We start from the raw sequence: 130,304 nt of genomic DNA, 5'->3' as shown, positions 1-130,304 counted from the left end.
AATAAAACTTAAAAATATACATTTATTATGCATTCTAGTCACTTTAAAGCAGACTTAGAGCCCTTCTTGAAAAAAAATCATATAAAATATGATCTTAATGAGGTTAAATACTAGTGATATCCAAACAACTAACTAGCAGGCTTGCAAAATGAATATATGTTATGACGGCTTGCCATATTATAGGATGTAGTACGTTATGTTGCCCTAAAATACTACAAGGTGGAGGACAAACTGCAAACAGAACATACTGGACTCTACCATAAATAGTTTAATGTACAAAGTTTTTATTACGAAAATACATTTGGAGTAGATGGACACAGTTATCTTTATGTAGCAGTTTCTCGTAAAGAATCATGTTTAGTAATAAAATGTTGAAATAAAATGTGGATTTGGAAGGTCGACCATTGCTAAAATAATGGAATAAAACATTGCTTTGTGTCATACATTGAAATTGTAGGAGGATTTAAAGAGTTTGCTTAAACATAATGCAACTGTTAAGACATTAAACTCATTTTTTGCTTTTAAAAAAAGTCAGCTTTTGGATGCAGTTCTATCTTTTTGGAGTGCGCATAAAAAAATAAACACTTAGATTTTGTTAAAATAAAACATTTTTAATGTTTGATTCCTTCAATAACAATTTGTCTCAGCACTTAAACGCCTGCTTCTGTTGAAGGATGAAAAAGTTGCATTCGATGATTCTTTACAATCATAACGCTCAGATTCACTCATCACAGTTAAAGTCTGTGATCCTCAGAACAGACTGTGGCACAATGTGAAGTTAATGCAGCCAAAACTGCAACAGGGGCCAAAATAAATATTCAACACCAAAGGCACAGGTTTTTACATAATGGAGTCACAAATTCCTCACAATTTATGCTTAATACTGTCAGATAAAAATTATATAACCTTGAAATAGTCCTAGTTTCAGTCTCTTGGAGGGTCTCATGAATGTTTTTGATTTTTCCTCCATTTTTCTGTCAGCAGGATGCATTTCCAGCTTCACCAGCGGTTCCCAAAAGACGACTCCCTTGATCCAAAGTTTCTGTTTTTCAAGTAGCGCCTGACCTCCTCCAGCTCGTACGGCCCGAGGCTCTGGTCGACCCCCGGCGTGGGCTGGTAGCTCAGAGGTGAGACGATGTAGCCGTTACGGTAGAGGCACATCTGCTTGCACATCTCGCAGCAGGTGAACAGAAGACCAAAATAAGGAACAATCTGTGAGGAAACAACAGAGTTTTGATCTGATTAGTGTTAAAATGACAGGAAATTTAACCTAAATTACCTCAAATGTGCACTTTTAAGTCTTAATGATGGTTTCTCTAGAACTAAAAGTGGTCTTGTTTTAAATTAGATCATCATGTGTGAAACAATGTTCAGCTCTGATGATATTTGCAGCTGAAATTGGAGACTGGAGCATGCTGTTCCACCTTGTTCTCCTGCAGTGGACACTCTGCGTCACTCCTGCCTTTGCATAGATCACGCGTTACAAATCTTTCCTTTGGCACATGGGAGCTATTTGTTACACAGAAATCAGTTTTCTAAGCAAATGAATCTATGACACAATCAAGCATGGAGGCACCTTTATCATGTTGGCCGTTAGTCCGTTCCACAGTGACAGAACGCCTTTGTTTCTAATAACCTGCATGAAGCAGTCCATCGTTCCACTGAAGTGGACATCAACGCCACCAAAATGGGGAAGACGAGAACTCTGTGCCTGGGAAAATAATGAAAAAGAAATTAAAAAAAATGAGTGAGTCAGCAGAAAAATGTAACATTCCAAAAAGTTAAAACGTCAAGATTGTTTTTTAAACATCTCTGTTGTCATTTTCAAGTGTGAAATGTAAACATGTTTGGAAGAATATGTAGAAAACATATTTATTTCTGCAGTTTATATGTGTCTTTACACCTCAAAGTGGAATTTTATGAACAGGATATGTTGCAAAAACATTTTAGATTGAACATACAGGACATTCCCCAAAGTGTATTGGTTGGAAAAGTTTTGTTTTTTTGTATTCATAATTGTATGTATTGATTTTAGTTTTTTACATAGAAAGGTTTCTACAGCTTTTTATTTTTGTTTGTCTAATAACATTATTGTAAAATATTTAATCAGATGTTTTATTCAGTTACTCTGTAATGAAGTAGCTTTCTACAATTTTTTTTACTCTTAGTTGAGTTATTTCCTGTTTGCTTTTACTTAAATAAATAATACGTTGAAGTGAAACAACTTATACTTAAGTATTTATTTAGGATGCTCTTTCTACCTTTTCCATTGTAATTAGCATAAACCTGGAAACCTGAATCAGGTTAATCACACATACATAACCTAAAAAGAAGTGGGCCAAGTACAGAGCCTTGTGGTGCTGTATTCATTTTTTGTTTTCCACTTTACTGTGCATGATGATTTAAGAAAATTATCCCCAGATCTAGTCTTATTTTTTATACATTTTCAGGTATCTTAAACATTTTAATTATTGTGGCTGAGTAGATTTTTTTTCTTTAATGAATTTTTGTCTCTCAGGGTTTGGGTCACTTTGTTCAAAGCCTGTTTTCCTTCAGTTCCTGTTCTGAAGGAGTAACTAAGAGAAACAGGCTCATGTGTTTATACCCCAGGAAAACAAAAAGTCAAAATTAAAATTTAATTTTAAAAAGGCTACAGTTACTTTTATTTAGCTGAAAAATTGTTGCCACAAAACTTTAGTTGTTTTCTGTTTGATTAACCACAGACTGAACCTCAAATGTATCCTTTAAAGTTTTAAACCTCTAGAGCAAATTTGTAAGGAGAAAAAGTTTAAAAACTCTCCAGAGAAAGCTCCACTATCGCCTTTTCTATGCTGCAGACGTCATTTCACCTTCAACAGACTTTCTCCCCTCTGACTTTGCTGGACTCCCAGATATTTAACCTCCTGAGCCGCCATTAGCACCCTCAGCGTCTCTGAGTTCACGTAGGTTCTGTCGTACATCCAGCCAGCGGCCATCATGCGTTACGGCTGCTGAGGTCACATGTGGGCGTCTTGAAATTAGCAGCTGACACTTAAACTCGTCAAGAAGACAAAGTTAAACTGTACAGCGCTCATCTTAAATCATTACCCTGTCCATCTGGAAGCATCTTTTTAATCTTTTCTCAGTGGGTTAACTTTTAACCGTACAATTCTCATTAAATGGAAGCATTTCAATAAAAATGGTATAATAAAGTGCCATAGGTTGTATTATCTGGGAATGCACAGTCCTCAGAGCTGCTGCTATCCGACAGTCTATCTTTAGAGAACTTATCTATAGCCTGATGGACCTGGGGCACATTCACATTCCCAGCTGCTGTTAAACCTTGTGGCAGCCAATAATAGGCAGACGAAACCCGGATGAAATGCCCAGTCCTTTGCAGAACCATTGTTCCCTGTGTGTCCTTCCTAATAAACCCAGAAAGGTCAGAAATGCAAATTAAAGATGATTAAACACGCAGAACCAATTCCACATAATATACCTTTACTAATACTTCTGTTATAGGCATGTTTTTAAACAGATATTTATTTTTCTGTCTGGTAAAGATCCTCTGTGGCCTCTCTAAGGCGTTACGGTCAGTGAATAAGTTGGACACGTCATTACTGCCCCCTTCTGGTGAAACTATGGCAGGAAAGCCTCTTCTCAGGATCTTGTGCAACAAGTTGGAGCAGGATAGATGATCTAATCTAACTATGTATTTTTCTGTGCAGCTGAACGCACTTTTAAATTAAGCCTAAAATGTTAGTTACATTGTTCAAACCGGATCACCATTTATCCGGTTTGTAGGATGGCATATATTATATCCAGTAAATAAACATTTTTTTAAAAAAGTGTATTGCCTTCTTGCTTTAGAGCAGTCAGACATTTTCAGAGGATTTTAGAGCAAGAATAAAAAAAGAAATGGATAAATTTGTTGGTATCCTTCTACTATAAATGTAAACAAAACAAAACAACAAAGAGTGAAATAACGTGATAAACTAACAAATGTTTAAGTGAATCTCTTACTTATTTCAGATTTAACAAAAGTCACACTTTTCTTTTGAATATTTTTTGATTTAGTTGAAAATTGTATGTAATTAAACAAAGAAAAACAGCATGAAGAGAAACAAGGTAATTTATAAAACTTTGTGGCAACAACTTTTGCTTCAAATGAAGAATTTCTGTTCCTCTTTTATGTGTGAATTTATGCAACTTTTTTTCTTTAACCCATTGAAGACACAGTTTTCTTAGAAACTATTAATCCTGTTGGCAGGGTTCATTTTGCGAATTTGTCATTTATATTGTTTATGAACAAATGTATAAAAATAACACAAAATGGAGGAAAAATACACAAAATTAAATTAGTTTAGCTGCTCATTACCCACCTGCATTTTCCGTTTAACAGTTTCAAAGGGGTATGAGAGCGTTTGAGCCACTCCCGCCGCAATGCAGCCGTTAATGAAGTTCTGCAGAGGAGTGAAACGAAACGATGGCTCCTGCCACAGCTTGTCCAAATTCATGTAAACCGCATAGCATCCGACTGAAAAGGGAACCGCACCTGCAGGCGGAGAAGATGGAGGAAGTAGGAAATGATTCAGAATCGCTATCAGACGCATGTGTTGAATAAATGCGTGCGTACCCAGAACGGTGAGGGAGAATCCTCTGTAGAGAGCAGGCAGGCCTTCGTTCCTGTAGATCTTTGAGATGGTGTGAGCTACACCGATGTAGGTCCGCTGTCTGCAGTTCTGGACGATCAGTCGGGTCTCCGCCACCTCCAGAGGATACGTGAGCAGGGCGGCAGCGACGCCAGCCAGTCCGCCGGCTACTATGGCTCTCCACTGGGAGATAAAGCCCAGCTCATCCATGTGAAGGTGGACGATCCTGCACACAAACAAGAGTCAGTAATGAGCAGTGATGAATCATCTTTGAAATAATCTAGTAATTCGATTAACTGGAGTATGGAGACTCAAAAATGGTAATTTGCTGAAAAAGCAATTTATTCAGCGCAGTAGTTAAACAAAAACTGTTAAAAAATATTACATTTTGCACTTTTTATTCATTTGCATTTGTCTTTTTGTGATGTATGTAACATATATCTCTTGTAAAAGAGACAATAAGTCTCAACAGATTGTTCCTGAATAAATAAAAAATTATAAAACACCTTTGTCTGTAAATATGTTTTACTCAAAACTCCTCAAGTGGCAGTTTTTGCGTCACATTTATTTTATTGTATTTTGGTAATGTTTACGTCTTATTCAAAAAAAAATGTTATCTGTTTATTTGTATCTTTTAATACATTTCCAATGCTATATGAAAAAGGCTTAAGTGTTTTAGTTAAAATGTTGTAAAATGTTCCAGTTCTTTTGTTTGAAGAATCAATTAATTCTCAGAAAAACCGATGGCATGATTGATTATTAAAATAAATCAATAACAGTTTTAAAATCTCTTATTTATTTGTCTACGACGTGTTGTGGCTCTTGTTTAATATATTAAACACTTTCTATATTGGTGCAAAAACTACAACTGCTTAAATGTAAAACAAAATGAATTCTGTGGACGTTTATGCTCAGTATTTTACTTTTCAAGCTGATAACCTGAAACCTTCAGCAGGAAATATGATTTAAGTTAAAAAAAAAAAAAAAAAAAAAAAAAAAAAAAAAAAAAAACGAGCTAAAAGAGGAAGGGTTTCTTTTGAGTGCTGAACAGTTGCTGTTGTATCTTCTGGACAGGAAAAGGTGAGCAGTGAATGACTTATGTTTATAAAACCAGGAATTCCAAAAACACGTGTTATAAAGCATGACCAGCCGGATTTATTGCTCCTTGCTGGATTACTGCTCAGCTTAATGCTTTTTTCCCCCTGTATCCATGCTGTCAGAGATCAGCAGTTTGTTTTGCCCTCTGGTAACCCAGCACATGTGATTTCAATCTGTTTGCCCTCAGTTCAGTCTCACAGGCAGGAATTCCCCTTTTAGCAGGTTTTAGAAACCATAAACTATTTAAACATGAAACATCGTTTCTTTATTGCAGCTGAATAATTTTGTGATTAATATTTATTTTGTAAAATGTTTAGAAAATCACAGTAATAATAATTAGCTCCTGTTCATGTTGCAGAAAAACACTAATTTCACAGTATTTAATTATGCAATTTAAGTAAGAAAGAACATTTTCAACATAAAATGTAACAAATTAATAATAAAATTTAAACATATTAAACTATTCTTTTTTAAATTGTGTATCTATAGAATGACAATTTCTAATCGATTTCAAATATTTTATGGTAGTAATATAGATTTTACTTCACCATTGAACAGTTTCAACCATTATTTTTAACTTATGTTACTTTTTTCAACAGATAATTTACAAGTTGTGTAATAGTTAGCTTATTAATCTACGTATTCCTGATGAAAGTTTGAGTCCTAACGTAAACGATTTGTTAAACTCACTGCATTAACTTTATTCAATTCGTAGAAGCTGGTGAAGTTCACTGGCAAAAATATTTTATATATATATATATATATATATATATATATATATATATATATATATATATATGTACTGTATTTCTGCTTCTGGTGAATATATTTTATATAAAATACCGATTAAACCTCTCATAACCTGCCAGACAAAACATCGGGCAAACGAAACAACTTGCTGTTTAAAAATCGACTGAGCAAATGGAGCCTTCTGATTGGCTGGAAACAAGAGGCTGCGTCTCGCACGGTCAAAACAGGAAGTATTTCCGCATATGTAAAATAAACGACAAAACAATAACAAAACAGCCTTTTTTTAATTTTAAGACATCACACGAGTTAAAATGCTTCATCCATATTGACAATAGCGCCAATTTGCAAAGTCAGCGTGTGCTAAAAGTGAAGTAATAAATTAATAATTACACAAGCAGTTATGAAATAAGGTGTAATTTACGATACTTAATCCCATGGTTACATATTTCCCTGCTAAACTTACTTCTTGTATGTGGTGAGGTGAACTGCTGTATATGGAAACAGCCGGAGACAGGAGACCATATTCCCTTTCCAAAACCCTCGAAGTCCTTCATTCTGGTAGATGACGATAAAAGTTTGCAGGAATCCGCCTTTGCCGTGAAAAGTTCCCACCTGACGTTTAATCTTCACAACTTCCAGAGGAGACGTGACGGTTTTGCTGAAGAAACCAGCGAAACCAGAGCAGAGGAAGCTCTGGGTACTGGTCAGCCGGGTGTCGTTCTTCACCGAGACCACCATTTCTCTGGTTGCTGAGCCTGAACTCTGAACTCGACCCTCCGGCCGGGTTTCGCTGTTCTTCAACCAGCGACCTGCGTGGATGGGTCACGCACATCTAATATTAAACACCGGGAAGGTGTGTGTGTGTGTGTGTGTGCGTGTGTGTGCGTGTGTCCTGCGCGGGCCTGTGGTGTTATGTGACAAAAATATTCACGTCACTTTAATTTGATCATGTGGGAGAGCTCAGTTAAACACTAGAGGGCGCTCCTTGACCTACTTTTAAATGAATGGACAGTTTTAAGGATAAATGCAGGCAAATAAATATGGCGGTTCAAAACGCAAATGTTCAAAACTGGGAGGAAAAAATTATTTAGGCTATTTAATAATTACATACACAAACTACAGTTCATGTATAAAAACGCATGTATAAAGGAAAAAGGAAATAAGAAGTTTATATATGTTGATGAAAACACATTTGTAAGGAAAATAAAAAATACATGCATTTTTCATGAAAACACATGGATATGGAAAAGGAAACACAAAATACATATATTTCTGCTTTTATTTTAATTATGTCGGCTTTGATCATCAAAAGGTTTTACATTTTACCATCCATAGGACACGTGTTAGTAGCATTTATTTATTATTAAACTGTTCTGTGTTGCTGGCAGCCTTACCTATAGAAGTTAAAGGTGGGGCTTAAACTGCTTTGATCAATTTAATTGATCTGAAGTGAACCTTTTGCAGCGGTCAACTGATCAAATGTTGGGGTTTGAAGAATCACAGTGACAGCTTGAAATAGTCCGCTTCAACCCTGGGACTTGGAAATAGTTTAAATAAACATTGAATCTATTGTTTGTAATTTTATCATAGGGAATTTATATGAAATGTAAACATTTATACATGCACAACACACATGAAAATAATTATAAATACATTTAATTATGAAATTTTTATGATAACTAGACATCTTGTAGGATACGTGGGTATAAAGAGTAAATGACATAATTTACTTTATTTTATTCTTCAGTTATATCAATAAATGTTCAGCAAATTTTTTTAAACTAATTTTAACTCTACATTTTAATTTTCTTTAGTCATAGTTCTGACTGAAACATATTTTAATTTTAGTCCTAATTTGAAAATTGTTTTGTAGCTGAAGTCCAGTATTGACCAAAATGTAGATGCTACATTTTGGTCAATAAAATGTCACATGCCATCATGAAAGAATGCATTTTAGCTTTATTTCTTTAAAATTGTTTAGATTTGTTTTTTTTCATAACCAACGCCTTGATATTTGTTCTAAGACTTTCTGTGTAAGTTAGTGCTGTAAAAAATGTTTCCTACTGCATGAAACATTTAGTCATTTAGTCACGCTACAACCTTAAAGTTTGATTCTGCAGTTTCAAACAACTCAATTTTAAACTTAAACTCTTTAAAATATGTGGTTCTTTGCAGCTCCTTCAGAGTTTCTGTGGGTTTGACCTGTCAGTGGAGGTTAGATGGGAAGATCAATGGGACTACAAATAATTGCCTTTGATGTTTTTGTATTTCGTGGAAAAACACATTAATTTTATGAGGAATTAATTCACAGAAACTTTGTATTTTCTTTTTCATACAATATGAGAACATCAGTGCAAACAGATGATAATCTAAAACGAAACCTTTTGAATTTCTATCAGAAGTTTAATTTGTTGAGCTGATTTCATCTCTGAATTTTGATTGTTTCTATGCTGATAGTTTTATTTTCAGGTTATTATGCCCTCTGGGTTGAGAGAGGTAACTTATTAGATAACTTTTATCTTTATTACAGCAGCTACCGTATATGACTAACATCCAAAAACCTTGAACTTTGTCACATTTCTCTCTAACTTCTATTTTTTTATGAGATTTTATGTGATGTACTAACTGAAAACACCACAATTGTGAAGTAGAAGCCAACTTTTCAAAACATTTTACAAATTAAAAATCTACAAAGTGTGTTGTGCATTTATATGTAGCCTCTCTGAGTCAACATTTGGTTAATCTGTCTTTTGCTGAAGCATCTTAACTGAAATGTTTACAACATAACTCGTGGAAATGTTCAGTTCCTTCTACTAGCTATTAAATTTAGTTAAGTCTGGACTTTGACTAGGCCTTTATAACATCTGGATACATTTTGATCAAAAGTTCAAGATGATTTTTATGGGAGTATCAATAAAAATGGGCGTCTGCAGAAATGCACGGCACACTTTTCAGGTTATTTTCTGTAGAAAACAATGTTTCATTCTCTTTCCACTTAACAACTATGTGTCGCGTGTTTTGGTCTGTCATTTAAAACATCAATAAAACACAGAAGTTTTTGGTTGTAGTGTGGCGAAAGGAGTTTCAATTTTAAATACTCTCATTTCCTCTTTCTTTCAAGATCTGTAGTCACGCTGCCATCATAAGTCTGCACCAGACAGATTTGTCATCATTTAGATTGTTTTCTTTACTGTACCGTAAATCACCTCTGGTTTGCTGTGAAGTGTATTCGCCACCAGGGACAGGATTTCGCCGTCTTGTTTCATCCCCGTGTTTGTTTTTCTCTGCGTCTCAGCCTGCCGGGGGCACAACCCGACCTCCTCACCAGATCCTCATGAGGAGCCCACCTACTGTCCCTGTTAGGGCCACTTGGCTCCTTCTCATTCTTTCTAAACAGAGTTGAGGAGGAAATGACAGCCTGATCACAAGACGCCCCCTCACTCTAGCTTCTCGGGCTGCCTTGAAAAACCACAAAGCCTACCAACTATTTCTGGTCCAGTTTCTAGTGGAAATACATTAATGCACTTTAAATAAGACAAAGCTAACTTACAATGTGACTTGTAGTCCAGTTTCATGTTTCTCGTCACGTTGCATTTTTTGACTGATGCGACTTATACTCTGGAAAGCACAAGATGATCCTCCCCTGCACCCTAAAAAACAGATCCCACACTCTTAAAATAAAATAAAACATGCATTTTTGATGTAAACTAGAAATAGCAGAATGAATCTGGCTTTTTTAAAAGATACAGCCAAGAACACATACACTGCAAAAGCGCAAAATATTACCTTTGATCTTATTTCTAGTGTAAATATATGAGCACACTTTAAATAAGACAAAACTAACTTACAAGTAACTTTTCAACAAAATATTGGAGCTTTTTTTTTAAGGTAAATAATAACTTAATTTCAATAAAGTACAAGCTCCACAGGAAGATTATTTCACCTATATCTGGTGTACAATGGCTACTGGACAAGACAAGTGTTTTGATGTTGACTTGCCATCCAGAAAACACTTCCTGCATTTTTGTTGGTTGTACAGAAGGCTCCACTTCTGCTTTTTAAAGATGTACAGTTTCATAACTGTGCATTTATTTGCAGCCATTTTCACATGCGAGTGTAAATGTTTATTTGTTTGGCCGTGGCCAGCAGCTGCTTATTTGGATTTAGATTGAGAAGACTCCCTAAAACAAAATAAGCAGAACTGACCAGACTAAAATCTCATTATCTAAAAATTATTTTGTGCAAAAGAAATGTTACAGACGTGTTTCGTTTTGACCACAGATCAATCCTAGCCAGTTCAAAGAAGCGTAATAGCTCATCTTTAAAGATAAGTGATGAATCTTATCAATTAATGCTTCAGTAATCAAACAGGACACCTCAGACAATCTGTTGCCAGCCTGTCTCCTCTGCTGTCCTTCCACTTAACCTCATGTAGCCTCTGCCCACCACAGTCGCTGCACTGCCTCCTTCCTGTATTTTAACCCCCCCGCCTCCTGCTCCTCCATGAGGCGGACCAGTGCGGGAGCTGCCTGCATGCCTTTGTGTCTCTGCAGCAAGCACCTTGCAGCAGTCGTAGGCTGGCTGTGGTATTGTCATTCTCTGGATGTCATGCGCAAGTCGGCCCTTGATCTCCCACTTTGAAGTGCAGGAACCCGAGAGAACGCGGTCAGCAGAGGGCGCCCAACACTAGGGAACCTGTGGCGGCGGGTCACAATGGAGGTCTGGTGCCAGCCTCACAGACTGCTGCAATAAAATTCTCGCCTTTTTTTTTATCTAAGACTGTCACATCACAGACTTGTGTTGGCAGGGGAGGGGAAAGGGAAGAAAGGGCGGGGGATGGGGAGTCTGCCTGTGTGTGTTGGTCTTTTTTTGTTTTAATGGAGGAGGGGGAGTGTTGGTGAGAAAAGAAAAAAATCAGGGATGAGTACAATTCACTGTCGTGTCACATTCACACCTCTAAATGTGAGGCTCAGGCCAAACTGGTCCTGGCTCACTTAACAGGACTGAGAGACTTGTTATGCGAAGAGGCCTAATTCAAATTTTGCGATTTATCCGATGATGCAAACTGTGAAAGGCCATCAGGATTTGTTAGGAATAATAAATGGGACTTAGCACCTCATTAATGGGAAGCATCTTTATCACGACAGACCTGTAAATACTTTACGAATGCTTTCTGGGGGCACTGTTAAAGTATTTTTTTGCATTTTGTCGCTATGCAAACACAAACTTCCACTTATTTAAATGGGATTTTATGTGACAGAGCAACACAAAGTAGTGCATAAATGTGAAGGAGAAGGGAAATTATACATGGTTTGAATTGTTTTTAGCAAATAAAAATCTGCTTTTGGATCCAACCTTTTTCAAAAAACTAGTAAGAAAGAATGCATTGTGTAATTTAATCTGTAATTAATCCGTGAAGGTGAAGAAAGCATTATCAATACCAAGTAAGGGAGAGTTGTGAAGAAATTTAGAGCAAAAATGTCTTCAGAAAGAAAAAACAAACCCTATGAGTTGATTTGAAAATCTGAGTTGAGACTGAAAACACAACCAGCCAGAATTAGATCAAAGCATATTCATGTGTTATGATGGCCTAGTTAAAGTCCAGCAGCTCAATCATTTGTAAAACTGCCCCCCCTGGACAACACACTGCTGGTCTCACAGCATCACAGTCCGTGAAAAGTTTAGTTTGTCATTCAAAAGTGTTGAATCCATAACTCTTATCTATGATTGACTATAATTTCCCCAAAACTCTGCATGTGTTCGTAGTAAACTCCAAAGTTTATTGCTTCAACGCCTGAATGAGACGTCAACGTCTCCTCTGATGGCTGATGATGCGGCTGAACTGTGAATCTCATGTGTTTACATTTACATGACGTTTTACTAGAACAAACTTACTGAAGTGTGAATTTAGTTGCATTTCTTATTTAACAGAAACACAGCAGTTGTGAAATTGTGTGTTTTGGACTTTGGCAAAAGAGAAGCGGATCTAAACTCAAGATGGTAGTGGGACGTATGTCGAAAGAATCACAGCTGGAGTTCTGGTTCTGGAAATTCTGGAAATACAAAAACATGCCACACTTTTTAGACTTTAATTCGCAAACATGCCTAAAAACCATTTATTCTCTCTTTTCTACCTTGTGTGTATACACTGCTTATCGCTACTCAGTTTATGCTCTGCAAAACACAAGTATTTTTGGTCTAATTTCTTGTTAAATATTTTAGTACACTTAAAATAAGAAAAACCTAAGTTTCAAGTAACTCTTCATCAAGACATAGGGGTTTATTTTAGATAAACAATGAATCAATGTAGATTTAAAAAAAGTAATAGTTCCACTGGCAGATTATTTAATGTTTAACAAAACCTTTTTTTCATGTTAAAAATGAAATAAACAATCATTTTTAGGATTTTTTGGCTTAAAACAAGCTCCTATTTCTTGCTGAAAAGTTACTTGAAAATCACTTTTGTCTTATTTCAAGTTTACTGATATATTTGTTGTAGAAACTAGATCTAAAGTACTTGGTAAGACTTAGAGTTTTTGCAGTATGTCCTGTTGGTTACATGCTTTTAAGGAATATTTGCAGGAATTTTGAGCATTCCTAAATTGAAAACAATAATGATTTGGATTATTTTTAAAGAGTTGCTGGTAAGGGAGAAGTCAGGCATGTCAGAAACTTGGATAAAAATACTTGGTAAGATTTTGGGTGAAAAAGAACATTTAAAAGCACTTAAAACACTTCCAAATAAGATAAAAAATAAAGAGACTTCTGCTTTCAGAAACAATCGTGTTTTGTTTTTCTTGTTGAAATAAAATGCAAGCAAATAACCTTTTTATTTCTATTATTTCAGCAATTAAGCATTACCTCTTCAGTCAGTACAGATGAGCAGCAGGTCAATTGTGTTTGAGGAGGCAGAGGAAAACCTCTGGCAGCTGCACCCCTCTTATCTTCCTCTGTACAGTCAATAAATCAATACCAAATCTAAGGAACAGGAAGCCAGATGGCCTCCCTGCAACCTCTCCAGACCAGGCCGCTCTCAGGCCCTCCTCGGCTACTGTAGCGCCGCTGCATGCACCGCTCCTTTGAAGGCATACACATGCAACAAGCGGCTCAATGAATGACTAAAGGGAACAAATAAGCTGTTACGACTCCGCTCAAATCAGTGTTTGTGTTTCCATCCATATCAAAGGCCGGGCCCCGTTTGATATGCGGCCCCCACACCTTGATCCGAGCCGCGTACAGGTAGAGAGGAGGAGCAACCCGCGGAGGGCAGCGAGGGTCATGCGGCCGCCCCTCTCTCTGCCCTGGCTGGAGGGGATCTGACCCAGACGGAGGGTCTGGTCGCGGTCCCGTTCCCCAGGGAGCTGTTCGTCTTACAGTCACATTATTAATAGGCTGCACTTCAAAAACACAGAATCTTGCCAAGTATTTTTGGTCTTTACATAACGCGAATGTCTTAGTACACTTATAATACAAAACTAACTCAGAAGTAGCTTTGCAGCTAAATATAGGAGATTGTTTTCAGAAAATAATCACTTAATATTGATGAAAAAGTTCTGGCTCCACTTGCAGGTAAAAAGTCTTCTTAAGTATAGAATAACTGATCAAATTATCAATAATGCTCAGTGGAAATTTGGGTATTTAAAGAACAAAGTGACAATAATTCATATAAATGACATAAAATAACAAATTTAAGCAAAATATATATATTTTTCCCAAATTACTTCCTTTCAATAAAAAAACTTGAGAAACTTTAACAAAAACTGCAGCTGTGTGTCTGTGACTGGTGAATTTTTGGTTAAAACATCTTTTCCTTATTAAAAGTGAAATAATCTGCCAATGCTACTTATTTATTTAAAAAGCTCATATTCTTTGATGAAAAATCAGCCTTGTTTAAATTCCAGAGTGCTAACATAGAAACTAGACCAGAACTTGGTAACATTTTGTGTTTTTGCAGTGTGGCTTTTTGATTACACACTTTTTAAGGAATATTCACAGGAATCTGAAGCGTTCCTGACTTATTTTGGATTATACTGGTGAGAGAGAAGCCAGGCAGGTCAGATATCTAAACCCAGCCGTCAGACTCAGGTTAAACAGTGCTGCGAGTGAATGGCTGTTCACAGAGCGGTGTGAAATGCCAGCTCTATTGCCATGTGGGAGCGGGTAGGAGGGCGTTTCTTTGGCCTTTGTTTGGCCTGAGAGCACACAGCCATTGTTCGAGGCCAAACCAGCCAGCCCCTCAGACTGTCCTGTGCCCTGCTTTGTCTCGAGCAGCGTGAGCATTTCCTTCGCTCAGGTCAGGGCAGGGTCGTGGCTTTGGACACCCGTCTGCCTGCCTGAACGCAGCCGAGGCACGTGGGGTTTCAACACGGCCAAAGCTTTGGGTTTGTCCTGATTAAAGCTTGAAAATGAAGCAACCATGTCTATGATTGCTGTGGTTATGTTCCACTGAGTCTGTGTTTTATTGGTATTGTGAACATAAAGTAGTGCCTCCCTCTTTACTCTGATCCCCTCAAATACAAACCAATTAAATGAATTGATCTTACGTAATCAGGAAATGCATGTCTGTGTTTTAGTTTCAGTTTGCGACAGATGTTATGTGAAAAACTCAATAAATTTTTTAGAGAACAAACAGCTTAATAAAAACCAAAGAGAAGACTTTGTTGTAACTGAAACAATTAATAAGGTTAATCCTGACAAAATAGATTAGTTGTAGAAGAAACGAAAATGATTTGGAAAAATGTTTATTTGGCTTGATTCTTTTATTTTGTAAGGATGTTATTTATCTGAATCATTTTCATCTATAAAATTCCAAAATTTCCATGGAGGTTTATATTCTCGTCTTGATGATGTAACTTTTAAATCTTAAATAATTGACGTTTTGATCAGCTGCTCAGTACTTGAGGAAACTTTTTAATGAAATACTTTTTTATTTGTACTTGAGCAACTTCTTGGTTATTTTTACTGCAGCAAACATACGTTGAAGAATCACTACTTTTACTTGAGTGCAACTTTACTCACCTGTTCTTGTAAGTTAGTTTTGTCTTATTTGTCTTATTTATGACTAAGACATTTCCACTAGACCAAAAATGATAAGACTTTGTGTTGTTGCAGTGTAATAACTAATAAAAACTAATTCAAACTAACTGAATTAGACAGACAAAAACAAAATAAAACGAGAGTACAATAAAAAAAACAAAAAAAGCTATTATAAACGTGGTTGATCTGTCAATTTGGCACAACACAAAACCAAAACTTAGATCATGGTTGCCTTAAAGTTATGCAGCTGTGGAAGAGCGGACGGCTCCCTCCCTGTGTCCTCAGGCTCGCCTTATCACGGCTCGGCCATTGCGCTGATAAGAGGAGGAAAGGCCAAAGGGGCCGTAAGGAACAGCCGGGCTGATCCAGGTCAACAGAGAGGAGACTGGACTCAAAGGGGAGGGAAGGCGGACAAGAATATTATCTGATAAGAGGCGCAGCAACCTTTTGAAGTGAGAGGAGCTACAGGGTGTCCTGCCAAGGGGACGAGCAGAATCACACAGCAGGTACAAACAAGCAAGTCCTTGGAGATCGTCCTGGGCGTATTTACACAGGCAGGATGTTTGACTCACAAACAGCAAGCGTTTTCAGTTCTTACTGCATCTTTATAATGTTTAGCCATGATCTGTGTAGTTGTTTTTTATTTTTTTGTAAGTTCACAACCATTTACAGGTTGTGAACTTACAAAAAAAGTTCACAAGCTGTGAAGCATAAAAGTCCCCTTTTATGCTTCCTTGAACATGTTAGGTGTTGGTTTATTGTTCCATACAAAACATGTTCATTATATTTTTTGCACAAAATAATTATTAGATAAATAAAATTTCAGTCTGGTCAGCTCTGCCTACTTCGAGCTTTAGGGCCTCTTGTAACTTTAAATCCGAATAAGCTATGTCCCCCAACTCAACGTTTACACTCGCTCAAGGAAATGTGTCCAAACAAATGTGCAATTGTACAACTGTACATCTTTGAAAAGCAGAAGTTGAACCTCCTGCACAACTAAGAAGAACACAAGTCAACAACAAAACACTTGTTCGTTGTAGGAAAAAAACAGCTGATCAAATGTGCTGGAGCTCAGGTTCGGTTGCTAAGCGACAGGTTGGGCTTCACTGCGGTTGCTAGGTAGCGCCGCGGCTCATTGCACCGGCTACTTTTAGTTAAAACGTTGGTAAAGAGTGAATATAGGAGCGATGTTGTGATGACATCCTGAAGGTGGTGTGTTGGAAAAAGCAAGACACTTTTAAAGAGACAGAGGCCAAATTTAAAGGTGTTAAATCACAAAGTTGGTTTTATTTTAAGCCATGTCTTACTTGATTGTGCTGTAAAATGATTCCATGTGGCTGAAAAACCCACAATAATTTATTCTCAAATAAGTGCCTTTTAAAAACAGAACAAAAACACGCAAAATGTGAACTTTTCATAGTGGTTCCCCTTTGAGGCAGTTTACGACGCAACCAAACGCTGAGTTTAAGTGACTCGACATGCTCCCACAGAAGAGGAGCTTGAGTGTCACAGTTTAGTCTGTGGCTTTTGAGCCATAAGTCACTGATCAAAAGCTTTGTCTTTTCGGGCCAGACAGGACCTGGGGGCTGCAGTGCAGGCTGCGGCCTGAACCAAATGCCTCGCTGTTTCACCCAGGGCAAGAAGCAGAGGGAGGAGGAAGCAAGCTCCTGCAAATATAGAGTCCTTAATGATCTATCTGCTGCAGAATGGTTCTGTAGAGTTAAAATCAGATCTTTAATCTCTGAAATAAAGCAAAAAATACTGTCTTACACTAAATCAGAATAATTATTTCTATATATGAATACCAAAGTATCGAGAGCAATAAGCCTTTAGATTTCAATGCCTGTAAATGACTTGATGACATCATGGCATTGCAAGCTTTTGATTGGGCCTTCATCGTATTGTGACATTTCTTATGATTGCATTTTGATGTATTGTTGTCACAATAAATTCAAATGAATTATGTTTAAATACATCTAAAGCTGTTCTAATTGTCAGGTTTGTTATTTTTGCTGTTTGTTCAGTGAGAGTATGAATACACTGCAAAAAACCAAAATCTCACCAAGTGTTTTTGACTAGTTTCTTCTGCAAATATTTTAGTAAACTTGAAATAAGACAAAACTAATTTAGAAGTAACTAGAAGGAGCTTATTTTAAGTCAATCATTTCTTAATATTAATGAAATATTTATGAAAAAGTTGTAGTTTCTGAGGCTGAATATTTTACTTATAATATGGGGAAAGTTAATTATTATAACTAAAATAATCTACCATCAATATTAAGGACATATTGACTCCTATATCTGACTCAAAAGTTACTTGTGAGTTAATTTTGTCTTATTTCAAGTGTACGAATATATTTGCACCAGAAACCATTTTGCAGTATAAATATCCATAAATTTGAAAATATGATTAAATGCAGTCATCGTAAGTGACTTTTTACTTTTACTAGAGTAAAATATGATGAAGTAGTGCCACTTTTATTCATGTAATATTTGGAGACATGTCCTATTTGGCCGTAACAAACATTCTTACATTTAGACGGAAAACAAAATCCTGAAGCAACCAAAGTACGGTAGCGGCAGCATCATGTTGTGGGTATGTTTCACTGGAAGAGGCATCAGTGGATGTCTCAATTCTTTCTCTTGTTATAAGTGAAATAATCAGCCAGTGGAACTAGAGCTTTTTCATCAGTAGTAAATAATTATTAACTTAAAACAAGCTCCTATTTCTTTCTGAAAAGTTATTGATAAGTTAGTTTGTCTTATTTCACGTAAACAAAGATATTTGTACTAGAAATTAGATCCAAAATGCTTGGAAAGAGTTTGTGTTTTTGCAGTTTGTGTTCTTTGTAGGAATGGGCCAAAACTATTGTGAGAAGCTTGTGGAAAGAAATCCAAAACATTTTGGTGCAGATCATAAAGCTCCACAGACAAATGTATGAAATATACAGAAACTTTTGAAATGGAAGAACATGTAAAACAAATTATTTGTCTAGTTATTCAGGTATGCAGAAAAAAAGCAACTTAAAACTTGACTTTCCTTTTTAATATTTTGGGTAGCTACAAATAAATGTTTTCTTTCCCACTTTTCCCAATTTGATTTTAAGTATCTCGCTTATAGAAATAGAGTAGGACATAATAAAACTGTAAATGTGATTTTGGAGCCACCTGTAGATAAATAATTTTAATTTCCCTTAAAGGTTTCTGTGCAGGCCATGTTAGACAACGGCTGCCGAGTATCAGGAGCCTGTTACATCCACACTCCACCAAAGTCGGAGCTGTAAGGAGCCTCCATTATCAGCTCTCTGAAGCACTTCAAAGGCTGTGGCCGAGTGAGAGTCCAGCCGCCCCGACGGTGTGAGTTTCCCTCTTCCCACAGCAGAGGACCCCGTTTGTGTCGACCCTGTTTACGGATCCCGGGGAAGGCAAACGGCCCGTTTCTGTTGGGAGGAACTCAAACACGGCAGGGAAGGAGCAAGGATTTTGTTTTGTTTTGTTTTGTTTGGTCAGTTTCTGCTGACAGAATTTAGTACTTTTATAACAAACATAACAGAAATGCACTTTTATGCACACAGTCACTCGTTTTCTTGTTTCATTAACTGGTCTTACCTTTACTCAACACAAGATGTCGCTCTTTTTCACCAAACCCATCAGCTGCTGCTGCAGGATCTCCCAACTTTTCACCTTTACTTCATTTCATGATGTCAACTTGATCAATAATACAATCTGTAAAACAGAAACATGCTACAATACGACAAAAACTCCTCATTTATCAGCTTTAATTTTAAATTGAGTGCGCTACCAGCTCAGTTTGACCAGAATTATTGCTCATTGAATGTAATTAAGAATTTCAAATCTTATGAAGTCATTTTTGTGTAGTTTCTAATGCAAACATCTTGGTATACTTTAAATAAAACAAAACGTAAGTAACTTCAGGAAGATGAAGACGCTTGTTTTAATTCAACAATCCCTTAATTTTGATTAAAAAAAGTTCTTGTTCTATTTGCAGATTATTTCTGTTATAACAAGATATATTTCCATGTTATAAGTGAAATAATCTGCCAGTGGGACTAGAACCTTTTCCTCAATATTAAGGAATTATTGACTTAAAAAAGCTCCAATATCTTTCTGAAAGGTTACTTCTAAGTTAGTTTTGTCTTATTTTATGCATCATACAAACTAGGCCAAAAACAGTTCGTAAAACTTTGTTTTTATATTGTAGCTGCTTGGCAGGTCATTTATTCAGGTGTTTCTAAGTTGATGAGATGGCTGAAATCCTTTCCTGCATCATGAAATTATTGATATTTACAATTTTTGACTGAAAATTTAGAATAGAATAGAATTCAACTTTATTGTCATTGCACTGTCACATGTACAAAGCAACGAAATGTAGTTGCTTTATTCTTGATTTTAAAAAATCTGAATTATCTTTGTTGGCTATGTTTTTATGCAAAAAAACAAAACAAAACTAAAAAACAACTATAAATTCTGATCTAATTTAGCATCCTACAACCTAAATATCAGATTATAATCTATTGGAGTCTGTTGTTCTGGACTCACATCTGCGCTCATTTGCATCTATCAATATTTCAAGCTAAATTTAAAAACTAAGACCTATAGATGTTGTATTTTACTTGTGTGAAATGGTTAAATAAGAAGAGTCAGAATGACTTTTGTTATGCTAGTTTAATAAACAAATCTCTGCCCAGCTCTCGTATTAAATTATGACAAGCTGACATCGAGCTGTCTCCACGTAGCGTCTCGGCTTGTTTAAGCAAATGTTGGCTGAATTGAAGGTTTCCTTCCAGAGCTGTAAATCCTGAGAGGAACAGACTTTCACAGGGTATTTATGGTGCAGACTTCCCTTCCTTTCTGCAGGGGGGGCAGGGTGCTTGACACCATTCATGTGTCTCTGCCCTTTTAACTGCAGCCATTTCTACCCAATCTGCACCCTAACACTTAATGTCACTTCATTAGTACATTTTTGCCATTTAGAGTTAATTTTTTAGCTGGAAAATACCTCAAATGTCATAATTAAAAAGGTTATATATAAATTTAGCAAACAAAAAAGTCTTAATCCTGAGTAAAAGTGAGGATTACCTTTACAAATATTTAGTTGCATGATCCAAAATTAAAATAAAGAGATAAATATTTGAATCAGCAATGAAAAGCAGATGTATGTTTTGTTTTGAGAAGGAAACCCCATAAATTAAGGTTATTTTGTAATAAAATCAGCCAATAAAGTGAAATTTTAAAGCAATTTTATGTTTTACAACCAGCCTGGATTACTGGTGGAATTAGAAATTAACTACTGATTTCATAGCCAGAATTCAGATATTTAACTGCAGAAGCATTTGAGTCTCTGCCTGTAATTTTACATCAGTTTTGAAGGTAAAATCCACACAGAATGATGCTGCCATGACCGTGTTTGACTGCAGGCACGGTATCAATAACTCTCAACACACATTGTTGGAAACTAAAGTCAAAGAGTTTAAAGTTTGACTAATCACCACAGATAATTTACCCTAAAACACCCACAAAATATTACCAAGTACCTTGGAAGCACTTGAAGTAAGACAAAAACTTACAAGTAATCCCTAAATATTTATTAATTCATTATAAGCATAACCTTTTCATCAATATTAAGACATTATTGGCTTTAAACAAGCTTCGTATCTCACTGAAAAGTGACTTCGAAGTTAGATGTTTTCCTTATTTTAAGTGCACTAAGATATTTTCACTAAAAATTAGACCAAACTACTTGGCAAGATTTTGTGTTTTTGCAGTGCAACTTCTGGGAAAATCAAACATGTTGACATTTTGTAACTTGAAGTGAGAAATATCTTCCAGCTGAGCTCCAGTTTTCAAGGACAAGAGTAAAATAAGGATCAAGAGAAAATCAGTTACCGACATCTTTAAACAAAAACAAATCAAACAAAAAAAAACTTCTATAAATATGTTTCTTAATAAGCTGCTTTTCTGATAATTCTGGTTGGTTATTTGTCCAGTCTGTTGGTTCGGATGTTAAAACTCAGGGCAGAAGCTGAATGTTACACAGCTTCCTCTATTCCACAACCAGCCTGATGAGAATTTACTGCATCCAAATTTCAACCATCTGTTACCCTGAAATGAAAGGAATTAGCTTTCTGAACAGTGTTGATAATCAATAAAAGATTATCAAAATGCCAACAATTCTGTTACAAAAAATGTAACAACATTGTTTATTTTGTTGGAAGTTGCTTTTGGTGCAGCCTATAAAAAAGAAAAAAAAAAAGAATCCACTAAGTGTAAATTGTTATTATTATTTTTTTTACAGGAGAAGCAAAATCTTCTTTTTATGTTTGTAGATGAACTGAGATGAAAGCTGTTGCAGAGGAAAAGGTTGACACAATGTTCACTTTGCGACTAAAAATAGAGTTAAAGCTGAGTTTCTTTTTTTTTCCAGTGATGAACAACCAGACTGAGTTTTTCTCTCAGTTGTGTTTTAACAATGTTCTCTGTTTAATGTACACTTATCTTTCTAACTTTGTGTTCATGTGAAAGTTTCTCAGGGAAAATAAATGTGTAGCTAAAATCAAATTCTTTCTTTTATCTATTTTGTCTGAGGATAACCTATGATGCTACAACATTTCAGTCATTTTCTGTCCAGTACTTGTGCTGTACCTGACTGTGAGGTCGGATTAAGTTTTTAAAAATTATAGGACAGGTGGAGGTTGAAATAAGTGTCCAGGAACTTAATAATAATTCACAAGTTGTTTGCTTTAAAGCAAGTTTTAGATAATAGCTGTTTGGGAATCACTCTGTTAGCCCTGAAATATGTTATTTCACAGAAACAGAAACAGAAACAGTTTGTTTCTTTCTTTGTAAAATGTGATAACAATGTTCTCAAAGATCCAAAGATAAAATCATTTGCTGAGTTGCTGCTGCAGTCTTGTGAAAGAATGTGTACAAGCTACAACGGTGTTTTTGTAACATATTCAGAGACATGGATATCAATTGTGAAATGTAATGTTCAAAAAATGGAGGAAAATATAAAGATGATGATCAGCGTCTCTGTTTTTAAGGAAATAGTCCAAAAGTGGAAAATATAAAAAAACTGAAATGCAAATTTTCACTCTGAAAGCAGACTGCAAGATGCTAAATGAAGTCTCAAAACCCATAAAATGTCATTATTGGACCTAAAAGAATGCTTTAGATGTATTAATAACAATATTTAGTTTTTCTTTGGAATCAATAAAGTATCTTGAATTTGATATCAACTGCATATATTAGTATGAAAATAGCAAAACGTGAACTTTTTAAGACAAATACACACCCTGAAGCTTGCCAGTATTTGTGTAATAATAACGTTTTTTTTTTTTTTTTTTTTTAAGTGAAGTTGTTGTAAAACTGAATTTGACTTAAAGCAGCTACAACAATCCAGGAAGAAAACCTCATACTGTGAAGCAGAGCCGGAAGCATCATGGTCTGGAGACGTTTTGCTGCCAGAAGTGAACCTGCAAGATGAAAATGACCCAAAATATATCAGTACATCCTCCAAGGTCTTTGGCCTAGTCAAAGCCCAGATCTGGGTCTATTTTAGATGCCGAGGACTGACTTGAATACCTTTTTTTTTGTCAGGAAACTCATCCAACATTTCATCCTATGATGTAATTTTTGTTTGTGTCTTGATCAGTCGATTTTTTTCTTACCAAATACTTTTTACTCCTACTTGAGTAATTTCTTAGATGGATACTTTTTACTTTTACTTTGGTAAAATTAAGTATTGAATTGGTACTTCTCTTACAAGCTTAAAATTATTTGTCTACCTGATCCAGAGTTGGGTAGTACTTAGTTACATTTACTCAGCTACATTTACATGAGTAACTCCTAAAAGTATTGGATAATAATATTTTTACGTTAGTCTCAGAATTCTGAGATTAAAGTCAGAATTATTTTTTTCCCGGTGGTCCCAATCCTATTCCTTATATTTTCCCTTCGGTTTTTAAAATGCCTAAAATTTCCCACATATTTTGTTGATCAGTTATTTTTTTCTTCCACCAAATCTCACTTGAGTAATTTCTCGGGCAGCTACTTTTCACTTTTACCCGAGTAAAACTTTATCTATTGTTACTTATTTCCATTTCTGGTCGATCCTTCACCCACCTCTGGATATAAGTGCATGTTTTCAGCCCTCTGCCGCAGCGCCGCGTCGCACCTGGACGGACTTCCTGCTGAGCTCCAGGTATATTTACCCGAAACTGGGAAAGTCGCCCAGACGTCGCCTGCAGGTTGAGCTCCGCCTGGGACGGGCGGGCGGCAGATAAAAATGAGACTGGACAAAAACCTTCAGGATTACTGAGCTGAGGAAACATTTACCTGGTTTCTACTTTATCTTTTTTAATTCTTCCACTTCACCGGCAGCTGGTTTGTGCCAGCTAGCGAGCGACACGTTAGCTACTTCCGGAAAACAACCTTCACACACAGGTAAGACGAGTTTCGGCGTCGAACCGACATATGAACTGCTTTTGTGGCTTTAAGCAGACGGATATAGAGCATTTTGTGGCTGGAAACCGGGGTGTGGGTGAGTTTATCGTGTGTTTGTGTTGTAAAACGCGACCTTTCGGTGGCAGAGAAGTGAGTTTCTGGGCTCAAGGTGTGTAGCAGTTAGCGCGAGCCGAGCTGAAGGTGAAGCCGTTGCTGTAGCTGCCCAGTGAGACCAGTAAGGTCCCGGGTTTATTGCCTCCTCCGTCACTGGGATCTGTCAGTGGAGAGGAGATTAGGAGCACATGGGTGACAGTGAGTTATTTATGGGACAATCCCGACAGGATGGGACGCGCTTGTTATTGTTGCCGAGTTCAGTCACAATCATAAACATCAACATTATGTCAATTATTGGTTCTTTTGTTTTTTTTAAACCGTTCCCACTGACTCGCAGTGGTTCTCATTTATAATCTGAAGATGAATTTCTAATTACTTATCGAATGAAAGTGCTATTTCACAGCTTTCAGGGCAGGGTGTTCAAACTGCGGCTCGCGGGCCATCTGTGGCCTTTGGATTATTCTTGGGTGGTCCACAACTGAAGTTTGAAAATGGTATAAATGTGGTTCTAAAACATCTGGAGCAGATGAATGTTTTTTGTAGGTTTACAAGCAATGGCTGAAGTGTTTGTGCGTTAATTCTTTTAATTTTGTTATGTGTATTCTTATTTGTTTTCATTGTAGAAACCTGTTTAGCCATCTGTCTGGCTATCCTTCTGTCTGTCTTAAATGTGAAATGATGGGGACTACAGTGAATGGTTTTTCTTTCGTTAACCATGATTTTTAGTAAGTAAGGCCGGAGAAATCCAGTGATGATTTATTTATTATTTCTGTTTTACATCCACTTATTAATTTTGGCGAAATAAAAGAAGGGTTTCCTATGGAAAGCGGGTGTTTTGGAATAGTACAACTTTTATCAGTGATGACCCCTTGAACCTTTAGGAGTTTGATTATTGATCTTAATTTAAATGTATACTCTGAAGAAATAACATGTAAATGTTGTTTATTGGGTGCCTTTTATAGAAAATTGCCTTACAGTGACATAATCTCTTGTTTTTCCACTTTGGTTTTTAATAGACAAAAATGGACAGACTGCTTTTGTATTTGTGAATACAATGTTTAATCTGTTGCAGACGTCTGAACAAAGTGTATTTAGTTTTATAAGTAAATGAAATATGAAGAAATAGACTTTAGGATTGTCCTATTCGTTGGTTTTACTTGTTCCCTGCATGTGCAAAACAAACAGCTGATTGAATGCAAAGCAGAAGAATTTGCCTATTGTTCCTGCAGCCTGGTGGAAAAAAAATGGAATCACATTATGATCATAATGGGACTTGTACATGTACTTTAAATTGAGGAATTATGAGAACAGATGTCAAATAAACAAGTGGGAGATTTAAACTGCTGAGTACAACAAGAAAAAACAAAGTAGGAAGAAGCTATGTGGGGAAAATGTTAAGAGAAACAAGTTTCACCAGCAAACCTCAGAGTAATCGGTCAAACTTCGGGCATGTAGGTACGGCTTAAAATTGCTCTTTAAAACTCTCTTTCCTGAGGAGAAATATGGCGTTTTTGTTCATTACGTCAAGCATCTGAAATGTCTGAAGTTTCCTATGGTGATTTTCCCAGACGCTGATGATTCACAGATACCAACAGCTGTGTTTGTATTTAATTAAATTTCATGTTGCTGCTGGGAATACTAGACGTTGGCGCAACATACAGTGACATGTAGATCTGGAAAAACCGCAGTCGAACTCTGCCTCACCTGCGTTCGCAGAGGGTGGGGCTGCAGCACATGTGATTGACTCACATTGGCCATTGGAGCGGGGCATTCGACCTGCTTTGAAGAAACGCCGCCGCCGGTAATCCTGAAAGCAGCTGGAGGACGCTGAAGGGCTGCAGACGTTTCCCCTGGAAGCTAACGCTCTCACATGATTAGAAGGCTGTTCTGATGGACGAAGTGTTGCCTTTGTTGAGCTTTACAAACAACATGCGACAGGCGACTCGACTACAAGCAGGAAGCGTGAATCTGTCACAATAAGCAATAAATCAATTAATTGTATGATAAATTAAAATAAGCTCAATAATTTACATTTACTTGATTTATAGTTTTTCTCTTTTCTCTCTTTCCATCAAAAAATGGGGGACAAAAATCTGGTGCATTGGTCTCAACTAACCCTTTTTTTGAAGGACAGATTTGTTTACAGAGACTTAATAATTCACTTTATTTGTTTTTTTAAATTTTTTTTTTTAATTTGGATATTTAAAACGCAGTTCCAGTTAAATGTTCATAAAATTTTATTTTTGACAGTGCATTCTAACGCTACCATACCATTACCATACCACTTGAAAATGATCTCAAAACAACAATATTGTCGTTTATCGCGATCATTTGAGACGATGTATTACAAAAATACATATTTTGTGCAGCAAAATATGTATTTGTTATTTTGACAGGACTATTTGTGTGAGCTAAATTTGGACACATTTTAAGTTTTTAAAAGCAATTGTATGTTGTGAATTGAGAGTTTTTTATTGTAACAGCAGAGATCAATAATATTTTATTAGCTAGACTTTTTTTTTTTTTGACAAAAGCCACGATCAGAACCGGCGTTATCAAGGTTTTAAGTTTTTCTTTATAGTTTAGTTTATTTCATTTTGACTTTTGTATAATTCAATTCGCTTTAGTTATTAGTATTTATTGATTAAGTATTGCTTAGCTTTCATTTTTATGTGGTTTGGTTTAGGTGTACCGATTTGATTCCAGTTTTCTGGCCGATCCTTTAAAAACCGACCTGCTGATCTCAATTTGGGTCGATACCAGTTCGAGGATAGACGGTGAATCTGTCAGCTGTTTAAATAGCGGCTCCGCTTTGGAGCTTTAATTTGCAGATTGACTCTCCTGACACTCAGTGTCCATGTGTGACACGGCTGGTAATTCTATATGTTATTATGGTGACTGCAGCTGATAATTGCCTGTAACGGCTGCAAACTCAACTGATAACGACTAAATGATGGCTTTACTGTTTCCAGTTAAAGATTTTAAAAAAGCAAAACTCTAGAACATAAAAGAAATGTCTGTGTAGCAGTGTTCTTTGGCATTTTCTTTCCCTTTTAAGTCAATTTGTTTTCTAATTGAGGGTGAAAAACTGTAGTATGCTTAAGTTTTACAATATCTGTGATCAATGTATTCACAGAAATGAAGAAGCATATATTTTCCAGTTAACATAAGATCCAAAGTGCAGGTTGATCAGAAGACCTCACTGTGTTTTTAACTTGAATATTTAAAGTTGGAGGGAAAATTTTCTCTAAATTTTAGATGTGAATCTAAACTGAAACTCTCAAAACACTTTAGTGAAGTTGACCCCTCATCTCCTTCAAATGAAAGAAAATTAGTGCCAAAAATGTGCATAAAGAATTCTTGTTTGTGCAGCTACCATGCAGGATGGACCTTTGAGCTCTGGAAACGTTTTTATCAATATCTTTAAAACAATAGCAGCACAAACATAGCACAAACATGTGGCACCAGTTTGGTTTAAGCTTTCATTAATATCTTCAAAATAAATTCACCAGAGTTGATGGGCAGAATTTTGTTTGTTTGAACTTTCATAACTTCTGGAAACATTTTTATTGATATTTTTAAAACATCAGCGGCACAAACGAACATTTTTGGTTGCACAGATGATTGTGACGGTTGGCAACATTACAAAACCACTAATCCTGCTTTGTGGTACAATTCTTTGGTCCTTAAGATCCTTGACTGCATTTTTTAGATATTTGTCTGCTTCATTACACCAGATTAAAACGGTTTGGTGATTAATGGGCTGCTAGTGAAACTGGAGGTTTTACAAGAATCACTCTCAGGTATTTATGAGCAGGTGGGTCAGCAGGTGGTCAGGATTGAGAAATTCTACCTTAAAACTGAAGGACATTTTGTCTTTTTTGTTTTTAACCAGCTTCTAAGCAGAATAAAAATATTTTTTTCTTTTTTTTTTTGCATGTAATTTTTATTTCTTGCACAAAGTGAAATTGGTTTAGTTTTTCCAGTTTTGATACCATGTGACCCGTTACAGGTGTAAATGTTCCCTGCGGCTAGGAAAGGCAAAGAAAGGGAGCGGACTTGTTTGCATATGGGAAAAGAACAAAAACACTTGCACAAACAAATTTCTTACTTGGCTACGATGTCGGCGCTCTGAGCTCACCCTGATACATGAACACACCTGAAGAATGGCCCCGACGTCAGAGGCTGAACATTTTTCCCTTTCCTATCATGCTTCTGAGTTACCCCAGCCCACCCCTCCCTTCGTACCCTTTGCATTCCTGGTACCGGTGCAGTTGGAGAGCGTGCACATCCAGAGCGCTGCACACACACAGCCATATTCTGATGGTCTGGGAGGCTGAGCTCTGGTTTCATTCAGGCTTCGGGCGACTGCTAGAGTCTCGAGTTTGCGTGCAGTAGCAGAAGATATAATCTCCTGCGAGTCGCTCCAGTAACACAGAAAAGAGCGTACCCTCTTTTTATTTATTTTTTTTTGGTTTAGAGTCTGAAATCTGGACTAGGATCACAAAGACATGGAATATGAAGGTAGTGACAACATTTTTTTTAACCCTTTTCACACAGCAACACTTTCCTCCTCTTTATTCATTTCAGTCTTTTGTTGTTAAGGTGGATGATTGTAGTAGCATGATGGTTTCTAATTGTAGCTTGCATTTTATAAATTATCTCCTCATATTAAATGGATGTTCTTCAACTCTTTTAGAAAATTCACTTTAATGATGGCTTCTCTTGTTTTTTTTTCCACATCTGGACACAAGTGTTAAACACGATGTGTTTTCTGGGTCAAAAAGTCACAAAAATGTTCCATCATACCATTCCTGTGGTTTAATGTTTGGTCTCTTGAATCTCCTCAGGCAAAGTTTTTTTTAAAAATATTTTTAGAATGTAGCACAAAGTAAGGCATTGGTGTCCCTCCCCCTCGTGTTGCTGTGTCCTCCTGGTCAGCTGGATCCTGAAATTTAGGTGGTTTTGGAAATGCTTCAGCCATAGTTTGGAATCTAAAGGAGCAGCGCAGATCGATTTTATTAACATTATTTAAAACAAGCTACAAAAAAGGATTATTGCCAAAAATAGCCAGAGTAAACACTATCGCTGCAAGTATTTAACATTTGGGTAAATTCTGACTTCACTTCAATAACAATATTGGAAAATTTCTTCATGCCAATCTCGCAGCATCCAAGAAAGCAGTTGCTTTAAAGGATAGAGAGCAAAGACAAAATGTTAGTGGATTTTGACGTTTATTAGCAATTAGCACAGTTAGCGCTGCTAGCATTACTGAAAAGAGGTTCACACAGTAGTCAATTTGACTGCCTATATCTGACTCTGTCATGGATGTCTGAACAGCCCAGTTTCAGTCATTTCACCCCCAAAAATGTGAATCGTTCCACTTCCCTGTGCAGTACTAAATCAGAAATGTAGCTGATCATTTTCAAAGTATTTGCAGCCTCAACGTTCACATTTTATCAGACTTTTATGTTGTTGAAGTGAAACTTGGATCATCATTCTGCACCAGAAGAAACCAAATGCAGTAAATCCAGATGTAAATAATCTCAAAACTTCTGGTTCAACTTTGCATCCAAACAGATTTTGCTTCAAAGCTTGTAGTCAATGTAAAAGGCTGTTGCTATTAGTTGTGCTTTCTTTTCATTGGCTTCCTTTGTGTTTTGATGATGATGATGTGATTAAACTTTAAAACTGACCAATGGTACTTCTGGACTGAGCATAAAGATCTGCTGTGTGTGTGTAGCTGGAGAATACATTTCTTTCAGTCTGAAATAGTCAAAATCCTGGCAGCATTCCTAAAAGAAGCCAAAGTTGAAAGTTCAAGTTTGCCTTAATGTGTTTAGCCTTCCTGATACAAGTCTGTCCTCAGGCCTGAATGGACTACAAGGATTATTTAATCTTACTGTCTAACTTTATTTTCAATATGTCTCTTGTATTCAGATGGCTAAATTCGAGTCGTCACTCAGCAACAACATTCACACTGAAGAGTGGTTGTGTCAGTGCAGTACATATGTGCTTGGCTAAACAGAAGTGGAAATATCATATTTTTCTGTTCCTGATCAGGGTAATTGTGCTGAAAATCGTCTGGTTTCAGGGAGCAGATTTGTTTTTAATTGGTGCATCTCTATTTATTAGCAAGTGTTTTTAATAGATATTATAGCTGCAAAAGGGAAAGTAAACAGAAAACAAGTATGTTTTCTATTTTAGATTAAAAATAATACATTGTAGAAATAACATGATAGTGTGAGATTTTTACTTAATGATTTCATTTCTTTAAAGTTTCTTCCAGTTTTTCGGGAATCAAAAAGGAGATTAAGAGTTGCATAAAGTCACAGTGACTGCTGGTGTTGGTACTGAATGGATCATTAGTGAAGGCGAATTGCATTTCTGGCCAATTAATTTAAACCTTTTACACTACTGAGGTACCATGTGGTTCTCCCATAAGCAGGTTTGACTTCAGTCCATTTCTTTTCTGCCTCATTTCACAGAGTTTAGCGATTTCTGTGAGAAGCAGCGTGACTTTTAGCTGACTTCTAGTGAAATTCCCTCTGTCCCTCAGGAAACTCGCAGAGAGGAAGCAGCTGCAGCTCTCTGCCATATTGCTGCTGCTTTCTGGATTTGTGATTTCCTGTGCTGGTGGCCAGTGCGAGTTGAAGTGCCGCCATGGACCTCAATCCGTTTTGCTCTCTCCACAGAAAGTCAGGATGAAGACCAGGAGATAACACTGTGACGGTGGATCTATTCAGCTTCGAAAATGAAGATGTAAACATCTGAAACCCATCAGCGTGAGCCGACAGCGGACTGAACTTCCTGAAACAATGGCAGCAACAGAAACCAAAACCGCCACCGTCCTTGTTGCCAGCAGCGGGTCTGCGGGTCTCTCCTGGGCTCGTGTTTGTAAAGAATGCGGCCAGCAGCACGAGACTCAGGACACTCACCTGTACGAGTATCAGAACGAGGTGGACGATGAGTTGGTTTGTCACATTTGCCTGCAGCCACTCCTCAGACCCATGGACACTCCGTGTGGACACACTTACTGCTTCCACTGTCTCAGCAACTTCCTGAAGGAACAGGACTTTTGCCCCGTGGATCGGCAGCGTCTGCAGCTGCACCAGTGCCGACCCTCCAGCCTGCTGGTGAGGAACCTGCTGGACAAACTGGTGGTGACCTGTCCCCACTATGCAGAGTGCCAGCAGAAGATGCAGCGCTGCGAGCTGCAGCCTCACCTGCACAACAGGTAGGATTCTGGCTGAGATCCACATGATTCATCACAACATATATTATGCGGGGTGCACCGATTTATCGGCCAGTTTTCTTAATATTGGGAGATTGGTGATCGGCTGATACTTAAATATGAAGCAGATATGATCAACCTCAGCAAGAAATAAAAATCTTCTTCTGATCTGCTGTGAGGTTTGGCGGACGTACCGGCCCACCTGGTCATGTTTGCACGTTTCCAGTTAACAAGAGTCAGCCCACTCTTGCCAAATCAGCGACTTTCTTGCTATATTTAGATGATATCGGTCAGAAACAGCAGGTCAGGCTTTTTAAAGATTGTAATATTTAGTCAATTTGAAGAAATATTTAAGATGATGTTGTAGTTTGGGAAATCTCTTTGTTTGCTATACGCTACTTAGAAATAATGTTTAAGATTAAACGGAGTTGTATGAAAAGAAAAACAAAAGAACAGTTGTAATGTATATTTACATGCTCAAAGGAGTGGGTAGAAGAATTAACTTATTTTTACAGCCACTCCTCTTACAGTAATTACTAATCAATTATAATTCATGTTATCTTGGTATATGTTTGGATATAGCTTAATTTTCCTGCTTAAGTTTGACCCCATGTACTGATATACATAATAATCTTCTTGCGGTTGTGAATTTTAGATTTTTGAATTCACTTTTTTCCATTTTATTTAATAAGCTACAAATTCAAATTGCAGTCAGAAGGCTGATATTGCAGAAAGCTGTCTGGATGCAATTTGTTGTAGATTATGTATTTGCTCTCTGTATTTATGTCATCAAGTTAATTTGCAAGCTGGGTGGTCTCTCTTGCTGCTAAATGTTCTACACTTCATGCATAGCTTTAGTAACTGAGATGTTGATGTTGCTTAAGGAAAATGTGGTTTAATCTATACTATGGCTTCAGCTAATGACCATCGATTATTCTCATGATTAATGGAGCAAGCAGATTTTAAAAATGGCACAATTCTGCAGGTTTTTCATTTAATCTCTTAAACCTTTTTATGATAAATAAATAAATCACTTGCTTTTTAACAATAAATTAAAAAATCATTTTATTACAATGTTCCTTTAATGAAAACTCAATCATTTGTAGCAAAGGATTCTAAAAACTAAAAACTTCAACCATGTGAAAAGCTGCTGCCTTTCTGTTTGACTTAACATCAGTGCAGGACTGATCTATTGATAATTTTGTATTTACAAAATTAATAATTGGATTGCAAAAGATGCTTAATTTTTCTTTGAATTGTTGTACCAAGGCATTTTTCCACTTGACATTTTGCATAAGTGGGAAATGTTTTACTGCCATGTTATTTCACTTATAACCAGCACTTTTTCAAAGCAAAACAAGCTCCTATGTTTTGTTGAAAAGATACTTGGAAGTTAGTTTTGCCTCATTTCAAGTGTAATGAGATATTTGCCCTAAAAACTAGGCTGAAAATACTTGGTAATATTTTGTTTGCAGTGCAATTGCTACAGATAAAACTCGGAACACTCTGCTTTTTAATCAGAGTCCCAGACAAGGTGCAGGTCGTTCTGTTTTGCACAGCGTGGTGCTTATCGCCCTTGTCACACATTACTCAGTTACTTATGAGAGCCAGGCTGCCCTCCTGCTGCCTTTGTGCAAATAACAGGGATACAAAGTTCAGGAGCAGCAGGCGCAGATCTCTGAGTAAATTAAGCAAAACCACATTGGAAACCTCTGCTCTGCTTTTCTTGGCACCCCTTGTTATCCAAACCTGTGTAAACATCCATTTCTACAGCTCCATGTATTATGACCCAATTAGCGCTGTCTCTTTCTGTTTATTTATAGCCTCATACTCCTGTTTCTAAGAATAAAACCTCTTATGTGATGTCTGTGTTTTCCCAGATGTCCTGTTTTTAAGAGGCTACGAGAGGAAGCAGAGAAGAGGAAGAGGCCCTCCTGGAACGAAATAAAAGGACGCAAGTGTGACGGCGAGTCGTCTGGAGACGCGAAACATTCAGCAACTGTGTCCCGAAACCACACGCGGAATCAGTCCGAGCCGGGCTTAATTAATCCTGCTTACGAGGAAATTGACGACGGTAGGGCGTCATTTTATCACCTGCTCCTGTTTTCTGTCACAACATGTTTAATATGACCACATCCTCCTCTGACTGTTTACATAACCTGCGTCTTTGCAACAGTCTTTGCAACTGGCAGCTAATTGTGCTTTTAGAGGCTTCTCGGAAAAAAGTAAAATCAACTTTTTTTGAGCTTTACATCATGTAATAATGTTATTCACTCATTAAAACAGACCCGGAATCTTTCTTTCACACATCTTAGAAATTCTTTAATCTCCATGGTAATGCCTGGTTGGTCCTAGCTCCGCCCCCAAACCGCAGCTCCACCCCACTCAGCTCCTTCAAACTAGCCAGCAGCAATTAGTAAAGACCTGGTGGAACTGTGTATCAACTAAGACCATTTTACAAGCTACTTTGAGATAAGTTTATTTATTTTTTGGTCATTTTTTTTACTTTTACATACACAAGTCAAATAATAAAGAAAAAAACACAAGACCAAACTAGTGTAGAAATAGATAAACAATGTTTAAGTTGCTGTCAATGGCAAAAACAAAAAGTGGACCCAAAAAAAAGAAATAAAGTGCGGCCATCAGTTTGTTACACAGAAGTCAAAATCAAAGCAACAACATATTTAATGTGTATTTTTCATGTCTAAGTAAGTAGACAAGCTCTTACAAGAAAACAATCAAGCCCTGTTAAATTTGTTTAGCAAATTATTGTATACATATTTTTCTTATTTTAAAAGGGGAAAACAGAGTTTTAACTCCTCACAACAATTATTTTGCGCCTGAATCTCTCTAACTGAAGTGCAATTGTTTTCATTCTCGGTAAAACAATAGTTAAAAATGTTGTTTTAATAGAGGAGCCATGTTTTTATGACTTCCTGAAGGCAGGAAAGAGCAGGAGCTTCTTAAAGAGACAGAGGTATGTACATAGTTAGTTAGTATGTACATACCACAACATACTAAATATGTTGTGGAGGTTGTGCTGTAAAATGGCACAATGTGGCTGAAAACACTTAAAAAGTGGATTAACTGCTGCAGTCGTTGTGAGAAGGACGGAGCCGCTGCGGTTTTCAGGTTTAAATGATTCTCTTGATCGCAGGTGAATCATCAGCCTAGCTGCAGGAACATGTACCATCTCACAGATGCTTTAACCACACAGTTTCCTCATCGGAAAAACCCTTAAAGCAACAGCAGACCTGCATCACAAATCAACATCTGCCAACACACCTGAGCTGATTAATGTCCCTCAGGTTTCTGTTCGCTCTCAGCCGTGAAGAGCCAAGAAAAAAAAGAAGAAGAGCAACACGAAGATGCCATATCAGCTCGCTGACAACAGCTTTGAAGGTTAAATTTGTGTTTAATTCACTGACCCGGTTTTCACTCCTGCGCTGAGGAAGCTTCTGGAGTTTACACACACAAAGCGATAACGCTTCATTAGATCCGGCGTCATACGGGACTTGTGGAAAAACGTTGAGGTGGAAAATGTCTCTGCCGACATCACTGGATAATTATTGCTTTGCTTCTAAAGGTTAACACAGTTCTTCCAGGTAAAGATCGCCAGCTTTGAATTGAGAAAATAAATACAGTGGAGGCCAGATATTTAAACTGTTTTATAATAAGCAAAAATAAATACAAATCTATTTCAAATATACATTTTTAAAATATCAAAAATATTTAAAAAATTATTTCCTCCTGTCTTAAGTTAGTTAGGATGATACAAAATTATTTTTGTCTCCTCCAAGCACTTTTTAAAATAAAACTCTTCAATTTCTGAACTTTCTGTATATTTTCTCTCATGTGGTGTCGAGTTTTAAAACTGCTAAAATCACAAAATGTGATTTAAAATAATTTAAATAAAATGCCAGAGCAAATGTTGGAGTTACTGGTGTTTTCTCCAGCTATATGAAGCAGAAAGTAAGTCAGCGCTGCCCCTGCTATACCTTGTCCTGTGCACTGCTGGTCAGGAGGCTGAAAGAAAGCTAAAGCTCCGGAAAAAACTAAGAGCCTACTGCGCTGAACCCCGTAGAAAACATCCTGGTCATTCCACCAAATACTGGCTTCTTAACTCTTCCAGTGTTAAAACATGAGTATCGTTGTTTCTAAATGAATATGAATTATTTTTCTTTACATTGTTTGATGTCTGGAAGCACTGAATCCTTTTTGTTATGACTATTTCTCATTTTCTGCAAATAAACACAAACTTTTTGCTTTGAATTTCAGACATGTCAGTAAAAGAAACATTTTCATTTTACTCAAACATAAACCTACAAAAAGTAAAATAAGAGAAAATGATAATTTATTGCGGTCTCTAATTTTTTTCCAAGCTGTAATGAGTTTTTCTCATGGTTACAGAAAATAATTTAGTTTGAATCTATGGCAAACTGTTTTAAATATAATCTACATCTTTGACTTAAACTTCTTTAAATAAAGTGACTTCGTGTTAGTTTTAATCAAATTGGAGTCTCATACTGGACCATATTTCTAATGTTTCCTAAACATTTCAGGCCATTTGCCATAAACATGCAGCTTTGTGTTATGAGGTCAGGTGATTGATTAGGAAGGAAAAGTTAATTTTTTACTGCATTATGCAACCATTTTGGGTTGAAGTCAAACGAAGGTGAATTGGGCTTTTAATGAATTTTGTGCCAGAACCAAAGGTCGTCACACGCATGTTAAACATTACATAACTATCAGCTGCTACCTCACCTGCTGTCCTATCACAATAAATCACTTTGAGGTCGACCTTTGATCGTCAAGGTTCATTTATTTTCTCATGTAAAACTCAGTTGTAAAAACTACCAAGAATTTCTTAATAATTGAACCCAAAATATTATTTCCTCTGCCGTATTCAACCTTAATTATTAGCTTCATCAGCAGGTGACTCAAGTCCAAGTGTGTCAGGCTGTAGTTTACCATTTATATGAACGATATCTCCTCATCGTCATCATTTTAAAATGATGTTGGCTCTTCTGGTGCCTGAACTCCCCCTGCCTTCGTTGCCCCGGTGCTCCACAAACACACTGGATACCAGCTGCACCTAAACACCCATCCTGATCCTATCTGACCAAAGAATGATCCCAGGCTTCTCCTGCTTCTGGAAGCACGGCATTTTATTTTGAAAGCCACCCATGCACTGTAAAAATACAAAATCCTACCAAGTATTTTTGGTTTAGCTTCTAGTGCAAATATCTTGGGGCACTTAAAATAAGACAAAACTAATTACAAGTAAATGTTGAGCGAGACATAGGAGCGAGTTTTGTGTTAATTCCTTGACAAAAATTTACCAGTCTCATTGGTAGATTGTTTGACTTTTAAAAGGAAAAAAATTCTTGTAGATTTTCATAAATGTAAAAAAATTAACCTAAAATAAGCTTCTATTTGTTGCTGAACATGTTGATGAACGCAGCTTTGTTTCTTCCTCTTTGGTTTTGCAGACAACACGCCGCTGCGGTCCAGTCTGGTGGCCGAGGCCAACGTGGTGGAGCTGTTCAGAGACGAACCCGAGGAGGAGCTGGGCCTGCGCATCGTGGGAGGAAAAGACACTCCCCTGGGAAACATCGTGATCCAGGAGATTATCCGGGACTCGGTCGCCTCGCGCGATGGCAGACTGGCTCCAGGCGACCACATCCTGGAGGTGGGCCAAGCACTTCACATGATTTCATGTCGTTTATAGTTCATTGAGACGGGTCCAGTACTCTGGGTCCAGAGTACTGAACCTTGGGTTCTTGGTCCAACACCTTTAGCTTATTCTTGGGATTCAGTTCGAGGCATTTTTTGAAATTGATTAAACTTAAATCCAGAAGTACAGAAAAACTGTACTCAAGTAAGAGTAGCGATACTTCAATAGATTCTCAATCAAGTAAAAGTAAAACGTAGTCATCTAATAAATGACTAAAGTAAAAGAAGTATTTGGTGAAGAGTCTACTCAAAATATTAATAATTTAATATTTAAAAATTACATCATCAGACGGACCAAAATACAAATAATTAAGCGGAAATTTTGGTAATTTTAGTGAACAAAGTGGTTCCTATGAATAACATAATTACAACAAAACAAAAGTAAGCAAACATTTTTCTAAATCAATTTCATTCAATATAAAACTAATGAAGCTTTAATAAAAACTGCAGGTCTGTGTCTGGTGAATTTTTGGTTAAAACATGTTTGTTTTTTCATTCAGTGGGCAAAAAAATCCAGAAATTTTACTCAAGTAAGAGTAGAAATACTTCATAATGAAATTACTCCAGTAAAAGTAAAAAGTACAGTGCAGTAAAAATACTACTGAAAGTACAGTATTTTCCAAAAGGTTGCTCAAGTAAATGTAACTTGTTACCACCCAACTTTGATTCAATCTCAATACTTATTGTTTTGGTGACTTTTGGGAATTTTTCTCAGCTGCACTAATAGCAAACCTGTTATTAGATAAAAGGTTTGCTATAAGTGTTTAGTGTTCAGAGCTCTAAAGGATCTTTTTGCACTTTTTTTTGTTTCTAGGGTGCAGCAGCCCAGAAGTAAAGTTTATCTAACATTTCAGTTTTACAAATTAATTTTTATTTCTTGCTTGAACACTGAGCAGACATGTAATTTTGACTCGATATTGTAGGAAATATAAATTCTTACTGAGAAAAATGTCTCCAGATAAAATGAATTAAATTATTTATTTCAAACAGGTGAAATGTCAGAAAAAAATAACAAAATATACATCACAGTGAAACAAAACTTTCATTTCCAGTTTGAAAAGGACAAAGTTTATTAAATCCTAACCCCAATTCTCTCATCCGAATATGTGCCACATTATACATATCTACACATCTACTGAAAATAATGAGATAAAAGGAAATCTAAAACAACTGTAAATGTTTTAAGGGCTCAAACTGAACATTTCATTACTTTTAAGCCATTTATTTAAAGAGTTATTGTTCCAGACTTGGTGGGAAGTTTATCTTTTGCAGGAAGCAACATTAAGTAGATTATCATCTCGTTTGGTGACGGGTTTGCTCCTGCCTTATGTGGTTTTTCAGCGCTTCAATTGAAACGGATCCGAACTGGGGTGGAGGAGGATCATTAGTGTTGCATTTACATCCGCGGTTTTAGTTTGGCTTCAGGCAAAGCATGAGAACGAAGGTGGAGCTAAAACACAGCTGGAGCAAACCTGACAGAGACAAACATGACAAATCACTTGCTGTTCATAGGCCCGTCACAATAATCAATAAATTAATACATTTTATAATAATTGAAACTCAAGCGCAATAATGTCTATTTTCATTGTTTGTTTTTTCTCTTTATCTAAAAAAATGGATGATTAAAGACTTCAGTCTCAACTAGCTCTTTGTTTAAATGACCATTTTGTTTAAAGATTCACTTTGTGTTTTTTATTTATTTTGGATACTTAAAACACAGTTCCAGTTAGACTTTCAGAAGTATTTAAAGTTTAATCATCTTTGGGAATGTGTTCTTACATTATCAAGCCATTACCATTATAACACCTGAAAATGGCCTTAAAAAAACCCCAATATTATCATTTATGGTAATAATTTCTTTATCGTCCAGCAAAACTTGTTTTTGTGACAGGCCTACTGCTTACTTCAGAAAAAAATCTGATCTGGATTTCTGAGTATGAAAGTTTACAAAACTTTTCTAAAATCGTAAGTTTTCCAGGCTGTCTGAATTCCTTTTATCCGATTACAGGCCAGTCATGGTCCATTCACTCCTTACAGTAGGACCATCATGAGAAGAATCAATTTCTCATGATGGTGGAGCTTCTGATTTATTTAACAGCAACTTAAAAATAAAGAAAATACATAAAAATGCTCCACAGTTCGGTGGATAACAGAAAAAGTGCACTAAAAGTGAAAGTAAGAAAGCAGATAGTTTCCAGAGGAAAGCATGAACTGCAGAGATCTCGGGTTGAGATCTCTCTGCAGCAGCAGGAAGGACGGTGTTGCTACATGTTCGGAAACGCTGTAATCCTCTCTTTGCTTACATGATCCATGTATTTAGCAGAGAAGAGACTGATGTAACATGACTGCATTTAAGGAGAAAAGGGGGGTTAATAGATGATCTCCAAGATAAAAGATTCCTTATTTTGGGCAGTGATTAATTCCTAAATAAATATTCCAACATGTCTGACTGCTGGAAATGTGTGGGAAACGCTGCATAGCGTGACACCGCTCGCCCCAGCCTGGCTTTCAAAGAACAACTTCAAACTGTACTCTCAGGATAATGCGAACGCTGTTTTCTTTTTAAGTGACGCAGTGGGGGACAGTAGATATTCGAGATTAACGAGTTTCATCGCCGTGGTAACGGGGCGTGTTTACACCAGACACAAACGCGTCATTTCAGAGAGAAAAGCCTCACCTGCCTGGAGCAAGCTGCTGGTTTGATTTCCAAAGAAACGAACATATTTATTTTTCTCTACTGGACGTTTGTTTTTATGACAGGACATGTGAAGTTTTTGTTTTATTTTTTTCTTTGTTGTAGCTCCAGATTTATGTAAATATAAAATAATTGGAAGTTTTAACCAGAAATGTTAAGTATTCCTGATTTCTACCCTCATTTACATACAGTTGAGGTGAAGTTTGTGACGATCACATTTCAGCAACAACACAGTTCAGTTATTTATACGACACAGTCATCAAATATGAAACCATCAACAAACTACATTTTGTCAGAATCATCGGAAAAAATTATAAGATATATTAATCAAAGTCTAAACAAGTTTTGTCCTTCATTTAATTAAACTGCGTTTCGGCATCTTTGCAGTTTTCTGGAAGTTTGTGATTCATTAAAATTATATATTTCCAATTAACTCAAACTTCAATATTAATTTATTAAATATTATCATATTTAAAATATCCAAAAATAAATAACAAACAACAAAGAAAACAAATTATGAAGTCTCTGTTTTTGTTCAGTTTTTGGTAAAAAGAGAAAAATGACAAATCGTGCAAAGGGAAATGATTGAGTTTGTTATAATTAATCATGTGATTAATTGATGCATTGCTTATTGTGACGGCCTGCCTCTACCTGAAGTTTTAAGCTCTTTATTCAGTGGGATCACAGTTTTGGGTTGTGTCGTTTCATCCTGTGTCTCGTTTCCAGGTGAATGACGTCAACTTGGCTTCGGTTCCCCACACTCGGGCCATTACGGTTCTGCAGCGCTCCCCGCTCCTCCGGCTCACCGTCATGCAAGAGAAAGGCTTCAAAATAAGAGATCAACGCTCGGATCATCACCCCTCCGCCGTCGCCGCCTCCCAGCCCCCTCTTGGTTCCCACGGCAACGGTCCATCCGACCCGCACAACCCTGGGAAGGTTCTGCACGTCATGCTAACGAAGACGCACCGCACCGAGCCGCTCGGCATCAAACTCATCCGGAAGTCCGACGAAAGCGGCGTTTTCATCCTCGACCTTCTGCCCGGCGGCTTGGCGGCCAAAGACGGAAAACTGAGGAACAACGATAAAGTTCTGGCCATCAACGGACACGACCTGATGCACGGCACGCCGGAGAGCGCCGCCATGATCATACAGGTTGGAAATCAGCTGCTTTTTTTCTGACTGACATGTTTGGACCTGCAGCTTTTTGGGTTTGGACTGTGACTCACTGAGCTGCTCAGGAATTGCAGATGGAGACCAGCTGAAGTCTGAGGCTACTTTTATTTACATTTATTGAAAATTGTCCTTAAACTTATAAGCTAAACCTTCCTTCATCCATTTATTCCTTCCTTCTTTCCTCCTTCTCTTAGCTCTTTGCTGCTTTGTTGCTCGTTCTTCCTTCCTTTCCCCTCTTTGCCTTGTGTCCTTCCTTCCTTTTTCTTTACATTTTCCCTCCTTCATACTTTCTTTTATTAATTTTTTAATCCTTCCTCCCTTTGTTTTATCCATCCATTCCTTCCTTTCTTACTTTTCTTCCTGCCTTCATTCATTTTTATCCTTTTTTCTGTCCTTCATTCTTTTCTACCTTGTTTGCATCCCTCCTTTTTTGGCATCCTTCCTTTTTTTTCCTTTTTAAATTCTTTCTTTCTTTAGAATCCTTCCTTCCTTTATTTACATTTTTCTTTTGCATCTTTCTTTCCTCCCCTCATTTCTTTTGTCCTACCCTTTACCCTTTACCTCTTTCTTCCTTGCATCCTTCCATCCAGTCTGAATTTTAGTTACCATAAACTCAAGAGGTTGAATAATTATTATTATTTTAAAAGAATAATGTAAAGTTCTGAGTCAGGATTAATAGGAAAATTTACCACAAAAACATGTTGGAGTCATATAAATATGTATAGTTGGAACACACTTTCATTTTAGATGAATATGACAATGAAATTGGTAACATTAAAATGGAGATGAACGTTAGTTATAATGATAGATGCACAGGCTTCAAGAAAATTACAGGCCAGAATTATAAGTAAAAGCTAAAAAACGACACCAGACAACAAAACTGCAAAGGAGATATTGATGGAAAAAGACAAACTGTGTAGTTTGGTGACTGATATTGCCACTTCTCCATGCAGAGATTTCTGCCCAGGTTTGATCAATACTAGGAATATTTATAACAATATGTTTATCAGCTCATTACTACTGGTTTGCATCAAAACAAATGTTTTTCTTTTGTTCTGTGTTTTTTAGAACAGTGAAAAGTGTGTGAACTTTGCTGTTCTGCGGCCGGCGGAGAGCCCAGAGGAAGCAGGAAGCAGCAGAGAGGGACAACACAGCAGAGGAGTGAGAAGGGCCCCGGAGCCGCAGTACTTCAGGCGGCAGACCACCTACCTGAAGGTTGGACACCACAACGTTTAGGCTTTTTGGTTTTTACTCCTTCTGTTTGACTCTGAAAACACAACCAGGTTCTGGTGTCACAAATGACGAGAGCATTTTTATAAAAAAATATGTTTATCTGCAGGTTGGGTAGTAAGTACTTACATTTTACTGGACTGGTTTCTCTATATGCATTAAGCATTTAAATTGTAAACAAGAAAAACAGTACTGGTTGGATAACTGTGACGTAAAAACAGCAGGAAGAAGGAAGATGAACTCAGTCAAGTGTGATGGGATTCCTTTGCTTCGGCTCATAAAACGGTCAGAAACTGATTTTGTTTGCAGCGAAACGTTCGCTGAGGTTCACACACTGAGGAAACCAGCAGAGGGCAAATCTGAACACCTTCAAATTATCTTTCAGCTACAAAATAAAAGTGATGTGGTAAAATATATATTATTACTCAACTAAGTGTAACTAGTTACTACCCAACTTTGGATTTTCTGCACACAGAATGGGGCAGAAAATCCAAGTCAAACATGTTTTAGCAAAAACACACCAGACACACAGTTTTTAAATTTTATACTTTTTTTATTGAAAGAAACTGGTTTGGAAACATTTTCTTTTGTCTGATTTTGTTATATATATCTTATTTATCTGAATTATTGTAGTTTTGGTCATTAAAATATAAAATTTTCCACTTGAGTATGTAATTTCTAAATACTAAATGATTAATTTAGTATTTAAATTAATTGTTTAGTATTAATTTAAATAAGTAAAAACTGAGGACTTTTACCAAACACTTTTTTACTCTTCAGTAATTGTCTTGGCTTCCTTTGACTTTTACCTGAGTATAAATATATTGCTGCTCTTACTTGAGTGCAGTTTTGGGGACTTTGGCTCCTCTGTTGGACGGTAATGGGAAAAGCGATCCCCCTCCAGTCAGGGGTGAGAAGTTTTCACCTGCGTTGGAGATGAAAGCTCTGGGCCTCCCTCTGTCCTGATCAAAAGAGTCGGGGTGCTGCTCTCTGCCGCCGTGGGGCCGCTGTCTTCTTCTTCTTGTTGTTTTTTTGGTTGTTTCTCTTGGAGGTGAGAGGATCAAAGCTGGTAACAGTTAGCTTTCGCCTGTGGAGTCAAATTTTTTCGTCTTGCGTGGGGGGGATGGGTTCCCTGCTGTGGGAAGGAAGAACCCCCGCCTCCCCCAAGCTTCCCTTCTGACAGTTTACAGACTCTGTGGAGCAGCGAGAAGGCTGCTTGAAGTTGTCATTTTCCACACATCTTTTCCACTACGAGCGGCGAGTGTTGATCCTCACACTTGTACCCTTTTACCTCTCAGCTCCGTCTCAAATGTTTCACATTTGTTTCTCCAAGTGGTCCTCTAAATGGGATCTGCTGCGTCAAACGATCCTGCTAAATTATAGCAGTTTATGAATTTGTGAATCCTGAATATTTTTGTGTTTTCTGGGTTTGTTTTACAGGATCCACCGGGCGGTTTTACTTGTCAGGAGAAGACGGTGAGCCTGAAGAAGGAACCTCGAACGTCTCTGGGCATCACCATAGCCGGGGGGAGGGACTGCCGCAGCAGGCTGCCTGTTTACATCACCAGTGTTCAGCCAGTTGGCTGTCTGCACAGAGATGGCACCATCAAAAGAGGTACAAGACCACCATCTTGGTCCGGGATTCTTGCAGTTTCACTTAATGATACTTTAAAAAAACCTGGAAAACTGATATAATATTGTAATAATCTTATCATTCCATATATGGAAACGCACAGGAACATTTTGCTTTGAGGTATCGAGTGGGTGCTTTGAGGTATCGAGTGGGTGCTTTTAGATGGGAACAAGCTGACATAAAATTGCTGTTAAAGGGGATCCATTCATCAAAAATGGCTTTTTATGTTTTGTGTACTTCATGTGAGTCTCAACTACTTCTAAAAACAACTCAACAGTGTAAAAAAAACACGTGCACACAGCCGTTTTTGTGCCTGGAAAATGAACCGATTGTAAATCCTCCCGATAGTCGAGTGACATTCTACAACCCCTCTGGGGTTGCTGTCTCCTTGCAACCCCAGAGGAGCTCCATCACATTTGGTCCACTGGTTTTACTGCTTCTGGAAAGGATGAGTTTTTTTTTTTTTGACTTGCCATCCAGAAACCACTTGCTACATTCTTGCTGGTTGTGCAGGAAGTTCCACTTCTGCTTTCAAAGATGTACGGTTGCATAATTGCACATCTGCTTGCAGCCGTTTTCACGTGTGAGAATAAACATTGAGTTGGGGGTAAGGTGTCCATCAGCAGCTTGTTTGGATCACAAGAGGCTCAAAATATACAGAATCTCATCTTCTAAGAATAATTTTATGCTAAATATGTAGTTAATGTGTTTTGTATAGACCATAAAGTGCAAGGAGACACAGTTGGTATCTTTGGGCTAATATTCAAACGTTCATCTTTTTTTTTTTTTTTCTCTGAGTATTTCAACAGCCGTGTTCCTGAGAACCAAAGAAGGTTCACTTTATTTGTAATTATTGTTTGCACCTTACAAAGTATTACCTGAATCATGACTCATCCCCTCATAATGTCACCTCACAACATTTCTTTCTGACCTGTTGCTTTGTTTTAACTCTGAGCTCATCATTTCTGACTGAACCATAGGAAAAACAACCAGAAACTCAGAGGTTTGATTCTAACTACATCAAACATGATACATTTCCCCAGAAGTTATTGTGATAAACAACAATATTGTTGTTTGGAAACCATTTTTAAGTAATCTAGTAATGCAAGTATACCCTTAAAAAGATCAGTAACTTTTAATTTCTAATCAACAGCTAAATCTGGAAGACATTTTAAACATCTAAAATGAATAAAACTATGGGGGGTTTGGAGAGACAAAAGTAAATGCATAAATATAAAGGCTCCATCTGATTTCTGTCAGAAGTCTTTGTAGTTTCCTCTGATTCTTTAATGGCGTCTGCTTCTCACTCCGGTTTTCCTTCTGATGAGTGAAGTGTTAGCAGAGTTTCGCTAGCAGTTTTCCTGGCCAGTTGTTTGGCCATCAAAACAGCAGTTTAGAGACTGGATGCTGGCTCTGGACTGGTCCTTGAACTGCTTTCAAGGACCAGTCCAGACCTATTGTGTAAAACTGACAATAGGTTGTATAGGAAAAGGGCTATTCCGTCTTTTCATCCTGCCTCCATTCAGAGGAGACACAGTGTGTGGCTCGAGAGCCGTAAACGGAGAGGATGTGAGCGAAGAGGAGCCGATTCATCAAATCAATCGGCTCAAACTTTGGGAAAATTAACATTTAGTTTAATCTGATGAACTTTAACTCCACCAGGTAATGGTTTGTATTTGGGCTGAAACTAATAATTACTTTTGTAATTGATTATTAAAATGATTAATTCCATAAGAAAAATTAAACATTTTGCAGATTTTTCATTTAATCTCATTTTCATACGATATTAGAAACACATTAAAAGATGCAAATCAACAAATTATTGCATTATTAAGAAAATAAACTTTCTATTGCCAAAAATGTATTAAAACTATCCCACTTAATTGGGTAAATCATATTTACAAAGGTTTTTATATCTTAAATTTATATGCATTTTGTATAGTTTTGCCTTAATTACTGTTCTGAATGTTTTTCCAGCTAATGGCCCTTCAGTTAATAATTAATCAATATCTGCACATTTAGCAGCGCGTACATGTGGTGGTGGACAGCGCTAAGCCCCTCATCCTGGCTCTGATTGGTTGTTTTTGGTTGCATTTCTTCAAACTGCAACAGCAGGTCAGGAAGGAGGCGCAGAGATTGGTAATTTCACAGATTATTTAAAAATTTTTTTTAAATTAAACTTACACACTGGCGCTTTAAAGTTTCCTGGAGATATTTGGGAGCGGATTACAGAGTTGGATTATTCAGACGAACAATCACTTTCTGTAATTTAGAGGAAATGTGTTGCGTTTTGTATTTCTGAAATGTTAAACTTCCTCAGGCGACGTTCTGCTGAGCATCAACGGCGTCGATCTGACGCAGCTGACCTACAACGAGGCCGTGTCCGTTCTGAAGGCCCAGACGGCTCAGGCCCAGGTGGTGCTGCGTGTCATCCAGACGCTCTCCGACAGCGCCGAGGAGGACGTGGAGACCGGCAGCAGAGACGACTTGACCACATGGACGACCAGCGAGACGAGATCCAGACCTGGACGCCGCTGTGGACGCACTGGCTGGGGTTACCGAGGTAAATCCCAACCACTAAACCCAGGAAATCTGCAAAAACACAAAAATATTACCAAGTTCTTTTGGTCCAGTTTCTAGTACAAACACATTACTGGACTGGAATTTGAGAACATTAACTTAGAAGTAACTTTCAGCAAGATACAGGAGCTTGTTTTAGGTCAATAATTTCCTTAATATTGATGAAGAGTTCTAGTTCCACTGTTGGATTATTTCCCTTGTAACCTGGTAAAAAGTCTTGTTAAAAGTGAAACCATCTGCCAGTGGAACTAGAACTTTTTCACCAATAATAATGAATTATTTTCATAATACAAGTTTAATTTTGTCTTATTTCAAGTGTACTAAGATATTTGCAGTAAACTTTGTATTTTTTGCAGTTTTCTCTGTCGTCCTATTAAATAAATTGACCATAAACATTTCATTGTTTATTATTTAAACGATGCAAATAATGAGGGGGGGAAAAACAAGAAAATGGTGTCATATTTTCTTAAATTAACATTTAGTGATGTCAGTAAAGTTTGTTTTTGAGAGATGAGGTTTAATCTAGATGGACCATTTGTAGCAAAAGGGCAAAAACAGGAGAAAAACTTTAAATGTTTTGTAGGTGACGACTACCTAATTTTGTGAAAAGATGCATTAAACGTGTCATTACAGGTGTTAGCCTTATGCAGACCCTTTCAAATAAAGTTACCATTTCTTTCTGTCAGGCAAAAGTTTTAAATCTTCATCGCGTTCGATAACTTGGGCCAGAATGTTGATTCGCTAACAGTAGTTAGCGCTTCAGGTTATTGCTAACTAGCTGCTAATAAGCATCTGTCATTAATAACTTACAATTTTATTGCCAGTTAGCTGAGCCTGTAAATTTCTGTAATGTTACAGGTCTTAAATCTCATTCATAATGGTCTGAAAAAGTCTTAAATTAGATTTTTTAAATCCATGTTTTAAGTCACAGTGGAGGAGCTACAGAGTTGAAGTTGTTCACAACTCTCCTGTTTGTTCAATTTTTTTTATTTAAAATATTTTTGTATGAAAGCATGCGCTCTAACTCTGACTTTGTCCCTCAGTCACATGCACTGGTGCAGGGACATCGTCCTGCAGAAGACCAACAGCGAGAGCTGGGGCTTCAGCATCGTAGGGGGTTACGAGGAGAGCCACGGGCAGCAGCCATTTTTCATCAAAACTATCGTGCCTGGGACGCCCGCTCACTTCGACGGCCGTCTAAAGTAAGTAAAACTCACCACACTTTGAGCCGAGTCCCTCCAGATGCAGACTTTACAGCACTATTATATATTATTGATAACAAGAACTATTTATGACATTATTTTAGGGATGACTGTTTGTCACAGCAATTATATCCCCACAAACACAAATAATGCTCTGGAAAAACATTCCATTTATGACGTGTGAAGAAGTGCAGATTGTATCACTAAGCTGTAGGTATTAATTGTATTTTCAAACGTATTGACGTTTTCATTAAAAATACTAAAACTATCCTGATATTAGGGAGAGTTTAGATTCTCATGATGCACTGCAAAAGCACAAAAATCATACCTGGTTGTTTTTGGTCTAGTTTAGTACAAAACTAACTTACAAGTGTCTTTTCAGCAAGATGTAGATTATTTTAAGTAAATAAATCCTTAAAACTGATGGAAAATTTTTAATTTTTGGGATCTCTCCCCTCTTCTGGTTTGGAGACTTTTGCACGAGAAACCAAAGTTACTTGGTAAAATTGGGTTTTGCCCATCCGTACCTCCAGATTCTGCGTTAACGGCGGCTGTTTCTCTTCAGGTGTGGCGATGAGATCGTGGCGGTGAACGGCGCTACGACGGTGGGGATGAACAACTCCTCGCTCATCCCGATGCTCAAGCTGCAGAAGAACAAAGTCACTCTGACTGTTGTGTCCTGGCCTGGAAGTTTAGTATGATTAAAAACAAACTCTGTCTTTTTTTGTGTTCATGTGTGCATCACAAGTAGCCCTGTTCAGCTGCATTCCTTTAATCTCTGATTATTTTTGTTAATTTTATGCAAAACGTTGTACATAATCCCAGTCCCGTCTGTTAAAACTGTCCTGTAGAAACTGGCTGTAACACTAAGATGTACAAATCATAAAAATTTAGTCAAAACTAAGTAGAAGGTTGAGTTTTGATGACTGATTCTAGCATCCGTTGCTGGTATAAACTTTAATGTAGGATCCTGATTGTGGACAGATGCCAAAAGAATGAACAGTTTGATTCAGTCCAAAATTAAAGCTCTATTTTATTTTACAAGCTGAATAAAATCAGAGTGTTTTAGAAGGTGGGTTGGGTATTTTGCAGTGTAAATGTAAATTTTTATTAAAAGAGGCAGGTAAAGTTATAAGCATAGAGGTGTTGATGGTGTAATAGTAAAATGTGACATGTACAGATTATACTAAATTTGGATTAGAAATCAAATGTATTCATTGTTTAGGCTTTTTTTTTTTATTTAATCCCATTCAGGAATAGCAAATAAGCTTGCAGTTCTCTTCATGAGTTACTTTTCCTAATGAAAGTGTTGCTAATTCGACATTTATTTTTTAATTTCCTTTTATTTGAGCCCTCATTTTTAGCGTTGTATTTATTTCCATAATTAATCTTGACAGACTTAAAGGAAGTTGGTGCCTTGGAGGTATTGAAGGACAAATAACTGCCTTAAACTGTCTCTGTACCAAAATGTGTTAATAAATGCAGTTTGTAGATTTAAAGTGGCCTTGTCTGCATCCTGACGGAGGCAGATGTCGAACAACAAAGTGGCTTTTTGAAATATAAACCAAGTAACGTGTAAATAATTCCCACTGTGTCAGTTTTGTTGAATAAAATCATATCAAATCATGTTTTCTTTGGTTTCATTTTGTAGAATTTAACATGTTGAAGAAATGTTTCACAGTAATAAAAATGTTTAAAATGAGGAGGTATGCGTGTGTTTGTTACCCCAGATGGGAAGTGTAATATGTATGGAAGCCCTTCTAGGTCAATTCTTGATTCAATTACATCTCTACCAGTTTTGATTTACAATTTTGTTGAAATTTCTGGTTTGAATTTCAAATTGACTCTTGGCTCTTCAAAATTTGGATAAGCAAAAAGGTGAAAAAGGTTGCAACATGAGAAAATGTATGAAACTTCATGGTGTATTGATACTTTTGGAGAGCTGTGTCTGAACTGCTCAGCCTGCCCCCTAGTGGTAAAAAGTGTGTGTATTAAATATGTAATGTTTGCATAATTTCACACACAACCTAATCTGCACTGGGAAAGATTCAGGTAATTCAGAAGATTCTTATATTTGAGTCTTCATATGTAGAGAGGTTTAAGTTGCATTTTTGGATTCTGATTTTCAAATAGCTTTTTCTTATTTATTTTTTTAAAGCATCAAAAAAAAAATTTTAAACAAGAAAAACTTTGCTTTTGTACACTGTCTGATGTATGATCCATTTGCAATTTATTTTGATTTTGGTCATGTTGTGATTTCTAACAGAACTAATTGGAATACAAGCTGGCCCACAGCATCACAGATCCTCTACTGTACAGAAGTGGGCATGAGTTTTTATGGACAGATTAACAGGGCTGCACTAAGAAAATAAATTATGAGACTGGAAGTTGAAATACTAGAATTTTGTTAGTTTATTTTTAAATTTATATTTTTTGCATTATTTACAGTTTATTTGGAGGTTAATAATTGTTGATCTTATTTATGCTTTGTTTTTTTTTTTTGTTTTTTTTTTTTGTTTGGTTTCTAAGTCAGACAGGAAGTAGGGTGGGTCCGTCCACTTTCCATAAACGTAGGGGTCTGGTAAAGGACCAGCAGGCATTTGGGTTTAGGACTTATGGTTTTTACCAGTGCAAGAGAATTAGATGGGAACAAAGGAAAGTTTGAAAGTTGTAATTACTTGCTGAAAAGGAAAGTAAAAGCAACCAAGACAGTTAACAAGTTTGGACATTAAACTTCTTTTGCCTGCGTGAAGAATCTTGACCCCAGTGCCTCAAACTGGCTGATGGAACCTTTTATTGGACGTTTGGTTTGACAAACACTACACTACAACTTTGTGTTTTTATTTTCATAAACCCGACTTCATCCTCAAAATGTGACTTTATTCTTACACAACAATATTTTTGTAATCCTGGCTTTATTCTCAAAAAAATGACTTTTTATAATTTATTCTTGTAATTTGGTTTTTATTGTTTCTTGGCATGGCCCTAACACTCGGTCGTGGTTTTTCTCGAGTTACTGCATTAAGACTAAGATTGAATGGGAAACAGAAAAAAAGGGCCATAAAATATCACCTCTTCAGTGCAAGGGGAGTTTTTTTTGTATTTAAGATACAGTAAAAACAGAGTGGAGCGAGTTTCCACCTCTCTGACCACCGGTCTGTAAAATTAGGAAGCAGCAGCAGGTTATGGTAACAGCGTTCCTTCGTTTTACAAATGTGTCAAGTAATTGCAGCCCATCTTGTTAAAGTTAACGATACAGTGCCTTGTTAAACATGACAAACTGCTGCAGCTTTGGTTGCAAAACGCCACGAATTAAGAGCAGAAACAAAAAAGGTGAAAATCAACAGTTTATTTTCTCTCTTCAGAGGAATTAGGTCGTGGTGACGAACGTTTACGTGAACTGTAACAATACCGGGAGGATTTCAGAGCCTCCGTCGCACATAAAGGAGACGGTACTATTCCAGAGGCACTAATAAAATGAAACCCGGAAAATGTTTTGACTTAAATCAGGGGTGTCCAAACCTTTTGTCACATGGGCCGATCAACAATAAACTAAGCAGTATTTAAATTGAACAGATCAAGTCGTCAGATTTGCTGCTGAAAAATTGTGTAAATGATTCTAGATCCAAAACTTAAAAACGGTTCTGCAGATTTTCCTTACTAACAATAATTATGTAAATTTTCTAGGTATGAACTGAAAGAAAAAAATGAATAAAATCTGAATTTAGGCCAATCTTTCTTTGAAAATGCTTCTGTATTTAGTTAAGTTTATTAAATAAATGAGAAGCAGGGATTTGGCTGAAACGTTTGAGTAAAAGTGAGTGGTTCTTGAAGAGAATGGAAAAAGCATGGTTATTTTTAGCAAATATTTTCTATTGTAAGATTGTTCTTGTTTGTGATCATTTTGTCATTTATCAAATTTGTATCTTTTCTGAACTGAAGTCAGCGGCCGCACAGAATCAGTCCAAGGGCTGCAATTGGCCCCCGGGCCACACTTTGGACACCTCCGACTTAAATGAAAAATAACACAATCACTCAGGATAATGACTGACATGAAGTGAAGCGCTTCCAATACGGCACAGACGGATACAAAACTACAAAAATAATGCAAAATCGAAGGATTAAAAAATATCTATAGAATCGATCATTGGCAAAAACCCACCAAAAGACAATTTGTTTGAATTCTCCTCTGGGCTCAAGTGCAATAATCTGGCATCAGATACACTGTAACTAGATATGGCTTACAAGGTAAACAGGTCCATATGAACTAGACATCTTTCATCAATCAAACCTATGGTACAGCAACATACTGGCAAAGAAAATCTAAAAGACTAAGTAAACTTTATGTAAACAATGGCATACCACTGTACAGCTTATCCTACCATGGTATTTACACGTCAAGTTCTTGTACTAGCTAATTCCCAGGTACAAAGAGTTAATATAAAGACGAAAACAACATGGAGGTGGAGACGTACGCCGGGCGCTAGGCTACCGTCTCGTCTACCTGCTAAGAACTGGATCCAGTTACATCGATTTATACTTTAATATCTAACCGTACATAAGGCAAGGATCGTCACGGAAAGGTGGAGGCATCACATTCGTCTGCGAGGAAGGGGCAACTGGTTCACCAGGCTGAAGGTTCTTTGGGGTAAATGCACTTTTCAAAAGTTTCACGTGTTTTAACACATGAAATCATATAAAATCAAAGTGCAACAACATCAACAAATGGGGAGAAAATGTGCAAAATCTGCTCTAAAGCAAAGTGACAGTGTTGCAAATTGTTTTGTACAAAGTACAGGGAGATGTACGGGACGCCAGACCCTTATTCCAACATACGGTGTGTATATATGTATATATATACATATATACACACATACATATATATATATATACATACAAGGCACTAAGGATAAGATTGAAGGGCCGTCCATCCGGTCTGATGACATTCTCCTCAGTCCGGTCGGAATATAGGATATTTAGGAAGGAATTCTATAAGAATCACCTGCAGAGAGAAGAAAATAGCTTTCAAGCAATGAGTAAAGAATGCAGCCATGTTCAATAAATTTGAATATCATCACCTTCATATAATGATGGCTGAAGTTATTTTTCACCAAAAGTGATTTTTTTTTTTTGTAAAACATCTTTTGGGAAAAAACCCCCAGCAATAAGCATATAGAAATATTCCTACATCCTGAACTGTTTGTTATTATTATTATTTCTCAAACTGTATTGTGCTTTATTGGGTTTTTGGATTTTTTTTGCAACAGCTTAACACAAAGTAGTGAATAATTGTGGAGTAGAAGGCGAATGAGACCTGGTTTAGATGTGTAAATAATTTACTGAACTAAAACTTAAGACATATTTGCACATTTAGAAAGTCAAAATAGATTCATTCGTCTTTGCAAATTAAATAAAAAAATAAAAATAAAGCCTATCCATGTTTAAAAGACAAGTCGACAGATAATTCATTCCTTTGGGGTTTCTTAAATATACATTAAACACTTAAAATCATCAATATTAAGTCTTCATTGAACTAATCTGTTCAAAAAATATAAACATTTTGTAATTAAGAATAAATTAAACACACTTTGTGAAAATGTTTGACAAAACTTTTCAAAAACTTGTTTCAAATTCTGTAATAAGAAATCTATTTAGCACCTTTATTATCCAATTATTAGTCAATTAATTAAAATTACATTGATGAGTCACACAAAAAGTATTGAGTTCTTCACAAGGTGATGTTAGAAGTATTTTTTAGCTCAGTGTTTACTAAAGGAACATTGTTATTACTTGTAGGGCAAAACGGTGACTTAGTTTGTATCTTGTATAAAAAAACCAAAAAACTCATTAATCATCAAAATAAAAGTTGCATCTATGCTGGATTGTTTGAAACGATCAGCTAATGTTTGTGGGTGAACTCACATATTCCATCATGTTGCTGCTTTCACATTTTCTCTTGCTGAGCTTCCAGTGCAGGCCAAGCTGGAGGGAGAACAGAGGAGTGAACATCTCCGTCGCTCTTCAGCAGAAACAAAGACGCACACACACACACACACACACACCCCACACACACCCACACACCCACCCACCCACCCACACACACACGCACGCACGCACGCACGCACGCACGCACACACACACACACACACACACACACACGCACACGCACACACACACACACAGAAAGGAAGGAGAATCTGTCTGAGATCTCCTCTTTAGCGTTGGGGGAATTCAGGAGCAGGACTGTCTGGTCTCGCGGAGGTCAAGCTGTGGCCAGACACCCCGAAGAGCTTTCTTTATTTCTCCGCACGGCTACTAGCTGTAATTTGTTGCTGTGAGACAAAACAAAATTAACACGGCCTTTTACTGCCGACCTCGCGGCCCTCTCAGGCCTCCGTGGCAGACCGCAGTTCCAGAACAGATTGATGATCATTATCCATCAGGATGATGCTCCGCTCGCAGACAAATCACGCTCTTCCACACAACAAGCAGATGTACAGGTTGACATGTGTCTCACCTTGTGGTATAATCGGTTATTTTCCCACTCTAACAGCTTCTGGATTGACCGTCTTGTCTTTGGAATAAAAAGAAACAAAAATGAAAAGATGCACGAGAGATGACATGAATCACAGGTCAATCAAACACTCCAACAGGTAGGAGGAAACTGCTTCCACTTTCAGGATTTATGGACTGAACTCCCCAATTTACCAGCCAGTAATTTCCACTTTGTTGTCAGTAACACAACCTTTAAATGGGAGAATCGCTAAAACATGAACATGAGCCGTTATTACATCACACTTATGCCTGGATATAAAAATGAAACCCTGAGAGAAAACACAAGTGATTAGGCCTGTCACAAAAGGCAATAAATCAATTAATAGCATGATAAATTAGGACAAACTCAATCATTTCTATATGTATAATTTATTGTTTTTCTGTTTCTTCCAAAAACTGAATAATAAAAGTATTCAGTTTAAAGTTTTGGTCTTAACTAGTCTTTTTTTATTTTAGTTTTTTAATTTGAAGGACAGTTTTGTTTATATAGACTTATTAATTGATTTGATTTGTTATTTTGGATATTTAAAATGTCTTCCAGTTCCAGTGTTAAATGTTCATCAGAATTTAAAGTTCATTGATCTTTGAGAAAGTGTTTTCATGCTGTTACTATTATATTACTTTAAAATGGTCTCAAATAGAAAATATTACTGTTTATCACAGTAACTTCTGGGACAATTTATTGTAACAGAACTTCACGTGACAGAACTAATATTAAGAATAAGAGGTTTCTTAAAGAAACTAGACCAAAGTGTAAACTTATAATAAACTTATGTCAAATGAATGACATAATTTTGATCCAGCTTCTCTCCGTGTTGTTTTGGTTGAACCAACATTTGCTGTTCTTGGTTTGGGATTGTCACTGTGCTTTCTGATTCAACGGGCCACGTTCTCACACACGCTGTGACATCGGGCCAAGATAATCCAACATGCTGAAGTTTCCGACGTTCTACTGACTGGAGCCAATCAGCCTTAAGCAGAGCTGGGAAGTAGGCATTACATTTACTTCAGTAACTTTTTGGGAAAGAAATTACTATTTTTACTACGTTGTACTTTTGAGTAATTTTATTCTTTCTTCAGTAACATTTCTAGATTTTCTGCCCAGTGAATGAAAAACAAACATGTTTTAACAAAATATTCAGCAGACACACACCTGCAGTTTTTGTAGAAGTTTTTCACTGAAGGAAACTGATTTGAAAAAATGTTCTTTAAATTTTCTTTTGCTTGATTTTGTTATTTTTTGTAACTTCTATGAATTACTGGTATTTTGGATCTTAAAATACCAAATATTCCACTTAACTTTATAGTTTGGCAGTCTGATGATGTAATTTATAAATGTTAAACGTTTGATAACTTGATCAGCTACACAGTATTTGAAGAGACTATTTACCAAATACTTTTTACTTCTTTCTACTTGAATAAAACATGTTGAAGTCATGCTACTCTTACTTCAGTATTACTTTTGAATCTTAAATGCAAGATTATTGGTTAACATTATCTTAAGTTTGACCTGAGATTGTCGGAATGAGAAAAAACTCCGGATAAAACTCCTGCCGGATGGTAGGTGAGAGCTGACGTCAGGCTGTTGGAGTCGGACTTACTCTCTTGTTGAGGCAGATGACGGGCCACAGACTGCAGCCCACCGTGCAGCAGCAGCACAAACAGCCGCAGAGAAGCCACTTCACATTCACTGGCAGGTTCTTCTTTAAGCAGGCGTTCACTCTGCCGATGCTGGTTTTGAATTCCTCTGGTGCTACCTGGTAAAAAAATAAATAATTATTATTGATGAATCTATTGGTCATTCTGACGATTGAAGAAAAAAGACATGTCCTCCAGATTTGTCATGCCCGATTTTATTTAAACATAAGAAAACGCAGAGAAACAAAAAGTTAAATAGTTTCATATGCAGAATTTGCACAATGTGAAACTAAATTATGCCACTTGGAAAAAAAGTTTCTTTAAAATCTTAAATGCAAAATGTATTTATTTTTGTACATCTTTGCTTGATGAATTACAAATTCATTTTTGTTTTTGTTTCATTTTTGTTTATTGCAAATGAGCAATAAACTAACAAAAGCATTCTGTTTTAATCAATGTTAAGTAAAGTTAATGCTTCATGTAGATCTTTTGGAAGGAAAGAATAGAAAAACTGCCTTCAGTTGTGGATATTTTTTATAGTTCACCTCATAAACAATAAATAAATATATGTTTTTAACTCACATGTTTATTTTACTTCAGCTGTGAATAGCAGCATGTAAAATGATGCTTTGCCACATTGTTTCGTCAAAAGCAGTAAAATAATTTTGGGGTTCTTCCAGCGCTCTGAACTCCACAGCGTTATAGTCGAGGGGAGCTGATTTCAGATTACTGAGACTTATTTAATTTATTTCTTACTTTTACAAGATGTTAACCCCGTAAAGAAACATCTGAAACAGATGACGTCAAAAAAGTACAGAGGCTTGTGCATTCAAAATAAATTAAAATAATGTAAATTAACATACCGCTATAAATTAGTTTACAATTATTTGAATAATTCATTAAGCTTAACCGCTACAGCACTGGAGGAGATGTGCAGCTAAAGAACAGCTGAAAGGGAGAGGGACAGAGCAAGTGTCTCTCAGTGTTGTTGACCTAAAAGGTGCTTAATTGTGCTGAGGAAGGATCAAAGAGCTGGAGAAAACCAAAAGGGTAGATGTTTGCAGATGTTGTCCAGAGATGGGATCTCTTTATTCTACACCCAGACTTGCTAACTGAGCTCCAGACTGTTCAAGGCAAAACAGGGAGTCAAAGGAGAGATAAGCTGAGAGCCTGTGGCAGCACTGGCCAAACAACTTGAATGGATGCTCATTCCTCGCCGAGTCTGTACGCCATAAAACCGGGGTCGTAATCTTTTATGACAGGATGCAAAGGTCTCTTTGCAAACAGCTAAAGAACTCAGAATAAAGCCCAGCAGGGTCTGATCTGCACCCTTCAATCATCATAATTGTGACCTCATCCATCACATGTCACCCTGGGTCACAATACCGAAGGTGCTTTTTATTGCCCTATATTTCCCTCGGCCTGCTCTTCCCCCCGCAGCCTTTTTGTGTTTCAGCGTCCGACCCAGGAAGCTCCCCTGTCTGCGGCAGAATCCTCATTTCATTATTTTATCACCTGGAGCTCGACCCTCCGGAAAAAAAAAAAAAAAAGAAACAGATGATCCCCCTGCCAGCCGAGCACCAATGGACGGCTTACTTATTTACAGAGCTAGACAGCAGCACATTCAGGCTCTTTTCTGCTGCGCTGCCTATAATGCATCTGCTCAGATGAAACCAACCCAGGAGACTTTGAATGGGCCGTTCTGGGGAAGTCAGGGCCATTAAAGGCCCAGCAGAACAAAAGATCCACTGCAGCTTTAATTGCTTAATTCATCCCAGTTGGGTTTGAACAGAAATCAACATGAAAGAGCGTAGTGTATAAAAACTTTAAAAAATAATAATAATAACAAGCCGTACCTTCCCTGTGAGAACAGAGGGAAATTCTGTGTCGAATCTGTTGCTTAATCCAAACCTGGAAAAAAGAAGAGAAAAAACATTTGACATGCGAGCTAAAATATTGAAAAGTTGGTGCAGCAATGATTATAATAGTTAATTTAATCATTTCTGCAGCTTAATAATGTTAACATCACAAAACAGGAACAACAAAAACATTAGATTAATAAGCTTGTTATTGTACTTTTCACTCATTCACTCAAATTGCAGAAAATGTTCAGTCATGTTGCAAAAGATGAACCAATACTGTTATACTGCTCTGCCAACAAGGATGATAACTTATCCCAGAAGTTAATGCGCTAAACAATATTTTGAAGCCATTTTCAAGTAATGTTATAATAATGGCAAAATAATGCAAGACCATATTCTGAAAGATCAATAAACTTTAAATTCTGATGAATATTTAACACTGGAACAGGAAGATATTTTAAATACTCAAAACAGATCAACAAAACAATGATTCAAATTAATTATAACAAAATTGTCCTTCAACAACAGGCTAGTTGAGACCAGTGCACCAAACCAAAGACTTGTACTATCCAGATTTTGTTAGAAAAAGAAAAATTAATCATGCAAACGGAAATTATAGAGCCATTAATTGATTTATTGCTTATTGCGACAGGCTTGCAGACACACACTTTATAAGAACTTCTTTACTATCATCAGTCCGCAAAACATTTTCCCCCAAAGTCTTGAGGATTATGACAATATTTTTGACAAATGTAAGCTGTATTTTTGCATTTGGTTTGTCAGCACTTTTTTTGTCCTGGAACTTCCCATGAATGCAATTTTTGCTCCATCTTTTGGTATGTAATCAGGTTTACTATGGTTTAATGTTATTTCTGTTTGTGTATTATGGTTTGGTAGCCCTTTCCAGGCAGACAGATGCCAATTAATTGATGCTTCATCTGTTCTTGGGATTTTTTTCAGCCAACGTCAAGTTATCAGACGGGTTATGTTTGAGTAAATTCTTGGTTTGGCAGTAATCAAGCCTGAGTTCGGCTAATGAAATTTAAAATTTTGAAAGAATATGGTTCATATCATTTAATCAGATTTGCTAGTTTGTGACCAGGCAGGTTTAAATCTCTCTTTACCCTTAATTTAAATAATTTTAAAGTTTTAATGGTCACATTAAAAACTGGTTGTATGATCTGACATATTTAAGTAGAACAGATATTAAAGGGGGCAAACACTGTTACCTCAGCAAGGCTTTTCTACATAAACACTAACATTCTTACTCAAGTATTTGCATGCTAAATATATCTGCATGCTAATGACTAGCTATATCTCCAAATCTCACCAGACTTGTGATTTGTTTTTGACATGTTCTGCACCCCAAACAGGACAAACACCCGCTGACAGTTTCAATAAAGTAACAGGAACTGAGGCTATGAGGTGGAGGCAGCCGGCAGTGGTGACAAGATGCTGAACTGAGATGCTTTTCCGCCTTTTTATCACTTAATTGGAGTTTTTAAAGTGCAACAGTCTCCATCAGTTGTCCAGCGGGGTGTCTACTCACAGCCTTTTACATTTAAACTCGGTAAAACGTCGGAAGAACTCGACAGAGAAGCCACTCAGCTGATAATGTCGGTCCAAAAGCATTAGATAGATGGCTGCAGCTCGGCGATGAGACGTCTAGCTAACGCTTAATAAAAACCCAACTAACTGGAATACCAGCTGCCAGTCCAGGGAACGGTTGCCGTGGCGACGGATAGCCGTTACTTTACTGCGCGCTGACTCCTCCACATTGACAGATGTCCAACTGTTTCTGCTGTGTTTTGACGTTAGCTAGTAGTAGCAGCAGGCTAGCCACGGCTAGGCAGGCGCCGTGGAAATAACAAAGCGACCCCCCTCACACGAACAAGAGAAACAAGAGGGGGAGAGAAGCACAGCGCGGCTTACACGGTGATGTGCCCGGCCCCTCGCATGACCACGGGCTCCGGGCAGTATCGCTGTAAGTGCTCCTCGCTCACTACGTGCTCATCGTCTTCGTCTTCTAACTCATAAATGGTATCAAAGTCCGCCATGTTGGGCTGTAAGACGCTCATCATCGCCCCGCTGCGTCCAGATTTACAAGAGCTGGAACTCGCTATGGCAAGACGGTTTGCCATGTAATAGGCAGACTTGGATTTTTCAAAGAAAAAGATTTTAGAAATATCCTTTATTGTCCTATTGTGTGGGAATTTGACATCAGGAAGATCATTTTAAATAATAATAAAATTAAAAAAAAAAACAATAATAGCATAGTCAGACAGACTTATTGAGTTTGTTAAAGTCCTGCAGCTGCTAGGAGAGGAAGGATCTGTGATAATGCTCCTTTGTGCACCTCGGATGCATTAGTCAATCACTGGAGAAACTCACCAGTTCAAGATTAGCTTTAAAAGAAAAGTGGGACACATTGTCAAACAGTGATGTTATTTTAGCCTTTCAGTCTCCCACCAACTGCAACATGCCAAGGCAGCATATTAGCGTAGCGGTAGCCTTTCTGATGATGATGATGATGATGATGCAAGCTGGACTCAAGGACACCTATGCACTAATACTGAGTTTTTTATGATTACATGCTTACCATGACAAACCATCGCTCATAAAATTGACCAGCTGATAGTCACAAACAAATTTACAAAACTTAAATATAATATCATCTGATAATGCTACGACCTTTTTAGTGAATATCCCCCTAATAATTCCCAATATTCAAAAACACTCATTACACACTCCCAATCAAATTTTTCGACAGTTGTGGGTGCAAAAATAAAAGACACCAATATGTGGGGTGAGAAATGAGTAGGGAATATACAATATATCTTATAATTTATATATTATTAACAATCAGAAGCTCATTAACCAAGAAACAGAACCAAAAGCATGTCAAAGGATTTCTTTACATCTATGCTTGATGAAAGTCCAGAATATTTGCTCCGTATGGAGAAGATGACTTCGTCCTGCCATCCACCCATAAGTGTTTTCATTGAATATTAAATCAGGATTACATTCAGGATCTTTGAGGGAATTTACATTTTATTTTTTTCATATGTAACAATAAATGCTCTTAGTAATGTTGTGATGTAGAAATAAAGACCATATAGTAAAATTATTTACATTTTCCTTATTTGAAATGTTAGATGTGTTTCCATGTTCTCATCTTCCAAATACAAACTGCCTGTTCAAACATCTTAGATATTTTTTAACACTGTGAAACTTGAAGAAGCAGTTGGAATTTGTGGGGTCATATTTATGAAAGAAATCTTGAAGTATGTAGTGCATTGTGTCTTCTGAAAATACTTACTTGTAAAAGCTACATTTTAGATACCTAAAATTTATTCTGCACTTCAAATATCACCAGTGCAGCTCCAGGAAAAGAGGATGTATTTGTGACTGAAAACTAATTGTATGTTATTTCTAAAAATGAAATTACTTGCTACTGGAAAAATTACATTAAAGATGCAATGCCTTCAAATGTAAATGTGAACTCTGGTAAAAGATCTGTCTGAAAAAAAAGTGTCATTTCTCCTGGTGAGAGTTTAGATTTGTTTCTCCTCCATTACTATTACCCTCTCTCTGTGAATGTTGAAAATATAAACTTTGGTCCTGGTTTAAGTTGTTTTAAACGTTATACTTTTTGCTGTAATTCAATGGATACAGACGTAATTATCTGTTTACTTGAAAGCATCTCTTGATTTATGAAGACCAACACACATCATCCTCTTTTCAATATGCTCTCTTGTCTTTCCCACATTGAGGAATGGCTAAAATAAATTGTTTTGGTTTGTTATGTTGTGTTGATGTCATATTTGTACTCCTGAAGACCACAAGCAGAAATACCAGAATCCAATATGGCTGCCATGCATTTAAAACAAGGAAAGTTACAGCGACAAACTATTTTCTTGTACACCTGAAGGATTGTATCTAACTAAAACAGCAAAAGCATACACTGTGCCTTGTTTTAGTGCATAAATTAAAAATAAATACATGCGTAGTTGGCACATTAAGATTTTCAGCTTGCTACTAGAATGCATTCAGCTCTGGTGTGACAACATTCCTTCATCCCACATCCAAAAGGCTGTCTGATATCTGCAGCACCTTATGAATGACTTAAAGAGCTCTATGTAATTCAAATAAGCCTTACCACTTCACAGAAAGACGTCTATAAGGTAAGGACATTCAAAACAGCTGCCAACATTTGGCTATCCAATCAAGTTTACCCTTAGAGCAGACCACAAGATGCTAAAAGAAGTATCCAAAAACCCTAAAATGTTATTAAAATGTGATTGTGTAAGTACATCTACAATCAGAAGCAGGTTGCTTGAGTTAACTTGTCAAAGTAAAACATGAGAACCAGACTGAGGTTTGCTAGAAAGAACAGAAACAAAACCCAGGATGTCTGGAATGTTTGTCTTTGCACAGATTAGTCTAAAATTATTAACATAAACCAAACATCCAAGGCAAAGAGCCTCATACCAACTGTGAAGCATAGAGGTGGAAGAGTCATGGTTTGGGAATGCTTTTGCTGTAGCAGGAGCTATATCTAATACATCATTACTGTGACGTATTAGAGATGAGATTAAAGCTGAAGCACATCTCGACCCCAGAGAGATTTTAGGGTAACGGTGTCCTAACCTTTTCCTTCAGTTAGAGTTTTCGTTTTTTCGTTTTGGGGGGGTTATTTTAACAATATTTTAGCTTCAGAGGTCTTTCAGACATGAACTTTAAAAAAAATATTTAAAAAATAGGCGATTAGATTTGATATGATTATATGGTAAAACGGCCTACCATAACCTCTTGCAACCAGAGCTGAAAAGTTTTATGGCCTCATCGCGCTCCGATTCACCAGAGCTGAAAGTGCTCGCCGTCCATCGTGACAGAAAAACAGCGGAACAATCTTTTAGAGAGTTGACACACGGACGTCCTCCACTCAGACGTAATAAATTAACCCATTAAATTCCCACAAGGGCAAAGGCTGTAGATCAACTTATTTCTAACATAACAAGCCGCAGTTAACATGTCAAATTGGGAAAAGTGACCTAGAATAAAACCCAGCCTGACTTCCAACACATTCAACATAGAGAGAAACATTTCTGGACTTTATAATCTTTAGAAATTGAATTTAAACCTCTACAGAACCTCAACTATGCTCATTTGTTTTCCCCATATTTAATGAAAAATCCCTGATCAGCAAAAGGTGCCTCGTTTTATGATGCTGTAGTTTATTAGAGCGGATTTGTTCCGCAGACTTTTTTCGGCCAATAGAAAACAAGAGTTCAAACATATTTTATTTTAGGTTATTTATAATGAGTGTATTATTTTAAAAAAGGAAATAAAAGGTGATAAATCTTGTACAAAAACACTTTATTTACATTTATAAAGTTGCCATTAGACGACAATATATCCGCATCATTAAAAGCTGCCCTTGTGCTAAAAACAAGTGAAAAATGATTTGTCAAGTAAACGCATCGGTTCAAACTTTACCGGAATGACTCTTTTCTTCTTAAATTTTACCAAGCACATACACTTCCTCACAAACAACGCACCATATTTATATCTTATAAACTCACAAACAATTTAAAGATTTTTTTTATTATTATTGTTTTTTTTTTTTTTTTTGCCTTTTTTTTTTTTTGAGTTGAAAAAACATTTCCCACTTCATTAGAACTATTCTATCAAAAGTAATATTTCAAGAGCCTCCAGCATGTCGTTGTAATAAAAAAACAAAACAAACAAAAAACAAAACCAAACAAAACGGGTTGAGAGTTCGGATCCTTCTGCTGCCCATCAAGTGTCCCGCATGTCAGCGTGTTGGAGTGCTCAATTTAGGAGAGATGGCGGACCGGACGGTCCACATTCGGACGGTTCTACTGAGTCACAGTCACCTGCTGGGATATTCCTGATAGACGGCAAGGTGTTCATTCCCTGAGGAGGGTACAGAGAGCCGTGGATCTCCGTGGGGCTGAGGGAGCCCGGCACCGGCAGAGGGCTCACCGAACCCCGGGTCACTGTGCACAGACCCGCTGCTGCCGTCGGACTGACCCAATTTCTTCTTTATCAGCTTCCTCTCTTTGGCTCTGCGGTTCTGAAACCATATTTTCACCTGAGAAAAGACACAAACAGTGAAATTCAGCACTAAAAAGATTATATTATATTATATTATATTATATTATATTATATTATATTATATTATATATATTATATTATATTATATTAGTATAGGCAACTCTTCTTTTGAACATCCAAAACTATATTTAACTTTATATTTTTGTAATTTAATAAAATTGTAGCTTGTTAATATACATATCTTGTTGCATTTCCTTCTGTTTCAATATAGTAAAAATAAATTGGGGTTTTGGTGTAAAACGCAAAATATATTTGTAAGATTTTCCAAGGTTTTTGATAAAGTAAAACAAACACAAAAAATTAAAAAATAAAACAATACCATGTCTATATATTTTTTAAAAAATCTCTTTTAAGTCATTTTTGTCAAAAAACAATAAACAAGATAAATCCTAATATCCAGTATATTTAAAGAAACAACACCATACTCTTTCTTTTACCATATAACCATTTGGAATAAAATAAAAACAGATGAATATTAGAAAGCATGCATTTGTCATAAAACTTGCACAGGATGTGGATGAACAAATGGAGATTCTTTGAGAGGACGTTTAGTTATATCTATTTTTTATTTCAATGAAATAATGTAAAACAATGTTAAAAACAACCTTCATATTATAAGTATTTGCTTTGAAACTGCTCAGACGGTTGAATAATAATTCCCTGAATTTTTAGAGGAAACTTTGCCAGATTTTATTAAGTCTTTAAAAAATAAAATAGCTGAATTATGCCACATCTGATGCTAATCATTTCCCAAGCCTCTTCTAGTGTCATATTTATATGTAAAATCTGTAAAATTGTTAAGTTTTCTGCTTCTCTGAAAATAAACAAAATAAAATCAGAGAAACAAAGTATAAGATTGTAAGAACACATTTTTGTGCTACGAATTGGAGAAATGCCACATTATTTTCACTACAGCCAATATTGTCCATGCTTTCCCACCTTTTCCATCAAGCTTTGGTAATAATTTATGACCAAAACTTTTACAGCTCTTCTGAATGGATCAACATTACGCATGAGAGTATTTTATGCATACCTGTCTTTCCGACAGACCCAGGTTGACAGCCAGTTCGGATTTCCTCCTGATGGTGATGTATCTGTTGAAGTGAAACTCCTTCTCCAGCTCCAGCCTCTGGTGGTCTGTGTACACAACCCTGTACTTCTCCTTCGTTCTTGTTTTACCTGAGAACAAGACAAATGCATGCGGTGAGGACAAGACGGCTTTTTTTGTTTGTTTGTTTGTTTGTTTTGATCTGGATGGTCGTGGTTCTGCAGACAGCCGGTTGGCCAGGCTTGGCCAGGCCTGTCTGAGCGCCGCATCCTTCCTCTGAAATCCACATCTTCTCCTCAGATACGCAAATTGAGCTGCTTTTGACCTGGTTCTGATGACAAAGCGAATTTCAAAGAACTAGGTCTGGCTTTTCTCTTAGTTATTACGCATAAACTGACGTTAGAAACAAATATGTGGAAATTAACTGTGAAATGTATTTCGTTTATTCGTCTTTAAATTGAGCTATAAAAGAGAAATGAAGTAAATTCAAATGTAAAACAGTTGATTTAGAAATATTTAATATTGAGACAGTTAAACAATGGGCTTATGTTATTTCTGATAAACGCTCCCAGCTGCGTGTGTTTGGAAAAAGCCGAGAAAAAGTGACTCTTTCTGGGTAAAGCAGGGAAGGAATGTGGCGCATATCAAAGTGGATATGACTGGCAGCGATGGAAGCAGCAAACAATGTAACAAGGAAGTCGAGCTCACAACTCCAGGAATAATGACATTTACATCACAACTGGGCACGACGCCGATTCCTCACACCATTTTTTTTATTTCCACCCACAAGAGCAGAGAGTATAGTTGGCAAAGCTGAAGGTTTATTACATTTATCACTTATAGATTGAGTTATTCTCGGGGATCATTTTAGAGGTTATGGGAGATGGCTTGCGTCTGCGTAAAATCCAGATTTATGGCGGAAAATGGAGGCCTACATCTGTCCAAGATGACTCTCTCACCTGTAGAAGATGCTTGTGCTGTTTTGCTCATCCACTGGTATGAATTGCGCCTTTCTCTCTCAGGAGAAAGCTGTGCAACAGTAACGTTGTCCGGCGGCGGCTGCAGCGCCGCAGCTCCGGGGGGGTGCATGTGACTGTACTCGGACGAACAGTAAGGAACTTGTCCAGGGGACGGGTTGTTCATGGGGGGAGGAAGATTGTTAGGAGGTCCAAGACTATATGCACCCCAGTCCTCTCTCGGGGCGCCATATGAGGGTCCCCAACTGGCCCCGGATTGTGCGTGCGTGTCCATGTTTGGCACATGATGGTATCCTGTAAATTCGGGGTACTGTGGAGACGAAACGAAGTTCTGTGGAGGAAGATTGATGCTTGATCTTCTTACTGGTCCTTGGTGATACATCCCGCTTTCTTTATCCAGTAAGTATCCAACGTACATGTTTTGTAAAAAAAAAAAAAAAAAAAAAAAGTTGGAAAGTTTTTCTTTTCAGCAGCAGAGGGAAAAATGCAGCGACATTTTGACCCTGCCAACTGTTAGCGTCGATCCCTGCGCTCTTTGTAGTCCAAATGGGTTCCCAGTGTGAAATGCAGTTTGTCTCCAGCTTTACATGATGCGACCAAATGACAAGAAGCTAAAGGTACACTGCGGCCTGCCTGACGTCGGCCAACTCTTCGATCCTCGCAGATTTACATCTGAATGGAAGTGACCGGTGCTGCAGGCCCGAGTGTCCCTTGCGTCTGCCCTGCAGCGCGTCATCCTGTGACAGTGGGCCTATCCCGAGCACGGGTTACCCACTCCATGAATAAATTATCACCAGGGCCTATCAGCTGCACACACGGGCAATAAAACCGGCCTGCACGTCCACACACGCAAACAAGGAGGCCTGTGCGTAATTACGCACAGATGAACTTTTACAATAAATAGCTTGTTAAAATAATTTACCTTCGTCACTTAGGATTGGTGACCATTTAAACTTTTATCACTCTGAATTAAAACGAAACCATGTTTGAAATTTTACTGTGGGAACCGTGACCACGCTTCACACGTAAACCCGGACTTATTTGTCAGGATATTCACTTGCAAACGAGGTGCAAAGTATGAGAGACTTTTTCTTGTTTCGTATTCCGTTCACACCTCAAGGTCGCACTTCACAGCTAATTCCGGTTACAAGGAAACTCCTGCAGCCCCCTCTCCTCCTCACAGAGACAAACAGAGGCCGGTGGCACCATCAGTCACTGCTGTCCGCTCAGGCTGCTTTTAATCTGGAGCTTCACTAAAAGAAAGAGAGAAAAAGAGTTCAATTATCGACTGAAACAATCAAACACATTTGAGAAAAGGTGCACATTAATCACTCATGTTATCCTTCTTTAAATCACGGTCTACTTGTTTATTGGTCACAAAAAAGTTTATGAGACAGTAAAAGTGAGACGCTGCACAATGATCTGCAGAAACATCCTGTAAAAGAGCCACGCATCATTTTTAGTTTCTTTTTGACATTTTCCCACAATTTTCTTTCATTGTTAGTTACAAAATAGCTGCACGCAAAAGCATAAATGTGTGCTTTTTAGACTTAAACTGCAGAATAAAACAACTCGAATAAGCCAATTCTAACAATATACATTTATTTTCAGTGTGTTTTCCATTCATACTCTCACTTTGATAGATTGTGTTATTTTGTAATTTTGCAGTTTTCACACTAAGTGAAGCTTTTTGGACCAAACGATGCCCCCTTGTGCTGACTCATCATTTAAGCACATTTCATAGTCTAACAGGCTCACATGAACGATGATGAAAGGTGGAAAACATGTTATTTTAACATGTTTTCCACATGTTTATTTATCTGAGAAGAACCTCAGTTTAGATTTACAAAATGTAATTTAGATTAGCAAATGTAAATTGGGGGGGTCCTTGTTAACCTTCACTGTCCACTGCCAGTCCAGTCCAACAGCTTCCAACCAAATAAATAAATAACAAATAAATAATGGATCTCTTGAATGGGCTTTGTCTCGTAATCCTCTAAACGCTTTTGCCTGGATCCTTTTTATTGCCGAAGTTTTTCCTTCCACAAAATTTTCAGTTAGTACCCTTGGATACAGCAAATGGAAAACTGGTATTCTTTTCCCAGCTCCACCCTTCCATGGTCTGTGAACTGCCCTTAATTGATATATTTATTGATCTTGTTTGTAAGAGAGACAAATACATGGGAAGGAATATATTTACATGTTATACCGTTGATACAGTTTATATTTCTTCTTATGAATTGTAAATCTTTCTCTTTTTTTGTTTTACAATCCTTTGGTTTAGTTAAAATAAGCTGTTATTTTCTGTTTGTGAAGAACCGTAAAATAGTGCAACACTGCCATCAAGTGACAGAATTAAGGTACTGAAGAATGTCTCATTTCCCACTTCAGAGCAATAATTTATTGTGAAACATCAATCAGTGGAGTGGAATAATTTTTTGAATAGTTTCATTTGCATTTCTTTTTAACTCGGATCACCATTCTCCTTATTTGGTGTATTTAAATATGAACCGTTTTGACATAACCTGAACCGAATGTGATCAGCGCCATCTTAGATGGAAAAACGTAAACAATGACTTCCAGAGCAACGAGGGAAAAAACTATTAACACTCTTCACCAATGTGCAAGAGAAATATATATATCTACAAAATGGCTGCCGTCTGAGTCGAGCCGTTTGAGACAGAGAATGACATCCCATCCTCTGGGATGTCTGAGACAGACAGGGAACAGACGGTCCGCCTTTTTGTGAAATCACTAATGTCAACAAGTGTAAAGAAGGCAAAGGCCTGTTTCTTTCCCGACCACCTGGAAGCCACGGAAGAAAGGCTTGTGGGAAATCTGGGCCAGAGTGGAGACACAGGAATTTGAGATTAAGGAGAAAGACATCAATCGCCTGTGCCAGAAAGTATTTAAGAACATCACAAAAACTTTAGGCTGCTCCTCTGGAAGTACGCTGGCCCTTATTGAGCACAACTTAGTTGACAACGTAGTTTGTCGTGTTTCGCAAAGGAACTGAAGAAGCAGCAGAAGCAAAAAAAGTTCTTTGAGAAGATTCGTTTCATGTGCCATTAAAACACTGACGCGCAGTTTTACCAAATAAGACACCTAGAGAACAAGAGGAGCTGGTTCCACTGAAAATATCAAGAGTAGAAATGATAAAGAATGCTTGAGAAGACGACCAGAGGAAAAGACGACCTGCAGAGAGGAATATGTATAGACTGGTTGAGAATTGAAAGGAAAGATATGAGCTGGAAGCCCATGTCTTGGGCTTCCAGCCCAAAGGTGAGTAAAGGCAAAGGTAGATGGGTGCCTGCAGAATAATAGTACAAGAAAACTGAGGTGACAAGCATAGCAAAGGGACAATGATGCCTTCAAGGGTTTATGGAAGGTGCATGTAGAGAGATGTCAGTAGGGCAGTGTTTCTCAATTCCAGTCCTCAGGCCCCTCGGCTCTGCATGTTGCAGGCGTTTCCCTTCTGCCACACCTGGATTGAATCTGGGTTGAATTAACAGACTTCTGCAGTACTTGACGGCTTCAGAAGAGGTCATGCAATCATTTGGATCAGCTGTTCTGGATCAGAGGCAGATCTAAAACATGCAGAGCAGGGGGCCTGAGGACTGGAATTGAGAAACACTGCAGTAGGATAGATAAGGATGCCTGCCAAGGCATCAGGAGCCATGGTAGTGTTGGTAGAGAGACGAAACTTCAAGAAGCTTCATCTCACCATCACTGAGATCCTCCTGATCAAAGCAAAGAAAGAGGAGAAGTGGATCCGAGCAGCAGGAGCTTTCCAAATGAAAAAAGAAGAGGAGGGCGGAAAGAAAAGGAAGGCCTGGGATCTCTACAAAGTGGCATCATGACCTTACGGCAGATCGTAAGGTCATGTGAGGTTGTGTAGAAATCGCTGGGCTTTATGAGGATTGTTGATTGGAGGATTGATGAGGATTGTTGATTGGAGGAGAGAGGAGATGAAGAGTTGTCTATGCCTTGGCTTCATTCAACTGAGTAAGAAATATCAATTTAATTAGAAATTGATTTCTCGAAGAATCCAAAGCTGTTTTTTATTGTCATTGTGAAGCTGTGTGACGTATTCATTTTAATTCACAAAATTACTTTTTTTCTCTAAATTATGCTTTTGAGCTCCTTCCTTACTTTCTTCCTTCACCTGCAAATAATTTAGCTTTTTTATGACAGGTGTTTGTTTTAAAACAGTTTTTTATGCATATATTGCAGAAGATAAAACAATAATGCATCAACATACTTAATAACTTAAGTAACTTAAGTTATTATGTTAAGTTATGAAGTTAACTTATTAGCTAAATAAGTTATTATTGACTCATTAAGTTGATAAGTTAGTTTTAACTTAAGTTATTAAATTAAGTTAATCAGTGAAGACATTTTTAATTTGAGTTATTAATAACTTAATAGTAAGTTGATAATAACTTAAGTTATTATATAACTTCATATTATTAAGTCACATATACTATTATACAGAGTTTTCTCCATGTTTGGTTAAGTTACTTAATTACTTAAGTTTTTTTAAGTAAATCAAATAATTTTTTAAGTTATTTAATTGTTATAATCACTCAATAATGAATAAGTTATTGTTTTAAACTAAACTGAATAGATTTTGTGAATAAAAATCACAAGATTACATAAAAACTGGCGTTATAATGTAATTAGAATACCAGTACAACTTACAGATGTTTGAGAAGTGACCACAGGAAAGGAGGTAAACTAGTAACATGTGCGGCTATTTTTAGACAAATAGTTGACGCAGAGGCACCAGTTATGATTTTTAATCTCTAATTTAAAACATCTGCATAGAAAAACGTGGAAACAAGAGCCACGTATTTTGTTTATGGGCTGTTTTACTGACAGCAACATACTCAAATATTCTTTCTTCCTTTAATTACTTACAGTTTGTGTTGTGTAATATATCCCATCAGTATGCAAATTATTGCTGGAGATAAACATGAGGAAATGTTCAAAAGAAAAGTGTTACAGACAGAGAAAATACGTCAATATGTCATCAATCAAAACATGTGGAAACGCCACATAAAATTTGTTATCAGCAAATCAAATAAACTAATTAGTAAACAAAAAAAAAAGCCCTGCAAGAACATCTTGTACCGTCATTTTTTTAAAACAGCAAAAAGAGAAAACAACGACCATTTGGTCGCGATGGAATTTACTCATATTGACGAAAACAAATGATTTTCTGAGAAATATTTTTAGATGTGGGTATGTGGGGTTAAATCAACCCCAAACAGTCTGTGTGCTGGATGTTATTGATTAAATGAAGGAGCTGCAGCTGCCTGGCTCCCTGATAGGAGATGCTACAAGGCAGGGGTCTGGGTGGTTTTGGTTGTTCATCGACGTGATCGGCCGTAAAAATCAAATCATCCGCAGACTTTCCTGTTTACATGTCGTGTGAAGGGGAAGTATTTCTGTTACAGCAATTCGGAGTTTATTACTTTCTGTAAATAGTACAGTTGGAACTTGTTTATTGTTGAAGGAAACATCTGAATCCACCCGTTGCTTTACTAATAGGTTTGATGTAAGCAGATTAAAACACCTATTAATATTTGGTTATTCTTTCAGTTTCTGCTACCCAAATGGGATTCAGAATCTGTTACAAATCTAATAAAACTGAACTTTGACTATTTAATTTGTCATTGTGATGACTCTTTAAAGGGGCAGTTTTGTGCAAAATTACCTTTCTGAGCTTTACATTATGTTATAAAATCATTTCCTCATCAAAAACCTTCCCTTTAGTGTTTCTTTGTTTGAGAAATCCTCTCATCTACATGGCAACCATTCAGCTGTACGAAACACCTGGGTGGACCAAGCTCTGCCTTTAAAACACAGCTCCTCCTCAGAGTTGCAGTTTCACAGAGCAGCCCTCACCCAATCAGCTCCTTCAGACTAGCCAGCAGCAATTAGCAAACACCTGGTGGAAAAGCTGTGCTCATTATTGGAGCACAGCAAGGCGTTGCTGCTCAGAAACGCTGGTAAAAACGTTGTTAAAGGGTTAATAGAGGAGCCATGTTGTGATGACTTCCTGCAGGCGGAGTTTCAGAATGAGCAGGACTTTTGACTTTTTAAGAGACAGAGGCCCAATTTCAAGAGTTTGAATTTCTTTTAGTAATATTTGTGGATTATGTGTCTGGGAAACACTTAAGACTGCCCCTTTAAACTTTGCTGATGTAGAAACATTTGATTCTGAAGTTGAGCTGTTTTTGCTCTCACACACATGGAGCAGTGAACACCAGTTCACCCTGTTGTTTACCTTCCTGGTAGGGGGCAAAGGAGGCGTCCTGAGTGTTGCTGCACCAGCAGGACCTGGGCACCAGATGCTGCAGCCATAGCGACATCATTAATGCAAACATGATGGAGAGGCGTTGCTGCTCAGATGCATGTCTGCAGTGTTAACGCCTCTCTTTCTCTCTGCTGCTTCTGTCTGCATGTTTGGTGAATTTAAGCAAAATGTGCAGCAGCAGACCCTCATGGTTCAAGCCGTTTGTTATTGCGCAGCGACTGGCGATCCCTTCTCCTTTCATCCTTGTTGCATCCAATTGCTTTGCAGTTATGTGGCAGAAACTGCCATAAATCTGTCAGAAAGGAAATATGAAGTAATTTGTTTGGGTTAACTAATGCTTCATAAAAATGCAGCTTGCTTTAGAAATTTTTGAAATATTTTGGTGACAAAATATGTTCTTTGGGGTAAAGTATTGCTGCAGACACATGAAGGCAATCAAGAAGCTTTAATAGATTATAATTTGTACAAGCTTGACTGATGGATTGCAGAGCAGATCTTTGTTGATGTGTGTGGTTGAATCACACTGAGTTGGATGATTTCTTTCACTACGCGGTTTCAGTTTTTGGTTTTTGTTTAAAAGTATTTGAAACAAGAAAAGCGGGACTCTACTGGAGCTGCAGATGTTTGAGCTACATTATGTTTCCTGATTGAATACCTTGATAATATCATCTATTTCAATCAATCAAAGCAAATAGACTCTTAAAACACATAAAATAGTTTACAAATACTGTATGGTAAAGGCATAAATATCTTCTAGTTATTAGAATTAGTGTGCTCCTGCTCAAAATAATGTGCAACAGAGTTGGTTAATTTAAAATTCACGAAAAGTTCATGTTTATTTGAGCATTGAAATAACTTACTATTCATAATTAGTGACGGTAGAAATGGTTGAAATCAAACTATTCACTAAAAATGAAAAATAATCTAATCTAAATATTTAGTAAGCTTGAAATAAGACACAAATAACTTTCAAGTTATTTTTCAGCAAGACACTTTTCACTTATGCGATGGAAAAAAATGTCTTATTTTAAGTGGAACAAGGACTTTTTCTTCAATACTAAGGAATTATTTACTTAAATTAAGCTTCTATATCTTGCCAAAAAGTTAATTGTAAGTTTGTTTTGTCTTCTTTCAGGTGCATTCAAATATTTGCACTAAAAACTGAATAAAAATGCCAGTTGATAAATAAAATGGTCCAAGACCAGCCAGTCACCAGAGTTGTGTTAATTAACTAACATAATGAGTTAATATGGATTATTTTTAAATTTATTAACCTTTATAGTCTCATTTTTGTGGAATAAGAAGCTGCAGCTGTCCTTCGTGTGACTGTAATGAGCAGCAATCAAGAAATTTTGGTTGAATTAAGTTCATTTGGGGGCCATGTTGTGTAATTCAGGTGGCCTGCAGAAATTGGCAGGAGAGCAGAGAGTCTTTAAAGGTCATAGGTCGAAGTACAAGATGTTGTTCTTGCTTCAATCTCCACAGATGTTTTTGTAAACTGCTGATGTTTTTTCCTTTTTCCAGATAAACTCTTTATTTAGCGTAATGAGTCGTTGTCTCGGCTGCCTGAGGTTGGGTTAAAGTCAGGAGTTTTCATGGGAAAGAACCAAACGCATTGTTCTGAATTTAGGTGAGAGGTGTGAACGTGGTTAACCCGCTGCTCATCTGCATCTGTGAGGTCTGGGAATGTCATTGTGTGGGCGTTTCTGTCTCCAGGGAGTGAACATTTAATTTTCTTCCTTTCATCCTCTTTTTTCCCCCCCAATTTTTTTTTTTGCATAAAAAGCCTCTGTCAGACAGAAATACAAGCTGCGTCACAGATGTTTCTCTTTCACTTCTTATTAAATTGCAACTTCAAATGTTCTCTGAATTCATTAATGGTTCCTTTTGTGTGATTAATGGAGTGTTTTTGCAGCTCTGTTTGCTTTGGGGAGAGGCTGTGGAAGCGGTCAGAGGGAAGTGGGAGTGGGGTGAAGGGCATCATGAGTGTTATTGTTAAATGAGGAAAACACAATCAGACGCCTCACAGCCGATGGTGATCACGTATCAACGTAATTGTCCTGCAGACCACAGGATGGCAGTGCATTTTAGAAAAATGCAGCACTATCCCGGAGACGCCTTGGAGGAAAATAATCAGTGTAATTTTAATTTATTTTTAAATGCTGCTGTGCTGTTGAGTGACAAGGATTCCTGATGAGAAATTATATATTTTTAGAAAAGCAGACAAAAATAAAGATTATGCTTGTGGTTTTTATTTGTAATGGCTTTACATTTCTCTTAAAATCTTTACAATACTTGTTTTTGGGCTGACAAAGATCTCTTTAAATTATTCATTATTCAATTATTTTGTATAATTATTATTATCAGGTTGAATAATCTTGTAGTAGCACCACATCGACATGTTTAGAGTAAAAGTAGAAAGTAGCTACCAAGAAATTACTCAGGTATTTGGCAAAAAAGGCGACTCAAATGATCATAATATTAGATGGACCAAAATGACAATAATTAATAAAACTGACATAATTAAAAAAAATAATTATGTCAACAAAATCAGGCAAATAAAAAAACATTTTTCCAAATTAGTTTCTTTCAATAAAAAGCTTGTGAAACTTTTATGAAAACTGCCGGTCTGTGTCTGTTTGGTGAGTTTATGGTTAAAACATGTTTGTTTTTCATTCAGTGGGTAGAAAATCCACAAATTTTACTCAAGAGTTGAAATATTTTAGAATAAAGTAAAAGTGAAAAGTACATTGTAATAAAAGCAGTACTAATATTTCCAAAATGCAACTTGAATAAATGTAATTAGTTACCAAACTCTGTTATTTCCTTAAGATGCAGTATTTTAAATTAAGTGCACCAGCTCCTTTTTTGGAAAAAACATCACATATCTGCCATACCTCATAGTTAATAAGCAATATTTCCTCTTTCTTTATCCAAATATTATAAACTTCCCTTCAGGTTGAAGTCTTTGTGTCTGAGTGCATTTGTAAACTGTAAAGTAGCTTTTTGTCTTGCTTTTAGAGTGACGTCTTCTTCGTTTTTCAGCCGATGTTGGTATGGACTCATAACTCTGTCTTACTGGCTTCGTCCAGCAACTTTGCAAAGTGTTTAGGTTTTGTTCTGGAGTCGATTTGGACAATTTACTCCAAAACATGTTCCTCTTTTTGGGGCACAAGCAAGACAAGATAATCGTATTTGCAAACTTTGACTAAGTTTTTTTAAAATCTTTAAGCGAGAAGCAGTGCGGTCCCTCTGGAAATGATCCTGCAACCTGCACAGGAATGGAAAATCACTGCGTCAGATGCAATAGACAGAAAAAACATGACAGTCACGAACCCTGCTCCCCTCCTACATCCTTCCTCTGTTTGTTTGCATCTTATATTCCTGAAATAGTCTGCAGAGGAAGGTGTTGGCATGCGTTCAGATCCAATGGTTGGCACACACCTTACTGTAAATACAGCAAAGGACAACAGGGGACAGTCAATGACCCATGTCCCCGAGTGTGCGGGTGTGTGTGTGTGAGGTCCCCTCACTTGGACACACCTATCGCCGGTAAAAAGTGTCTCCCAGAGGAAGGCCAGTGTGTGGCGCCCTCCGGTCGTGACCAGGATGATTAAGACTTCCTTCCTTTCCTGCTCGGAGGCAGACAATGTCCCGAGGAACAGACAGGCTGCCGACACCTTGACACAACTAGGAAGTGAGTCTTCCACAACCCGAAGACCAGGAGCCAGGCCCACACTTCAGCCAAGACGAACCTCGCCGGGAATAACTCAGAAGCTTTTGGTTTACTGAGTCAACAGGCTGGGCTGCAGTCTTCTCATCTAACGCACTGTCTGCATCACAGTCCCACGATGTTTGCTTGATAAGTTTGAAAGGTCAGGGAGGCAGTTAGTAGGAAAATCTTTCATATTGAAAGTATTTCTTTTTCTCAGGTTGGATTTTTGCCATACAAATATACAATTTCTTATTTTATAAGTAAAAAGTGAAAATCAAGGAAGCCCCTAAATGTTTGTTTTCACAAGTCTGAAGCAGAAGTGACCCGTGCCATTTCAGTAGGTAAATATGTGCAATGCGTAGCGAACCTGTGGCTTTGAGTCCAACAAAAAGAAAATATGTAGATGCTCTGGACCAGGGCACGTGTGTTCAGGGCCCCCAGGCCACCAGGGGGCCCCCAAGAGCACCAAGGCAGCATGACGGACAAATATGCATAGAGAGAACATTGAATATTGCAACCTAAATGCTGTTACACATGGAAAAACAAAAAGCATAGATTCATTGTATTGTTTTTCTAAATAATGATGTAAATAATAAGGATTAGTCTCTACCTGTTGATGGCTACTGGAAATATGTTATAAAATGTTGTGTTTATCAGCTGATGTTACTTTCAAAATCCTAATGAATTTTTTTTTAACTTTGTTTCTCCTGTAAGGTTAAAATCATAATAGTCATAATAGCTCTGGTATAATTAATTCTAATTACAAATGAGGCTAATGACAGCAGGTGTGTTCTATTATATTAAATATGAGTTGCTGACATGCAATTGGCTGAGTTGGTTGTTTTTTATGTTAAGAAGTAATTTCACAGATGTAGGTAACAAAGTTGCTGACAGCACAGGGTTTCTGTGTGTTCATGTCAAAACTCTGCGCTCTTCCAGAGTCAAATCTGGAGATTTTTCAGTACTTTTTAGCCATAAACGACTGCAGATCCCACACATGCTGGACTTTCTGTAACTTTAGATTGACGGTAAGAAACTGCTTTTAAAAAACTGAGCTACCATTTACGCCTTAAATCATCCTGGTCTTCTTCTTCTTCTGTGAAATACTGTAATTATGCTGTATAAATAGAAGTAAACATGCTCTCTGGTTTTATCATGTAAAATAAACATAACATTGACTTGATGTGAATATGTTAACTTTTTGTGTGGACAAACTGGGTCAATAAAGCAGAATGTGATTCTTAAATTAAAATGTTTCCAGAGTGTCAGGATCCTGATGCTATCAACATTTGCAACTTTTCTGGTGAACAAGATATAAAAATATAAAAACCCTTTGAGACCAAAATGGAAAATCTAAACTCAGTAGGATAGACTCTCTCCTCTTTGAGTCACAGATCTCTGCACCCAGTTTCCACATCTGTATCACAGAAAAGTGATTCATAAAATGTTTTTTTTTCTTCGAAGAATGGAACCAGAAATAGAACGACTGAATAAATATATAAATCTTTATTCATTTATTTACTTCATACACTCTGTTAACAGTGTTGGGTAGCATCACACGTTAATAAATCTTAGCTGTAGCTCTCCATGTGGGTTTGAGTTACAGAAGGAAGCTTTATCGTTATAAATGTGTATTTGTCACAAATAAATGCAATAAAGTCAATTTTTCCTAATACAGTGAAGATGAAATGTTCAAGAGGGAGAAATGAGCTACACAAGTGAGGCGTGATCTATTCTGACAGAAAGGATTATCCTTAAGCAGAAAGCAGATATGTATAAAAAAAGACATAACACACCAAATACTGCAAACGTTAATTTCCTACTATATAGATATGGGTTAAATAAAAACAATGCATCTAAAATCTTTGCAAAAAAATGTTACCTACAACAAACAACACTGTCAATAAAATACGGTAATACAAAATACATTTACTTGATATCACTTGGTGTCAGTGCATAATTGTTCCCACTTCATCTGAAAAAGCATAGATTCATTTTTACTCACAAATACTGTTTTTTTAGTGGTAATGAAACACAACATAGCTCTAAACTTTCACTCCACGGTTTCAGTTTCCATGCAGATGTTGCGAAACCAGACTAAGCTGTTGCTGCTGGCTCAAAGTTTGTGCAGCCAGCGATGGAAACGTTGCAAAACGAGGCTCAGAGAGCAACCTGCTCACCTGCTTACAAGGAGAATGAAACACTGGAAAACATCAGAAAGTCTGAGCAGGAAAATATCCTTCAGTTAACCGTTAAATCCTGGTGAAAAGTGAAACAACAGGCGACAGTGTTTGCAATCTCTACATAAATATACATACAACTTGTTTTTCTAGTATTTTTTGGATCAAATGCTCCTATGAAGATTTGTTCTCATTGCATGTGTTGATATACAAATCGTATTTTAGGCCAAAACAAAGAGGGAGAAATAAAGTAGCAGTGCAGCGTTTAATTCGCACCAAACAGGAGGAGGAAATCATGTAAATGTTTCGCTGTAAGGTAACATCTGAACCCTGTTTCCTTCATTAACCTGGGAGTTTTAAAACTCTGAACAGCAGAGCAAACAAACTGTTTCCTGTATGGGTAGACCTGAGTTCAATCAGCAACTTTTTAATTTTATTTGCATAAAATCACACTTCAAACGTAGATTTCAAACATGAATGTCTTCTATTTTTGTATTTTGTACAGTAGTTTATGCTCTCCTGGCATAAAAACCCTTAGAATAAATTAATCTTCTATTGTAGATTAATGTGAATTTAAAACTCACATTCAAAAGAATGTGTAAAAATCCAACCTAATTGTAATATTTGTATTTTATTTTACAAGAATCTTTCTTTAATTATGAGAAAATAGGCATAATATGAGCAGAATAAAAATGCAGTTTTAACAGAAAAATGTTGAAAATGATAATAAAACGTTATTTTTAGTAAAAAGCTTCCAGAATTATAAAAATCTGATGTGAGCGGCTCAGTTTGTCTGTTTTTTCTTCTAAATTTGATTGCTTAAACCTTTTGGTAATTTATGCTGATGTTAAGTATTTCCTTATTTTCTATTATCTTCTCAACATTTCTCATTTTAATTTTTGTTTTCAGAAAATTGTAAATTTGTCCTCTTATTTTGCGACTGTTTTCTGCTAATATTGACATTATTCTCATGACTTTCCTCTTTTATCACCATGGCTACAACTTTATTCTCGTAACAAAAATATTTAGCCTGCCTCTAATAATTCTTTGTAGATTTGATCTGAATTCATTGGTAAAATTCAGATTTTCCAGAAATAAAATTTAAAAAAAAAATCAATAAAATTGATTTATTGCCCAGTCATAAGACGCAGTAATAAATAAGAGAAAGTAAATTAAGCCTAAATCCTCCATATACGTTCATTTACTACGAGCACAGGAGAATGTAAAATTTTCCGTCAGTTTATGCTACATTAGATCAATTTATTCCAGGATTATTTTATTCCTTTAACTCTTCTTTGTGGATCGTTGTTATCTGGGTCAAGTCGGGATGGATGCGGTTTGTTTCACAGTAGATCAGAGAAATACCTGAGGCTGTTTTCAGCTGTTTGACAGTGAAGGTTGGGACAGACCAGCAGCATTAACGAGAAGCCAACATATGGAAAACAAAAAATCAACAATCCAGAGATCCACAGGGGAGCTGAGTCACTTCTGAGTCCATGAAAAGGGAATCTCGCCTTTTCCTCCCCGGCCGCTGACGCACGGGGGGAACAAAGCCGAGGCCTTGACGCTTCCACTCTCGGATGCTCCGGTGGGGTTCGGGCGGCGGCTACACGGGAGGCGTGGAGTAACGCACCACGGAGTTGTAGTCCGGCGGCGGGCTGTGACACTCCAGGCTGACGTCCAGAGCCGAGTCGTCCAGACTGAAGTCCAGCGGCGGGACGGTGGGCAGGAACTTGTCCTTCTCCGGGTCGTTCAGCACCGACTCTTTACTCTTACTCACTGCCTTCATCCTGAAAACAGAGAGGAAGGAAAACACAGAATGAGGTTTTATCTAAAGCAACTTTTATAAACAGTGAAGAGTTGGATCCTACTGTTACTTGAGTAACTTTTTTGTAAAAATGTACTTTTAGGAGTGTTTTTGTTAGTTTTACTTTTACTTGAGTAAAATCTCTATAAATTGATGTTTTAAAACTCCCTCAGACACACTCCTGCAGTTTTTTTTAAACTTCATAAGATCTTTAGGGAAAGAAACTGAATCAGAAAAAAATATTTTGCCTAATTTTCTTATTTTTTGTTACTTAAATGAATTATTGTCATTTTTGTACTTAAAATACCAAAAATTTCCACTCAGCTTTATATTCAGGCTTATATAATTTTTTCTTATTAAATGACTGATAATTTGATCAGTGACTCAGTAATTGAGCAGACTTCTTCTAGGGTAATTTCTTGGACGGATACTTGTTACTTTTACTTGAGTAAAAATATGATGAAGTGGTGTTACTCTTATTAGAAGACAACTTTTGGATACTCTGCCACCTCCGGTACTGAGACAGATAATCTATTAAATAATCCAGCTCCTTTGGCTTCTCCCAGTGCTAATTAAAAACAACCAATCAGATCCAGGAGGCGGGTCTTAGTACTGTCAATCAAGAGTTTTTAAAGCCACTAAAGGAACCTTATTTGCATGACTGTAAAGAAAAACATGCCTTCATGAAATAAAACATCCCCCTAGAGGCCTGTTTGATCCAATTTTCTTTAAATATTTCCATCCTTACAACCAGAAAAAAAACCCTGTTTTCATGTTTGATATAATCAATCATCCTGAGGTTTTTCTGCTTCCTTTTATTACTGCTTTATGACTGGGTGTTTTTGTCTTGGACCAGAACCTCTCCCTTCAGAGTACAGGGTCAGCTCCCAGCAGGAGGAAGACACGACACCAAACTGGAATTCGGTCTTGATTAATAAACTATCTGGTAAACCAGTTATTGAAGTGCATCATGTTATCTTTTCAGTCGTGGAGTGCAGTTTTTTTCTATTGAAAATGTTGGAATAAGTGAGATTTATGGTGCTTTTTTCTTGCTTTCCGGGTGAAAGAAGGAAAGCTTCTCCTGCAGGGAGGTCCTTGTAAACCCTCTTAAGTTTAGAAACTGGCAGTGATTGAGTGGCTGCCCGGCGAGAGACGACTCCCCTTGAAACACAGATAATTGTCTGGATGCTTGAGCTAACTCTTTGTGCCGGGCGCAGACCTTAATGTTTTCAGATCTAAAAGACACTTTTAGGTGACGTGGTGTGAGCTGTAAATGAGTTACAGCTCTGCCCCACATGTTACTCCCCCCCAGCTACAAGTTAAATCTGCTGTTTTTCATTTAAGTTTTGCCTCTTTCCTCTCTGCCTTGATGAAGATAAGCATTTTGAATTCAAGCTTCAGTGTAAAATAAAGAAGCTAAATGTGTAATTTTTGTGTGTTCCTTCAGTAAACTTCTAAATTGAGAACATATTGCCTCAGATTTGTTTTCCTGCTTCAAGCAGCTTAATTTGTCATTGAAAACTGCTGGATCCTCAAGCTAAAAAAATATTTTTTTCTTTGTTTCTGGCTCTTTCTTTTCCCTCAAACGTCTCTATTACTTTGACTCATACAAAGTTCCTTTGGACAAAAGAGAAAACAGGCTCCTGACTTCTTTTTACACGTGTGGATTTGTATGACAGTTACAGCGTCTGCATTCCAGCACGCTGAGCCGGTTTCCACGCTGGTTTTCTGTGATTGCCTGGGTCTGGGTTTGTGTCGGTTCGTCGCCTCTGAAGGGCGCTGGGAAGGTCGCAGCTTACGTACGCCAAGGCCATGATGCTCAGAGGTCGGCCTGCCAACGACATCAGAGTCTTCATGTTGTCGGACGAAAGGCTCATCCCGCTGTCCGACTGACCCTGGAGGATAGGAAAACGGGAAATGATTATTACTGAAAGGGTAAGAGAGAACGGAAGTGTGCAGGAAGTTTTGTATTTGCTTCCCAAAGAGCAAGACATTTATTTAAAGTAGTCTTTAAGTTTTCTTATGACTTTGGTTGCTTTTTCTGCAGCTTTTTCACAGAAACACAATGTAATATGTGAATTAATCAAGCATAAAAAGTCTTCTAAATTAAATATAACACTGCATAATTACACTGCAAAAACACAAAACCTTTCCAAATCATATTGGTCTTGTTTCTTATGCAAATGTCTTTGTGCAATTGAAATAAGAAAAAAAAACTTTATTGGAGCTTGGTTTAAGTCAGGGGTCTCCAAAGTGCGGCCTGGGGGCCATTTGCTGCCCCTGAACTGACTGCATGTGGCCCTTGAAACAAATGTGGCCCCCAGCAGAGATTTGGGTGAAAAAGGAGGGTTTTTATTTTCACTTAGTTCTAAATGATCACAGACAAACTAAAAATCAAAACCATAATCAGAAAATGTGTGTAAAAGCAGCTGAAGTCCGAAAAACAACTTTAAGAAATAACTTTAGGTATCAGAAGCTGCACCAAACTGAGAGTTCATGTTGCAGTTTGTGTGACTGACCTCTTGGTTTTCATTTGTCCCGTTCTCCATGGTGATCTCATCAAACGTTTTCACGCTAGCAGGGCGGATCTTTATGTTCCTGCGGGAACAAAAAGAGAAAGTCCAGCTTTGAGACTCTGCTCTGATTCTACTGAGTCAAGTTCAGAAACAGAACTGCAGGAACCTAATCATTTATATCAACGTTGTTCAGCATCCATGACACTGTACTCTGATAACACTCACTGTTTGCTTTGCATTTCAACACTTGGAAGCTCAAACAGAAGCTGGGTTTTTACTCCAGGGCTGACTGTCATTACTGCCTTTCAGCACCTCCTCAATAAACACTCTTGGAGGAGCTGTGAAAACCCAAGAGCTCAACAAATATTTTTATAAGTGGACTTAAATCTTGACGCCAGTGCTGTGTTTTCTTTTTTGGGGGCTGGTGGGTGAAATCTCAGGAGCTGCAAATGTGTACATTTCTTATCGGGTTCTCATTGTGCTTAAGACTGAACAACATCTCCCCCAAGCTAAGAACATTTTGTGTTTTTAGATATTTTTCAGTGCAGAAAAGTAAAAAAAAAAAAAAAAACAACAAAAAAACTGGGTTTGTTCACAATGACAAGTTCAAGGAGGAGTGATTTGTGGAACAAAGAAAACGGACTAGTTTCTGACTTGCAATTAGACAAAATTAGCTCACAAGTTACTTTTCAGTAAGATATTGAGGTTTGTTTAAGTCAGTAAGTCCTACATATTGTTGGAAAATGTTCTAGTTATAATAATAATAAATTGGCGCTTGTTTTAAGTGAATGATCCATTGGATTAAAATTCTATTTCTACTGGCGGATTATTCCCCTTTTCCCATGTCATTAGTGAAATAATCTGATTGTGGAACAAATACTTTTTTCAGCAATTTTAAGGACTTATTGAGTTAAACCAATTTCCCATATTCTGCTGAAAGATTGCATTTCATAGATTTGTCTTCAAAGTTTTATGACCTGGATCAAATGTTTTAGATTTATTTCCACAAGCTTCTCACAACAGTTTGCAGGACTTTTGGCCCATTTCTACCAACTTTTATTCTTTTTCTGGTGCAAATATCTTAGCACACTTGGCATAAGATAAAACTAACTTACAAGTAATTTTTCAGAAAGATATAGGAGCTTGTTTAAGATCAGTATAAAGTAATTACTTAAAACAAGCTCCCATTTCTGGCTGAAAAGTTAGTTTTATCTTATTTCAAGTGTGCTAAGATATTTTGGATTATAACTATCAAAAATACTTGGTAAGATTTTGTTTTTGCAGTGCAGACAGGCTTGCAGCTCTGTGCAACTTGACAAATGCAGAGCTGGAATTTGATTGTAAGCAAAATGCAAGACAAATGTAAAGATACAATAAGTTACAGGAGGTTGACTTATTTTATCCCAAGGGAGCCGAAAATGTCAACCAACCTTTTAAGATACAGAAGGAGTCTGCAGAGCATAAAAATAATTTTTTTCAAGTTGAGGGAAAAGTTTGGTGAATTTTTTAAAGTAGAATGTCAACTAATTCAGTGAGGGAAGGTGTGTAAAGTGCAATGAGTTTGTTTCTGTGAGCGATCCAATGAAGAGCGATCCAAACTCTCACCAGTTGCCCCCGGAGTCCCGGTGGGAGACGGGTCGTGTGGACGTCTCCTCCGTCTCCTCAATCTGCTCTCCCACCTTCTCCAACAGGGCTGTGTTGATGGGTATGTAGTGCTTCCCCTCCTAAATCAGCACAAGAGGTAGATTTATGGCTGGTGCTGTGTGCGCTGTGCAAACAAAAACACTCAGGGTTGGTGGCGACAGGCCAAAGAAACCAGGGTCATGCTTAATAAATCCAAAACCGTTTAATATGAAGTTTAAGCAGCGAAGTTTATCACCGCACTTTATCCTATTTTGAGGCCATGTTGTGAGAGAGAAATTAAATCCCTTTATCTTCACAGTGTCTTGATTAATATACGTGTTATTAAGGTTTTATTTGACAGGCTAACACAGAGTGGTAAATAATTGAAGTGGAAGAAGAATTATGGATGTGATGGCTCCATTTTTCAACTTTTGCCACAGATTCTCAGTTGGATTAAAATAAATATGTGAATCTCAAAGCCCAGGGACCAAATCTTTCCAGCCGTAGCGTTTTATGTGGCCCTCTGAACTCCAAATTCCATCAATAAGTCCTTCCAGCTTTTCGCAAATCCACAAAATTCAAGCAAAATCAACAGATTCCTGCAAATTTCCCTCAAAAATGGCCAAAAGCATTGAGTTCAAGTCATGCAAAATGTCAAGAATATCAAAGGCTACATTCTTGGCATGAATGTAGCCACAAATTCACATAAGCAAGTTTTGAATTTGTGTGTCGCAGAAAAGAAGAATTTTTTAAGAAAAATAAATTTGGCTCAGTTTTCTTTAAAGTGCTGATATATGAGCGAAGCAAATGCATTCAGTATTCTCACTTCTTGAAATTTTATTTTTTGTATTATCTCGTCTTTTGTACATTTTTCAGTTCTTAACTGTCTGCATACTTCAACTGATTTCAGCAGTTTATATATCAAAATGTTCAGCTTGTTCTGGAGACTTGCTCTATATTTGGGTAATTTTAGCTTTTATAATTTTTTTAATATTTTAACTTATGCTACGTCTGCCTACGTCAACCTAGGATCTCAATTCAACTTTCAAACAGATCACAAGGCATGAGGCTATCTTCAAGAGATTCAGCTTTCTTACATCACTTACGGTTTTTCTAAAATCACGATTTAAGTTTTATGTAAGTTTTTCAGTTTTACAATGTAATGGCGGACAGAGTGCGGACTCTGGTAACTGATGAGTTTTGGTTTTTGCGCAAACAAAATGCTGCTGTTTGCACATCTTTCCCTCCAGAGAAATAATTTATGCATCAAAACGTAGCCACACGCATCTGCTATTAGGGAATATAAGTGTCATTGCCGTAGATTTTATGGTTTTCTTCCCCTTCCTCCATTTGGCTCCATATAAAATATTTTCAATCTGGTGAGTTCACTCAACAAATTATTATTCGCACGACTGTTTCGCAAGGAGCAGCGACTTTTCTAGTTGTTTTTAAATTTCTTCCAGGTTAACATCTTTGCAGCCACACAAATTCTTCAGTTAAGCAGCGCCCACACCAGACCGTCTTGCATCTCTCCAGTAATGTGGTTCCTTTGATGGGACGTGTGACGCCATCTCAAAGTTGTGTCTTCTCACTGAGTGTTGTTTCCCCTTTTTGTTCTGCTCTGAAATTACGACGCTCAACGCTTCTTCCTGACTATGTGAAATTACTGTGACTAATCCTAGTAAACTAGTGAGTAATCGAGCAATAACAATAACAAGTTTTCTCTTTCCAATCTTTAATTGTTTAAAGATTTTCTCTTTGTCAGTGTCAGAAATTAACACAGAGGCTCAAATATATACATTCATCCCAACTAACGTTTGAATCTCGGACTCATCCGATAACGATGAATCGTTAACGGACTCAAAAAAGGGCATTTGCTGAAAGAACACAAACTGTGCAAAAACTACATACATTTTGCATTTAAAATAAAGGATACTCTAAATATTTTCTCCACAGAACTTAAGTAGCAAATTCAGTAATAAAATCTCCTATTCAGCACCTTTTTCTATCTTAATTTCAATCAGTTAGTCACCTTACACTGTAATGATGTAAAGTAAAACAGAAACTACTGAGTTTTGTTTCTGTTTTTTTACATGGAGATGATAAAACTATTTTTTCACTGCTCAAAAAAAACAAAATCAAGTGTTCACTAAAGAAATACTGTTTGCATTTCAGACAATACAATGTCCATTTTATTATTTAAAAAAGGAATTAAATTGTTTTTAAATGTATTTTTTTACATTGTAATAAATAGGCTATTGGTTAAATGAAAAATTATTTCTATTTGACTTAGTAGAGGACATTTATCCAAAGACTTGTGCCTGAAGGTACTTTTAAACTTGTGTCAATTATAAAAATGCATAATAAAATCAACTATTTGTTCTGAAATCACTAAAGTTATTTACTGAAAAACAAGACTTTACAAATCAGTGACACTTTTTTCTGACTGTAACTGTGAATCCACTAAATGTGAGTCCATGAAGTGAAGCTCTGGCTGTATTATGCAGAGTTTTCTTTAGTTTTGTACCTGTTGCACGCTGGCCTGCAGCAGATCGCCCAGCCTCTCCACCAGCTCAGTGAAGGTCGGCCGCTGCTGTGGCTCTCCCTGCCAGCAGTCCAGCATGGTTTGGTATCTGTAAGGAAAGGAGAAGCTTTCAGCACGCTGAGCGGCTGCTCCAGAGGCCTCAAACCCACAGACTGTGTGTTTCCACTGATATACAGAAAGAATTAACACGTTTAGGAAGATGGAGAACAACTTCTGGTCTTTTCTGCAGAAACAAGTAGACCCTGTTCTCCTATTGACACGCTGTCAGCATCTCCTCCATTTAGTGGAGGATTAGAAACATCTGCATCAGAGCGTGCCTCAACTTAAACCTTTCTTATATCTTATTCAATTACAGCCTCAAATCTCAGTGTATTTCATTGAGATTTAATTTAAGTGGATCAGATTGAAAGCATCTGAGAACAGTTTCTCAATTAGATTTAGGTCTGAACTTTGACTGGTCCGTTCCGCCACATGAATGTATTAGATGTAACACTGCGAAATAACAAAATCTTACCAAGTATTTTTGGTCTAGTTTTTACTGCAAATATCGTAGTACACTTAAAATCAGACAAAACGAACTTAAAAGCAACTATTCACCAAGTAGCTTGTTTTAATAATGCCGTCACAGTTCTGATATTTGGACTAAAAACTAAACATAAATAACTGGAAATGTTTTGTGTTTTTGCAGTAAAGCCACTGATGTTGTTATGAGTTGTTGTCTCACTAGAGCCTCAATCTGACCTCTTCTGCAGCTTCAATAAGTTTTCCTCAAGGATTTCCCTCTTTTCAGCTCTCAGCATGACGCTGCCACCACCATGTTTCACCTCAATACAGTTTTTCACCAATAAGCGTCACTGATGTTCGTTAACAAACCTCTGAATGCTTTAAAGGAGAGCTGTGTTTACACCGAGATTTGATAAAACACACATGGATCACTCACATGTCTGTCATGTGAGTGATGAAGATAATTTGACACGGGATTGTTTTTTTAGGGATTTTAAAATAGATCAGTGTAAATACAAAAGCATTTTTTGCAACCCCCCCGCCCCCACCAAAACCGTGCATCAGTTTCCTACTACTCTCCTTAAATGTTTAACTTTGTCACTTATGGAAGCACCACATTTTCACCTTATTACATTTTATTACATTTTCACCTTATTAAATGCAGAGCGCACCCGTTCAGTTGTCATCTTTCCTCCATGATCTGAAACATTTTATTGACCAGGAAGTGCACACAATGCATCAGAGCACAATTCAAGACCCTTCCTGTCTGCTTCTCAATGAGAATACATAGCACAGCCCCACATCACCCTGAATGCAGAGTTGTTTTTTTGGAAAAGGAAGGATTGTGCTTTTAATTCATCTGATGGGAAATGAGCATCCTTTTATTGTGCACCCACTCTTTGCAAAGCATCCGGTGCATTCCTCTCCGATGCATCACAACATCGCCGCATTCCAGATGAATCGCCGCCAGCAGAGGCACAAATTAAACAGCATCCCCTTGTTGCCTCGTGTGTTTTTAATCAATCCTCTATTTCCAAATCGGTTCGAGTTGATCAAAACCTGAATTTTGTGAATCCTGCTTGACCTGTTGGTTTATCAACACTTTAAAATTAAAACCAGACCTCTTGGTTTAAGAATGTAAAGTATTTAATCTGTTTACTCTGAACTGGTGATGGAAACTACAGAAGTCTTGACCCGTTCGGAAACTTACAACCTGGGTTTTATTTTGCAGATCAATTCAATTCAGTCACTTCAGCCACTTTAATAGTGTGTCTGATGAATTATTATTATCATTATCATTATTTTTGTTTTTACTGAAAATGCTTTGAAATGCTGAACCTTTTGATTAAACATCATTTGTCTAAAGTGTATTGCAATCTGATGGAGGTTTAAATTAAAAGCAGACACAGACGTCACGCTGAGGCTGCAGGGGGAAAAGAAAAATCACTCGCTGACTGACAGCAGCAACACCAAAGCAGAGGACTGAGTGTTCTCCCACAGATATTTATGTCCAACAGAATCCTCCAACTTCGGCCCAGAAAAAAATTAGGTGCTGAGTCTCGTGTGTGGCACTGTCAGAAAGCTCAACGTTTGAATGATAATCAGATGCTAAGGTTTCCTCCTGCAATGTTCAGAGCTGATTCTTATCACACAAGGAAGAAGCTAACTACTTTAGCGACAACAGGAAGTAAAACTGGACGCTTTAAATAGCTAGTAGATTCTTAATATTGTGTTATAGATGACATGTGATGTTTTGTTTGTGTTCACACTTCTGAAACCTCCCCAAATTTTGTCATGTTACAATTATTAATGTATTTCAGCACGATTGATTGACGAGCAAAAAAAATAACTGAATGAAAGGAAACCTCCACATTTGATCTCCACAGTATTTTTTAACAGCGTCTTGATCCTCTTCTACAGAAGATGCCACAGAAAACAAAGACTTCTGATTTTTTTTCTTAGAATTTTGACTTTAGAAACAAAGTCAGACTTTTTTTTTCAATGGCTCTAATTGTCTTTTGTTGTCGTGCTGAAGGAATAGAGTCAAAATAATCCAAGAATACAGTCTCAGATTTACCAGAATAAAGTGGAAACGGTACGAGAATAAAGTAACAATATCAGAATAAAGTGACAAGAAAATTAAAGAATAAAATAAAATCATTATACTACAAGAAAAAAGTCATAGTATAAGTTGAGAAAGTATTGAGTTTATTCTCATAATATTGATTTTAATCTTGTAACATTCTGATTTTATTTTTTGATTTTCTTAGCCCTAATAACACTCAGTAAACTCACTCATTTAAAAGCTCCCTAAAGACTAACAGTGCTCTTTTAACATAAAGTTTCTCATTTTTGTGAAGCATTGTTGACATAAATTCTCACATTTCAGAAGGAGCGTAATCTGGCGCTCTCATCCTAGTCCCGTCTTTCAGCCTGCAGCAGAATTCCTCGTCAATCTGGACCCCAGGATAAGGAGAGGCGCCTTGGGAGACGAAAAAAAGAAAAAAAAAAAACAGACGTCTGCATTACATTTAGCTTACAGCATTTGTTTTCCTTTAAAAAGATGATTTATAGGGATACAGAAATGGGAAATATGTTTTCATGGTGCAGCGACATCAAACAGAAACGTAACCATGAGTTTTAAAGAAATAAACTGATACGGCTGAAAGTTAATTTAAGACAAAAGACTTGTGATCAGAAACAGTTGCATGATGTAACTGTGGTTTGCTTTTAACATATGGTAAAGAAAAATTGTTGCTGTTATTCTCATTCAGACTCCACCATAAATCCGTCTGATTTATCACTGAACCGGCTCAAACGGGAACCTCCGCTCAACTTATTTACTTTTCATCCAAAGTGTGGGAAATAAAGAGCTGGAGGACTTCTTCCATCCCATAAGAAAACATGAAGTGAAACTTTATATTTCAGTTTTATTTGTCCAAATCCTCAATTTGTCATCTTTGAGGCGATGCAAAACATATTTCTGTTCCAGGACTTACTGGTTACGCCGATCAAAACTCCAGCAGAATTTTATTTAGGTCAAAGTTGGTGAGAAACATAGTAAAAATAAAACAACACACTGCAAAAAAGACTATTTAAACAAATAATGTGGTTTCTTTGATGTATTTTTGACAGCAGTTGGATTTTGTTTAATTTATTTATTTAAATTCATATTTCTTTGTACAATTTTAACTTAATTACTGCTCTGAATATGTTGTTCATTCAGAAAATGGCCGTTTTTGAGGCCGTTTACTCCATTAATTAGGGCTGGAAAATAAATCATCAACGATAAATATTCATGTGATCAATATCAGGAGATAATATATCTGATAGAGTAGTTTTGCCACTGTGTCTCATAACTACTTAGAAATAAAAAAAAACAACGGCGCGAAGAGAACATTGTGGATAAAACTGGAAAGATTATGTCACTAGTCTGGCAGTATGTCACATATTTAAAGTAAAAAACCAACCAATTATTGTTGATACTGATATAAAATGCCAATATAGTGCAGTCAAAAGAATTTGTTGATGATTATTAGAGAGATTAATTGTGATTAATCTTTTAAATCTGAGGTATCAGGCCTGGATGTGGCTGGTAAAATTAAACTTAGCTTTCCTAAAAGTGTGATTAATCATAATTTAACATAAAATCCACTGCATTATGGGTTGGTGACACTCACCTAGAGAGAAGATCTCCCACATCAGGACTCCGAAGGACCAAACGTCACTCTGGGTTGTGTAGATCTTGTCAAATATGGCTTCAGGAGCCATCCACTTCAGCGGCAGCCTGGCCTGTAAACAATGATTGATGCAAGTTCACGTTTCTCTCCTATTTGTATATCAAACTTATTAATCCATGCAGGTACTACACATAAAAATTAAAGTTTTCACCCTGAAATCATTTAGCAGAGCTCAAAATGTCATTTTTTTCCTGCCAACTCTGCAGCAACTAACTGTTAAACGGAGACATCTGTGTAAATTACTGAATTAAAAATAAACTTACATCTCCTTTGCGCACATAATCCGGGTCCTTATAAATGTCTCTGGCCAGCCCAAAGTCACAAATCTTCACCACATTGTTCTCAGACAGTAAAATGTTTCTAGCAGCCAAATCCCGATGAATGCACTGATGACAGAGAGGAAAACTCGCTCAGACTGAAACAATTTGAACACAAGAATGTCAGGCTCCCCAAACTGGCATGCAAACAACAGGGCAGGATAGACATATGGTGAAGAGATCAGTAATAGTGCTGCAGGATTTTTTGTTTTTGCTTCTGTGGAAGGTGTTTTACAACAATAGCATTTTTCTCTAATCAGTTTCATCCGGTCTCCCCCAAACTATGAATGGGATCAAGCCTGGCATCCTTCACAAACCTCAGGGGAGACATTAACCAGAAAACAGCTGAAAGTGGGTCAAAGCAGCAACGGCACGGTCACTGTAGGCCAAGGGTGTTCAACCTGAGGCATGTGGGCCACTTGCGGCCTCTGGACTGACTTTATGCGGCCCCCTCCAGCCACAAAGAAACCACAAATTGATTAACTTGATTAAACTTTTAAATTAAAATCTGCTCACAAAAATGGTGGAGGGAACACAAAGTTTAAAAATATTTTTATGTTAACAAGGACTTATTGAGTTATGCACCTAAATCTGCTTTCTAAACTCAGCCAAAAACAGGAAGTGTTTTCTGACACAGATCCTGTTTCTGCTGCAGCGAACAGACAAAATGTTTTTTCACTCTTTCCAATCGAGACCAAAAATAATGAGCAAACTAAATGTTTTGTATTTAACAAGGAAAATGTGCAAAACTCATTTATGATCCCATTGGAGTTTGTATTCAGTCAATCAATTTTTTTTGTTATTGACTGAAGAAGAATTAGTTTCACTGGGATATTGTTTGACTTACAATTTAGGAAAATTGTCTTGTTAAAAGTGAAATAATCTGGAACTAGTACCATTTCATCAATATTAAGGGATTATTGACTTATTTAATGCTGAAAAGTTTCTCCCACGTTAGTTTTGTCAATTTCAAATGTACTAAGATACTAGAAACTAGACAAGAATATTATGTACGTTTGCTTTCAGAAAACATATGCAAAACACACTTTTCAACATTTTCTCAGTTAAACTTGACATCATCACATAAATCCATGTCATGTTTTAAAATGAGAATTGGGTCTCAAATTGTTTATGCTAAACAAGCGACTGCAGAAGGAAATACCTTGCGTGACGCCAAGAACTCCATGCCCTTTGCAACCTGAAAACTGTAGCAGATCAGATCCTCCAGCGTCAGAACTCTCTTGTATAAATCTTCCGGTTCTGCAAAATGAAAAGCATAAAGTGTTTTTCCATCTAGGGTGAGTTTTCAAACATCCAAAGCAGCTACATCTCCTCATCTAGGACTGTTTTTCAAAGCATTCGGTGTAGTCAGCCTCGTCCACCTGCCAGATAAATCAGACAAGATAAAACTTCCCGTGGGAGGAACAAATGTAAAGACAACAAGTCAACTTAAAGTGATGTCCCGTTTCCTCCTCTTTTAAACAGATGAGAGATCAAAACTGCTTCTTTTGTGTTTTTTAACAAGATGTCAGGTGAAACGTGTGGTAATGACCCTTGTCTTCTCAGGAGTCCTTCCACCTCTCCACCTGAGTAAACAGCTAATCGGATCTGAAATAACACTTCGGAAATAAAAAGGCCGGCACACTGAGCCCGACAGGAAACAAACAGACGCCTCCCCAGACTCAGTGGGGTGACAGCGGCTCCCGCTGCAGCGATTGTACTGCCGGACAGGGGGAGGAAACGTCCCATCAGACCTGAAAACAATCTGCGGGGAGCTCTCGTTAAAGAAACAGGCCCTTTTACCTTCTTCCTCTTCCTCCGAGTCGCAGTAGCTCTTATCTTCATTGAAGCCGGAGCTGGCTGAGCTTCCGGTGCTGGCCACGCTCTCCAGGCGACGCTTCATCAGCTCGCTCAGCTCGCAGCCCGATCCCGCCGACAGCACCTTACCGTCCTGACGCTGACCGACCGCATGAAGGTGAACCACAGAGTTAAACACTGCAGCTGATTCATGTTTGGATCAAAGGATCACACTGCAAAAGCACAAAATCTTACAAACTAGTTTTGGCTTTTAGTGCACAAAAATCTTACTTACTTGAAATAAGACAAAATTAACTTATAAGTAACTTTTTGGGAAAGTAACTAGTTTTTGAAAAAAATTACTTTTAGGAGTATTTTTTTACTTTATAGTAATTTTATTATGAAGTATTTCTACTCTGATTTAATACAGTTTTTGGATTTTCTCCCCACTGAATGAAAAACAAACATGTTTTAACCAAAAACTTCACCAGTCTCAGACTCACAGCTGCAATTTCTGCTAAAGTTTAATCAATTTTTTATTGAAATAAACTGATTTGGAAAAAAAGTCATTTACCTGTTTTTGTTGTTTTAAGTTATTCATATAAATTATTGTAATTTTGGTCCTTAAAATACCAAAATTTCCATTTGACTCTATATCACCTGATTATGTAATTTTAAAATTGTGATAATTTGATCAGTTACTCTGTACTTGAGTTGACTTTTTTACCAAATACCCTTTTACTCTTACAAGAACCATACTGAATAATTTTGGTTTCCTTGTTAGTGCAAATCTCTTAGTCGACATAAAATAAGACAAAACAAACTTTAATAAGAAATAGTAGCTTGTTTTAAGTCAAAAATGCCTACAAAAGTATTAACTATAAATAAAATAACCTGCCAGTGGAACAAAACATTTTAATTTAAAACTTGGGGAAAATGTCCTGTAAGATTTTGTGTTTTTGCAGTGCATGAAGAGAAAGAAGTAAGCTCACCTTGTAAACAAGAAAATCGTCTCTTTTGCTTCTCAGATAGATGGACAAGTTGCCGTATTTGCAGAACTCCACAATCATCATTAAATGTCCTGTTAAACACAGTTCTTGTGATTATTGATTATCTCTAAACACCCTCTGCATGTGCAACACATTCTCACTCCCGACTCGTCATATATCGACGCTGGGGCAGGTTCCCTCAGCGTCACATTTTGACGCATCGGGTAACCCTGCGTCTCTCATTGAACGCTGCACCTCTCCAGGAACAAATAAGATGACGAGTCTATTCTATTTTTGCAAAAGGCACACAATTCGTGCATAGCTGATTTATTTGTAGGTTTTTAACAATCTAGTTAATTTTACTTCCAATTTAATAGATCCTCCGGTTCTCTTAAGCCGCGATTTTATCTTCATTTCTGCTTATTTTTTGACAACAGACACGAATATTGTAATATGGTAGAATGACACCAGTTTCACTGATGTCATCGTAAATTGATGATTGTAATTAACGTAATATTGTCATTGTACATAACAATGAAAAAGAAACGAATACGTATGTTATTTGAAGTTTATAATAGTGGCATGCACCTCCGAAGTTGTTTGCAGTCCATTATTAGTGAAAAGAATTTTATTAAAAATGCTTAAGAAGAGTCAGGGATCTCACCCGTCTATAAATCTAAGAATAAGAGAAGAAGAAGATGATGATGAAAAAGAAGAACAAAAGAAGAAGAAGAAGAAGAAGAAGAAGCGGCTGACGTCATCGCATGCGACATTGCACCCCGGTGAGTACAAACCTAAATCTGTCAGAAATGGTTTTATACTATAAAACAAACAAAAAAATACTAGAGAATGTTACGTTATAAAGTTGCTGATTGCAGTTTTAGGACTTAATAGCAGTAGGAATGTGCCACGAATGGTTGAAGACATTTAGACACGTTTGTAACATGTTTAGTATTTTTTTGCCGGGAGAAATACGCGGGAAGCTAGCTACATTAGCCTCTTGGAGCCCAGAGAGTTCACCTAAACCTGCACTTAATACATTTAACTAGCCATGATAGAGTCACAGAATTGTCTATAGTCATGCTTGTTGTAAAATTTGAGGATTGCTATAAACACCAGAGCCTCTAGGCTGTAATGATCCTTAAAGTTTTATCTACGAGCCTGTGTCTGAATACACTGATTGCAGCTAGGTCATGTACTTGAATTAAAAACGAACTTGGGTCATTACAGGCAAAGTTTTCTCCACATGTCTACGTTGGAATAAATAACTTCTGAAATCTGAACATTTCTTTTTTTATGTCAACAGGTTCTTCTTTGATCTCATCAACTCACAAATATATTTCTGCTCCTTCATAGCTCCCACAAAAGGCACTTGTAAGAGCCACGTCTGTCAAATCTGTTTGTCATCTTTGTGTCCTTAGTCTGTTGTTCTTCATTTAATCTGTCAACTGTTTTGTTGGTTTGTTTGTTTGTCTGTTTGTCCATCTGTCACCATGAGTGTCTCAAACATCCCTGATCCAATAATGGCCCTGGATCATGAGATACGTCAGCAAAAATTAAATTTCCAGCTTCAACAACTTGATGACTTGATTGCTGATCTGAAGAAAAATGTACCTAAGCGTCAAGCACCTAAGCAGAGACCTAAACCCACAGTAAGGTGGAGAAAAAGGGACAAAGATGGAAACGTAATATATGAGAGGCCAAGATCAAAAAGAAATCAATTATCTAAGAGTAAGTACTTCTTTTAAAACATGCATATAGATTATTTTTGACACATATATCAGTAAATTAATGCATTCATTATTTGATATTTTGGCAAAATATATTTTTTAACCAAGTAATTGATTCTGTTTTTTGCATCTATAATGTTGATATTTATCTGCTTTTTCAAACAAATCACCATTTTGATCACTTTCCCCAGCACAAAATTATTTTGAATTATACAGTAATAGTATCCAGAATAGAAATTACTACACAACGTAGAACAGGCTGGTTTTTAACACAAATGATGAGTTTTTCTGTTTTTACATTCAGTACAATGTAGTTGAAACAGAGTGAATGCATTTCCAGCAGTTGATGTATTTAGAGACGTACTTTGTTACAAAAGGTTACAAACAAACGTGTCGTTCCTCCATTTGTCTGACGATCTGAATTACTTTCGTAATTTTTAGTTACTAGTTTCTACTACAAATATGAATCTTAAGATATGGGAATGTAATACATTTATTAAATTGGAATTGGACTTCCAAATGTGGATTTAAGTAAGATGTTCGATATACTCCTTACTTTTATATTTGTTTATTTTATTTTTATAGCTCCCCACAGTGAGAAGACCAGCCGTCCCTCTCATCTCTCTAACATTCAGTGTGAAGTTGCCTTTGCTCCAGAGACTGTTGGTATGTCAGAAGTAGATCTTATTTTATTTCTTCTAAGCATCTTCTATGTGCTATACTATGTGCTACTTAACTGAAATAAGACAAACTAACTTAACAGTAACTTTTCAACAAGAAATAGGAGCTTATTTAGAGTCAATAATTCCTTAATGTTTATGAAAAAACATCAAACCCACTGGTAGCTTATTTGACTTATAATAAAGCATCTTTCCCTTGTTATGAGTGAAATAATCTGCAAGTAGAACCAGTACATTTCCCTAATTTTAAGGAATTATTTAACACCAACTTCTATTTCTTGCTGAAAAGTAACTTTTAAGCCAGTTTTTCTTATTTCAAGATATTTACACTAGAAACTGGACCAGAAATACTTGGTGACATTTTGTGTTTTTGCAGTGTAAAGCTCACCTCCGGGCTTGGTGCAAGCTCCCAGCAGGTTGACCACATTCAGGTGGTTTCCGATGTGGATCAGGATCTTTAACTCCGACATCAGAGCTTTACGCTCGTTCGATGTGGCGCCACCTGCAAAAACAGACAATTTCAGCAAATATCATTACACCGGTTTTTTAACCTTCATGGAAACTTTCCTAAAAATGTTTGTCTTTTAGAAGAGAAACAGATTTATGTTTATAAGTTACAGTTTTCAATCTTCATTTATTGCTTTTCACTTTCTGTTTGCAACTTGTTTACTTTAATCTGTATCTTTATGAAGATTAAAAAAAAGTTTCTGAATGCTTGAGAGCTCAAAGATTAAATTTGTTGTTAGTTTCATGGATTTTTTACAGTGTGAAATAGATACGTTTGCAATTTGCAAGTATGAAGACAAAACTGGATAAAAAACTAAGATAAATAAAGGATACATTCTTACTGGATTTGTAAAGCAGCTCTTAATAGATCTAATCACAACTCCAACAAATAAATCCAGACAAAAATAAGATAAGCATGTGAGCTTAGATTACGTATCTGATTGCGGTAAATTTAAACAATAACAATGTCTTGAAATATACAAATCAAGACTTTTAGTCTGCAGCTTTGACCAACATCAGATTTATGAGACGAAAGCAGCCATGCAGTCTGAAGTCACAAAGCTGCTGCTTTCCATTAAATCTGACCTGCGTCCACTTTTCCTCTGAGCCTGTGATTTATGCCCAGACACGATTCACAAAGATAAGACAATAAGCGCAGCTGAGAGCCGTAATGTTGTTGTTTGATATTCACTTTCTGGTCTATTGGTTAACTAAAACTGGAAAGAAAAATGTGTAATGATTAATTTAGCTGCCTGTTTTATGCCTTTTAACTTTGATGCAGATGTAACTCACTGGAAATATTTGAAAAAGTGAAGGACATTTAAAATACTTTAAACCACAACTAAACTTGTGACAAGTTTCCAAAGAATAGAATAAGAAAGTTTGAAGATTTGTTGATGGTTTTGCTCTCATTTCTTGCACTTTTGAACTTTTCTTCACCTGCAGATGTGAAGAACGCTTACTCAAACTAAGACCTCTAACTTCAAGGTTAGAGGTCTTAGCCTTTCGCTCTGCCTCCCTCTGCAACAAACATATCTCTCGTTCTTTGCTTTGAACTATTAAGTCGCACAAACACCAGTTGCACATGTTTTTTTGAGAAGAGAAATTAATTTGGTTGCTCACTTAACCCTCTCTAATCTGTTTTATTCCTACCTTTAAGCATTTTTACTGCAACAGTCTTGCATGTTGAGAGCTTGTCAATCCCAAAAGCAGAAGCCTCGACGACCTTTCCAAAAGCTCCGTGGCCGAGAGTTTTACCTGATAAAGAAATCAAATATGTCAGAAGAGGATTTAAATCAGACTCCCTGGGGATAAATAACCAAGCATACAAAGAAAAACAAAAGCTAAGGTTGCAGAAAACAAACGGGGGCTTTGATATTCTGTGTTCAGAGATTAATTTATGGTGCACTTAAGCCGAGTTGACAGTGCAGGTCAGTGTTAAGTGATGACTCAACTGTGCAGCTGCAGAGCGATGCGACACCTCTGCCATCCATCTTAATGGCGCTCACGATGAACGACTTCTACAATTACCTCTTACCCCTTCAAAATGTTTTTCCTGACAGATCATCTCAAACAAATAAATATTTATCCTCTTCTCTTGACTGAAGCTTCATACAATCAGATCCTGTTGATTATTTGTCACTTTTCTACAAACTGACTTTATCTTGGCAATGCAAATGTTCAAACTATTGATGGTTGGTGTAAAATAAAGAATGCTAAATGATGAAAGTGATTCAAAAGGTGCTTCAGAAGCAGGTGTAATTAAGCGTGCACTTGTGCATTAAATTTTCTGCTACAAATGTGTTTGTTTTTTATGTGAGTTGTGCAGGGCAGGTGTCACATTAACGGGACAAAACATTCAGTTTCCAACAAAGGTGTGGAAATATTTAAGAGTCGTGGCATGCACATGCAGTTAAACACTAAAAATTGGCAAATGACACGTGATTTTCAAGATTTCTGCCTCTTAAAAAAGTTGGCACTGTTTTCAAAAAGCCTCCAAACTGAATCCTATACTTGCCTTCTTACCCTTCAGTGGAAAACTGAGACTCTTAAGCAATAAAGCAGAGGAGGACTGGACTACTTCTAATGTTTCTTGTGGATTTTTCACCTTTCGTTCAAAAAACGTCTTTAGTTTTAAACATGTTTGCCAGAAACGGGATTATGAGTTGCAGTCATGACACTAATTGGGCTGTTAAGGCAATTAGGACGAGTGAGTCACAGCTCTACCCTCTGCTCAGCTCAGTGTTTGGGTTACTCACACCTTGGGATCTCACGTTGCACCGCTACAGACGTATTGTCAAGCAAAAACTGACCCTATGTTAAACATTGCAGTGACTCACATGTCCCAAATGTCCCATTTGTGACTTTAATGGCCCTAATAGTATAAATGTTCTAAAACTTATAAGCCTGTTGCTTTCAATCATGTTCAGAACTGAAAGACCTTTTGAAGTTTACTTTAGCATATTTAATGGATCAGTGACGCATAATAAGCTTTCTTTTGGTTGGGAAAAATGATAAATTCATGACTATAAATGCATTATATAACAATTACTATGCAAAAACAAATCAGAGACTGTGTTAAAGTATTTTTTTATTTGATATATTGAATTTATTTTTTGTTACTGCAGCTCACCGAGACGCAGGCGGTCACGAGGAAACTCCCATTTGCTGCTGTCGTACTGAAGAAGATCGTTCTGCTCATCGAGAGGATACTCATCAGGATCATGATGATAGACGGACCCATCTTATAGTGTGCTGGCTGCTGAAAAGGCAACAGAAGAATCATAACTAGTGTCTATAGTTTTTGTTATCTAGTTTAGTTGATTAAAACATTTGAGCAAGAAGACACTTCACTTTAAATTCACTACTTATTTTACCTTTGAATAATTTAAATTATTGTTTCAAATTGCAGGAACAAAATTTCTGATATGATAATTAATTTTATTAAACATCACAACGAATTCAATAACATTTAGTGTGAACAGAACATTATCCTCAAGCTTTAAAATAAACATTTTTCTTAATAAAACACAAGAGTCAGATCAATGTAACGCACTTCCATCTCAGGATACAGAAACAAGCCGCTAAGCATTCTGGGAAATAGTTCCCACTCCTGTCTTTTTTCTTCTTTCAGTTTTCCTAAGTGCCAACCTAAAAACTCAAGTTTATTCAACTCTGGGAGGTTTGGAAAAGTTAATAAAATGTTAACCCAACTCGCTACTCTACGTTTATCTTTCACATTTAGGTTCAAAATCAAAAACTGCCAAAATGTATTTGATTTAAAGAGCAGAAACAACGAAATGACACAACCTTTTACAGTGTAACTAAAACTGCTGATAATGCATGTTGACTATTAATTGTTCCTCTTCAGGCCCAATTGCTTTAGTTTTATTTCTGTTTAGTGCTCTGTCAGCACTTAAATAAGTTCTTAGTTAATAGTTTCTTACATCTTAGGTTTCATTTTGAGCGATAAGGGAGAAAAAAAAAGGCTGAGATGTTTTGTTTCCACATGACTCAGCAGAACCCAAACATTTAGAAATCCAGCTAAATGTATCACTCAGTGGTACATTGTGTCACAGCCAGGATGGGTTAGTAATGTCTGTGATCCAAACTGGTTTCCACAGAGTTAAAGCTCTTACCTTCCTCAGCTTTCGGATGAACAGGATGAGCATAATCCAGAGGAACGTGGCAGCAGCTCCGGTGCAAACCAAGATTATGACCTCGATGTTTGACTTGCTTTCATCTCCTGGAAAGAGAAGAGCCGTCGTCAATCGATGCACGCTTTTCAATTCGATTGCTAACAAGGAAGTATTTGGAGAATTTGCAATCAAAACCTAAACCGTCTGTTGCAAATTTACAAATAAAAGTCACAGTTGTTGCCTGAAGTCACCAAGGCTTTTATGTCAAGACATTGTTTGTTTAATTCCTGGATGTTTTCCTGTGGATGTACAGAAGAAAAGGAGGTGGAATCACATTTTTGCGTGGAACAAACACACCGCAGTTCTTCCAAGGATTTTTCCTTCAAACATTGTTTTTGAAGTAATTCGTGCAATCACTAACCGTTTATTTTCCAGTCTCCAACTAACATTCACACAGAAACTATAAATCTTGATTAAAGAAAGAGGCTTAATCAGTTGCAGTGTTGTGCAAAATTACTCTTTTCCACATTTTGTTCACGATGCAACTACGTAATGGGATGTATTTATCTGGGACAAAGTAGCATATAATTGTGAAATAAGATGCTCCTCTACTGACTGAAATGTCTAAAGATGGTCTTCACAAAATTGGATGAATGGGATCCATTTTAAAATCTTAAAGCTGCAGTAACTGTTATAATAAAAAATGATTTTTACATATTTGCTGAAACTGTCACTATAGTGATAGTATAATATCAGACAAATAAACTGAGGAACATAAATAAATCAAGCTCATGTGCCAATTAACCAATCAGAGCCAGGAGGCGGGTCTTAGCGCTGTCAATCATGCTCTGTGCTACAATAGAGCTTCAGCAGGGTTAGCATAAGCATCAATAATGGTGAATAAATGATTTTCCTGTATGGGTGAGTTGTTTCTCCGTCATCAGCACATTTAGCAGCACGTTCACAACATTGATTGACGGTGCTAAGACAGTCCTTAGCTCCTCTAATTTATTCCTTGTCCCTGCTGATCACTTATGCTGAAACAATTAATCAGATTTACTGTGATGAGTCTGTAATTGAAATAACAGTCAACTAATTGTTAACTGGAGTCTCTTCTCTATGTTCGTTCTATTTGCAGTTCAGTTTTGTTGATATGTTTTCTGGGCTAATTTGCAAATCCAGGCCCAGAAAAATATGAAAAAGCTTCTTATCCACAGCAGAGCTGGTTGGAACGTCAGTGTTGACTGAAACCAATTTAGTTTTAGTTTCAGCCATCTTTTCACCTGGGAATTAAAGACACTTTTTATTGCTTTTCAGATCTGAGATCTCTGATTGAGAAGGAATCTCCAAATTACATCTCTGGAAAAGATGAAGAGCCGCTGCACTAAACCACTGAAAACCTCCCAGTTTTCCCACCAAATACTGATTCCTGAACTCTTCCTGAGTTAAAACATTAGTATTGTTGTTTCTAAACGAATGTGAACTTATTTTCTTTGCCTTATTTGAGGCCTGAAAGAGCTGCATCTTTTTCATTATTTTGACCATTTCTCATTTTCTGCAAACAAATGCTACATTTTTACAAGGATTTTCAGACATGTTGTCAGTAGTTCAGAGAATTAAAGAACAATGTTCATTTTACTCAAATATATAAATAGTAAAATCAGAGAAACTGATCATTTTAAAAGGTCTTAATTTTTTTCAGAACTGAATGTTTTATTTCTGTTGATTTCACCTCTAGTTTCAACTCCTTTCTTCATATCATTCTGCTTACTGACTCCATGACAAGACATTTAAAAGTCAATGATCTTATAACATAAAAACAGTTTAGGCTGCTCTCAAATTCCTCAAAGTTAAGATGAGAATCTAGAATGACACCCAGATATTTAAACTCATCCACTTTTTGGATTTCTTGCTGATCAAAATTTACGCCGTACTGTAAAACACAGTGCAGCCTTTAAGAGTCACTAGTGACACTCTTGACGCTCCACAGAGGTTTTGTCCTCTGGAGAAACGCTCACAGCCAAACCTTGATCATAAAACCCATGAAGGAATTCACTTGGCATTCCTGGCAGCTGCCAGTTTTCCGTCAGGGGCCATTTTTCCTCACTAAAGTCAGGCCAAAGCTATTTGCAGTGATGAAAAGAAAACAGGAGGCCAGAACGGCCTCTTTGATATACTGGGATGTGGAGATAAAACAAAGAAAAGAAAAAAGCTCCGGCCTTGCTGCTTGGACTAATTGGTTTGTTTGATCTGATGTTTTTCTCCTCTCTCCCTGCAGAGAGTCGGACTCACCCAGCACGGTGATGACGGCGCTCGTTTTGGCGAATCCCTCTGCGTTTTGGGCCACACACTCATACCGGCCCTCGTCGTCTTTCTTCACCCTTTCGATGATGAGGGTGCCGTTTTCTCCCAGCGAAACCCCTGCAGCACAAAGCTTTGAGCTGATTGTGGTATTTTAATATGAAAAGCATGATTCGTTACACTCAGGATGTGCAGATGAAATGATCTCAGCATCTCACAAATACCACCAACAAAATTTGCATCCATTGATACTTTACAATTAAAAACACAACATTTGCATCATATCATCTCGTGTGACATTATTCTGAAAAATACCTGGACTCTCTTCCATTTCGACACCATTTTTGTACCACCGGATCAGAGGACGAGGAACCCCCGAAGCAAAGCAACCCAACATCAGGGTGCTGCTGCTGTTCACGTCCAGATTGGTCAGATTCTGGTTGAGCAATGGCCGCTTCCGCTCTGCATCAAAATGAGTAGAAAACTGAATCAGAGCTGCAATTAGTTTAGAGAAAACAACCTGTGCTGGAGTAAGCAACAGTATGGAAGTCCAAAAGTGCCAAAATTATCAGAATAAATCAATTTGTTCTTTGTTAGCTTGAAACTAACTAGTAAAATAATTATGTGGTCTTTATTGGAGCCCTGTAAAACGTAATATAAATAGTTAAAAGCAACATACAGTATGAGCTTAATGCATAGCTTAAATAAATAATTTTTCATTCACAAAAATCATGTGCACCAATTCCAGTGTTTAATTATTACACTGTCCTGTTGTGACACATGCTGAATTAATTTTACACATACTCAGAAGTTGTGGGCGGGGCTGTTCAGGTCGACCAATCAAATGTTAAAGTTTACCTAAAAACCTGCAGTGAAAGTTTAAATTATTTCTTGGCACAGGAACCATAAAATAAATATAAATATGATTTAAACATTAAGGAGAACATTTCATGTATGTTAACTTAGTTATATATTTAATTATTGACACATCAGCTATTTTTATTCAAATTAAGATCCTGTCTTGTGGTTCTTTCTCTCAGACAGGATGGAAATGTTGTTTCCTACCTTTCAACTCCAAGTCGGCCATCTTGACTTTGGACTTTTTCGGTCTCTGCAGCTTGTATGCATGGCACCGATACCCTGCGGTGCTGCTTTCGGACACATTGCTCACATTGAGAGACATGGAAATGGAGTATTGGTCCACCCGGAGGTTGGACACGTCGGTGGTGATTGTTTTATTCGTGGAGTCCAGCCACCGTAGGCCTGTGTAGAGGTAACGGGTCGCCCTGCAGGTCAGAGTGACGTCGTCTCCCTCTATGGCTGCTCGAGGTTCGATGGCGACTTCCTCCGGTTCATCTAAACAGAAGAAAACTTTGCATCATCTTCATAAATCTTCCCCAGCTACAAATGTGTTCAGCTGTCAGCAGCATGATGCACTAGTCGTGCTCTTTAAACCATAAACCGCTTGTCAGAAGTGAAGGAATGTCAATTTTGAAGTTGTTTCCTGTTTAATCACCATTAATTGGAAGCACGTTGGCGAAAAGCGTGGCTGACGGCACTTCTGCGCTCCAACTGGAGCGAGACTGACTATGTGACCCATGGGAACCAGACTGTGCTTGTTTATTCAGTTTTGTTGGAAAGCATTCTCTGTCCTCTGAAGGCAGATGTTATTACAATTGTCCTCTTCTCTTTTTTTCTTTCTCCATCTTCCTCCTCTCTGGAGGAGAGCCGGGTGCCTCCTGGGGATCGGATTACCCTGCAGGTTACTCAATTTTTAAAATGTTTTTCTGCTCATGAGGACAAGTGATTTGCTCAAGTTTGATTAAAAAAATAAAAAAGTGTTTTGCTTTATTCCAACACCTCAGCCCTGCTGTTATTACGTAATCGTCTCAACAGACGACGTTTTGGGGAACATTTGGAAACGCTCCGATGCACATATAAAGTAAACTCGCACTCGTGCACACAGGCTGAGAGAGAAAGAGGAATGACCTGCTGGCACCGGAGCAGGAATGCAGTTATTCATAGTTGTTTTTAAACGCGTGCCGTTACAGCGCCCCATATGGCTCAGGACACGTTCGCCTCTCTTCCCCCCTTTCAGGCCGTTCAGCTCCAGTGGAAGATGTTTTCAATTAATGCCCCCCTCTGGTCTCTTTATTGCACAACACAATCTGTGCATTCCTTTCCTGCTCTTGCAGTTCATTAAAGCGAGCACTGCAGTTCATTTGAAACAATCCAGCGCTTTGCAATTAGTGCTGCAACTATTTCTGATTGATTTTTTTTTGAGCAACACTTACCGTCAACGTAAAATGGGAGAGTCATGCGGAAAGTGCCGATTTTGTTTTGGGCCTGGCAGAAGTAACGTCCAGACACGCGAGCCTCTCTGATCACCAGCGTGCTCACAGTCTAGAGAGATGATTCAGATTAAAATCAATAATTAAACAGATTATCGGAATTATAAAGAATATTCCCTTTTACGCTTCTGTCACCAAGAAAGCTGCAAGTCGTCAAATTTAATATTTAGTTCACTTTTATTTACTTTACTCAGTTCACTTTACTTTAGTTCAATTTACTCTAATTCAGTTCAGTTCAATTTAGTTCAGTTCACTTCAGTTTAGTTTAGTTCAGTTCAATTTACTCTAGTTTAGTTTCCTTTGGTTCAGTTTAATTTAAATTACTTTATTTAACTTTATTTTTGTTCAATTTAGTTTAGTTTAGTTCACTTATTTATGCCAAACATGTTCACATTCATAATTCAAATAGTGTAATATATATTAGATAATTATTTGGACAGTTATCTAAATATAAAAATATAAATGTATTTAACCCAGCCTCCTTTTTTATGAGTCTTATTTTTTATACATTGTTTTTTTATCCAAAGAAAAGAGAAAAATATAGTGTGATTTTGTATAAGAAAAATGATACGTGATACAAATAAAAATGTGAAAAATTCGGCATGGTTTTGTGTTTAGCCATTAAGGTTTTATCACAAGCTGGAATCCAGTGTAAGTCAGTAGACTTTAGATCAACCAGTTAACATGTTTTAGGAAGGTGAGAGGAAACTGGAGTACCCAGAGAGGATCCATCCATTCACAGGGAGATCATCAAAACTCCAACCAGTTTCTGTGTGATTTAATCTCAATGTCAACACAGATTCTCCATTTTTAAGTTCCAACATTTCCAGAGAAGATTTCTAGATTTTCATTTTATGTTCACCTAATCGCTGTCCAATCACTACTTGCCTGCGTTAGTCGATGTCAGTGTGCATTCATCAGAGTCCTGATGTTAATGAACGGATACATCTGGACTTTTAAAGCCCACTGAGTCACCCTCAAACCTACAGGCCTAGAGCTGGGCACTGTGTGTATTTCCTGGAAAGCAGCACTAATGACATACTAAATTTACAAAAAATACAACTTTTTAATGGCTTAGATAGACAAAATAATAACTGCAGCTTGGACGAGAGCCAGATGGCTGTGGGTTGTGTTTAACATTTTTGGGAACATCTGTTTTCTTTGGCATGCACTGAGCTACAATGAGGAGGATTGTCTGGTGTATGCCGGATCATAACTTCCTGGACTGCCATTGTGTTCGCTCTCAGACTACATTAACCCATTTCAGCCCCTTAAAACGTCCAGGCAGCACTGAAAGATTAAAGTTGGGTCGTGTCGACCAATCCATGCTGAAATGTCATCTGTAAAAACATGGTCTTATCGTATTATGTTACCCTCCATGATGCAACCTGAGATTGAAAACATTCACACTCCTCAAGAGGTGACCTGACCAGACGCACTGTGACCTGCATGCCTCCCCCCCCAGGCCTATGCCTTCCCTCATACTGTGAGTTGGGCGAGCTTCGCCTCTCCGCTGCGCCGCTCCGAGGCCCGGCCCCGACTGTGTTCTTATTCACAGGTCGGCACGATTTATGTGGGCTGACAGAGAGGAATTTGCTGCCAACAAATCCCTCGCTCTTTAAACCGCGGCTTGTTATCATTGACCCTCAGTCCTAACCCTCATAAAATACCAGCGACTGGCCACAAGCATGTGTAAATTAGTTATGCCGCCCCATTTATGTCAAGGAAATATTAGAAGTGATGCACTGTGCGTTTGATAAATTTACAGTTAATTAAAGATGACCTATTATTCTTCCTCTAAAAGGTTAGGGTTTATTTATGGGCCACACAAAACCTGTTCATTATACGTTTTATTTTTTTTAACAAAATTATTCTTAGATGACCAGTTCTGCTTATTTTGAGTTCATTTCAGAATTAAATTAATTATACAACCATAAAGCACTGAAAAGCAGAACTACACTGTAAAACATTTAGTCTATCTCCTACTGTTTACGTCAAATAAATTTAGTGATTTTAAGATTTTTGATCTAAATATGTGAGTTTGTGAAAGATAAACTTACAGTGATGAGTTGTTTTAACTTTTGTCAAACCTCCAAGAAGAAACCAGTTTTTAGGAAAGAAGGGAAAGACAGGAGTGAGAACTATTTCCCAGAATGCTTAGCGGCATGTTTTTGTATCCTGAGATGGAAGTGCGTTAGGAAGTCAGGAATTTTATTTATGCAATTTGAAACAAGAATTTTAATTATTCTGAAGTAAAATAAATAATTTTAACTTGATATTGTGAGTAAAAATAATAGAGAAATGTGGCTCTTTAACTCGGTGAAGACATTTTTTTTCTCCCAAAATGTACACATAATTATTTGGTTTAAATTGCAAAATCACATGAAAACTCACAATTCAAGATTAATCATTTATTAATGAATAATTAATGTTACCAGAACTTGAAAATAATATTTTACACAACTTGTGTCTTGTTAAATCAGCTTCATGGACGTTAATTTCTGAGCACAATTGTCTTGTTGAATTAAATTGCATTTTCAAGCCAGCAGGTGGAATTTTATGTTCCAGTTAATCCACCTTTAAATGTTTTACAGTGTAAAGCCTTTTGCACAACCAACAAAAAAGCAGCAAGAGGTTTCTGGATGTTAAGTCAAAAACAAAACACTTGTCTTTTCCAGCACCAGTATCTTTCTGAAGTCTTATTTCAAGTGCAATAAGGCAATGTCACTATAAACTAAACTAGTTGTGTGTTTTTGCAATGAGGTTAGCTGACTGCTAGCCGTTTAGACATCAAATGCACGGATGTACACCTCTGTGTTTAACACACAACCAAGTCTCAGATAAATGAAATGCACACGTGTTTGAGAGTGTGATTTCTCTCAAGAAGTAGGGCTGAATGCGTGCAGACTTCATTTGAATCAGATGGACTTGCGCAGCAGCTCTGTGCATTTGTGTTTGAACTCAGCGAAAAGTCATTCAGATGTTAGTCAGATGTTAGAAGCAGTGCAAGTATTTTCTCTGCTGCATTTTTATGGTCCGAAGATATTTTTCTCCCTCTGAAACTGTCACTGGGTGTTGAAATTTTGTGTTTAAGTTGGCTGAGGCTTCCTTATGCCTATAGCAATAAAGCAGCCTAAGTATCCCTGGAATAAATCACGTCTCTTTAACTGCATAGATGAAGATAAACAGTTTTTGTGTCGATCAAGAGAGCTGAGGGCGTTTAGTTGTTTGTGGTCACATAGGATTACAAAATTAACCAATTAATCATCAGCTGTTTCAAAATGAATAATTCAGTACACACCTTGTTTTTTTCTTGAACCAGTTCTGTCTTGGCGTTTATACTGCTGATCAAGTTGTGGAAATTATTACTTTGTTCGTTAAGCGTCACCGGGACTGGATCGTTGACGGAGAGGCATCTGCAAAGACAAGACGTTTTAAAACTCTTTATGTTGCATTTTCAGTAATCCAAACTTATGATAAACAGTAAATATCATCATATTCTGGAGAAATAAGAACAGTTGAGACATTTATAGATCATAACTGTGTTTTTCAAAAACCCCTTGACTTTTTTATTTAAAATCTCTAGATACTGAATGGTGATTTAGATGTGGGTCTAACAAGCAGTTTTGCAACAAAGATGATCTACATCAATGAATTAGGAAAGGTAAATTAAGCAATGACTAAACAGCAAGACCACAGCTGTTGTTTGTGAGCATAAAGTGTAAATTACACAACATTTTCTGCTGTTTATGTGTTTGCACTCAGTGCAAAATATCCATAAGCTTAGAAATGATTATTTAGGTAAAAAGTGTTTTTATGAGGAAACTAACAGTGAGCAGAATTTAAATCGCATGAAAGATGTCAGAATAATATTATCTAGGTTTAAATCTCAGGAGTAAAATACTGTTAATGAAGAGGAAAGTGAGACTCGCATCAATCACTACTATAGAACAGACTTGTTCTGACGGAAATTAATTTGTTTTCAATGCGGTGGATTACAGAGAGACTGGACTCCTTACAGAGTCTTTTAAAATCCATCTATAAGGTTCTGGTTTGCTAAGTCTCCAACTTCTTAAAGGAAAAACATCATATAAATCTTAATTCTCTGAACTAAATTTGAGCTGTGGACTTTGAATTCACCACTTTTGTCTGTGATGGATAATTCACCAATCTTTTGTTTTGTGTTGATTGTTTTTCCTTCCAGGCTTTTTGTTTGTTTGTTTTATTGGCTCTAGCAGCCTTCATTTAGTGAATGATGATAGTGAATTGATAGTGGGTAATGAGAGAAGGGGGAAGACATGTGGCAAACGTCACCAGGCTGGGAATCAAACCTGCAACAGCTGCGTTGAGGACTAAAACCTCCATATGTGGGTTGAGTTTAACGCCTTTCCATGCTTTTACATTTTTTTCAGTGTTCATCAAACATGAAGATGCCCATCATGAGCTACAACCCAAAATGCAAAGAAGAAGTTTCTTATTAAACGGAGTGAGGTCACTATCTGGGAACCGTCCAGGTCTGGTCTGGGTCTGAGAATTTGATCTAAGCCAACCTCCCTACCCCTCATCCCTGAAACCCTTCACTGCTCATGGTGAACAATTAACCTGATGAGGCAAAAAGGAGAGGAGGAAGCAGCAGTAGCGACAGGAAGGGCTGAGCACCGCCACATACAGGAATCACTGCACTCTGGGCTGAGGAGATAAGGCCGATCCTAAACCTCAGCGGTCAGCTGAGAAGAACTGATAACTCCTCAGCCTGGTGATAAAGACATCCTCATGTTTTGCTCCCTTGTCACCTCTAAACCCCCCAGTTTTCTCCAAAAGATTAAAGGTGACCTATTATTCTTCCTTGAACAGTTTAGGATGGGTTTAGGAGCAATACAAAACTTGTTTCTTACAGTTTTTGCACAAAATAATTCTTAGATCAGAAGATTTTAGTTCCGCCTGTGAGCAATTTTAGGGCCTCTTTTCACTTTAAACCCAAATAAACTGCTCCTGGCCATGCCCACCAATTTAATGTCAATACTCGCCTATGAAAATGGCTGCAAACAGTTTCACAACTGTGCAACCGTACGTCTTTGAAAAGCAGAAGTGAAGCCTTCTGCACAACCAACAAGAAAGCAGCATGTGGTTTCTGGATGGCAAGTCAACAACAAAACAGTTGTCTTTTCAGGCAGAGCATATCTTAGGAAAGCAAAGAGTCTTCAGTCAGAGGCTTCCTCTAATTGTTGTAACACAGACTGCTACAAGAGATCTTTCCTGCCTACAATAACTCTTTGAATTAGTATGAGTTAATTTCCCTTCGAGATCAATAAAGTATTTTTGAATTCGCATTAGAAAGCATATAAAACCAGCTGACCAAACATTCTGGACCTTTGCTGGGTTTGCTAGGTAACGGGGAAGTGCCTGATGATTTATGAAGTTACATTCAGAAAGTTAAAAAAAAAAAACAGCTAATTTTCCAAACACTAAAAAATAAATGTGGCTGCTTTAGTTTTTTTTTTTTTAATTAGGACATTTTTTTTGAGAAGCAGTTGAGATCCAAATGGAAGAAGTTTTGTAAAATACGTCCCCGTTAAGATTGAGGTCTGAGCTTGAAGGGCCACGTTTTGGATTTACAGTGACATATTCTGTGTTGTGCGACGCTTGCATAGAACAAACATTTTTGTGCAATTGGCCCCCCACCAGGCTGCAGTTGTTCCTCCGTCTCATTAGCTGGTCACCACAGTGCAGCCACTGTTCCTGATGCCAGCCTCGATTATGCTTAGGTCTGCACACAGACTTTGTTCAACCTCAGCTTTGATTTATCAGAAATCTATAAACCACACATTGTTCTTGGAGAAAATGCAAAAACTTGCAGATTAAAATCATCCAGCATGAAACATAATTTAGTCTCCTTCAGTCCACTTTGTTGTTTTTGTCAGCGTCGTCTGAGGCGGATATGCCAAATGTAATGGCCCATTGTTTTGCTGATTTTAGCACTCCAACGTTTGCTGATACCCCCAACAGGCCGGGACCTCTGTAAATGTCCTAATATTTATTCTTTTCGCGGGTTCACTTCCAGGCCGGCATTTGTGCAAAGTCACTCAGCTCCGGGAATCTGAGATTTAAATTATTTCTCCCATGTTTCTCATTCAGCCCACAGAGCTACTGACCAGAAAGGAGAGGGCAGTTCTCGACTGTTTCCATGTTTTGATATATTTGTCATCTTTGGGGACAGACTGAGCTGAATCAGAGTGGATGTGTTGCAATATTGGCTGCCCAGGGCGGAACGGTGACTCAGTTTCCTATTATAAGCGTTTCCTGATACTTGGAAACACTTGTAGTGAATCTCGTGGTCATTATTGGCTCATTCCGTCCTTACAGCTTAAATTAAAGAAAAAAAAACCTATATTCTTTCAAAGTTCAGAACAAATATTTTTTTCTGAATTAATAAAAAAAGAGAATCATGATTGTTTGTGCACAAATCTGTTATAGTTGTTTTCTGAAATTTAGAACTGGAACATGAAATTCTTGTTATTGTAAATGAAAAACAGTTTTAGAAGAGATTTTTCTTAAAGTGATCTGATTTCTGTTTATTTAAGCTACTCTTTTGCTTTAAAAGCTGCATGTTAGCACAGGATTACTGGTGTATAGTGAGCGGGGATCTGTGTCAGAAAGCATCATCTGTGTCCCATCATGATCCTGAACCAGTTGGTAAAAAAGACTGTTGGTAGAAACAGTTGGTAGAAAATCCCAAGTTTCAGAAAAAGTGAACACTGATTTGGTTTTACCTCTGTGAACTTGATGTTTAAGCTTCCAGTAAAGTTTTTTGTCGAGCGGGAAGCTAAAGAACCGTGACTGAAAACAAAACCAAGATGGTGACTCACTGTTCGCTGTTCACCGTTGTGCTGGTGTGACATGGCTGCCACAGCCAGGTGATGCTGGGCAGCGGCAGGCCGAAGGCGGTGCAGGTCAGCTGATGCTGCTTGCCGGCCATGTAGGGCTGCACGTCCTGGTTGGAGAGCTCCGCCTCAGAAATAGTCGGCTTCACTACGAGGAAAGAGAGAGAGAAAACAGGTTGTGGTATTCCAAAATGTCTTTTAATGAAAAACGACGATCATGACGGAAAGCCGAGAGGGAAAACGGCATCTTTGAGTCCAATTATCCTTTAGACACTTTGCAGAGGAAGAATGGCAGGACGGCTGGAGATCCGGGACGCTGGAGGTCAGAGAGCGACCTTTCTGTGACCTCAAGCTCCAGTCATTGATTTAACCGTGTAACAAGCAGCAGATCAAGATACTTGTGCCAACTGAGTAGATTGTCCAGATCACTAATCAACTCCTAAATATTCACAAAGCTGTAGGGCTGAAATGACTAATAGGATTAATTATGATTTATTTTGATTAATTGTGATTAGAGGAAAGAAGAATATACTTTATTGAAAATGCTTATTAATTGACAAGCTACTGCATCCAAGATGTTAAATGTTAATAAGAGAAATATGACCATATGTGATAAAATGTAATATATAAATATATGTAATATATTTATTTATATTTATAGATATATAAATAAATGTAAGAGTGATGTAAGTAGTTCAAATAAATATACTTCAATCAATCAATGAAATAATCATCAAATAATTTGTAATTGATTAATCATTAATACATAGACTCACATAAAGCATATTTGCTGAAAAAAAATCAATATACTGAGATCAGTTATACAACAAAAACTGTGTTAAAAAATATATAAATTTTGCGTCTAGGATACAAAAACTTTTGCATGTAAATGTCTTTTATCTGAAAAATTTTATATTAAGCACCTTTTTTAAAAAATAAAATTATTAATCAGTTAATTGATAAATAATCACCAGATCAGAAAGCATTGAGCTTTTCACATGTTGATGTTGGAAGTATTTTTTAGATGGAGATGCATTCTTTGCTACAAATCAAGTCTTCACCAAAAGACTGCTTTGTTATTGCATTTCAATAAAATGTTAAAAAAATTTTAATCATCAAAAAGGAAGCTGAAATGTTTATTTACATATTTAAATGTGTTCCTTAAGAAAAGGCTTAAGTGGGTAAAAGAAAAAAAGCAGAATGTACCAATTTTTATTCGATTAATCGATTAATCATCAGAATAATTGACAGCATAATTGATTACTTAAATAACTGTTGTACAAGATTGAAGTATGAACTGTGAAATATCCCACATCCATCCGTCAAACATCCAGAACTCGTTCATAATGTCAAACATCAAAACCCACATAGTTCTCTAATCGTTGCCAGAAATATTTATTTACTTTTGTTTATTTCTGTCTGAGCACTTCTTTGTTTTTTTTGTCATTCTAATAACTAAAACTGGCACAAAGTCTAACAGTCAAGAATCATAAATAAAGATTACACACGCCAGAAGGGGTCCGAGTTTTCCACGTTTTGGCACGCCATCGGGATTTCTCAGAAAACTTTAAAGAAGCCAATAGAAAAGGTTGCGCCCTCTCTCCCCCACCATGGCAAGCAGCACCTCTCTGTTCTCTATAGAAAGCAGACTACCCTTAACAGGCCCAAAATATTTACAGCCTCAAGTGTTAACGGCCATCAGCATCGCTCATAAAGTCATCAAAACACTGAAATCCAGGTCCTTGTACTTGCTGCATGGAACATTTTGTTTCTGTGAGCAGCCCTGCCTGTGTGTGCTCATGCGAGCAGCACAATAGCGCTGTGGCCGTTTACACGCCGCCCCAAGCCCCTTCAGAAGAGCCTCAGTAATCAACAACAGCTGCCCGAGCTGTGTCAATCCAGCGCTGGAAACAACAAGCCCCCAAATTCCTCTCATTCTGGAGCTGCTACCTGCCGTCCAGAGCAGCTGGGCCTCAGTCCGCATTACCTCAGAGCGCAGCGCAGCGCTGGCCTACCTTCAACGATCAGAGTGTAGCTCAGATTCCTGAACACGCCGTGGCTGCCCACGGTTATTGTGTAGACCCCAGAGTGCCTCTGCTTCAGTTCAAGGATGGACAAGCTGTAGCCAGACATCCTGTAGCAGGTTGAATTCCTAAAAATGCCGACGCCGTCTTTGTACCTGAGATTTGGAGGGAGAAAAACATGTTGTCATGATGACTGAATAATTTATTTCTATTGTAAAAACACAAAATCTTAAAGTATTTTCGTCTAGTTCCAAGTGCAACTATCTTACTACTCTTGAAATAAGACAAAACTAACTTATAATCTGAGCCAGATTGTAAGTTCACAAGTTATTAAACTAAGTTAGTTTACTAAGTTGACTTAGTTACCTAAGTTTAGCAAACTAACCTGTTAGTTTGCAAGTTTACTAACTTGTAATCTCCACTATGTTCGCTTACTAACTTACTTTAGTAAACTAACTTAGTTTGTATTATTTCAAGTTTACTAAGATGATTTGCACTAGACCAAAAATATTCGATTTTGTGTTTTTGTAGTGCAGCAGATCATCAACATCCTCTCACTGCAACCAAACACAATCTAACCAAGTATTTTTGGTCCAGTGCAAATCATCTCACTAAACATGAGTTATTAATAACTTTTTAGCAAGATAAAGAAGCTTGCTGTAAGTAAATGATTAATGTAGTGGTTCCACTGGCAGATTGTTTTACTTATAACAAGACATTTTCTATGTTGTTGCCCCAGTTTCAAGTCTTTTTCTGGTTCATGGATAACAAAACACCCACAGCATGATGCTGCCTCCACCATGTTTCACCGTAGACGAACAGTGTTAGTTTTCAAATCGTGTTCTCGTCTGACCAGGAAACCTTGTACCACTTGCTTTCTTACCATGAAATCACGTCTGGTGGTGGCAACGCTTTGACTTTGGGCTCCAACACGATTTTCTTTGTATCCTCTCTGACAATCACTATCCCGCTACTGCTGTGCTTATGAGATATGTTGAGGAATGGATGCTCTGCAGCAGAAAAGAAATTATAAATAAGACAGAAACCCACTCCAACAATAGGTAATATTCAAATTATTCTCATATCATTACATCATAATAATGTATCATATCTGTTACATCATGCTCACCATAAACAGTTACTCTAGCTGAAGCATTGTGGTATGTTGTTGCATCAGTCGCAGCTTTGCAGAGATACACTCCTTTGTCTTCCATTGTTATGTTTGGCAACACCAACGTCTTGCTCATTTTGTTCAAACGACCAAGTATCAGATCGGCTTTGGTCGTATGGTATCGATTTTCCTGGGAAAAAAGCATCGTAAGCATCATTACTGTACGTTTTGACGGTTATTTTTACAAAGCCAGGCCTTGCTTACTTTAAGCTTCGGAAAATCCCAGGTGAATCTTATTCTTCCGTTTGGTCTGGTCTCCCCGCTGCAGTTAAGGACAAGCGTGTCGCCAACCAACACTTTGACACGATCTGGTGTAACTTTTAAATCATTTATATCTTTAGCTGGAGAACGAAGGAAAATACGTTAGTAAATGTTTCATTTTCTGCAAATTTCATAATGAAATTTGAACTTACAGAATCTATGGGGAATGTAGGAGGACTGGAACTGGATCCCACCGACTTCAGTGCTACAGGTGAGCAGCGTATAGTAAGTATAAGGAATCTTGAACCCCACTTTGGGATCCCACACCTTCTCTTTATCCGTTTCTCTTGACAGCGGTGGATACTGTAGTGATTAAAGGCAAGGCCATTTGTTTTAAATAACATTTCTAAAAGCCACCTAATATGCTGTTTTGAACAGGCAATTGTAGGTCTATAGGATGCATAAAACATAATAGTTAGTTCTGCCTTTGAGCTCCTTTCATAATGAAATGCTATGAAACAACAAAAGCTGCTGCTGGCCACGCCCCCAGACCCAACGCTTGCGTGTGAAAATGGCTGCAAACACATTCGCAATTATACGACCGTACATCTTTGAAAAGGCTTAGTAGAGCCTCCTGCACAACCAACAAGAATGCAGCAGGTGGTTTCTGGATGGTGAGTCAATAACAAAACACTCTTCCTTTCCAGCAGCCATTATGCAGCAAACACTGGAGCTTTGCCTGGGTTGCTAGGTAACAGGCAGAATTCCGCTGGGGTTGCTAGGTAACGGTGCAGGAAGGCTTTTGACATGGCTCATTTTTCAGACTCCAAAAAAGATTAACTTATTGGCAAAAAAGCAGCTTTTTAAGTGCTTGTGTTTTTTTTAGAAGCAGCACAGACACAAATGGACATATAAAAACGTGTCTGCTAAACATCACTGACTGCAGAGAAAAGCTTTCAACTTCATTTAATATGTAACTTCTGCTTTACTAAGATCACCTGGGGACTAACATCTGCTACAGTGAGCATCTAATTAGTTTTAACTGTGTATACTGAGCGTGACCTCTGCAATCATTCATGCAAGTGGAGCACAGGCTCTGCTCCTGTTTGTTCCCAGGTCAGGAGACAAGCGTTGGGTTGGGACAGGAGGCAAAGGATGAGAAGGAAGTAAGGAGGCCAGGAAGGAAGGAAGGAACGGGGTCACAGTCGTAATAAAAACAGGAAGTTTGTACAATCTGTGCCATTAGATTCTGATGTGATGAACTTCAGATGAAATAATGAATGGATGTCGTTAAATGCTTTATACCTGCCGTTTCCTGAACTGTGTGCTGTTTCTTTTTTGTTACATTTCCTGATGCTACAAAAGATATGAGGCTAAATTTGGTCTCCAGGTCTATTTCTGCAGAGGAGCGCTCCTGGAGCACCTTCCTGTCCTCACAGGAAGCAGACAACGCGACTCTGTTTACCGCAGCGGAGCTTGCTCATTTACTGGAGCAAGGCTTTGGAAAAAAAATCACTATATTTTGATCACACTGCAAAAACACAATATTTTAGCATGTTGTTTTGGTCTAAATGTTTCTTGTGCAAATATTATTTCACAAAGAAATAAGAGTTTATTTTAAGTCAATAAGTCCTTAATGCTGATGAAAAAGTTCTAGATCCAATTGCAGATTATTTAATTTATGACATGGGACAAATTTATTATTGAAAGTGAAATGATCTGCCAATGAAACTAGAACTTTTACATAAATTTAAAGGAATTATTGACCTAAAACAAGGTTATGTTTCTTACTACAGTTACTTGTAAGCCACTAAGATATTTGGAGTAGAAACTAAAAAAAACCCTGAAACATTTAGTCACTTTTTCACCAAATACTTTTATACTCTTTTGTAAGTTCTTTAAATGGTTTCTTTTTACTTTTACTTGAGTAAAAATATGTTGACCACACATCAAGTGTGGGAACCAGTTTGGTTCCTGATGGAGACCCTGCACAGATGATAAATAAAGACTCCCTGCTGTTAAATTAACAACAGTTCTGTTTTCTCAGATGATGCACTGCGTGATTTTTCAGAGTTTCACATGAGCGCTTACAACTATTTAACCTCACAAGCGGAAGAAGTGCGACGGTTTTCTTACCGCTATCAGGCGTACAACAGTATTAGGCGAGGTGGTCCTGCATGGCACGACGAGGAGCGTTTCTTCTCCGTAAATGCTCAGAATCAGAGGTGTAGGAGTGTGAGGCTCAACAAACGGTTGTTTAGGGTCTGCAAAGGAAAAAAGCCACTAAAGTTACCACCATATATGAAAATATGTAGCAGAGAAAGCAATTGAAAAACAGACTGAGATTCAGACTGACAGACAGGCAAAAATAAAAACACAAAGGATGAAAAACTAATAAATGTGGAAAGAAAAAAGAAAGAAAGGAAAAGCAAAAGAAAGGAGATAAAGGAAAGAAGAGAGAAAGAAAGAGAGAAAGAATTGTAGAACTAAAGGAAGCAGAAAAAGAAAAAGCAGGAATAGAAAGAAAGACTGAAGGAAAGGAAGAAAGAAAGAGAGAAAGAAAGACACAAGAACAGAGAAACAGAAATAATGAAACAGTAATCTTGCTTCATAAGAAAACCACCTTAAATTTTATAATTTCTTTGTTTTAAATGTTTTAATTTATGCGTCATAAGATCTAAATTAAAAATAAAACACCTGTCATAATCAATATATTTATGACATTATTGTTCAAAGTATTAGGAAGAATTGATGCTCCTCTGCCTTCATCCATTTGTATTTCAGGTTTCTGTCCATCCCTCCTTTAGAAATAAAGTCTGTGCAGCCATACTTCACTCAGTCAGTTGGGATTGTCTCCAACTTCCCATGACGCTCCAAGGATTGGCACATATTTTTATCATTGCCCGAGCCTTCCCGCTGGATGGCCTGAGCTGAAAAAGGACAAAGTCCAGGAATTCAACGCAGAGATGAACCGATTAGTTGATTCTGCCCAGATAAGGCTGCAGAGCCCAGGAGGAGCTCTTAGCTTAGCGCCTGCTGGGCAGCCAGGCATCAAACTACAACGATGGGAACTCAAACAGTCTGTGATCGGTGTGAGGTCAAGCATTATTGCTGTGATGAAGGGACTTTTATCTGAGAAGTAAGCGTGTATCATAATCTAATAAACAACTGAGGGGCTTTGAAAATAGTTTGCCAGACTAAACACGGGCAGAGTGGAAACCACATTCCCAGAGCAACAAGGAAGGAAATGAAGAGTATCCAGCTTCATTCGAACGCAAACCATTTCTTGGACTCAAATCTAAGAACTTTGTATTTATATAAACTTCTTAGCTTTGGAGTTTCAGCTCAGGCTCCATTTGAAGAGTACAGGAACTGTAACCGGTGCGATGCAATGCTTTAGGGAAGACTTTGGAAACAGTAGCAGGAGCAGGAAATCAGTCAATGACCAGAGTTTCCTGTGCAATCAGGCTCACCCTTTAACCTCCAGGAGAAACCACAGCACAAACTACTCCCACTCTCTGTTTCTCTGAGGAAACCAGAGGGAAACCAATGAAGGAGGCTGCAGACTGCCAGAAAAATGGAGGATAAGCACAACTTTACACCATGTTTCAAATTGTTATGCGAGTGATATTTTCTCAAATTTTCTCAAATGTTCAATGCAAACAATAGTATAATTTTCAAGTCATGAACTATTACGGTATAAATCAAATTTCACTGAACAAAGCTCCCCTTGAGAACAGTAAAAACTCAAAATGCATTGTTCCAAATTATTCTGACACTTTAATCCAATTTGCATAATAATTCGGAACAGGGTATATATAGCTAGAGGAGTTTCTGGTGTGCATTAATATTTAAACTATTCTGCACCAAAGATTATCAATAAAGTTAAAATTTGGGGTCTAAATATGTTGAAAAACGTTTTTTAAAAAATTGCTTTGTTTCACAAGGACTGATAAATACTTGCTTTTAAGAAGAAGTGAAAAAAGATGTTTTGATGCCTTATATTATGGAAAATGTTTGTTTGTAGGTTTGTCTTATTTAAATTCTACTAAGACATTTGAACTTGAAACTAGATTAAAAATACTTGGTAGGGTTTGGTGTTTTTGCAGAGGTGTCCAAAGGTTTTTGTCAAAATCACTGAGTCGAAACTAATTTAGAAAAAAAAAAAGAATCCAAAATAAAGCAAATAAAGCATTTCTTATGGTCATTAAAGATCCAAAACTGGTTTGGATCTTTAATGATCCAAACCTGAATCGACATCAAGTTTAAAAAATGTTTTGGTTCAATTCAGCAAATTTATTCTCGATAAAAGAACAAGATTTGGGTTATTTTCTTTCAAAACGTTTGATTCACTGCAAAAACACAAAATTTTTGTTCTAATTTTTAGTGCAAGCATTTTAGTATAGCTGAAATAAAACAAAACTAACTTTTAAACAAGATGTAGAAACGCCTTCAAATTCAATAATTACTTATTATTGATTAAAAAAAAACTACTTGCTCTATTGGCAAACATGGGAAAATATCTTTTATGTGAAAAAATCAGATTTTCTAATAGCATTTTTTCTTCTTTTTCATGTTTTCTTTTTGAATCTGGGACCATTTATCATAAAAAGCAGGTCTGCAGCTTTGACTGACGCTCTGAAGTTTTGCAGCTCATTTGGGATAACCTTTGACCTCGTGGTTATCTCTCAGGTTGATGCCTAACCCTCTCTGGCCTGTCTGAGTGTTTTGGTGGTCTGTTATTCCTTGGCAGGTCTTCTGAAGAACAATGCTTTCCCTGTTTCTACAAATCTAGATTTAATCGTGTTGTCGAATATATTTATGGTTTTTATTTTAGAGAAAAGCAATTCTTCAAATATATTTCTCCACTTTGTCTCACTTTCTAGCATGGTTAGAGATTTATTTGTTTTTGTTATGCATCTTAACCCTCTTGCTTTACTGAATAAATGAATATAATTTTTTTTAGGATTTTTTAAAAGTTTTTTTTTTAACAAAATAGAACGATTTGTGTCCTTTCAGCACTTTTAATGCATCAATTTCTATTGAAAATACATTTTTGAATACGCCAACTTTTAAAATGAGATATTTTTTATTTAATTTTCTGGTGCTAAAATCCCTTGAATTTTTATTTTTTTTTCCCACTCTAGATAAAGATGTTTGTTAGGTACTTTAAATCTACTAATTTGCACATGTATGAATAAAAAATATCTAATTTTTGCACAGAAAAAACACAAAATCTCACCAAACAAAACTAACTTGTAAGTAACTTTTCAGCAGTATATAGGAGATTGTTTTAAGTCAATGATTCCTTGATATTGATGAAAAATATTTATTAAATTTAAACTTAAATTTGCACCGAAAAAATTTGCATGTAAAAAAATCAGCTCTTGAAATTTTGGGGGGAACAAAAGTCTAAACTGTTTGTTTGAAAGGGACTGATCGGTATTTGCTTTAATAAAAAAAATTCAAAAGACATTTGATGAGTAATATTTCTAAAGAGGGGAAGTTGTATAAAACACATTTGGGGATTTTTATATCATTTTATAACGTTTTTCTCGCATTAAAAACAGAGATGAAGTGTTGCTTTGATTGATTAATTTAAGTTTCTCGCAGGACTAGTTCTTAAATTAGACTTTAAAAACATTGGAGGCATGTTTTTGAAACCTGCACTGTTGACCCGATGTTGCATTGGGTCAACATTTTGTCAGGAGTGTTTCCTCCGTCTCACCTTCCACATAGACGTAAACTGAGGTGGAATGCTCTGAGCCAGATTTGGAGTATTTGCAGGTATACGTCCCCGTGTCGTTGGCCGTTAAGTGTGTAATTGTGAGTCTGCTGCAGTGTGAGTGATGCTTGGAGTCACACTTTTCCACCTTCACACCCTCCTCCAATTGGATCAGTCGATTTGCAAGAATCCATTGTAAGATCCCATGACCTCTGAAAAAAAGAAAGAGAAAGAGAGAGAGGCGCAGATGATTATATTTACCAACTCTGTGCATATTTCAGAACTATTTTTAGTTAAAGTGTCACAGCTGGCAAACGGCCTTGCAATCTTTTCGGTTCAGAACGGCAGCGGCTGCTTCCCCCCCTTTGGGGATTTTCTGCCCTGATGTTCATCCTGAGTTTATTTGGAGTTAATCTCGAGTCATCCGATACCTTGAACTTTCACATGGGAACATGTTTCTCTTGAAAGACGTGCTCAGCTAACACATTCTTTCCACGCAAAACCCATTTTAAAACTCTCATTAAAGCGATCCCACAGGAACATCAAACATGTCTAGTATGCCGTAGACTTTGCCTGCAGAAACTTTTGGGTCAACCAACCTTTAGTTCTCATCCAGTGACAGAAAACAACGCAGGCCTATATGCCTCCTCCGAGAGGCTCGCCATATATCGCCTTGTAGGGAAGCATTACATTAGATAGCCACGAGTTTCTGCGCATTCTTTGCAAGCCTGCGAAATGATGCAATGCCCTAAATACTTTCTAAATGTGAATGTAACGCACTCGGGTCCCACCAGCTCTAAGGAAAATAGCAAGAGGCCGATAAATTTGGACCACCACCACCACTGGTTCCTGTCAAACACTGTGGTTGTTTATTTTTCCTCTGGTCTGCAGCCTCATATAAGATATAAAAGCAAGACAATTGCATTTTTGAACTCTCTATTGGGTGCTGCTATGAAAACAAATCAAAAACTAGATAAATATCAACTGGATTTCTCTGGTTTTGTATGGTTATTAAAACTAGCCATTAATAGTCATGCCTTTGAAACCAAAACTTCATATTATGTGGATTAAATCCACAAAAATACCAACAGATGCATAAAAATTAATAAAGTTTCATAATAAATATTCACATTTTGAATATGTCTTCTATGAAATATTTACTATGTCAAGTTAAGACACTCCAAAAACATAAAATCTTACCAAGTACTTTTGGCCAACTTTAGTGCAAATATCTTAATACACTTCAAATGCGACAAACTAACTCACAAGTAGTTTTTCATCAAGACATATGATGGATTTTAGTATTTTAAAAAATACTCGAATTTTAACATATATAAATTATAAGTTAAATAATCTGCCAGTGAAAAAAATACTTTTTCATCAATATTGAGGAAATATTGATTTAAAGCAAGCTCATATGATGCTGAAAAGTAACTTTTAAGTTAATTTCTTCTTATTTCAAGTGTACTAAGATATTTGCACTAGATACTAGATTAATAATACTTGGTAAAACTTTGTGCTTTTGCAGTGTAAGTCTGGTTAATTATAATTTATGTTAAAATATCTATAAGAACTCGTGCAGCTTTGGGGAAATATAAACTTCACCATCACTGGTGTGTTGCGCTGCGTACCTGCAAGTGAGGTTCAACAAGTTTCCTTTATGAAGAACCAGTGGATTATCAGAGGGACGGATTTTAGGATCCTTGTCCACTTGTCCTGCAAAGACACATAAACACACACAGCTCAGCATTTACAGTTCCTCAGTAATGGTGTGTGTCAGTCACAGTTTCTCGCTAGGAATGCAAAACACCGGTGGAAATTCCCATGATTCACTGCATTGCTATGCTTGTGGGTTTCTTTCTTTTGTGCCGTTCTGCCTCTGCCCCTGCAAAGTGATGACCCGCTGCGCGTGTTTCCGGCACCGGAGGGCAGGTTGTTGAATCGGATGGAGGTCCGGAGCGAGCAGCTGCTCGGACAGTCAAAGAGCTGCTGCATGTGTCAACCAGATTCTTTTTTTTATTTAGACCTTGTGTTCCGAATGTTTGATTCTCTCTTCTGTTGCTATTTGTCCTGCAGGTCAAATATGTTTCAAATCACTTCCAGAGAGCTAAAAATCAAGAAACTCATGCCCCATTGCAGAAACACATTGTTACTGCTCTATATGTTATTTTATACCAGTGCCGTAATATTGAAAATATAAATTGTAAATAAAATGTTATTCATAAATTTGGAAAAATTCAAGTATTTTTTTAAAATAAAGATTGATTAATTTTTAATAAATGTTCTTATTTTTCTAATTTAAAAATTGTAATTTTTAACATAAATTTTAAATGTTATAAACTTTAAGAAATTTATAATTTTTTTCAACTGAATTCAGGTAATTTTTATTTGTATTTATTTATTATTTTTATTTTATTTTTACAAGTTTTTAAATACATTTTCCCACACTTCTGAATTGGAAAAATGTATCTAAATTTTTTATAAATTAAAAAAAAAAATTATTCTGGAAAAAAATAGACATTTTGAAAATTGTATAAATTCAAAAATGTTATACATTTTCAAATTTTTCCAATTTTTGGGGAGATGTCAGTTAGTTTATAATCAATAATATAGAAAAACTCATTATTTTACATTGAAATAATATTCTACTTGGTTTTCACAATTTTTTTAATGAATTTTTTTTTTAGAAATGTAAATTCAATAAAAGAAATCTTTGTTTTGTGAGTTTGAACCTATTAAACTACTTTCAGTGTGTTATCTAACTTCCCTGTACATGATGCTATAATAACCCGTGACTGTTGTTGCTACTTCTATATGGTTTGCTGTTCTTTGTGTACTTGTTGCACCTCATTATTTAGTAACAATAATGATAGTAAAATCTCTCTAACAGAGGAAGCGCTGTGTGATTCCCTCTGATGTTCAGGAGCAATCACCGTCACAGATGCGGTTTCCTTCTTTTCAGAAAATCCCTGAACAGACTGACACGGCAGCCCAGGAACACAAACTTTATCAACTCTATCCTTCAAATAGAGTTTGAGCGTCTTTGGGGAGGCCTAAACAATGAAGTCGCATAAACCCAAGCTGATGGACATGCATGTGTAAGCACATCTGCACCTGGAAACCCTGACAAGCACAAAGCGTTTAGGAATACACACACTCTGCACGCTGGCCAAGTATTTTCCTATTATTTGGAACAGCTGTTGTGCTAAGAAAGAGCCAACGTTGGCAGTGGCACTTAATATCCACTTCCTAACTAAATATTACAACATCATTGTTTTATTGTTTAGGGCTGAGCAGACTGGGAGGGCTTTTCTCTCACACGCTGTCATGTTGTTTCACCACACAATTTTAACTACATCAGAGATTTTCTGCTCTATGTGTCTCCGAACCGACCCATTGAACCATTTCCCATTCTGTGACCCCAAACAGAATATTAGGATTTTACTTGATAGAAACTAAAAGGTATTGTGAAGTGGAGGAAATATCACACTTGGTCTTCTTTGTTTCTTTAATAAGAGTTAAAAGTGAAAGATGGATATGTACTCAGCCTCCCTGAGTCAACGCTTTGGAGAAATACTTTTGTTAGTTACACAGCAGAGAAAATGCTCCTCTGATCGCAGCATGATACTGCCATTACCATGTTTCTTATTACAAATAGTGCTTTATGTTTCACTTTGGTTCGATCTGATCAAAGCTGTGGTGAAACTGATTGTTTTGCCACAGCTGAAATTCAACAACGGCTTTCCTCTTTTGCATAATGACGAGAGTTGAGTAGTAACTAGTTTTATTACATTTATTTGAGTAAAATTATGTTTCAGTATCTCTACTCTTACTAAGTATAATTTTTAGGTGCTCTGCCTCCTCTGCCTACGACTAATTATTATCTTAATTCCCTCCCAGAGCCGTTAATCTCTCTTGAAAAATACTTTTTTCATTTGAGGTGTTCAAACGTTGGGATGAGTTTTTTCTGCTTACCCTCATCTTTTTTCCTGACCTTTCTGGTGTATTTCTTCATCTTTGCGATGCTGTTTGTTTTCTGAAGAAAAGCAGCTGGATTTATTCTGAGATTAAATTACATACAGATTAATTCTGTTTGCAATTACTGAAGGAAAATGCCAGACTGGGTTTTATGTAAGCGAAGCAGAGAACATTCGCTGAGCATATTATAATAAAGAAGCTATTTATTAATATTTTAACAGTTTAGTGGATTTTATTGATACATTCTGGCCCTTTAAGAACTTTAAGATCTTGATATGGACCAAACGCTGTTACAAACTTAAATAAATAAGTCTGACTTACATTTTGAAAATCGAAACCCGCCAATAGAGAAACGATGTGAAAACTGGGCATCCTGTCCTCTGAAGCTGAGATGATTTCAGTCCCTTTTCCTCAGTAATGAAATACAGATGGATGAAACAACAGGGGTCACAGGCATGAAAATAAAGACAAGAGAGCAAAAAATAAAGAGAGAAATCTCATCGTCGTCTTTCCCACAATTCCCACCTGCCGCTGTCCAGCTCTGACCCTGCAAAGCATCCAGACTCTCCTAACCCCCTGTACCAGCTGTGTGATGCATTCCTGTTGGATATTTTCTGAAGAATCCCAGAATTTGTGCTTATTTTGATGGTTCAAAGGCCCTGGAGCTGGTTCCTATTAGCATCTATTAAAGGGAAAGAGCAGGCTTGGATCAAACAGCGTTAAGGAGGAAGAGGACGGGTCATTTTCAGCTCAAGCCACTAAGAATATACCAATTGAATAATATTAGATGTGGAAAAATGTGTGGTAATTACAGTGGAAAAAAATAAAAACTATATAAAACGACTTATAACCTTTGTCTGCTATTAAGCCAGAGAAAATGTTTCCTCTTTTAGGTCAGATATGATTGCTTAAATGATTGTTGCCAGAAAAATTAGAGGAATTTTCCTTTAACCTTCTTGAAATTCAGAGATTTACTTATGTGCTCTTTAGTCAAGTTTCTGGATAAACATGATTTTACTTATTGTAAAAGCTTGGTTATCAAAAGACAAATATATTTTGTCATAAATAACATTTTCCTTTGTTAGAAAATATGGTTGGTAATTCTTTTATCCTGAATACAAATACAATCATGCATCACTTTGTGAAAATGCAAGCGAAACAATTCAAATGTTTTCTTTTTAAATAAAATATTGAACAAATTTCATGTAGAAATTGAAAGATAACAATTGAAAAGTTACAGAAAACAAAAGAAAAAGTGTTTGTAAAGGCAAAGTGTTACATAAACAGAAGTCCTGAGACAGGAAAGACCTCTGCCAGGGTGTCATCTGTTTTGAACTGTGCGTGACAGTCGCTTGCAGCAGCTGTTGCATAATAAGAGACAGTATTACTGCAAGAGGTGACTATAGAGTCACAGATTCAAACAGGAAAACCCAAGACTCTGCCCTTCAAGTGCGGGAAATAATGTGCGGAATTCCCTTTTCTTCTGCAGAAAATACATCACATCTTCCTGGTTGTGAAGATTCCTGGTTTCCTGCTCTGTTATAAGAAATTATGACAAACCCGGCAGAGAAAAAGGGAATCTATCTTTTATTTTATTTTATTTTTTTAGCAATGCTAGTCAACAATATTGTTCTCTTGTTCAACCTTCATGACATTAAACAATATTCAGAAAGGGATGTGCGATATGACATAAAATTCATATCACAATTTACAGCTCTGGAAAAAATTAAGAGACCACTTAAAATTACAATTTTCTCTGGTTTACTCTTTATAGGTATGTGTCTGAGTAAAATGAGTAACATGTCTATGAAATTCCAAGCAAAACGTTAGTATTTATTTGCAGAAAATGAGAAAAAGTTGAGAAACTAAAAAGACACAGGGCTTTCAGACTGCAAATAATGCAAAGAAAACAAGTTTATATTTATTTAGAAACAATACTAATATTTTCTCTCAGGAAGAGTTCAGAAATCAATAGATAGTGGAATAACCAGGATTTTTTCAGTGGGCTTCAGTGGGCTCTTCATGTTTTTCCAGAGCTGTATATTGTGATACAATTTATATAAAATTCATAAATCCCCAATGTCTGACCGTGACATCTGCCGCGCTCCATCTGAGCATCGCGCTAACATCATGGGAGGTTAAACCTGAGCTAGGTTCAGATCACTTGTTTATCTGCCTTTTAACCAGCTCTTCCTTTGCTGCTTCCTGCTTGCTCTGTTTTGTTGCCAACCGGTTACGTCATCAACAAGCCGCGGTTTGTTTTTACCGTGGTTAGCCGTGGCTACAGATCTCTATCATAGGCCACATTTCTATTACTTCTACAGTACATACCTTGCATTCCTAATTGAGAGGGAGATAAATTGGATTTAAATGCAGCAAAAGTGGATTTATATTTTCTAAACTCCCAGCACTTTCTCCACCACAGTCACCTGCCATAATAAGAAACATTTGTCCTGCAGTTCTCTTTCACAAGCATTCTTCCTAACCTCTTCTCCTTTTCTGCCAACTGCAAGGTTATGACAACAGTTACTGCAAGCTTCTTTTTTATTAGTCATTTATTAGCCTTTGGAGATTTGGGGGCAAAATGCCTCTGACTCCTCTTAAAAAAGCAAAAGAACTGAACATCTGGACTTGATGGGTGGCCAATCTAAGTTATATAAAGCTGAGATGAGCCAAGAACCAGGAGTCTCCTGCATGGGAGTCTAGATAAGTAAACCTAAAGAATTCCTGCTCCATAACGTGTAATCAGGGCAGGTAGTTAGACAGAAGCCCCATAAAATTAAAATTCCCTGCAGGACTTCAGGAAAATATGTCGCTGCATGCATCCAGATGGACCAGATGTTCTAATAGTCAAATAAGAACAGAGACATATAGAGTAATTTGTAAAGAAGGACGTCTTGGGAGGAATGATTTTTCTTCGTCTTGTTTGACAGTCCATATCAGGTTTTTGTTTTTTTGGCTCGAGCAATGAGCCCCCGCTGAACTTGGCTGACCTCTTGCCACTCCTATTTTACTGCTTTATGTATATGAGGGAAATGCAATAAATGAAAGCAATGCTAGACTCCACATTTATTAAAAATATGATTCCCAAAGCTTATTTATGAAGTTAGAAGAATTTTTTCTCTTGCAGGAAGAAGCGTTTAACTGCTCAAAGTTGACTAACCTGAAGCAACTTAAAAGTTAAATATTACCAAATTATGTGACTTTGTTCCTTTGACTCCCTAATTGACTAAAAAAGTGCTTTTATTCTTTAAAAGTGCTATTCCTTCTCTGCATAACTCAGAAACGATAAAAAAACAATTCTGATCCTTTTGTTGAGTTAAGAGAAACTCATCGCAATTTTATGTCCTTCAGCAAATCTGTTACACACATCAGCAGATTGTGTCTTATAAAATGACTAATGACTCTACCACTGCAAAGAAACAATGCCCCCTGCTTCCTTTCTGCCATTGTCTTGTGCATCAGGTTTGAGATATTTAAAAATCATCTCAAGAAGTTACAGGAAGACATTTTTTGTGCTCAGGTAGCGTGTCACATTTCCGTGACCTTTACTAGCCAGAACAATCCCAAGCTACCTCTTGTCGCTGCATCCGTTTCCTGCGTGCGTCTTTCCCACGCTTTGTGTGGACAGTGAAGGAAATCTACTTAAAAACACTGCTAACAAAAGCTTCATATGCTCAAAGTGTGTGTGAGTAGGAGGGAGGCGAAGGGTAAGAATGGGAACAGTGTTTCCTTTGTTTGGATGGGTTGTTTATTTGGAAGCCGTAGTGTGTATCGACCTGACACAAGGTGGAGGAACATCCATGTTTTCTGCTCCGTGTCGTTTTGCAGGAGCTGCTCTCAAACAATGAAGCTGATTTCACAAACAGAAAAAAAGAGAGAGGAAAAACTTGCAATGTTGTCTTCTTCACTCAGAGATAACAATTCCTGGAATAAACTGTTTCCCCTCAAAAATAAAACAAAGAGCAAAGTCTTGAGAAAATCTGGGAAAACCAAATGTGTCTATGAAATGACTCTCATGTTTCCAGAAAGAAATCTCCCAATTTACCTGCCAGGTTCAATTGATTTTTACGACCCAAATTTTTAAGAAACTTCAAAGGGACAATACTGCCTCTAGCGGATGATGTCAGAACTTCAAACAGAAAATCCTAAAATGTGGGTGCAAGTTGTTTTCTGTATTTAAAAAAATAACCCATAAAAGTTGGACTCCATAGGTTACAACCAGCAGTATAAAACGACTCACATTCAGAGCTTCCTTTAAGAGTAGAGCCAAAATCAAACAGAAGTGCTGCAATCATTCATTGAAAGAACCAAACTGCCCAATATTCACGCTACAATTTTTTCTCTACAGTTGTATTCAATATCTTACCAGCTGTGAGTGATGCGCAACAGAAGATGACGGCGAGCAGTTGGAAGCAGCTGGAAGAAATCATCCTTCCACCATCAAAAAAATAAACAAAAGTTGCGTTTACAATATCAGGTCCCTTTCGGAGGTTTTTTAGATCCAGATGTCTACCAAACGTCCCCCCCTTTGGAGCGCTCTCTATCCTTTCAAAACGCGTCTTTTAAATCTGCAAAGCCTTTTTCAGGTGAACAAGCGCAAAGTTGCGGCGGTTCTGATGTATCCCATGTCCATCCAGGTTTCGCGGGGGAGCTCTCCTGCGCAGCAGCTGGGAAGCCCAACTCCAGAGCCCGCGGTGGAGAGACGGATGGACCGCTGTGTCAGCAGGACAGGTGCACCAAAAAGAGAGAGAGGAAAGCTAACATATAAAGGAAAACAAAAGTTTAACCGGCTCCCTTTTAGAGCTTCTTAATGCGCGTAATAAACCAGAAGAAGAATCAATCAGCGACCGGCTTTCCTGCGCGCCTTGGATCACTTCTCCTCCCTTTCAGTCTCTGAGCTGCACTTATCCATGCGTGACATCAGTTTTGTGGAGGCACACAGGAAGGACGCAACGTCACAGTCTAAAAAAATTGGACTGAACAAATCGTAGAAAGTGCTTATATACCATAGAAGATGCGTTTTTCCCCTGGTGCATTTGTTTTCATCCTAATTTACTGTTACTCTCACATTAAAACCCAACAAGTTTACTGAGATCTCTTATTTTTGGCCAATACAGAAGCAACATTGTACAAAGATCACAAAGTGGCAGAGGAGAATAGAGTACCCAACAATTTAACTCTTATAAGAGGAGCACTACTTCTTATTTTTACTGAAAAATACAAAAGTATTTGGTGAAAAGGCTTCGACTCATGATTAATT

The 130,304-nt window shown here is 37.2% G+C and overlaps 3 protein-coding genes, 1 long non-coding RNA gene and 2 pseudogenes across 6 annotated transcripts; 2 read left to right on the top strand and 4 right to left on the bottom strand.

The window, feature by feature from the left end:
• Positions 1-272: 272 nt before the first annotated feature.
• LOC129360373 (solute carrier family 25 member 43-like) lies at positions 273-7,384 on the bottom strand. The gene is made up of 5 exons (XM_055030548.1): positions 6,943-7,384; positions 4,616-4,857; positions 4,362-4,534; positions 1,577-1,711; positions 273-1,212 (listed from the first exon to the last, which is right to left on the bottom strand). The coding sequence occupies exons 1-5, from the start codon at positions 7,215-7,217 to the stop codon at positions 1,000-1,002; spliced, it is 1,038 nt and encodes a 345-aa protein (XP_054886523.1). The 5' UTR covers positions 7,218-7,384; the 3' UTR covers positions 273-999.
• A 16,371-nt stretch (positions 7,385-23,755) lies between these two features.
• On the top strand, positions 23,756-49,280 carry LOC129360369 (ligand of Numb protein X 2-like; annotated as a pseudogene).
• LOC129360380 (cysteine-rich hydrophobic domain-containing protein 2-like) lies at positions 46,286-59,739 on the bottom strand. Of its 2 annotated transcripts, none has more exons than XM_055030556.1 (8): positions 59,566-59,739; positions 57,628-57,682; positions 55,735-55,890; positions 54,096-54,152; positions 53,501-53,560; positions 52,476-52,580; positions 48,106-48,222; positions 46,286-46,388 (listed from the first exon to the last, which is right to left on the bottom strand). In XM_055030556.1, exons 1-6 carry the CDS (start codon positions 59,712-59,714, stop codon positions 52,530-52,532), a joined length of 528 nt encoding a protein of 175 aa, XP_054886531.1. In that variant the 5' UTR covers positions 59,715-59,739; the 3' UTR covers positions 46,286-46,388; positions 48,106-48,222; positions 52,476-52,529. The 2 variants fall into 2 exon arrangements, with proteins under 2 accessions (XP_054886531.1, XP_054886532.1); XM_055030557.1 differs by lacking the exon at positions 59,566-59,739 and adding an exon at positions 59,183-59,556.
• Positions 59,740-63,318: 3,579 nt separating this feature from the next.
• LOC129360645 (homeobox protein CDX-1-like) lies at positions 63,319-66,217 on the bottom strand (annotated as a pseudogene).
• An 11,110-nt stretch (positions 66,218-77,327) lies between these two features.
• On the bottom strand, positions 77,328-129,973 carry LOC129360563 (vascular endothelial growth factor receptor kdr-like). Its single transcript, XM_055030881.1, is given in 31 exon segments — positions 77,328-79,806; positions 81,627-81,718; positions 82,343-82,421; positions 83,945-84,063; positions 86,490-86,595; positions 89,394-89,493; positions 90,692-90,803; positions 91,015-91,137; positions 92,231-92,328; positions 92,872-93,025; positions 93,858-93,946; positions 96,653-96,766; positions 97,924-98,028; positions 99,404-99,496; positions 99,499-99,532; positions 100,410-100,516; positions 102,702-102,830; positions 103,026-103,172; positions 103,776-104,066; positions 105,005-105,113; positions 108,363-108,477; positions 111,928-112,090; positions 113,958-114,121; positions 114,850-114,976; positions 115,096-115,267; positions 115,342-115,478; positions 115,551-115,701; positions 117,475-117,602; positions 121,067-121,275; positions 122,695-122,779; positions 129,411-129,973. Coding segments are annotated over 31 exon segments (3,900 nt in total). The 5' UTR covers positions 129,475-129,973; the 3' UTR covers positions 77,328-79,622.
• Positions 94,605-99,480, top strand: LOC129360564 (uncharacterized). 2 transcript variants are annotated; one of them, XR_008606061.1, is made up of 4 exons: positions 94,605-94,636; positions 95,161-95,585; positions 96,170-96,250; positions 99,399-99,480. It is a non-coding gene; the product is annotated as an uncharacterized LOC129360564 (long non-coding RNA). The 2 variants fall into 2 exon arrangements; XR_008606062.1 differs by lacking the exon at positions 99,399-99,480 and adding an exon at positions 96,641-96,745.
• Positions 129,974-130,304: the final 331 nt, after the last annotated feature.

This window comes from Poeciliopsis prolifica, unplaced genomic scaffold, assembly GCF_027474105.1.
Source record: "Poeciliopsis prolifica strain line A6 unplaced genomic scaffold, Auburn_PproV2 SCAFFOLD006, whole genome shotgun sequence".
Taxonomy (NCBI): Eukaryota; Metazoa; Chordata; class Actinopteri; order Cyprinodontiformes; family Poeciliidae; genus Poeciliopsis; species Poeciliopsis prolifica.
Note: the sequence above shows the minus strand (reverse complement) of the source record. Positions and strands in the feature narration are given on the sequence as shown.

What these genes read in the sequence shown, in the direction of transcription:
- LOC129360373 (XM_055030548.1), bottom strand. Translation starts at nt 7,217, where the DNA reads ATGGTGGTCTCGGTGAAGAACGACACCCGGCTGACCAGTACCCAGAGC. An exon ending in CACCTCACCACATACAAGAA is followed by an intron (nt 4,858 to 6,942) that starts GTAAGTTTAGCA and finishes GTTTGTGTGCAG; the next exon opens with GATCGTCCACCTTCACATGG. An exon ending in ATTCTCCCTCACCGTTCTGG is followed by an intron (nt 4,535 to 4,615) that starts GTACGCACGCAT and finishes CTCCGCCTGCAG; the next exon opens with GTGCGGTTCCCTTTTCAGTC.
- LOC129360380 (XM_055030556.1), bottom strand. Translation starts at nt 59,714, where the DNA reads ATGATGAGCGTCTTACAGCCCAACATGGCGGACTTTGATACCATTTAT. An exon ending in TCATCTGCCTCAACAAGAGA is followed by an intron (nt 54,153 to 55,734) that starts GTAAGTCCGACT and finishes TTTATTCCAAAG; the next exon opens with ACAAGACGGTCAATCCAGAA. An exon ending in GCAGCAACATGATGGAATAT is followed by an intron (nt 52,581 to 53,500) that starts GTGAGTTCACCC and finishes TTCTCTCTGCAG; the next exon opens with GTGATTCTTATAGAATTCCT.